Source organism: Hylobates moloch, unplaced genomic scaffold (genome assembly GCF_009828535.3).
Source record: "Hylobates moloch isolate HMO894 unplaced genomic scaffold, HMol_V3 SCAFFOLD_5, whole genome shotgun sequence".
Lineage (NCBI taxonomy): Eukaryota > Metazoa > Chordata > Mammalia > Primates > Hylobatidae > Hylobates > Hylobates moloch.
Genome location: NW_026652280.1, coordinates 43,566,557 through 43,710,735, shown reverse-complemented (window position 1 = coordinate 43,710,735; position 144,179 = coordinate 43,566,557). Strand labels below are relative to the sequence as shown.

Below are 144,179 nucleotides of genomic sequence, written 5' to 3'. Positions count from 1 at the left end.
ATGGTGGCAGACACCTGTAATCCCAGCTACTTGGGAGGCTGAGGTATAAGAATTGCTGGAACCCAGGAGATGGAGGCTGCAGTGAGCTGAGATAGTGCCACTGCACTCCAGCCTGGGTGACAGAGGGAGACCTTGTCTAAAAAAAAAAAAAGTAAAATTGGGAAGAGGTAATTCTAGAAGGGAAGAATATATAGAGAAGTATGTGTCATGTTAGTTTTCTCTTGGTGCCATAACAAATTAACCACAGCTTAATAGCTTAAAACAACACAAATTTATTACATTACAGTTCTGGAGGTACAGGGCTCATTGGGCCAAAATCAGGGTGTTGACAGGCTGTGTTCTTTCCAGAGGCTGCAGAGGAGAATCGATTTCCTGCTCACTCAGGTAGGACTGAGTTCCCTGATTTCTTGCTGGCCGTACGGTGAGGGTCATTCCAGCTTCTAGAGGCCCATGCTGCGTTCCTTGGCTCGGGATCTCCTTCCTCCATCTTCAAAGCCAAAGCCAGGAACTATCAGTCAAGTTCCTCTCACACTCCAAATCTGTCCTCTTCCTCCCATCTCATTTCTCTGACCCAGCCTGGAAAAGTTCTCCCCTTTTAAGGATTTGTGTGATTAGATTGGGCCCACTTAGATTATCCAGGATAGGATAATCTTCCCCATTTTAAGGTCAGTAACCTTAATCACATCTGCAAAATCTCTTTTGCCATGTAAGGTAACGTATTCATAGGTGCCAGGGAATAGGACGTGGACATCCTCAGGTAGCCATTAAGCTGCCTATCAGAATCTACCTTCTGATCCCTCAAAGATGTCACAGCTTAACATCAATAACTATATTAAATATAGCCAGGTGTGGTGACCTGTAATCCCAGCACTTTGGGAGGCCAGGGTGGGTGGATTGATTGAGCTCAGGAGTTCAAGACCAGCCTGGCCAACATGGTGAAACCCCGTCTCTACCAAAAATACAAAATATTAGGCCAGGCACAGTGGCTCATGCCTGTAATCCTAACACTTTGGGAGGCCAAGGCAGGTAGATCACTTGAGGCCAGGAGTTTGAGACCAGCCTGGCCAACATGGTAAAACATCATCTCCACTAAAAACACAAAAATTAGCCAGGCGTGGTGGCGCACACCTGTAATCCCAGATACTCAAGAGGCTGAGGCAGGAGAACCACTTGAACCCAGGAGGGGGAGGTTGCAGTGAGCCAAAATCATGCCACTGCACTCCCACCTGGGGGACAGAGCAAGACTCTGTCTTCAAAATAAATAAATAAATAAAAAGACTATATTAAATATAAATACACTAAACATGCTAATAAAAAGACAGAGATTGTCAGACTGTATTTAAAACAAACCAAAAACAAGACTTGGTTGTATACTATCCATAAAAGATGACTCTTAACTGCAAAAACATAAATAGGTTGAAAGTAAAAGAATAGAAAAGGATACACTGTGTAAAAAGAAAGAATAAGAAATCTGAGGTGGCCAACAAGCATACAAAAAGATAATCAACATCACTAATCATAAAAGAAATGCAAGTCAAAATCACAATGAGATATCACTGCATACCCACAAGAAGGGCCATCATCAAAAGAACAGAAAATAACAAGTGTTGGTAAGGGTGTGGAAAAATTGGAACCCTTGTGCACTGCTGGTGGGAATGTAAAATGCTGCAGCCATTATGGAAAACAGTAAAGAGGTTTCTCCAGAAATTGAAAATAGGATTACCACATGACCCAGCAAACCCCACTTCTGGGTATGTATCCAAAAAACGTCAAAGCAGGATCTCAAAGAGATATTTACATATCCATTTGTCCATTGCAGCATTATTCAAAATATGCAAGAGGTGGAAGCAACCCAAATGTCCATCAACAGATGAATGGCTAAAGAAAATGTGGTACACACACAGTGGAATGTTGTGTAGCATTTAAAAAGTAAAAATCCAGCTGGGCACAGTGACTCATGCCTGTAATCCCAGCACTTTGGGAGGCCGAGGTAGGTGGATGGCCTGAGGTCAGGAGTTCAAGAGCAGCCTGGTCAACACAGCGAAACCTCATCTCCACAAAAAATACAAAAAAAAAAAATTAGCTGGGCGTGGTGGCGTGCACCTATAGTCCCAGCTACTCGGGAGGCTGAGGCAGGAGAATCACAACTGCACTCCAGCATGGGTGATAGAGCGAGACTCCATCTCAAAAAAAAAAAAGTAGAAAATCCTGTTGTCACTACACTATGGACGAAACTTGAGAACATTATGCTAAGAGAAATAAGCCAGTCACTAAAGGACAAATACTGTATGATTCCACTCATTTGAAGTATCTAAAGTGGTAAAAAATCATAGAAACACAAAGTAGAAAGGTGGTTGCCAAGGGCTGGGGGGAGGAGAGGAGGAATTAGTATTTAACAGGTGTTGAGTTTCACTTTTGCAAGATGAAAAAGTATTAGAGAACTGTTGGACAACAATGTGAATAAACTTAACACTACTGAACTACACAGCTAAAAATGGTTAGTATAATAAATTTAATGTTATGTATTTTCAAAATACAATTTTTTATTCTTAATCTTTGTGAGTAGTATTAAGTGTTTTTACAATACAAGAAATCTGAAGTGACTATATTAATATTTGACAAAATAGACTTTAAGACAAAATATAATTAGAGACAAAGGGAAATTTCAAATGATGAATGAGTCGATATGTCAGGAAAACATAACAATTATATATGTTTATGCATCTAAAATCAGTTTAAAAATAACAAGCAAAATTAGCAGAACTAAAGAGAGAAATAAACAAATCCATACTCATAACGAAAGATTTTGATACCCTGCTCTTGAAAAGTGATAGAATAACTAGACAAAAAAAAAAAACCCCAGTAAATATATACAATATCTTTTAAAAGCCCTATAGATCAGGGATTGTTGAATTATGGTATATGAGACAAATCTCAAAAATAAAATTTTAGGCTGGGCATGGTGGCTCATGCCTGTAATCCCAGCACTTTGGGAGGCCAAGGCAGGTGGATCACAAGGTCAGGAGTTCGAGACCAGCCTGAACAACATGGTGAAACACTATCTCTACTAAAAATACAAAAATTAGCTGGGTGTGGTGGCATGCACCTGTAATCCCAGCTACTCAGGAGGCTGAGGCAGGAGAATCACTTGAACCCAGGAGGCAGATGTTGCAGTGAGCCAAGATCACATCACTGCACTCCAGCCTGGGCAACAGAGCAAGACTCCATCTCAAAAAAATTAGAAAACAGCCACACCTATTCCTTTATATATTGTCTATAGTTGTTTATAGCAGCTTTTGCAGAATTGAGATGCAAAAGAGATCATATAGCTCACAAAGCTTGAGATGTCTATTATCTGGCCCTTCATGGGAAGAGTTTGCTAAACTCTACTATAGGCCATCTAAACCTAATTGACATTTATAGAACACTATACCCAATGATAGCAGAATATACATTCTTTCCAACTGCACATGGTACATTCACTAAAAGAGACCAAAATTGGCCATAAAATATCTCTCAGTAGACTTCAAAAGATTGAAATCTTACAGTGTATGTTCTTTAACCATAATGGAATTAAAATAGAAATCAATAAATATATCTAGAAAAGCCACAGATATTTAGAAATTAAACTACACACTTCTAAGTAATATATGGGTCAAATAAGATATCTGGGTTAGAAAATATTTCAAACTGAATGATAATAAAAAGCAGCAGACTAAAGTTTAGGTGCTGCAGCTGTACCAGTGTTTAGAGGTCAATTTGCAGCTTTAAAAATTATATTAGAAAGGAAGAGAGTCTTAAAATCAATGAGCCAAATTCCACTTTAAGAGCCTAGGAAAAGTAGAGCAAACTATACACAAAGTAAGTAGAAGGAAAGAAAGAATAAAGATCCATGTAGAAATCGATAAAATCGAAAATAGAGAAAATTAACAAAGCAAAAAGCAAATCTTTTAAAAGATTAATAAAATTGAAGTTTCACACAAGACTAATCAAGAAGAAAAGATACAAAACAAAATTTACCAATAACAGGAATTAGGTCTATCATGTTATTGTTTCCTGTTTATCCCTTTTGCTTTTTATCCCTCAATTTTCCCTTTCCAACATTTTTTTAGTTAAGTGAATATTTTTTAGTATTTCATTTTAATTTTCTACTGTGATTTTGACTGTATCTCTTGGTATAGGTTTTTAAATGCCTTCTCTAGGGTTTACAGTATACAGAACAGTACCACAATCTATCTGGAATCAATATTTTACCACTCCAACTGGAAGGCAGAAATCTTACCACTATGTTAACTCATTCACCCTCCCCTTTTATGTTATGGTATCTACATATTACATCTACATGCATTAAAATCTTATAAGGTAATGCTATAATTTTTGCTTTCAACTGTCAAATATACTTTAAACATCTCAGGAGAAGAATTATTATATTACCAGAATTTTATCATTTGTTACTCTTCCTTCATTCCTGATATTCCAGGTTTCTTTCTGGTATCATTTCCTTTCTATCTGAAAAATTTCCTTTATTAATTGAACAGGTTTACTGGCAACTAACTGCACATGATACACATTCACCAAAAATAATTTTCTTTTATCTGAGAATGTCTCTATGTCATCTTCATTCACAAAATATATGTTCACTGGATACAGAATTCTGCATTGACAGTTCTTTTCTTTTAGCACTTTAAAAATGTGTCACTTCTTTCTTGCCTTCATGGTTTCTGATAAGAAATGCAGTCATTTAAATCTTCATCCGCCTTACAGGTAATGCATAGGCTTCCTCGGGCTGCCTTCAAAATTGTTCTTTGTCTGTAGTTTCTAGTAATTGGATTATGATGTTTCTGGGCACAAATTTCTTTCATTTAATCCTTTTGGGGCTTGCTAAGGTTCTTGAATCTGTAGGTTTATGTCTTTCACCAAACTCTGGAAATTATTATTATTATTATTATATTATTATTTTGAGATGGAGTCTTGCTCTGTTGCCCAGGCTCTGGAGTGCACTGGTGCAATCTTGGTTCACTGCAACCTCCACCTCCTAGGTTCAAGCAATTCTGCCTCACCCTCCCAAGTAGCTGGGACTACAGGCGTGCACCACACACCCGGATAATTTTGTATTTTTAGTAGAGATGAGGTTTCACCATTTTGGCCAGGCTTGTCTTGAACTCCTGACCTCAGGTGACCACTCACCTTGGCCTCCCAAAATGCTGGGATTACAGGCATGAACCACTGCACCCAGCCTCTCCAAATATTTTTTGAGAACAAACAATCTTTCTCCTCCATTTCTGTTACTCTGATGGCATGAATATTCACTTTTCAGTATTTTCCTACAGGTCCCTAAAGGTATGTTCATTGTTTTTCACTTTATTCTCTTTGTTGTTCAGACTGGTTGATTTCTATTGATCCTGTCTCAAGTTTGCCAACTCCTCAATCATCTCTATTCCACTCTTAAGTCCATCCAACAAGTTTTTTTACTTCAGTTATTTCATTTTTCTGGTCTGAAATGACCTTTTATTTCTCTTTTATATCTTCTGTTTCTTTGCTGATGCTTTCTATCTTTCCACTCATGTCAAGAATGTGCATGACTGCCTCTTGGAACATTTGTATAATACCTGCTTTAAGTCTTTGTCAGATAATTCCAACATCTGTAGCCCACTGTATTAAGGTAATAAAGGGAAAAAATAATATATCAATTGATACAGAAAAGGCATTTGACAAAATTCAATACCCATTAATGATGAAAAAATGTTTTTCACTCTCAGCAAACTAGGAACAAAAGAGAACTTGTTTAATTTAATTGCAGGCACCTACAAAGAAAAAACTACAACTGATAATTCCTACTGATTGCTAAACATTTTCCCCTAATATTGGAAAGAAGGCAATGTTCTCTATTCTTACTGCTTCTACTGTACTGGATGTCCTGGATAGTTCAATAAGGAAAAAGAAAAAGAAAGAAAAGAAAGAAAAGAAAGAACGAATGAAAAAGAAAGAAAGAAAGAAAGAAAGAAAGAAAGAAAGAAAGAAAGAAAGAAGAAAGAAAGAAAGAAAGAAAGAAAGAAAGAAAGAAAGAAAGAAAGGAAAAGAAAGAAAGAGAAAGAAAAAGAAAGAAAGAAGCAGGAAGGCAGGAAGGCAAGAAAAGAACAAAGGAAGGGAGGGAGGGAAAAGAAAAAGAAGGAAGGAAGGAAAGAAAGAAAGAAAGGGAAAGAAAGAAAGTAGGGAAGGAGGGAGGGAGGGAGGGAAAAATAAAAATAAAAAGAAATAAAGAGAAAGAAAGAATGAAAGAAAGAGAGAGAGGGAGGGAAGAAGAGAGAGAAAGAAAAAGAAAGAAAGAATGAAAGAAAGAGAGGGAGGGAGGGAAGAAGAGAGAGAGAAAGAAAAAGAAAAAGAAGAAAGAAAGAAAAGGAAGAAAGAAAGAAGAAAGAAAGAAAGAAAGAAAGAAAGAGAAAGAAAGGAAAGAAAGGAAGGAAGGAGTTGAAGCAATAAATACATCCCTATTTGAAAATGGTATGATCATTGGCATAGAAAATCCTAAAGAATCAACAACAAAAACCTTCTAGATCAAATACAGCAGTTAAACTAGTTTCCTCCTATCAACTAATATATCAGTTTAACTAACTTAATGTACAAAAATCAATAGTATGTCTATATACTAGTAGAAAACACTGGAAAAGTGTTGACTTTTAAGACATATCTACAAAAAAAGAAAGAAAAAACTGGGAAAGTGGAATTTTAAAAATAATCTCATTTATCATACCATCAAAAACATAAGAAAACTTTGAATACATTCAATAAAAGATATGCAAGCCCTGTACATTGAAAATAACAAAATATCATTGAGGTAAGTTAAAGAAGACCTAAATAAATGGAAATATATATCGTATTCATAGATTGAAAGATTCAATATTGTTAAGATGCCTCCCCAAATTGATCTACAGTTTCAACTCAATGTTGATAGGTTTTTCTTAGAAATTGACAAGATGATTCTAAAATACATATGGGCATGCAAAAGATCTAGAATATCTAAAACAATCTTGAAAAAGTAGAATAAAGTCAGCTGGGAACTTATATTACCTGACTTTAAGGTTTACCACGAAGTTATAGTAATTAAGACATTATAGTGGCTCACACCTGTAATCCCAGCACCTTGGGAGGCTGAGATGGGTGGATCACGAGGTCAGGAGATCGAGACCATGGTGAAACCCCATCTCTACTAAAAATACAAAAAATTAGCCAAGTGCAGTGGTGGGCACCTGTAGTCCCAGCCACTTGGGAGGCTGAGGCAGGAGAATGGCGTGAACCTGGGAGGCGGAGCTTGCAGTGAGCAGAGATCGCACCACTGCACTCCAGCCTGGGTGACAGAGTGAGACTCCGTCTCAAAAAAAAAGAGATTGTGGTGTATACATAAGGATAGACAAATAGATCAAGACAACAGAATAGGATATCCAGAAATAAATTTGCAGTTAAATGGTCAGTTGATTATTGACAAAGGTGCTAGAGAAATTCAATATGGAAAGGTAGGTCTTTTTAATAAGGATTCTGGGCTCCCATAACTCATACCATACAAAAATTAACTTGAGATGGCTCATAAATCTAAATATAAACACTTAAACACTCAAGCTTTTAGAAGAAAATCTAGGAGAATATTTTATGATCTGGGGATAGACAAGTAATAACCATAAGAGAAAAAATTAATAAATTAGATTTCATCAAAACAAAAACTTCTCCTCATCAAAAGACACCATTAAGAAAATGGTCAAACTACAGACTTTTATGAAGAATATATAATGAACACTTACAATTAGATCATAAAAGCAACACAATTTTTTTCAAATGTGCAAAAGAATGAAGACTTCACAGAGAAGTCAGACAAATGGCCAATAAACACATGAAAATTGCCCAGTATCATTGGTTATCAGGTGAATGAGTATTGAAATCACAGTGACATGCTACTCCATACTTACTAAAATGGTTAAAATTTAAGAATGACAATTTAGTTGGGTGTGGTGGTGCATGCCTATAGTCCCAGCTACTCAGGAGGCTGAGGTGAGAGGATAGCTTGAGCCCGGGAGGCAGAGGTTGCAGTGAGCCAAGATCGCCCCACTGCACTCCAGCCTGCATGACTGAGACCCTGTCTCAAAAAACAAAAAACAAACAAACAAAAGTTAAGACAGACAACACCAAATGTTGGTAAGGATTTGGAGCAACTGGAACTCTTATACATTCTTTTTTTTTGAGACGGAGTCTTGCTCTGTCGCCCAGGCTGGAGTGCAGTGGCACAATCTTGGCTCACTACAAGCTCCACTTCCCAGGTTCATGCAATTCTCCTGCCTCAGCCTCCCAAGTAGCTGGGACTACAGGTGCCCACCACCACACTCAGTTAATTTTTTATATTTTTAGTAGAGATGGGGTTTCACTGTGTTAGCCAGGATGGTCTCAAACTCCTGACCTCGTGATCTGCCCGCCTCGGCCTCCCAAAGTGCTGGGATTACAGGCATGAGACACCGCACCCAGTCTGGAACTCTTATATATTCTTGATGGGAATGCAAAATGGTTCAAATTCTTTGAAAAACCATTTAGCCATTTCTAATAAAGATAAACATGCTACTACCCTCAGACTAAGAAATTCCATTCCTAGTTACTTAACTAAGAAAAATAGGTTACAAAAAGACTTGTATAAGAATGTTTATCACAGCTTTATTTATAATAGCCAAAAACTGGAAACAGTCCAATGTCCATCAACAGGTTAATGAATAAACAGCGTGTGGTATATTTACAAAATGGAATACTACTCAGCAATAAAAAGGAACAAACTACTGATGCACACAAGATGGATGAAACTCACAGTAAAAGATGTACATACTATTTTTTTCCATTAGTGTAAAGTTCTAGAAAGTTGTAACTAATCTATGTGAAAGAGTATGTACTATATTACTCCATTTTTGAAGTTCTAGAAAGATAAAACTAATATATGTTAAGAGATAGAGAGGGGGCAGTGGTGGCTTCTTTAAGGGATGTTCAAAAGGAAAGAACATTAGCGAAACTTCCAAGGTGAAGGAAATCTTGATAGAATGTGGTTTATCTTCTGGGGTGATGGAAATATTCTATATCTTTACATGGGTGTTTTTATTTCTTAATTTGTATGGTTAAGATATGTATATTTCAACATAGGTACATTTTACCGAAAACTTTCTAAAATAACTATAATAATTGAATGGGGAGTAGGGAGAGGTACAGATGAAACCAATGCCAAGATGCTGATAGTTATTGAAGTTGGCAGTTGGATATATGAGGATTTATCATAACATTGTGTTTGTTTTGTATATGTTTGAAATTTTCCAGAATAAAGTTTTAAAAATAAAAAATGAATAAATATAACAAATTCACTGCCAACAATTGTCAATTGATACCAATCTAGTTTTATTTTCACCCCCTCAGCTTTCTTTCCTTCCAAAATGATTTTGCAGCACATCCCAGAAACTTATTTCAACTGCAAACATTCAGGGTACATCTTTAAAACACAAGTTTCAAAAAATAACCATAGGCTGGGCATGGTGGCTCATGCCTGTAATCCCAGCACTTTGGGAGGCTAAGACCAGAGGACTGCTTAAGGCCAGGCCTTTGAGACCAGCCAATGCAACATAGCGAGACCCTGTTTCTACACAAAAATTTAAAAATTAGCCGGGTGTGGTAGCATTCCTGTGGTTCAAGCTACTTGGGAGGCTGAGGCAGGAGGATTGCTTGAATCCAGAAATTGCAGGCTGCAGTGAATTATGATTATTCTGCTGGATTCCAGCCTGGGAAACAGAGCAAGAAAATGTCTCTAAAAAATAAGTAAGTACATAAATAAAATAAAATAAAAAATAGCCAAAACCCCATGATAACCCTAAAAAGTTAAAAATATTTCCTTAGTATTATCAACTACCCATCAGTCTCATAAATAGCATAAATGATGGTTTTTATAGTTTGTTTACATCAGAATCCAAGTAAGCTCCACACACTGCAAATGGGTGATAGATGCTTTGTGTGTTTTGGGGCTATTGTTGTTTGAAACAGGGTCTTGCTCTGTCATCCAGGCTGAAGCACAGTGGTGCAATCATAGCTGAGTACAGCTTCAACTTCCCTGGCTCAAGCAATCTTCCCACTTCAGTCTCCTAAGTAGCTGGGACTACAGGTGCATGCCACCACACCTGGCTAATTTTTTTTTTTTTTTTTTTTTTTTTGTAGAGATAGGGTCTCAATATATTGCTGAAACTGGTCTCACACTCCTGGACTCAAGCGATCTTCCTGCCTCAGCCTCCCAAAGTGCTAGGATTACAGGCATGAGCCACCATGCCTGGCTGGTCATAGATCTTTTAAGCCCTTTTTATTGTTACTCTCTCTCTCTCTCTCTTTGGCTTTATAATTTTTTAGGGATTTTCATTTATTTCTTAAATTGACAGATAAAATTATATGTATTTATCATGCACATGATATATATATACATGTTGAAGTATATATATGTTGTAACATTGCAGAGTGACTAAATCTAGCTAATTAACATATGCATCACCTCACATAGTTAACATTTTGTGGTAAGAGTACTTATCCATTCTTGTATATTTTTTTCAAGAATAAGCTTTGCAATTTATTTGTTGAAGAAAAGCAGTTATTTTTATGTGGAGTTTCACATAGTCTGGATTTTCCTAAACTGTATCCCTTTGGTGTGGTTTAACACAGGGGTCCCCAATCCCCAGGCCACTGACCAGGACCAGTCAGTGCCCTGTTAGGAAATGGGCCACCCAGCAGGAGGTGAGCATTATCAACTGAGCTCTGCCTCCTGTCAGATCAGCGTGGCATTAGATTCTTATAAAAGCATGAACCCTATTGTGAACTGTACATGTGAGGGATCTAGGTTGCATGCTGCTTATGAGAATCTAATGCCTGATGATCTGAGATGGAAAAATTTCATCCTGAAACCATCCCCTCCTACCCACCCCCTTGCACCCCATCTGTGGAAAAATTGTCTTCCATAAAACCGGTCCCTGGTGCCAAAAATGCTGGGGACCATTGATTTAACAGGTTCCTCTGTCCTCTGCATTTTTTGTCATTTGGTAGTTAGATTCAGAGGCTTGATCAGATTTGGGTTTGATTTTAATGGCAAGACTACTTCATGGTTGGTAGTGCGTTCTTCCATCAGGAGGCACATACATACCTGCTTGCCTCTTCTTTTGAGATACGTTAGTATGACAGTCAGTTATTAATAGTAGAGTCTAAAGGGCAGCAGGGGAAAAGAAAGAGAAAGGGAAGACATAAAGAAACCAAAATAAACAAAAAGTTACATAGAAAGGTAGAGACATGGAAATGATGACTTAGAGACCAGATGGGGATTTGTACAGAGATTACCAGGAGCACAGAGATGGAGAGGCACAGGAGATACAAGCAGAAACTGATGGACGGATGGCTGATATTGCCAGGGCCAAGTAAGACAGAGGATGAGATCTATTCCATCTGCTGACACAGGTGCAGGGCAAGAAGCAAAACTGCAGTACATGGATGGAGACATAGGAGGGAGAAACAGAGGCACCAAGTGTGGACAGGTGGCACAAGAAGCTGGGCTGTACAGCAAGTGGGGCAGAACACTGGGGGCAATCAATGGGCCATGGTGTGTGTTGGTGATAACGTGAGGGGGACTGAGTATACATAAAAGATGATGAGAAAGCTGGCAGGAAGGGAAATGAGGAAGACACCAGAGATAACTGCAGCATAAGATTCCTGAGCGATGGAGGGGTTTGGAGCCTGTGAGCGCAGGTCAGGAGCAGCCTGGGCAGAGAGGAGAAACCACTTCCTCCCACCCCAGCCCAAATACACATTGAGAGGAAAAGGAGGGAGAGGGGAGGGAGGGAGGGGCAAGACACTAAGGGCACTCCCTCATTGTGCAGACTCTGTGAACTGGCCACCCAAAGTCCATTCCCAACTGTACTACAGGGGCTAAAAAAGCAAAAATCCTCCCCTTCAAGGAAACCCTTGCAGCTATGGGTAGCCATGTGACTCAGATTTGGGGAAAGAATCAGAGGCTTCACTTCCTAAAAAAAAAAAAAAAAGGAAAGAAAAAAGAGCAAAGGCTTCTGGACTCCCTTATTTCCACCTGGAAGAAAGATGCCATGCCTGGAGGTTCAGCAGCCATCTTTCAACCACAAGGATGGGGCCACATGCTAAGGATGTTGGAGCAGGAAGACTGAAGGAGCCTATGTCTCTGGTGACCTCCCTCAGCCCAGGTCTTGATTGCCCCCTCCACAGACTTCTCGTAATTCTTTCTTTTTCTTTCTCTCTTTCTTTCTCTTTCTTTCTTTCTTTTTCTTTCTTTCTTTCTTTTTTTCTTTCCTTTCTTTCTTTTTTCTTTCCTTTCTTTCTTCTTTCTTTCCTTTCTTTCTCTTTCTTTTTCTCTCTTTCTTTTTCTTTTTATCTTTCTCTTTTTCTTTTCTTTCTTCCTCTCTCTCTCTTTCTCTCTCTCTCTTTCTTTATCTCTCTCTCTCTTCTTTCCTTCTTTTCTTTTTTTAGATCGAGTTTTGCTTTCGTTGCCCAGGCTGGAGTGCAATGGCCTGATCCTGGCTCACCGCAACCTGTGCCTCCCGAGTTCAAGTGATTCTCCTGCCTCAGCCTTACTGAGTAGCTGGCATTATAGGCATGTGCCACCACGCCCAGCTAATTTTGAATTTTTAGTCGAGATGGGGTTTCTCCATGTTGGTCAGGCTGGTCTCGAACTCCTGACCTCAGATTATCCGCCTGCCTCGGCCTCCCAAAGTGCTGGGATTACAGGCGTGAACCACCGTGCCTGGCCACTTCTTGGATATCTGATTGGAGCCCCCCCTGGTAGTTTGCTGACCCTTCCTAAATGACATACCTGTGATGGACTCTAGTTTTTCTGTGAAGCAGCAGGTGAGGTATAGGATGATAAGGGCATGGGGAAAAACCAAAATGGCTTTAGGGGAATGGGTGATATGACCAAGGACATTTGAAATTGGCAACCCTTTATTTGGCTGTGCCTTTTTCCAGCAGCATTCTGGTTTGTTTCTACAACTCATTCACTTTGTTTACCCTAAAAACTCTATACACAGGCCAGGCACAGTGGCTCACGCCTGTAATCCCAGCCCTTTGGGAGGCCAAGGTGGGCGAATCACGAGGTCAGGAGATCGAGACCATCCTGGCTAACATGGTGAAACCCCATCTCTACTAAAAATACAAAAAAAAACCAAGAAAACAAACAAAAAAAATAGCCGGGCGAGGTGGGGGGTGCCTGTAGTCCCAGCTACTCGGGAGGCTGAGGCAGGAGAATGGCGTGAACCTGGGAGGCGGAGCTGACAGTGAGCCGAGATCACGCCGCTGCACTCCAGCCTGGGCGACAGTGTAAGACTCCATCTCAAAAAAACAAAACAACAACAACAACAAAAAACCTCTATACATATTTGCTTCAAAAAAACAAAAAAAACAAACCAAAAAAAACCAGACAGACAGTAGGGCAGAAGGTGGATGGAAGAGTAGATGGAGGTACAGACAAAACAAGACTGGCCATTTATTTATTACTTATGGAGGGTGGGTGATGGATTCATGCCACTGTTTTTACTACTTTTGTACCTTTGAAATTTTCCATGATAAAAAGATATTTTTAAGGAGCAAAATGAATGAAACTGAAAACAAAACTCCTAACTACTACAGGCAGTGCATGATTCATAAGTATACATCTCACAAAGAAAAACCTTTCAGAAGCCAAAACAGGCAGCCAACAGTAGAGCAAGTCTACAAGGCCGGTGGCTGTAGAGCAAGTCTCTGGGCACTGATCCCCACTTCTGAGTCTGTACTGGCACAGGGGTGGCCTTCCTCATCCCTGGCTCTGCTCAGGACTCCGAGTGCTTCCTCTGCCTCTCACCCAAAGTCCACTATACTCAGCTGGACAAGGCCTGCTCTAGGGCCTGGATTTGGGCCTGACCCACAGAGCGGCAGTGTTGTCTTTTGACTGACTTTGGCCAACTCAAGTTGGTGAAAGTTATGTGGAACTGAAAGAGTTCCTAACATGCACACCAGACAAAGATGAATTTAAGTCAGTGTGATGACGAAATTCATCCACATACAGCAAAAGCCGTGATGACTTTCGGATGCTGGAGTAGACACTCAAGAAAGTACTGATGTTTCTCCAAATCATAAAATCATTGATGAATAGTTCATTTCTACATCTCCCCAGGCTTTTCTTTCTTCCCCTTCATCATCAATATTTATGACAGGAATTCCCAACTGTTTCAGAATTACTGACATGCTCATGCTTACACGTTTAACACTCCCTCCTCCTCCTCCTTCTTTCTTCTTCGTCTTTGTCTTCTTCCCTTCTTCTCCTTCTTTTTCTCTTTCTTCTTCTTCTTCTCCTTCTTCTTCTTCCTCCTCCTCCTCTTCCTTTTCTTCTTTTCTGTTTTTTTTGAGATGGAGTCTTGCTCTGTTGCCCAGACTGGAGTGCAGTGGCGTGATTTCGGCTCACTGCAACCTCCACCTCCCAGGTTCAAGCGATTCTCTGCCTCAGCCTCCTGAGTAGCTGAGACTACAGGTGCACCCCACCATGTCCAGCTAATTTTTGTATTTTTTGTAGAGACGGGCTTTCTCCATGTTGGCCAGGCTGGTCTCAAACTCCTGGCTTCAAGTGATCCACCCGCCTCGGCCTCCCAAAGTGCTAGGATTACAGGCATGCACCACCGCGCCCAGCCAACAATCCATTCTTCTAAAGAGACTCTCTACTGGGAGCCAGGCATGGTGCAGTCTCCTGTAGTCCCAGCTACTAGGGAGTATCACTTGAGCCCAGCAGTTTGAGACCAGCCTCAGCAACACAGTGAGACTCTGTCTCTAAAGGAAATAAATGGAAATAAACAGATCCTCTGGTGTAAGTTATTTTTAAATCAAAATTAACTTGTCAAAAATGCATCAATTTGTCTTAATGATTCTAAGAACTTCTTCTTACCTCTTGAGAGAAGTGGAGTGGTGATGGCTGCTGGTGCCGAGCAGCAGGTGAGATGGGCACATGGGGAGCAACACTGGATCCTGGACCACCAGGCCTTCCCCGGGTTGTAGGGGCCTCATGTCAATAGGCAAGCACCATGCCTTTTGTACTCTCGCTTCCACGTCCCATGCATGTATTGCGTGAGTGCACAGATGATACTTAAAATGATCTGGAATTATATTTAGTTATAGTCCTATCCCCTTCCTTTCCAGATGACTAAACTGAGGCACAGCCAAGCTGAGTAAAGTTTGCTCAAGGTCATGAAGCTGAATAGCGAGAAAACCAGAATCCAGGTGCACTAGCAGATCTTTGAAGTCATCCTGCCTTCCTGTTGAACCAAAAAAATAATAATTCCTGGGTAGGGAATAGATAAAGCACAGGGTTTCTAGAGAAAGGAGAAGTGGTGCTAGTAAGAAATTACAGGAAAGCTTGGTATTTTAGGCAGAGGAGTTTACATGGACTCCTAGTGCCAGTTTTAGAACAGGGAAATGATGCAGAGAAAATTAATGTGTTGGGGAAACCGGGGCTCAGAAACACATCCTTCCCTTGAGGGCTTGTGGAGTGCTGGAAGGTCTATAGCAGGTAAACCAGGCAAGGAGAGGGCCAGTAGGAAGAGCATGGGGTTCTGAGCCAGAGGGAGGTGGATCAAGTCCCACACCATCTGCTTGGCCTTGGCCTAGTGACTCCATCTCTCTGAGCCTCAGTCTCTGTACATGTGAAGTGGGGATGACAACAGTGCCTGCCTCCCAGGGCCTCTCTCTCATTGTGAGAACTCATGCATTCAGCAAATCCTTATAGAGTCCAGGCCCTGGGCTAGGAATCACATATGGAACAGCAAACAGCACAGACACAGTCCAGCTGCCAGAGGTTCATTCTGGAGGGGAACAGGTAAACAATGAATAAATAAGGTAATCTCAGATATAAGTTTACTGTGACAACAATACAAGCCAGTAAGGACAAAGAATGACTTGTTGGGTGGGGGCAGGGAGGAATTATTTATTGGAGTAGTCAACAAAGGCCTCCCCTTGAAATGATGAGGAAACACAGCCATGGGAAGGACCCTCATTCAAAGCAAAGGGCAGCAAGAGCACTGGGGTGGGTCTGAGCAGGGCATGTTTGGGAGACAGAAGACAGTGTGGCAAGAGCAGTGAGAAGGTGGCCAGATGAGACAAGGTGAGTCTGAGGTGGGGACAGCAACCTGCCCAGACAGGGCTCTGGAGAGCATGGCGAGGCACTGGTGTTCCAAGCCCAATAAGGAGCCCTGAGAGGCTCCGAGCAGGAACATTCCATGTTCAAAAAGTAATTAACATTTTATTATTTTTTATAGAAACAGGGTCTCACTCTGTCGCCCAGGCTGGAGTGCAGTGGAGCAATCTCAGTTCACTGCAACCTCTGTGTTTTGGGATCAAGTGATCCTCCCAACTCAGCCTCTTGAATAGCTGGGACTTACAGGTGCAGGCCACCACGACCGGCGAAGTTTTGTATTTTTTGTAGAGATGGGGTCTCCCTATGTTGCTCAGGCTGGTGTCGAACTCCTGGGCTCAAGTGATCCACCCACCTTGCCCTCCCAAAGTGCTGAGCTTACAGCTGTGAGTGACCACACCTGGCCAATGATTGACATTTTAAGAAGGCCACTCTGTCTGCCATGTGGAAAATGTGTAACTGCTCAACGGGTTCTCCTTGTCTGTGCCTAAACACAGCCAATTCATCAAGACGGGAATTGTAATAGAATAAGTGTTCAATTCACACAGAGCTGGCTGGAGTTTTATTATTACTCAAGTCAGTCTCCCCAAAAATGCAAGAATTGGGATTTTTAAGGATAATTTGGTGGGTAGGTGGTTAGGAAGTGGGGAAAGCTGTTTGGTTGGGTCAAAGATAAAATCATAGGGGCCTAATGGCCAGGCACGGTAGCTCACAACTGTAATCCCAGCACTTTGGGGGGCCAAGGGGGGGGCACACCATTTAAGATCAGGAGTTCGAGACCAGCCTGACCAACATGGCGAAACCCCGTCTCTACCAAAAATTTTAAAAAATTAGCCGGGCGTGGTGGTGCATGCCTGTAGTCCCAACTACTTGGGAGGCTGAGGCAGGAGAATCATTTGAACCCGGGAGGCAGAGGTTGCAGGGAGCCGAGATCGCGCCACTGCACTCCAGTCTGGACAACAGAGCTTAAAAAAAAAGAAATCATAGGGGGTTAAAGTGGGTTTTTCTTGCTGTCTTCTGTTCCAGTGGAGGATCACAGAACTGGTTCAGCCAGATTACCAAGCACTGATCTTAGATTTTACAACAGTGATGTTATTATCCCCAGGAGCAATTTGAGGAGGATCAGAATCTTGCAGCCTCCAGGTGCATGGCTCCTAAACCATAATTTCTAATCTTGTAGCTAATTTGTTAGTCCTACAAAGGCAGCCTGGTCCCCAGGCAAGAAGGGTTTTGTTTTGGGAAAGAGCTGTTATCATCTTTGTTTCAAAGTTAAACTATAAAGGGCTGTTACAAAGTTAAACTATAAGTTCCTCCCAAAATTAGTTCAGCCAATTCCTGGGAATGAACAAGGACAGCTTAGAGGTTAGAAGCAAGATGGAGTTGGTTAGGTCAGATCTCTTTCACGCTAATCATTTTCACTCTTAATTTTTGCAAAGGCAGTTTCAATTGGACTGGGAGAGATAAAAGAGGAAGAAGGAAACGAATGCAGAGGGCCATAGTAGGGGTGCAGGCAAGAGAAGAGGGTGGCTGTGGTGGTGCAGAGAAACAGGCAGTCATGATTTGCTTCTGATGAAGAGCCAGCAAGAGCTGTGGACAGACAAGCTGCAAGCCGTGGGAAGGAAGAAGCAGCACTGTAACATGTCCATAATGGCCCCAACGCCCAAGCTGGAAGGTTGTGTGGGAATGAGGGCAAGGAACACCTGGCCCGCCCAGGGCGGAAAACCGCTTAAAGGCATTCTTAAGCCACAAACAAAAGCATAAGCGATCTGTGTCTTAAGGGCATGTTCCTGCTGCAATTAATTCGGCCCATCACTTCCTTTCCCATAAGGGATACTTTTGGTTAATTTAATAACTATAGAAACAATGCTAATGACTGGTTTGCTGTTAATAAATATGTGGGTAAATCTCTGTACAGGGCTCTCAGCTCTGAAGGCTGTCAGACCCCTGATTTCCCACTTCACACCTCTATATTTCTGTGTGTGTGTCTTTAATTCCTCTAGTGCCACTGGGTTAGGGTCTCCCTGACCAAGCTGGTCTCAGCACATGCACACATATTGGATTTCATTTTCACATTTTCCCTCTTTCTGCTTTATTAGTGACCTAGAAACAGATACAACTATGTAAAAAACAAAACAAAACAAAACTTCTATATGGTGTAGTGGCATTTCTCCTATGCCATGGTGGTGTTGTGAGGATTAAATAAATTAATACATGTTAAGATGCTTAGAAAAGTGCCTGGCACATATACAGTGCTCATTGCATATTATTTTTATTTCAATTCAAATGGAAAAAGACTAGTTTACCTAGCAGGAGGCTTTTGCATAACTTACTGTCCATTTTGAAAAAATGTCAGATGCTCTTACATTTAAGTGAAAATACATTTCATATCAATTAAATATGTGCATGGAAGAAATTATACTAGAAAAGTATGAGAAAAACATCTGATTAGCCAGGTGCAGTGGCTCACGCCTGTAATCCCAGCATTTTGGGAGGCCAAGGCAGGTGGATCACATGGTCAGGAGATGGCAGACCATCCCAGCCAACATGGTGAAACCCTGTCTCTACTAAAAATACAAAAATTAGCTGGGTGTGGTGGTGCATGCCTGTTATCCCAGCTATTCAGGAGGCTGAGGCAGGAGAATCACTTGAACCAGGGAGCCGAAGGTTGCAGGGAACCAAGATTGCACCACTGCACTCCAGCCTCGCAACAGAGACTCCATCTCAAACAAACAAACAAAAAAATCTGATTGAATAGTTAGTTGCCTAACTTTGACAAAGCAGGACTTTTTGGACCACACAGAAAACCCAGATCCAATAATGAAAAGAGTGACTTGTTTGATCACATACAAAATTCTGTAAGGTTAAAAAAAAGGTATAAATTATGCCAAAGATAAGGAAGAAGAAAACATTGCATCACATATGACAAGCAGAAAGTGAATTTCACCAAAATAAAAGATCTTCTAAAAACTGATAAACAATCCAACAAGAGATTTCTTTTCATAAAAGAAAATGCAAACCATCAAAGGGATAAATGAAAAGAGGATTTGCCTTTCACCCATCTAATTTGACCTAGCCTTCTTAGTCATTGATGCTGGGAATATGAATTGCTACAAACTTTTCTGGATGATCTGGCATATAAAAAATGTGCATATTATTCTACCCAGTAATTTCTCTTTTAGGAATTCAGGCAAAAGAAATAAAAAGCACCAGTACTGTATAAACTAGCAAAGCACTAATTTTCTTTTCAAATGATCATCAATAGGAAAATAAATTATGGTTATTTATTTGTTAAATAAATTAAATTATGTTTCATTACATTTTGTAATATGTTCAGCTATTTAAAAGCATATACTAACTTGAAAAGATGTCTGTGGCCTGCTGTTAAGGAAAAAAGGCAAGTTATACAGTAAGGAACTAACATTTTACTTTTGGTTTTGGTTTTGGTTTTGTGTGTGTGTTTGGTTTGTTTTTTTTTGTTGTGGTCATGGTAAGTTGGGGGGGTTGCATATTTACACATGTAGTTAAGTGTATAAGGACATAGGTAGAGGAGACACCCAATTATTCATGTTGATCACCTTAGAGAAGTGGGATGGAAAGGTGGGAAGAGCAGGGAAAAGAACTTTTCTTTGGAAAAAGTTAAAATGCCTATAGAGATGTAAATACATACTTTCTCTTTACAAATCTTTATATAATTTAGCCCCCCACCTCCCTCCTTTTTTTTTTTTTTTTAGACAGAGTCTCGCTCTGTCACCCAGGCTGGAGTGCAGTGGCTGCGATCTCAGTTCACTGCAACCTCAGCCTCCTGGGTTCAAGCGATTCCTGTACCTCAGCCTCCCAAGTAGCTGGAATTACAGGCGCATGCCGCCACACCTGGCTAAATTTTTGTATTTTAGTAGAGACAGGGTTTCACCGTGTTGCCCAGGCTGGTCGCCAACTCCTGAGATCAGGCAATCCACCCACCTTGGCCTTCCCAAGTGCTGGAATTACAGGCATGAGCCACTGCACTTAGCCAATTTAGCTCCCTTTTAAAATTGAAAATGGGCTGGGCATAGTGGCTCACCCCTGTGATCCTAACACTGTGGGAGGCTGAGGTGGGAGGATCGCTTGAGCCCAGGAGTTCAAGACCAGCCTGGGCAATATAATGAGATGCCCATCTCTACCAAAATAATAATAATAATAATAACAATACCTAAGCATGGTAGTGTGCCTGGTTCCCAGCTACTAGGGAGGCTCAGGCAAGAGAACCCTTTAACCCAACCCAGGAATTCAAGAATGCAGTGAACTGTGATCACACGACTGCACTCCAGCCTGAGCAACAGAGTGAGATCCCATCTCAGATAAATAAATAAATAAAGCAGCCTAAATAAGGGTCCACTATCCAGAACATACACATTAAAAAACCTTACAACTCATCAACAAAAAGACAACTCCAATTAAAAAATGAGCAAATAACTTAAACAGCCAAAGATATATAAATTGCCAACAAGCACATGAAAAGCTGCTCAAAAGCATCAGTCGCCAGGGAAATGTTAATCAAAACCACAATGAGATGCTACATCATACTCACTAGGAAGGCTAGATTTAAAAAAGAAAAAGAAAAGCAAATGTTGGTGAGGATACGGAGAAACTGGAACCCGCATTAAGCACAGAATTACCACATAACCCAGCAGATCTACTCTTAGGTATTATACCCCAAAGAACAGAAAACAGGCACTCAAACAAATGCATGTACACACATGTTCACAGCAGCATTCATTCATAACAGCCAAAAAGTAGAAACAATTCAAACGTTCATCAACTGATGAATGGATAAACCATTGTGATACCGTGGGCGGCAAGCCATCCAGGCGCCGAGGCAAGAGACTGAGGACACGAGCTGTTCCAGTATAATAAAATATAAAACAAGAATAGTTATACCAGATATAGATCTTAGATATGATTATATATCAATATCAATAATCATTAGTTGGTAGTAATTACTCTTTATTCCAATATTATAATAATCCTTGCTCTATAATCATAACCTAAGAAAAACCAGGCCATACAGAGATAGGAGCTGAGGGGATGTAGTGAGGAGTGACCAGAAGACGAGTGTGAGCCTTCTGTTATGCCTGGACAGGGCCACCAGAGGGCTCCTTGGTTTAGCGGTGACGCCAGCGTCTGGGAAGATGCCCGTTGCCAGGCGGACCGTGGTCTAGCGGTAGCAAAAGGTATCAAGGAACAACACGCGCTACTTAGCAGACCAGGAAAGGGAGTCTCCTTTTCCTGGGGGAGTTGAGAGAAGACTCTGCTCCTCCACCTCTTGTGGAGGGCCTGACACCAGTCAGGCTTTCCCGCAGTTATCCGGAGACCTGTCTCCCTCTGATGCTGTGCTTCAGTGGTCACGCTCCTAGTCCACCTTCATGTTCCATCTTGTACACCTGGCTCTGCCTTCTAGATAGCAGAGTAAGTTAGTGAAAGTACTAAGTCTCTGATGTGTAGAAATAATGGCGTAAGCTGTCTTTCTCTCTCTCTGCCTCGGCTGCCAAGCCGGGAAGGGCCCCCTGTCCAGTGGACACGTGACCCATGTGACCTTACCTACCATTGGAGAAGATTCACATTCTTTACCCTGCCCCTTTTGCTTTGTATACAATAAATAGCAGCGCAGCCAGACATTTGGGGCCACTACCGGTCTCCGGGCATTGGTGGTAGTGGTCCCCCGGGCCCAGCTGCCTTTTCTTTTATCTCTTTGTCTTGTGTCTTTATTTCTACACTCTCTCGTGGCCGCACACAGGGAGAGACCCACCGACCCTGTGGGGCTGGTCCCTACAGATACAGCCATACAATGGAGCATTATTCAGCCATAACAACGAATGAAGTACTGATACGTGCTGCAAGGTGGATGAACCTGATACATTATGCTAGGTGAAGGAAGCCAGACACAAAAGGTCGTGTGTATGATTCCATTTACGTGAAATGCCCAGAATAGGTAAATCCATAGAGACAGAAAGCGGACTGTTGGTCGCCAAGGCCTGGGAGGGAGGGGAGGATGGGCCGTAAGTGCTTCATGGAGTTGGCTGTCCTTCGGCGTGATCGAAATATTTTGGAAATAACAGAATGGTGCTTGCACAACATTGTAAACTTACTAAACGCCACTGAAATGTTCACCTTAAAATGGTCAAAGTTACGTTATGCGAATTTCACTTTAATTACAAAAAGAGAAACGCTAGCGTTTACGCAGGCGGAGGGCAGGCTGGACTGGGGACGCTCCTCTCGGCGGCCTCGTTGCTGGCAGCGTTTCCGCCCGCCGGCGCCCCAGTCAGTACGGCGCCCGGCGCATCTGGAGGGCGAAGCTGCCGCAGAGCAATCACAACAGGGCTGTCAGAGAGGAGGCGAGCCGGGAGGAAGATAGGCGGGTGGGAGCCTCACCTCTTGACTCTACCGCCGCAGCCCGGTCTAGTGGCTACGCCCAAGCTCAAGTCTGACTCGAAACTCCGCTGGGTGCCTGAGAGGACCCGGCAGGCCAAGGGGTGGAACTGAGGGGGCGGGGACGCAGCGGGCGGGTGGGGCCGCCTCCCGGCTGGGCACGCCTCCACGCCAGACTGGACGCGAATGAAACCGCAACCTCTCTGCCGAGGGTGCCTGTTTCCGGAAGCAGCTTGAGTCTGGACGCCAACGTCGGCGTCGCTGGGAAGCAGACTTCCGGCGCCGTATTTTCTCCGCTGGTTCCTGCGGCGAGCCAGCGGCAGCGGCGGCGGCGGCGGCGATGAGACAGAAGCACTACCTTGAGGCTGCAGCGCGGGGACTGCACGACAGCTGCCCGGGCCAAGCCCGCTACCTCCTGTAAGAGGACTGGAGAGGAAGCGGGAGGCGAGCGGGGAGGTGTTCCTTTGCTCCTGACAAGTCTCTTTCTCTTTTACAGCTGGGCCTACACTTCGTCGCACGGTAAGAAGAACGCCTGTCTCTTGTGCGTTGGGCCTTTGTCGCCCCGCTTTCCTCTATTCCGCACAACGCTCAAATAAGGCCGATGGACTCACTCCCCTCCGTAAAAACAACAACAAAACCCGCATGTTTCTCGGTTTCGTGAAAAATCCAAATTCTTTAATGTACCTTGTCTTGCTTTATTAGCGGCATTTGACACATTGATCAGTCTTGAAATAGTTTCCTCCCTTGGCTTCTAGGTCATTACGTAGTTCATCTCCTCTTCATTTATTACTTCTCGATTTGCTTTGCTGGTTCCTCCTAATCTCCCCAAGCTTTAAGTATTGTCGTGGCCCAGTACTCAGCCCTTGGACCTCTTTTCTAGGCACACTCACTTCCTTGGTGACAGTTTTTCATCCAATCTCATGGCTTTTAAATACCATATACTGAGGACTTACAAATATATATACTCAGCGCAGACCTCTCCTCTGAATTCTAGACTCATATATCCAAATGTCTTCTTGACAAATTCTTTTCAATGTCTGGTAATTCAAACTTAGCTAATATGTCCAAAACCTGAGCTTTACCCACCAACAAGATCCTCCAGTTTTTCTCATTTCAGTAAATAATTCCATCCTTCCCTTACAGTTATTGAGCCCAAAAACCTTGGAGCCATTCTTGACTCCCTAACTCTCTTCCCCCAGGCCAGTATGCGAGCAAATCCTGTTGGCTTTAAAATGTAGCCAGAATCAGCCAGGAGCAGTGGCTCACCCCTGTAATCCCAGCACTTTGGGAGGCCGAAGCGGGCGGATCATTTGAGGCCAGGAGTTCTAGACCAACCTGGCCAACATGGCGAAACCCTGTCTCTTCTAAAAATACAAAAAAATTACCCAGCGTGGTGGTGCACGCCTGTAATCCCAGCTACTCGGGAGGGTGAGGCATGAGAATCTCTTGAACCCGGGAGGTGGAGGTTGCAGTAAGCGGAGATGGCGCCCCTGCACTCCACTCCTCACCACATCCATTGCTACTACCCTGCTCCAGGCCATCACCAGCTCTCTCCTGGATTAGTGCTAACAGCTCCCATGCGTTTCTAGTGTGTTCTCAAGCCAGCAGCATGAGTGATGCTGATAAAAACCAAAGCTAGATCATGTCACTTCTCTGCCACAAACTCTTAACAGCTTCCCATCTCCCAGTAAAAGTGAAAGTCCTTTAAAAGGATTGTAAGGCCCTGTATCATAGGCCCGAATACCTCTCTGATCTACTCTTTCCTTCACCCAACTCCAGTCACACTAGGCCTCCTTGCTTTTCTGTTTCAGGGCCTTTGCAGCTACTCTTCACTCTGCCTGGGATTCTTGCCTCACATATCTGCTTTCATGCGAATCCTCCATTTTCCTCTGGTCTCTATGATATCACTCAATGAAGCTTTCCCTAACCACCTATTTAAAATTACAGTAACTCCATCAATACTTCTATTCCCCTTTCCTATCTTACTTTTTTATTCCCAGCACTTAACATTTGACGTTGTTATATTTATTGTATGCCTCGGTGAATTGTCCTTTGTTCACTGATGTGTCTCCAGCACTCAGAACAGTGCCTGGCATTCTTAATTGTCACTTAGTAAATATGAATGAATTTCACTTTGGCAGAGCTAAGTTTAAGTGTGGTCTTTAGCTTTATAAGTGCTGTTATATCCCTGGCACGTAGCACAGTGCTCAACCGTAGATACTATTCATTGTGCTATTTAAAAAAAGAAACAAAATTGCAGTGCGATTTGTTATTTTGTGGTAAGCATTGGTAAAATTGGTGAAACATAACAGCCTTTTAAAACTTAGTAGCAAGTAATGAGAAGTGGCTAGATTTTGGATATATTTTAAAGCCTACAGGATTTGCTAGCATAGGTTGGAGATTTGCCTATCTGTTGCTGAAAGGAGTGAATGGATGGAACTGTAGTATTCTGCATAGTAAATTACTGTCAATTTATCTTTTTGTAAATTTTCATATTTTGAGTTTACTTAAGAATGTGTATCTGCTTATATTAAATATCAATATACTTTTTATAATGTTGGCAGTTTGAGGTAACAAAATATTCTGATTTGCTGAATTGTGAGTTTCGTTTGTATAACTTTAGATGATAAGAGCACTTTTGAAGAAACGTGTCCATACTGTTTCCAGTTGTTGGTTCTGGATAACTCTCGAGTGCGTCTCAAACCCAAAGCCAAGTTGACACCCAAAATACAGAAACTTCTTAATCGAGAAGCGAGAAACTATACACTCAGTTTTAAAGAAGCAAAAATTGTGAAAAAGTTCAAAAACTCCAAAAGTGTATTGGTAAGATTTCAGTTCCAGTATGTATGAGTAAACTAGAATTTTCTTTTCTTTCACTTAAAATCAGTTTAAGAGTCAGCCTTGATATAACTCAGAGATTTATAGTAGTATATTTGGATTATCAAAATATATACATAAACACTTCTCTGATGATTAGTGTTTCATTATAAGGACAGCTTATTTTTATTTTTCATGATTACCTAAACCAAATATGGTGAGCTCTCAATTGTTTTGAGATCCCATTGTTGAGTGTTATTTTTCACAAATGTGCGGATTTCTTGAACTGACCATTATGGCTCCACCTAAATTGCAGTTACCACTACATTGTTTTTTCAATTAATGGTCCTTTGCTTCAAATAGTAGTATGTTATGTATGTAGGTATCATGTCACTTCTTCAGCTGTCCTCCCACTCCATGTCAGAGTGTGTATTTACAGGTATGCCCAACAAAGGTGAATGCATCTTTTGTTCTTTAAACATTTTATTGAGGGTCTATCATATGCCAAGCAACATTTAATATTGGGGATATAAGATGGAATAAAACAACCAAAGTCAGATTATGTATGGTTTACTATATGGAGGCCAGTAGCAAATACACTTTATATCCTGCATATTTTATGTTAACATTTATCAACTGTTCAAGTGCGTGCTGATTGTCCAGCACTGTGCCAGGCACTGGACATTATGACAGCTTATGTCTGGCCTAAGACTATAATTAGCAATTACTTGGATTGAAAATTGCCATATTTAGGAGTTTACCAGTGTTGGTCAGGTAGGTGCATTTTGCTTTGTCATAAAATTGAATGGTTAAAGGGAAAGAGAGAAGAGATAGAATATTGAAGTGAGTATAGAATTCAGTTTCTTAGTTCTTGGAGAATTGTATTTTTCAAAAATCATTACTGCCACATATTTGGAAAATGTTCTTAAATGGGAAGACAATGCTGCCTCACTATCTTGCAGTGTTTTGCCCTCATGAAGCTTACATTCTAATGTATTTTAATCAGAAGTCAGCTAGAAAGGTGCTAGAGGTATTTGTTTTTCTGATTTATTTTAATCTGTATACAGCCTCCTTCCAAAAAGTGTAAAGCAACATAGACCTTTGATAGATGCAGATCTTCCATTGGCATTTTCATCTGCTCATGGACATCAAACTACTTCTCACTTTAACTAGTCTGTATTAATTTGCCGAGGCATGGGCTGAGTCCTGTGCACAGTCAGTTAGATATGTAGAAGAAAGGAAATTAGCTAGAAAATGGACCATTTCTTGAGAAATGAATCTTGAAAAGAAAGTCAACCTCTAGAGGTAATGATGGGAGTGGAGAGATGTGAGAGTATAACAACTCATTTGGTTGTATAAGTTACTTTAGACCTATATTTACAAAATTGCTAAGGATTTGAAGAGGCTACTTAAATTTCCAGTGATACTGTGCCATATTGTTTTTGGGAAGAGGCTTGAAGTTCATCTGTAAAAAAATATTAAATGCTTACTGCTGTTACAAAGAACATTCCTCCAGATGTTAAAGAGTATCATCTCCCATCTCTTCCCAAATTCCCCCCAAACATGGTTTTATATTTAAAAAGTAGAGTTCATTATCTTTGAAAACCTATTTTAAATTAAATACAAATGTTTAGCCATTCATTTTTATTGAACATTTTCTCATTTTAAATTTGTCGGCTGGGCACAGTGACTCAAGCCTGTAATCCCAGCACTTTGGGAGGCCGAGGCGGGTGGATCGCCTGAGGTCAGGAGTTCAAGACCAGGCTGGCCAACATGGCGAAACCCCGTCTCTACTAAAAATACAAAATTAGCCAGGCGCAGTGGAAGGTACCTGTAGTCCCAGCTACATGGGAGGCTGAGGCAGGAGACTCGCTTGAACCTGGGAGGCAGAGGTTGCAGTGAGCAGAGATCACGCCACTGCACTCCAGCCTGGGGACAAAGCAAGACTCTGTCTCAAAAAAAAAAAAAAAAAAAATTGTCTTGTCTGATTGTTGCTACTAGATTGCAAGTTCCCCAAGGACAGCCTCTATTCTACTTACCCCTATAGTATCTGGTGTAGTCCCTGACATTTAAAAATTCAATGAACATGTGGTTTATGGGGTTAAATTATAAGATAAATGACGGGACTGATATTTCTTCTTTTTATGGTAGTTGATCACTTGTAAAACATGCAACAGAACAGTGAAACATCATGGTAAAAGTAGAAGCTTTCTGTCCGCATTGAAGAGCAATCCTGCCACTCCTACAAGTAAACTCAGCCTGAAGACACCAGAGAGAAGGACTGCAAACCCAAACCATGACATGTCTGGTTCCAAAGGCAAGAGCCCAGCATCGATTTTCAGGTATCTTAATCCATGAAGTTTTTGAATTGCCAGTGTTAACTCAAGTGTTTTCTTCTAATTTCCTGTGTTTAATATACTCCCTAAATATGCCATGCATTTCAGGACTTGGCCATTTTTCCTCCATACTCTTTTCTAATGTCACATACTCCCATATCTTCAATGCTTATTTCAATGCATTTGACTTCTAGGTATGTTACTCTGCTTCCAACATCTCCTGTGCCTATTTCCAGCTGCCTGCTAAATATATCCACTTCAGTCCCGTATATGTTCAAAACTTAGTTCATCATTTCCCCACAGCTAACCACTCAAACCGGTCCATCCTCCTGAGTTCTTTTTTTTTTTTTTTTTTTTTTTTGAGACGGAGTCTCACTCTGTCACCCAGGCTGGAGTGCAGTGGCGCAATCTCGGCTCACTGCAAGCTCCGCCTCCCAGGTTCACGCCATTCTCCTGCCTCAGCCTCTCCGAGTAGCTGGGACTACAGGCGCCCGCCACCACGCCCGGCTAATTTTTTGTATTTTTAGTAGAGACGGGGTTTCACCGTGGTCTCGATCTCCTGACCTCGTGATCCGCCCGCCTCGGCCTCCCAAAGTGCTGGGATTACAAGCATGAGCCACTGCGCCCAGCCTTGAGTTCTTTATTCTGTGAATGAACACAACTTTCTGGACATTTTGACCCAAAATGACAGGTACATTCAAAAATCCCTGTTTCCTTGGTCCTTGTCACCGATTTCTATATATTCTACTTCCATGTTTTCATCTTTTTGCTCCTTTTTCTCCCTAGTGCTGCTATATTCTGGTTCAGGTCCTTATGCACCATTTGTCAGGACTACTGCAGTGATTTCCCTAATGGGTCTCCCTGCTTCTAGGATCAAACTCTTTTAGTGTGATCATCTCACCTGTGTAGCATATGGATCAGTGCTCTAGCATGGCTTGCCAGTCCTATCTGGCACCAATCTGTCTGCCTGTCTTTCTTTGCCTTAAATCATCCTATGTGCCGACAAAACTGAACCATTCACGGCCGGGCATGGTGGCTCACACCTATAATCCCAGCACTTTGGGAGGCCAAGGTGGGCGGCTCAGGAGTTTGAGACCTGAGACATGGTGAAATCCCATCTCTACTAAAATACAAAAAATTAGCCAGGCGTGGTGGTGTTTGCCTGTAGTGCCAGTTACTTGGGAGGCTGAGGCAGGAGAATTGCTTGAACCTGGGAGGCAGAGGTTGCAGTGAGCTGAAGTGGCACCACTGCACTCCAGCCTGGGCGACAGAGCGAGACTCCATCTCCAAAAAAAAATACTGAACCATTCATAGTATACTTTCTTGCCCTAAACATTTGTTCTTGCCCTTTTCTCTGTCAGAAATTCCTGAGGAAATCTAACTGAACAGGGATTTGTCAAATGATAATACACTGAGGATAGCTGTTGCCTGTATATGGCCATAATACAAAAGAGTAGAAAATGATTGTCATTTGTTGGTATAACTGAATGTGGTTTTGTTTCTTTTCAGAACACCTACATCTGGACAGTCAGTATCTACTTGCTCCTCAAAGAATACGAGCAAAACAAAGAAACACTTCTCTCAACTAAAAATGTTACTTAGTCAGAATGAATCCCAAAAGATTCCAAAGGCGGACTTCAGAAATTTCTTATCTTCTCTGAAGGGTGGACTTTGAAAATAAGAAATGCCTGATGTCAATTCTGAAAACAACTTTTTAAACTTTTATTTATTTTTTGAATACATGGAAACTAGATCTGAATGCAAACTTTTCTTGGCATCCTTCAGTGTTTATGGGGAAAATACCTCATTAGTATGAATACGTGAAACCTGCCTACCTCATAGGACGACTGTGAGGATCAAAAAATATATGAAAGTTCCTTGTAGATACATAATCTATAGATATATATGTGTATGTATATAAAGATATATATATACATTGAGTAGTGGCATTACTATTTTTTCTTCCTTTAGTCAGCAGTTTTTATGTTATTTTCTTTCAAAAGGGAATTGAGATCTTTGTGAGAGGGTCTGTTCACTCATAAGGGTTTCTTCCATGTGTCTATAGCATTGTTGATAATTCAGGAAAAGGATCAAGTGGGTCCTTATTTTCTCACAATTATCTGCATAACTATCTTAGTAAAACCTGAAGCTTATTCCTATTTTGATTGCAAAAGTAAATGCCTGGAACATTCCTGATTATAGATCACTCAATAGGAGACTAAAATTTTCTTTCTGTTTAGAAAAGGGAACGTACTGTTGGTGATACTATAAATTAGTACAGCAACTTTGGAAAACAGTATGGAGGTTCCTCAAAAAACTAAAGGTAGAATAACCATATGATCCCACATCTGCATATATATCCAAAGGAATTGAAATCAGTATGTCAAAGAGATGTCTGCCCTACAGTGTTTCACTGTAGCATTATTCACAATAACCAAGATATGGAAACAACAGAAATGCTTGTCAAAGGGTGGATTTTTGTAAATGTGAATGTACACAATGGAATACTATTCAGTCTTTAAAAAGCAAGACATTCTGTCAGTTGTGATAACATGGATGAACCTAGTGGACATTATACTAAGTGAAATAAGCCAGACACAGACAAATACTGTATTATTTACATGAGCTCTCAAAAAGTAGAGCTCATAGAAGTAGAGGATATAATGGTGATTACTGGAGGCTGTGGTTGGGGGTACGGGGAGTAGAAAGGGAAAGGGAAATTTCAATTAAGAGGAATCGGTTCTAGTGATCTGTTGTACAGCATGATGATTATAGTTAATGTATATTTCAAAATAGCTGAAACAGGGTTTTTGGCTTTTTTTTTTTTTTTTTAGAGACAGAGTCTTGCTCTGTCATCTGGGCTGGAGTGCTGTAGCATGATTGTAGATCATTATAGCCTTGAACTGGGCTCAAGTGATCCTGTTGCCTCAGCCTCCAGAATAGCTGGAACTACAGGCACACACCACTGCACCTGGCTAATATTTTAATTTTTTTCATTTCCCACTACAAGAAGCCATAATTTTTTATTTTTTGTAGAGGTAGAATCTTACTATGTTGCCCAGGCTCGTCTTGAATTCCTGGCTTCAAGCAATCCTCCCAGCTCACCCTCCCAAAGTGCTACGATTACAGGTGTGAGCCACAGTGCCCAGCCAAAAGAGGGTTTTTTAATGTTCTCCGCACAAGAAATGATAAATGTTTGAGGTGATGGATCTATTAATTAGCCTGATTGGATTACACCAGTGTATGCATGTAATGAAACACCACATTGTGTCCCATAAATATGTACAATTATTATGTCTTTTTTTTTTTTTTTTTTTTTTTTTTTTGAGACGGAGTCTCACTCTGTCACCTGGGCTGGAGTGCCGTGGTGCAATCTCAGCTCACTGCAGCCTCCACCTCCTGGGTTCAAGCAGTTCTCCTGCCTCAGCCTCCCGAGTAGCTGGGATTACAGGTGCCTGCCACTATGCCCAGCTAATTTTTTGTATTTTTAGTAGAGACAGGGTTTCACTGTGTTGGTCAGGCTGGTCTCGATCTCCTGACCTAGTGATTCGCCTGCCTCGGCCCCCCAAAGTGCTGGAATTACAGGTGTGAGCCACCGTGCCCAGCCTACAATTATTATTTGTCATTTAAAAACACTCAAAGGCCAAGGTTAACAACTTGGTCTTATAGTTGCATGAAATGAAATTGTGCTAACTGGTGCCAGCACCAAAAGGCCAGGTATTGACTTTGTGTCCACAACATCCGGCACAACACAATGGCCATGGTAGCTGCTTTACCATTCTGGCTAACTTCTCTCTAGAACATCTGTTTCTCTTGAACTCTTCTTGCTTCTGATCACCCGGTCATAGCGAGTTCTTTGCAGTTCTCAATACATACCATGTACTTGTCAGCTTCGGGCGTCTGCATGTGCTTTTTCCTTTAGAACTCACTTTGGAGACTGCCCTCCACCCCAACCCCACTGCATTATGAGGGGCCACTTTTTTTCACAGTTCTGGTGACCCTGTAGTTTCTTGTTTCTGATCATTACCAACTGCCTGTGAGCTCTTTGCAGACCTGAGTGGTCTCACTTGTACCCCCAACGCCTAGTTTGTTGCCCAGCACATAGCACAAACTCTGCAGATTCCAAGACTACTACATTTAATGAGTTATACTTGTTCCACACTAAGAACTAAGGTCCTTTCTGAGCACGTGATTGGAAAGTAGATAAAAAGTAGTAAAGACAGAGACTCTTAGGTGGGAAATTGTCCAGATTACTTCATTTGCAAGTGAGGGACACCGTGGATTCTTGACTTTTCTGTTTGGCAGAAAGGTCTTTGGGCATTTCTAAAGAATATTTGAAAATCGAAGTGTGGAGATAAAACTATAAAACCTTTAGAAGAAGATACAGGAGTAAATCTTCATAACCCTGGATTATGCAGTGGTTTCTTAGATATGACACCAAAAGCACAAGCAACAAGAAAAATAAACAGATAAACTGGACTTCATCAAAATTAAAGACTTGTGTGCTCTGTTCAAAGGACACCATCAAGAAAGTGAAAAGTCAGCCCCCGAATGGGAGAAAATATTTGCAAGTCATATACAAATGACCTCCAACTTACGATGGTTCAACTTGAGATTTTTTTTTTTCTTTGAGACAGAGTCTTGCTCTGTCGCCAGGCTGGAGTGTAGTGGCACAGTCTCAGCTCACTGCAACCTCACTTGAATCACTGGGTTCAAGTGATTCTCCTGCCTCAGCCTCCCGAATAGCTGGGACTACAGGTGCATGCCACCATGCCCAGCTAATTTTTGTATTTTTAGTAGAAACAGGGTTTCACCATGTTGGCCAGGATGGTCTCGATCGCTTGACCAAGTGATCTGCCCGACTTGGCCCCCTGAAGTCCTGGGATTATAGGCATGAGCCACCGTGCCTGGCCTCAACTTGAGATTTTTTTAACATTACGATGGGTTTGCCAGGACATAACCCATCCTAAATTGAGAAGCATTTGTATCTGATAAGGGACCTACATCCAGAATTATAAAGAACTCTTAAAATTCAATAATAAAAAGACAAAAGATGCTCAGAATCCAAACACAGTTCTCCAACATGGCTATTGAATACACGAAAAGATACTTCATACCTACTAGGCTGACTCACAGACACAGTACAAGTGGTGAAGATGTAAAGAAATTGGAACCATCACACATTGCTCCTAGGATTGTAAAATGGTGGAGTCACTTTGGAAGTTTGCAGTTCCTCAAAAATTTAAACAGAGTTACCATATGACCCAACAATTCCACTCAGGCATATACCCAAGATAACTGAAAACAGATGTCCACACAAAAACATATATGAATGTTCATGGCAGTAGTGTTTATAATATGCATAAGATATAAATTTCAATGCAGCTAAAACTGTTTTTTGAATGTCCAGCAACTGTTGAATAAACAAAATGTGGTTTTTCCATACAGTGGAATAGTAATGTTTAATCATAAAAAATTACTGATATATGCTAGAACATTAATGACTCTTGAAAACATTGTATTAATTGCAAGAAGCCAGATGCCAAAGACCACATAATGTGTGATTCCATTTATATGGAATGTTCAGAATAGGAAAATACATAGAAATAGACAAGTGGTTGCCAGAGGGATAGGGAGAATGGGGAGCAACTCCTAATGAGTATGGGGTTCCTTTTTAGGGTGATGAAAATATTCTGGAATTAGTAACCATGGTTGTACAACTCTGACTATACTAAAAACACAATTCTACACATTGAAAAGGTAAATTTTATGTGAATTACCTATCCTTAAAAAAATAAACATTACCTTAAATTTAATGTAGACATTTAAGTTTTAAATCCTGTAAAGAGAAGCAGCAGAGATGCAACATAGGCTCAGACTTTGAGCAGCTCTAATTTCATGGCTTTCCTGGGCCTCCACCATATTGCCATAGGGCCTGTCACATGCTTATGCATCCTACTGGCTGCAGCAGTGCATCCTGAAGACAGCTCAATATAGCCGTGGGCTACTTTTCTAGTCACGGGCTGTGGAGCCTGGAACATGTGACCAGAGTACCACTGACCCTGTGGACCAGCAAGCCTAAGTTAAAGGCAGCCATCATGAGGATGAAAGAGACCCTCACCAGCCAGAAGGGGATGTATGGGGTAACCAGAACCCTGTTAGAGAGAAAAGCCAACAGGAATGCCTGGGAAAATGGCAAGAGGGGACAAAAACTGGTGTGCCTTGTTGGTGACACAACTCTGGAATGACAGAGTTGATGACAATCTGGAGGCCAAAATCATCTTCGACATACCCTAGTTCTAAAGTGTGCACTATTCTCCCCCTCAGCACAGCCCTTTGGGCCTTTTAAACAATGGTGACCTAATTTGATCCCTACTCAGATTTTAGAACTCCCAAGTAATGTTCCCAAATGGATCATATCCAAGAGGAGTGGTACCAGTGAATTAACTGGGTCTCAAAATACAATTGCACATTTGAGACATTGTTTTAAAGTTGTGTCCTCTCATTTTCTCATTCCTGTTCAGTTATAATAGGCAGTCTTCCTCTTATTCACCAGGGGATTCCGTCCCTCTGATTCAGGACCATGATATATGGAATCACCCTGCCTTCTCATCTTCAGCCTCTCACTATACAGGATCCATCCTCTTAGCACTTTTTTTTCCTCTTAGTAAACTATTTATTGCTGTGTAACACAGAGAAATACTCATAGCTCTGATCACAAATCTGAGTCAGATGCCTCTTGAAGAATGGACTTCTGAGGAGAACCATACTCACCCCAGCACAGCTCTCACACAGGAGTTTGCTGAGCGTCTCCTGCCTGTGTGCCTCCCAGTATGTGAGCCGTGTGAGGGCCGTAACCCCAGGGTATAAGTAACTTATCTAGAATATGTGCAATACACTTCTCTGTGTCCTGACGTTAAACTTACAATGAAATAGTTTTCAGAATAAAAATAAATTTATATATATTAGTTATTTGAAAAGAAAATCTCAATTTTTCTTTCAAAAACGTTATGATAGAAACAGTTTTTCACAGTCTACTTGTTTTAATTAATTACAATTTGTATTTTCCATTTTGATGCTCAAGTTGTTAAATCTTGGCCAGTAGGAGCTCCTTGAGCTCCTTGTAAGCTGGCTTCTTTGTTCAGCTCCATCAGAACTTTGAAGGCATTCCATCCTTGCTTCTCTGCAAAGTAAAGTTCCAGGACCATCTTCACTCCTTCAGCCCCTGACATGGAAGCAGCCACTGCCCAAGAGATCTTGCTACTTTTGAGCAGAAATTCATAGTGACACCAAAAACTTAAGACTGGGATGCTTTTACTCAGGAACGGTAATGGTGCTGCTACATTAGACCACACCAGAGACAGAACTGGAAGAGATCAATTCCTTTAAAAAATCATGAGTTTGCATATCTTATCACTCAACATTACTCGAATGTTTTAACCCTTCAACCAAATAATAGTATCTTTTCTAACTTGATAAATCATACAATTATTCCCTTAATGAAAATTTGTGGCCAGGCACGGTGGCTCACGCCTGTAATCCCAGCACTTTGAGAGACCAAGGTGGGCATATCACTTGAGGCCAGTGGTAAAAGAGCCACCTGGCCAACATGGTGAAACCCCATCTATACTAAAAATACAAAAATTAGGCGTGGTGGCACACCCCTGTAATCCCAGCCACTAGGGAAGCTGAGGCGTGAGAATCGCTTGAATCTGGGAGGCAGAGGTTGAAGTGAACCGAGATTGCAGCATTGCACTCCACCCTCGGCAACAGCTTCCGGTTTTTTTGGAGACTCTCTAAAAAAAAAATAAAAATCTTAATTATGACTAAGAATTACCTGTTTGAGAGGCAGTATAGCCTGCTGGTTAAGCTTGTAGTCTTTGTAGTCCTGCCCTGGTACAGTACCTGGCTGTGCCATTTATTAACTGTGTAATCTTCAACAACTTCTCAATTTCGCTGAGTGTTTCTTTATATGTAAAATGAAGATATTAACAGTACCTACCTCATTAAAACCTTGTTGAGGTCTCACTGAGATGGTGCATGAAAAACCCCTAGAAGAGTAGATGGAATATTCAAAGTGCTCAACTGACCTGTGCTGTTATCATTGATCAATACATCTATTAAGTATTAATATCAATACTAACAATAAAACCACTGATGACCAACAAGATTTTAGCACTTACTCTACAGTGATTCTCCTTTGAATACATCCCACTAATAATGCAAGCAAATTGTTTTGGGGTATTTGTAAAAATTTTTTGGTTGTGATTATTTTGACGGACTCTTCTTTAGACAGGCTTCTCTGAGCCCCCTTTTCAACTAGGCCTCATCCTTGGGCTCTGTCTTTGGCTTGCCTAGCCCAGTTTTAGCAAGAATCCTGCTAAATCAGTTTAGTGAGAATTCCCCACCTTTGATATCTGACCACTCCGGCCTGCGTTCAGCAAGAGTCCTGTCAAAGTCAGTTTAGCAAGAATCTCCCTACCCATGATGTTTCATTGGTAGTTTTCCATCCACTGACCCCCTCACTCTGCTCACTGGCTACAAAGCCCCAGCTGTCTTTGCTATATTGAGTTTAGCCCAATCTATCTCCCTTATTTTGATAGTCTTGACACCTACAGCAATAGTCCCGAATAGAATTTTCCCTACTGTTTTAACGTGTCAGTAATTTTTTCTTTAATAATATCAACACTTTTCTGATACATCTTTAGTTGTTTATGTTCAGTTGAAGGCAGGCTGGTGTTCTAAGACAGACTTACTTTGGTAGCTGCTTTCACTTATCGTTTCTTGAAGTGACACGTAGGTACTAGAGTTAAAGAAACCCTGATCTGTGAATTCACTTCATGAAATGTAGAAAACCCAAATGATCCAGTCTCCAAAATTACATCCAAGAGGTCCTTTCAGCCTCAGTTGGGTCTTCCTGTAATGACTCAATGCATAGTTGTAAGTACAAGATGTATATAAATCATTTTCGGCCAGGCATGGTGGCTCACACCTGTAATCCCAGCACTTTGGGAGGCTGAGGTGGGCGGATCACCTGAGGTCAGGAGTTTGAGATCAGCCTGGCCAACATGGTGAAACCCCATCTCTACTAAAATTACAAAAATTAGTTGGACATGGTGGTCCGTGCCTGTAACCCCAGCTACTCTGGAGGCTGAGGCATGAGAATCGCTTGAACCCAGGAGGCAGAGGTTGCAGGATCCAAGACTGGGCCACTGCACTTCAGCCTGGGCAACAGAGTGAAACTCTGTCTCAGGAAAAATCAATCAATCATTTTCTCTGAAATAATTCCAAATTATTGGAATTAAGAGACATTAAAATATAGTTTCCATTTGTTTATGTCATCCAAAAAACCTGTGGTGGTATAATCATACCAAGGGCTACTGAGCTTTTATGGTAAGGCAGATGATGGTCAGACCCCAAACTGCATTTCTGTTTCTCTTTCACTCTGCCATCCTCAGAAGAATTAAAAGAACTGTGCTAGACAGAGAAATGAAAAAAGAAAATACAGACCAATTTGCCCAGGTGGAGAATGGGGTTCTTCAGTTTAAAATAAGGCAGATGAGGAGGGAGAGCATCAGGAAGAATAGCTAATGCATGCGGGGTGATGGGCTGATAGGTGCACCAAACCACCATGGTACATGTTTACCCATGTAACAAACTTGCACATCCTGCACGCATCAACTTAAAAATAAGGCAGATGAAAAGCATTTCTTTGGCTTGTCATGAAGGCCTGCTATTACAATTGCTTTTGTTGGAACAAAAAGTCCTTTTACTCTCTGTAAAGGTTTGCCATATGTGAGAAGTCTATTTGAGGTAACATGTTGGATGCTTAGAACAGTGGTTCTCAAAACAGACCTGGAACTTAAGTCGTCATCATAATTACCTAGAGGGCTAGTTAAAAAGATATATTGCTGGTCCCCAGCTTCAGATTTTCTGATTCCGTAAGTCTGGGGCCCAGGAATTTGCACATCTAACAAGTTCCCAGCTGAGGCTAATCCTACTGGCCTAACGAACCTGCTGGCTTGGAAGAAATATGTTGTCTAGAATATCCCTAGCAATAGTTCACTCTAACTCTGCTTTGTTGATGTGAAAACAAATAATTGCTTTGAAAAAAAAATTGGAAATGAAAGTAGGGATTCAAACAGATATTTGTACAGTAACATTCATTGTAGCTTTATTCATAAACAGCCATAAGGTGGAAGCAAACCCAAGTGTCCATCAATGGATGAGTGAACAAAACATGGTGTACACACACACACAATGGAATATTATTCAGCATTAAAAGGGAAAGAAATTCTGACATTTGGTACAAAATGGAAGAAACTTGAAGACATTAAGCGTAATAAGTCAGTCCTAAAAAGAACAAATATTTTATAACTCCATTTATGTGAGGTACCTCTAGAAGTCAAATTCATAGAGACAGGAAGGAGAGCAGTTGTAGCCAGGGGCTGGTGGGGAGGGTGGTGGTGTGAGGAGTTATTGTTTACAGCGTCCAGAGTTTCAGCTGGGGAAGATGAAGAATTTCGAGACATGGATGGTGGTGATGGTTGCACAATGTCAATGTACTTAATGCCAGAGTACATTTAGAAATGGTTAAAATTTACCATATGTATATACTGCTATGTACTTTTTTTTTTTTTTGAGACCAAGTTTCACTCTTGTTGCCCAGGCTGGAGTGCAATGGCGAGATCCTGGCTCACCTCAACCTCCGCCTCCCGGGTTCAAGCAATTCTCCTGCCTCAGCCTCCCAAGTAGCTGGAATTACAGGCATATGCCACCACGCCCGGCTAATTCTGTATTTTTAGTAGAGATGGGGTTTCTCCATGTTGGTCAGGTTGGTCCTGAACTCCCGACCTCAGGTGATCCACCCACCCTCAGCCTCCCAAAGTGCTGGGATTACAGGCATGAGCCACTGCCCCCAGCCCTGCTATGTACATTTTAACTTAAAAAATAAAAATAAAAAAGTGAGTGTAATATCTTCCCACAAGCCCCCATCCTTCAATAGTGCGTTTAGCTGACATCTTGCTTTTTAGTTTGAATACTTGGATAACGTCAATTTTACTATCACATGAAATGCTATGCAAAATGTAGACTTGGTGATGGTGGAGCTGCAACACAACATATCAGTGTAAGAGGCAGCATCACATAGTGGTTAAGGAGCACCAGCTTGGAGTCAAACTTGGAGCCAGGTTTGAATCTCATCTTCACCATCTGACTCGTTCAGAGTCACACAGAACTTACATTATTTTCATTGCCCAGATATAAAAGTGGAATAATCAGAGTATTTACCACAAAGGATAAGCAAGGTCTTAGAACAGTTCCTGGTGCACAGTAAGTACCATAATATATGTGAGCTACCATTATTATCTGTTATAGACCATACATTGCTTTGTAGGGCATGTTTCTCAAAGTGCAGTCTACAAATTACCTGCATTGGAATCATCTGGGTAGATTGTTTAAAATGCAGATTTCTGCATCTATCCCAAATCTTCTAAAACAGAATCTCTGGGTATGGGTTCTACTGTATAAAACCTATTGCAGAAGCAAAAAAGTGGATGGGAATGGGAAGTATCTGAATTCAGATAAAGTGACCAGATGCCACCCAGGAATAGAGAACCAGGGGTGCTGGCCAGAGGACTACATTTCCCCAACTTTTTAGATGGTAAGAATCACAGAAAATTTTCTCAGTAGGTATGTATCCTTTTTGTAAATGCTCCAACTGAGTTTATCAAAAAGTATGGCAAACACTGCCCTGGAGATTCTCACAGATTTCTAGTATCTTCAGTTTTGCTTTAAATTCAAGGAGTGGTAAAAGGGCATGGGCTCCAGCAGGTTGAAAGTACCAATTGAATCTGTTCACTCAAAAGCACTTAATCAAGCACTATAAGCAGTGGACCACAAAAGAATATGTGATCTTGTTCTTTTCCCATAAGGAACTTGCTATATAATGAATTGTAAAAACCATACTTTATTATCTTATTGCCTGGAATTTGTTTAGAGCAGTGGTTGTCAGAATGTGGTCCCTAACCCCAGTGGCATCAGCATCAAGTTGTTTTAACTGTAAACCATCAGGCCTTACCCCAGACCTACTGAATCAGAAGCACTGGGAGTGGGCCCCAACTATCTGTAGTTTATAAATCCTCTAGGTCAGGGGTGTCCAATCTTCTGACTTCCCTGGGCCACACTGGAAGAAGAATTGTCTTGGGCTGCACATAAAATACACTAATGATAGCTAATGAGCTTAAAAAAAAAATCTCATAATATTTTAGTTTACAAATTTGTGTTGCACCACACTCAAAGCCGTCCTGGGTCACGTGTAGCCCACAGGTTGGACAAACTGGCTCTAGGTAATTCTGATGCTCGCTCAAGTTTGGGAACTACTGGCCAAGTAAAGTAATCTCCTCCTTCAGCAGTCTCTCTACGATAACATCAGAATTATTTCCAGTACTTTGCTTCCCTCCCAGTCCATTAATCTTTCCCCTTCCCACCCCATATCCAATGAATCAGATTCATAAAATGACCTACACATTTCAAAAAGAACATAAAACTTTATTAAGAACATCTTATACTGTCATCAGATACAGCCAAAGAAAAACGGGTAAACAAACAGGGAAAGTTCATCTTCCCATGTGCTATTGCCACCTCAGAACAGACTTCTGTGTGGATGGCTGGAACAACAGTTGGCAACAAATGCTCTGTATAAATAATTCATTAAGTAACACAATGTTTCCTTTCTATACAGAGAAGAATTGGGCTTACATTTTAAGCTTTGATATAGTGCAACAACTATGAAACAAGACTACATCTTTAGGAGCTATTTCTTAATAGAATACAAAGCAGTTTAGTAGCTTTATGTTATTTCAGATAATGTAATTTTTTTAATGAAAAATTCAGAAAGGACATTCTAACTTTCCCAATTAGTTAATTTGTACTGTTTTTTCTCTCTAAAGATTTCTCAGAATCAGTTCAGTAACTATACTTTAAAAAGATGAGTTGCTCATCTACAGTGAATATTGACAACTTAGTTTTGTGATTTTGCAAATCAAGATGCCTGGGTCATCCCCACTTTTGCTGATTCTGAAAGATTTCTTATAGAAAAACCCTGATTCAGAGTGCATGTGAGAGGAGATACCAAAATAGCTGCATCTGGACAGGGAGGTTGGCTATTGAGCACAGCTGATTCTCTGATTCCTGGTTCCCCTCTATGGTCCTTTTACTTACTGTAGTGATGGAAGGAGAGAAGGGGCGCCCGGGAATCTGTTCAGATTGCCACTCCAGACAGCTCTCTGCACTGTATGTGGAGAAAAGAGTGATGGTATCCATTCAAACCATAGTAGCCCTACGGCACCATGCTTTTCTCTTGAGGGGCCAGACCAAACTGCACTCAAAGATGCATGATCTGCCTCAGGTACACAGTGGAGAAAATGCTCATGATTTACAATTTGGTATAAATACCCCCAACTAATCCCATTTCTTGAGAAAATGAAGTCTTCCTTTTAGGAAGAATGTTTGCTGCTAAGGCTTACCATGTTAATTATCACACGGCTGAAAAGATGACTACTAAATCAGACTGTATTGTCTGTGTTCAGTTAATAAGTTAACCAACAACTGAAGTTTGTGGAGGATTGGTCAAGGGGTGGGAATTCAGGTTTTTGAGTACTATCACTTATCACAAATCTCATCAAGCTCTTTAAAAAAATAATGCATTTTTATCATAAATATTTAGAGCAGATACCGGCATTAAAATCAGTATCTAAGTCAGAAGTCTGTCTGAAATGGTGAAAATATTTCAACAGACTTCTAAAAGATTTCAAATCTTCCCAGGAGTACATAGTTTATAAATTAGTTTTAAATGGAAAAAAATATATATTTTGAATGGATAAATCACCACTTTAGCAGATCATAAATAAGGTCAAGATATTGAAAATAAGTTAACATACAAGTTTTTGCTTTCACATTAACAATAAAAACTAACTTACTTAGTATACTTCATAACATGTACAACCAGGTTTCATAATTGTGCATTTGTCACCTCCCCACTTGGCTGAATCTTTTTCTTCCATTTCCTACACCTAGGGACAGAGGTACACAGACATCCCAGGGTGTGAGTGTGGCTGCTGCATGCTGTGTCCTAGTTAGAGCAGTGTTACAAATGCTGGTCAGGATCTATGATTAGTAACCTGTGAACCACGTTACAAGTTAAGGACATTCATGATTAAGTGGATTCAGTTCCCAGGTGAGCTATCAGCGGTAGTGTTAGAGAATCTAACTACTATTCTTTCTGTGAGAAAATGCACCCCAAGTCCCAAAAGTTGACTAAAAAACTTTGGAATAAGCCATGTATTATTAGTAGTGCATGGATGAGCACTACTTATATGTGTCTCTGTTTTGGAGAGAGGTCAAATTGTTAAAAGAACTATTTGCAGAACTACTTGGCTATTAAAAATAAATGTCTGCCTTCTTCATATGTAATTGATTGTAACTATCATTTCTAATACTGAGAAAGAAACAATGAAGCCATTCAGACTAGAGAGACATAATTGGCTGTGGGATTTTCAAGATGTTTTATTGACTATCTAATTTGAATCTACTTACAAGGAGAAGAAAAATGTCTAGTATGTAAAGCAATGAATGAAAATAAATGTTTATCCTAAGTCATTATTGAGTACAAATCCACAGCTTAACAATGTGTTTTTAACAGCAGGAGAGCATGCAACTGCTCTAACACACAGGGTCAAAAATAAAAGGTAAAAGTACATTTGTTTTGTAACTGTAAATATGCAAATATAAAATTTACCATATCTACCCTGTAGTGTGGCACTGCTTAACTGCCAAATATATAGTCATTCAAAAACCTTAAGGAAACACTGAAAATGTCTCAGGCTACTTTACTGAACATTAATGAATATTGTGTTCTTGAGCTATTATTAGAGCTAAAAATATTATTTTTAAAGTTATATGAGTAAGGGAATAATAAAAGTATCATTTCATGTGTCTTTTAATCCCATAGATGGCTTTTTGTTAAAGGGATTAATTATGTTAAAAGGAAACTGATTTGACAAATAGAAACCAGTTCCAGAACCAAAGTTGTCCTCTTGGTAGAATGTCAAAATTTATATTATTTCCAAAGTATTTTCATTATTAATCTACTCAAATAATTATAAACAGTTTAATCAAGGGAGTCACTATTTAACACTTTTAAAATCTACACTGGCAGTTGGAATGGAACTTTTACAATGCTATTAAGGAACAGTTCTCTAGACTTTCATCTGCCCCTCAAAGTGACATCCATGTTTAATGTTAAATTACCGACCTCTAAGGAATCAAAGGCATGTAGAGACACAGAGTTGATATTTTGTTTGGGGAGAAGGGTAAAGATTATGTTGGAACATTTAGTCCCTTCCACGATCAAGTCCTAACTATACCATAATAAAGTCTCAATCAACTCCTAATTAGTTCTTCCCCTTCAGGAATTACACAGTATACAGTGATTAGATGCTGAAGAAAATAAATAAAAACAATTGAAAATACCTGAAGAAACAGAAACAAGGGATTTCTCACAAGGCCTTAGATCAAAAAAAAAAATTTACAAAAAGATCTTTTGAAAATAATCACTATTTGTGAGCTTATTAATACACACAAATCATCACTTTGTTCAGATTAAGTCATGTTAATTTACCAATAAAATAGTAAACAAACCAACATTTTAAACAATTTTATAAATTACTCGTTGTTCCTTTTGTTAGTGTTTCTTTCTCAACAATATACAAAAATAACACTACAGGACTATCCACCTAACCTGTCTCCATCTCCTGCAAAGTCCTGGGACCTGGAAAGAGGCTGGTCCATCAATCTTCACTGTAGATGTCTCCCGCAAAGGGCAGGTGCATGTGGCTGCCAGTGACATTGGGCAATCGAGATAAGTCTGGCAGGCTCTGGATCCGGGACCTGAGTTCTTTGCGCACCAGGGAAACTCTGGCTAGCTTGCGCTTGTACTCCTGTAACATCAAACCACTTTCATTAGCATTCAGGGACTGAAAGAACTTCCTAGTTAATAATGACCTACATAAAGCCAGGTACTATATATACTCAGTTAATGCCATATTTAAAAAGGTTATTCCAGTGTGAGTTTTCACATCAAAAGATGAGCTTTGGAAATATATAACTAGTAAATTATTTGGCACATATACACCATGGAATACTATGCAGCCATAAAAAATGATGAGTTCATGTCCTTTGTAGGGACATGGATGAAACTGGAAAACATCATTCTCAGTAAACTATCGCAAGGACAAAAAACCAAACACCGCATGTTCTCACTCATAGGTGGGAATTGAACAATGAGAACTCATGGACACAGGAAGGGGAACATCACATTCAGGGTACTGTTGTGGGGTGGGGGGTGGGGGGGCGGGGACAGCATTAGGAGATATACCTAATGCTAAATGACGAGCTAATGGGTGCAGGAAATCAACATGGCACATGGATACATATGTAACAAACCTGCACATTGTGCACATGTACCCTAAAACCTAAAGTATAATAAAAAAAAAAAAAAAAAGAAAAACCACAATCTTTAGCTGTTGCTTCACACCAGTAGAAAGACTAACATTAATATGCTTAACCTCAACATATAAGATGTTCAGGTATTCTTGAGTTTGGGCAAGAAAAATGACATATTTATTTTCACAAACCTTAACTAAAATTTGGCAAGAACATCTATGAAAACTCACTGAGAATGGCCAGAGTCTGTGGTGTTTGAAGCAGGACTGCTCCCTTTCTGTGCCCTCCCATCTAAGCAAGGAGGGTCCACTCCAGACTGCTGCAGCCAAGAATAGAGGATCACTCTCCCTGCAACTCCCAGTGGGAGGGCTTTATTCCCAGAAAGAGTGCCTCTCATCCTACCCCAGCTACCTGGTGCTGAAGCTAATGTCCTGAGATAGAGCAGGGAAGAGTCTGGGGAATCCCTCCTGCCCAGCCCCCACTCTTGGAAAAGAAGTTCTTTCTTATGCGTGGAGGACTGCGAATACTTGGGCCCTGATAAGCCTCACCTCCAACTCATGAGGAGGTGGCTCCACAGCAGAAGCAGCAAGCCAAGACAACCTCAGGCTGCTGCACCCCTCCTTTTCTCCAAAAGCTCAGCACCCACAACAGGGCATCACTCAGAGAAAAGCTTCCCACTATACCCATCTCAGTTCCAGGGTCCTGACTCAGAGATTTGGTCTAAGGAAGTAGCAGGCAGTAAAATAGATATGTCCATGGCAATTCACTATTACCACAGTGCATGGCACAAAGCAGGCAGATTCACGCTCTTTCCAAATGTGGTCACAGGTAAATCCTGAGAGGACCATCCTAGAGAGTGCATAGATGAGGAAACATCTAAGGAAGAAACCCAGCTAGGAGTTTACTGCAACTCTCCAGGAAAGAAAGGACTAGGGCCTGAACCGAACCAAACCAACAGTAGTAAGGACAGAGCAGTGTCCTTTATAAACTACATTATATGTAAATAATACCTTAATGTCAAAGACTAAAACAATGTTTAGAAAGAAAAATCAGCAGGAATTGGTTGTGGTTCTGCTGTGAGGAATAATGAGGGTTCAGGCTTCATAAGCAGGTAGATATCAGAGCTGTTATCTGAGATAGCAAAGAGAGGGGCACAAACTCCTTTGGAGAAGGATACAGAGTTCATTTTTAAGCATGTTAAGTGTGAGTTATCCATGGGATTTCTAGCAGGCACTTGGAAATGTGATTACAGTATTCTGAGCTACAAATAAAGATTTAGGCTTTATAACTGACAAATTCTAGCTAAAACCAAGAGAAGAGTATGAGCCACTTAGGTTTATATAAATAACCTACAACGTTTCTCAATCATTTTACCCCTCCCTTCTCTACTCTTCTGCACATCTACCATGAGCCAAGATTTCATCAAACTTTATTTTGTGGTTTTAGTAGAAATATACATATAATGAATCTATCTGATTTTCTATCTTTCCCATCATACCATACTACCTCCCATGATTCTAATGTGTCCACCCAAAAGATGGCATGACCCTCCTCCCTCTCCTGGTTAAGAATCACAGTACACACAGGAAGGAAGGGAAGTGAGCTAATAGCAAAGTGCAGAAATGTCACCAATGTTGGAAAGGATCATGAAAAGAGCAGTTAAAAAGTAGTAGATACCAGGATAGAGAAGTGTGCATGTATTTGGAAAGTTTCCCACTTTTTTCTTATGAAAATACTGGCTTGCTGAACAATACCACTCACATCCATGATCTGAATAACTCAGTAATTATCCTTAACTAAGACTATCTGCTCTCCGATTTTTTTTCTTTTCTTTTTTTTTTTTTTTTTTGAGGCAGAGTTTCGCTTTTGTTGCCCAGGCTGGAGTGCAATGGCGCCATCTCAGCTCACCACAACCTTCACCTCCTGGGTTCAAGTGATTCTCCTGCCTCGGCCTCCCGAGTTTAGCTGGGATTACAGGCATGTGTCACCACACCCCACTAATTTTTTTGTATTTTTAGTAGAGATGGGGTTTCTCCATATTGGTCAGGCTGGTCTCGAATTCCTGACCTCAGGGGACCCACCTGCCTTGGCCTCCCAAAGTGCTGGGATTACAGGCATGAGCCACTGTGCCCGGCCTGCTCCCCAAGTTCTTACAAAAGATGCAACAATAAATTCATTATAATTTGATATTTGAAAAAGGTTCACCTGCAGCATTTCATATCTGAAAAGTTTCCCACTTCTTAAGTGTGGGCTGTATGTGATGACTGACTTCCAAAGAGTACAGTATGAAAAGGAGGGAAAACTTTACAGAGGAGAAACCTGACAAACAATACCTAAGTTATGTGATAAAGGTCCTATCAACACTATCACTCAGGTTGACAGTATTTCCTTTGACGTGAGATGAAAATGGCATTCTCCCTCTATAGTCTTCCTCCCTGAAACATATGACTCCACTTTAGCTGTGAGAAAAACATCAGAAAATCCCAACTGAGGGACGTGACCAGTAGTGCTGAAAACTATCAAGGTCATCAGACAAGGAAAGTCAGAGAAACCGTCACACCCAAGAGAAGCAGAACAACCAAATCTAATGTGATACTCTGGATGGGATCCTGGAACAGAAAAAAGGACATTAGGTAAAAATTCAGAAAATCTGAATAAAGTGTGGCCTTTAGTCAATGTGTCAATATTGGTTCACTACTTATGACAAATGTATCATACTAATGTAAGATGTTACAACAGGGGAAATTGGATGTCAAGTGTATGAGAATTAAATACCTAGGAACCCAACTTACAAGGGATGTGAAGGACCTCTTCAAGGAGAACTACAAACCACTGCTCAATGAAATAAAAGAGGATACAAACAAATGGAAGAACATTCCACACTCATGGGTTGGAAGAATCAATATTGTGAAAATGGCCATACTGCCCAAGGTAATTTATAGAGTCAATGCCATCCCCATCAGGCTACCAATGACTTTATTCATAGAATTGGAAAAAACTTTAAAGTTCATATGGAACCAAAAAAGAGCCCGCATTGCCAAGTCAATCCTAAGCCAAAAGAGCAAAGCTGGAGGCATCACACTACCTGACTTCAAACTACACTACAAGGCTACAGTAACCAAAACAGCATGGTACTGGTACCAAAACAGAGACATACATCAATGGAACAGAACAGAGCCCTCAGAAATAATGCCGCATATCTACAACTGTCTGATCTTTGACAAACCTGACAAAAACAAGCAATGGGATAAGGATTCCCTGTTTAATAAATGGTGCTGGGAAAACTGGCTAGCCATATGTAGAAAGCTGAAACTGGATCCCTTCCTTACACCTTATACAAAAATTAATTCAAGATGGATTAAGGACTTACATGTTAGACCTAAAACCATAAAAACCCTAGAAGAAAACCTAGGCAATACCATTCAGGACATATGCATGGGCAAGGACTTCATGTCTAAAACACCAAAAGCAATGGCAACAAAAGCCAAAATTGACAAATGGGATCTAATTAAACCAAAGAGCTTCTGCACAGCAAAAGAAACTACCATCAGAATAAACAGGCAACCTACAAAATGGGAGAAAATTTTTGCAACCTACTCATCTAACAAAGGGCTAATATCCAGAATCTACAATGAACTCAAACAAATTTACAAAAAAAAAACAAACAACCCCATCAAAAAGTGGGCAAAGGACATGAACAGACACTTCTCAAAAGAAGACATTTATGCAGCCAAAAAACACATGAAAAAATGCTCATCATCACTGGCCATCAGAGAAACACAAATCAAAACCACGATGAGATACCATCTCACACCAGTTAGAATGGCCATCATTCAAAAGTCAGGAAACAACAGGTGCTGGAGAGGATGTGGAGAAATAGGAACACTTTTACACTGTTGGTGGGACTGTAAACTAGTTCAACCATTGTGGAAGTCAGTGTGGTGATTCCTCAGGGATCTAGAACTAGAAATACCATTTGACCCAGCCATCCCATTACTGGGTATATACCCAAAGGACTATAAATCATGCTGCTATAAAGATACATGCACACGTATGTTTATTGTGGCACTATTCATAATAGCAGAGAGTTGGAACCAACCCAAATGTCCAACAACGATAGACTGGATTAAGAAAATGTGGCACATGTACACCATGGAATACTATGCAGCCATAAAAAATGATGAGTTCATGTCCTTTGTAGGGACATGGATGAAACTGGAAACCATCATTCTCAGTAAACTATCACAAGGACAAAAAACCAAACACCGCATGTTCTCACTCATAGGTGGGAATTGAACAATGAGAACACATGGACACAGGAAGGGGAACATCACACTCCGGGGACTGTTGTGGGGTGGGGGGAAGGGGGAGGGACAGCATTAGGAGATATACCTAATGCTAAATGACGAGTTAATGGGTGCAGCACACCAACATGGCACATGTATACATATGTAACAAACCTGCACATTGTGCACATGTACCCTAAAACTTAAAGTATAATAATAATAATAATAATAAAATTTTCTATACTCTCTTCATAGATTTTTGGTAAACTAAAATTATTCTAAAATTAAAACTTTTTTTAAAAACAAAGTCTGATGGACATATTAAACATTTTCCCAGATTATCAAAGCTGTTTTGCATAATTCTTAACCTTCACAAAAATGCTAAAACACAGGCATCATTATTCCCGTTCCATAGATAAGAAAACTGAGGCTTTAAAAACTGAAGATAACACGCTGGTTTCCCTTCAGGTAATATAAATCTTTCAACTTTTACTAAAAACTGAACATAAACTGCTCAAGTTCATTAACACCAGGCACCATGTAACATAATTGATTTTGATACATCAAAATTGATGAATAAATTAATAGATCTTAGTTCTTTCTGGTCAAATGATACAACATGTGCTATTCAAAAAGATACAACCAAAAACATTTTGAGATGTTTTGCAGAATAGCAGTTGTATTGTCCACACTGTGATGCAACTTGGTTAAAAATACTGGCCAGGCACAGTGGATCACACCTATAATCCCAGCATTTTGAGGCCGAAGTGGGTGGAATGCTTGAGCTCAGGAGTTTGAGACCAGCCTGGGCAATACGGTGAAACTTTTTGTCTCTACAAAAAGTACAAAACTTATCTAGACATAGGTGGCATACACCTGTAGTCCCAGCTACATGGGAGGCTAACGTGGAAGTCACCTGGGCCCAGGAGGTCGAGGCTGCAATAAGCCATGATTGTGCCATTGCACTCCAGCCTAGGTAACAGAGTGAGAGCCTGTCTCAAAAAAAAAAAAAAAAAAAAACTATCTGTAATTTAAGATTACAAATAATATATGGCCACTACAGCAAATATAATAAAGTTATTTTAAACTATATATAATTTTTATGATATTAAGCCCAATATGAACAAAATTGCCTTAAAGCCAAATACAGTACAAATTCCTATTCAGAATCTTTTGTTCAAGTTTTTCCTCCTTTACCTGTCCAGGATTCCAATTTCTTTCCATACTTCCAAGTGCCAGCTGAAATCTCAAACTCTACACTGAACCTTCCCCAATGACTTTTCTCATATCTAAACTTTCACTACTATTTTCTGACCACATAGCAATGTATTGCTTAAACATCCTACTGACCATTCACATATCACATATATAGAATACACTTTTTTAAAAAACTGATGAATGAAATGTCAAAAAAGAAGGAAAAAAATTCTATCATTTGAATGGTTAAACCTTTCATGTATGTGTATATATATGTATCTCTTAAGAAATGCAACATTCATAAGCTAAACACTCAACATCCAACATTCATAAGCAATTTCTTTATATTGACTTAGGTACATGCTTTTAAAAATTATTTTTGGAAAGCAGAGAATGTAAATAAAATGAATGTAACTGAGTATCTATTCTACTACAAATAAGATCAGCAAAGAAAACCAACTTTGCACCTTTTTCCTCTACTACAAATTTTGCTCTTCTTTCTATCTTACCCATCTTTAGTCAAAAGCTACTTAAAGTTTTTAAATTGGGGCACAACATAAAACTCACAACTATTAAGTGGATACTTCAGTTAGTATATATGTGTACCCATCCGTGTAACCAACACCTAGATCAAGATATAAGCTTTTTCAGAACCCCAGAAATTTTCCTCATGCCACCTCTCCCAACTTTTAATCACTATTTTCCAAACTTCAATTAGTTAACTACCATCCTTCATAACGTTCTTTACCATGACTCACTTACACTATTATTTACATAATATTTAAATCAACTCATTTTTTAACATCTTCATTCTAAGAAATAATATCCATGCAATCACAGGTTTGTTGTGCTCATTTTGGTTTTGATTCACACATCAAAATAAACGTAACTGGGGCCGTGCGCAGTGGCTCACGCCTGTAATCCCAACACTTTGGGAGGCCAAGGCGGGCGGATCACCTGAGGTCACAAGTTCAAGACCAGCCTGGACAACATGGTGAAACCCCGTTTCTATTAAAAATACAAAAATTAGCTGGGTGTGGTGGCGGGCACCTGTAATCCCAGCTACTTGGGAGGCTGAGGCAGAAGAATCACTTGAACCTGGGAGACAGAGGTTGCAGTTAGCTGAGATTGCACCATTGCACTCAAGCACGGGCAACAAGAGCGAAACTGTCTCAAAAAATAAAAAAAATAAACGTAACTATTAAAATAAATGTTCTCAGGTGGCACCATGGCATGGGTGCGTTTGGGAACCAATGCTTTACCTCATTCTTCTTACTCTGTTGACCGAAGCCACTTTACTTCTTCCCATCTGTTTTCCTCATTCAACAAGGCCCACCTTTCTGTCCTTAATTTACCCTTTACTTGCCACCAGTATCATCACTACCACCCTAAAGCTTGTTATCACCTCAGACATAAGCAACCCTCATGTCAGTTTCTGCAGTTCCAGCTTCATACCAAGGCTCAATTCCACTGATCATATACAAGCCCCTCCACTCTTCCAAAATTTTGCCCACCTGTCATAATCCAGGCAAATTTTCACTTTGCCTAAAACTCTTTCCCTGTTCTTACCATCCTTACTCTAAGCTCCTAGCTGAAACTATCTCTGCACTGTTTGGTTGTAATACATTTAAGTCTCTGTCTTGTCTTTCCAAGCGCAGAAGCCTTCTTTACACTGCTATAATACTTCAACACTAGTGAACTAGGAGGTGTGACTTGCCTTGTGTGCACTGCAAGTGGACTACAGCTTCTTGAAATCTGAACCACCATTACAGATTTCTTTACAGCTAATACTAAGTATATATTGAGGATCCAAATTTTATATATTTTTAAAGTCCTACATTAAAACCAAACACTGCCATGGAATCTTTTCTGACTCTGGCCTCAAGCTAACTTCCTATGATATGCTACTACATGAGTTATTTCTGAATTACTACTTGTTTTCTAATTTCATACCCATAATTAGGAGAGAAAACACTTTATATATATCTACATTACTTGCAGTGTCCAGCAGGGGACTGAGTATTAACAGTACGCCCCAGTCAACGCTCCATGAAGTCAGATCTGGATGGAGTACTGTTTCCTCAATCTACTACCCATGTAACCCTGGGCAAGGGCTCCCAAAGATTATCTAATTAAGTCTCAGATGCCTCCTTCATAAAATAAGGGTACTATTTTACAGTGCTGTGTGGCCAAACTGATGTGGAAGTTTTCAAATTAGGAAGTGCTATATAATTGTGGTTATCATTCTGAGATGACATCAGAATCACCTTGCAATAAGAACATCTAAGAGAATAAATTTCCTGAAATTTGGAATTCCTGTTCATTTTAGGGCTGACTTGATATGTTCTAAAATTTCAGTTGCTTTAAATACATAATATTTCTGAAATTAAAATATTTACATGGCTGCCTTTTTCTTGTAGATGCTGCTAATAATTTTTTTTTTTTTTGAGATGAAGTCTCGCTCTGTCGCCCAGGCTGGAGTGCAGTGGCGCAATCTCGGCTCACTGCAAGCTCCGCCTCCCGGGTTCACGCCATTCTCCTGCCTCAGCCTCTCTGAGCAGCTGGGACTACAGGCGCCTGCCACCACGCCCGGCTAATTTTTTGTATTTTTTTTTTTTAGTAGAGACGGGGTTTCACCGTGGTCTCGATCTCCTGACCTCGTGATCCACCCGCCTTGGCCTCCCAAAGTGCTGGGATTACAAGCGTGAGCCACCGCGCCCGGCGCTGCTAATAATTCTTTTTATGTTTCCCACATAATTGTGACAAAAAAAGAGAGAATTTCAACTACATCCATATGGGGATCTTTAGTGGCCAATTAAAGGCTTTGGTCAATTCTAAGCATCATACTTACTGTATTGCAGACCTATGGCTTCCTACCCATTTCTTGATAAAAACAGCAGAATTTGTAGAGAAAAAAGGTGCAAAGTCTGTTTTCTCTGGTGACCTCATTTATCTGTAGTATAATGTCATTTGCCTCTTTTAAGAAGTTAACATACAAGTATTTCTTAAGCCACTGCCTTCAACAGAACTATTAAGAAGCTTCAGTTCTCATTATTAGGATCCATCACCATTTACTTTTACTTCATTTTGCATGTCCTGGAATTGGGCCCTTTTCTAGATTAGAGGGAAAAATTAACTGAAGTATTAATCAAGATATAACACAACAAACACACCCATTTTCTTTTTTTAATAAGGCCAAGAAATTCCATGATGTCAGGGAGTTTCTGAGACTGCAGATGAGTCAAGTCTGTTACCATCCCCAGGGGACAGAGTGCAAAGGAGATAAAGTTCTCAGTGGTTTGCCCTCACCTTCTGGGAAACAAATGCTCAAATTTGGCTTGGTATCTAATCCTGGAATTGACAATTTAAAAAATATAAACTCCAATATATCCAATTCTTTCTCATTTCTTTTCACAGGTTATCTTTCACAGGTTATCTTATACATCTCAGATGGAGCTGTCATTTTTTTCCCCTTGACTGCAGAAGTTTTACCTTTTGGTGGGAATTACTTTAATGTAAGTAAAAATCATCTAACGAACTGTCTCACTTCCTTTAGTTCCTTTCATTCTCTTAAGAAATCTACTATTGTAAAGTTTCATTAATCTTCCAGATTATTAACAAGCATGTGGAAAAAGATATTTTATCAGGTTTTCTGCAAGGAACCCAATGCCTGTCAACTAGGTTTTGAAAAACTGGTAATGTTAAATTATTAGGGTGGATGTTACAAAGAAACTTTATATATTCCAAGATTTCATATACCATACCGTGACCCTAACCAAATAGCTACTACACTTTTCATCTGCTTACTATATGCCAAACATTGTTCTAAGGGCTCCATTTAATCTTCACTGGTAGAGATTATTACTAACCATGTATTATAGATGATGAAACTAAATCACATTTAACCATTAAGAAACTTCACCCAAAGTCAACAGACAGAGGCAAAAGGGGGCTCCAACTTAAGATAATCTGTCTTCAGAGTCCTCAGGCTTAACCATTATGCTAACCTCCCTCTCATATCCTGGAATTATTTTGGGGGTGGGTATTCTGAAGATGTTATCGAAATGAAAGCTCAACTAAGGGTTCAGCACAGTGACAGGACAACTAGTTATGTTCCTAAAACTCAAAATCCAGTAAGGAAACACTGTGACTTGTATCAGGTAGTCTACTTTTGTCCTTAAAACATCTCTGGCATTCCTAGTAGTGAAGCAGAGTTGTCATTTTCCCATGAATAACAGCATATAGGCCCCGTGACAAATTTTCTTAAACAAGAGTAATAGCAGCAACATAAAGATACTAGGGACAAGGCACCAAGAGGCTAGTTCAACCAGAAAAGGTGCCCAATGCCAGGAAAGCTGAACCTCCTAATAATGATGTTTTGACCTTGAGAATGGAAGGATGGAGCAGAGAGAGTAAGCCGGGAGCTGATAAGCAGCATTTAACTTTGGTTATTTCTGTTAAGAAATTTCAAATCAAGCAGAGAGAAGGAATTTAAAGAAATGACCCTCCATAATCAGTCTTTCCACATGTACTCATATTCAAATGAGGAAGTTAATACTGTTACCTTTATTTTCTAACATTTTAGCCTCACTCACTTAGTACATATATCATCCAGTTAATAAAGAATCCCATTTCTCATTGGTCATAAATGTCATCTAATCTGGTGTTTCCCAAATTGGGTGTTCCATGAAACATCATTCCATAAGGTTTCAACAAGCAGGCCAAAAGTCAGAGATTCTGGGCTTCTGTTTGTAAGTAAAAATAGGGTTCTTTGCTACAGGCCTGCTCAGATCCTCCATATCTGAGCAGAGTGAAGTTCCAAAAGTACAATCTGGTTTGCAACATTCCTCAAAATCACTGAAATACATTTTTGCTGAACACGTACTACCATCTTCCAGAGCTAACAGCTTATGTACCGAATACAGTTAGGCAAACATTGAACCTAACATTTCTCGTCCTTGTTATTTGACCTCTTTTTGACCACCTCCAGCACTAGCAAACTCACTAGTTTGTCTTTCACTTTTGAAGAATAATTTCACTGGATATATAATTCTAAGTTGGTGGGTTTTTTCTTTCAACACTTATCTCCTTGCTTGCATGGTTCTGCTGAGAAGTCCGTAATTTATCTTTGTTACGCTACAGGTAAGGTAAAGTGATTCCCTCTCTGGCTTCTTTCAAGGTTTTACTTTGATTTTCTGCACTTTGAATATGGCATGCCTAAGTAGAGATTGTAGGCATTTTGGTATCCTGCTTGGTGTTGAGTTTCCTGGATCAGTGGTTGGGTGTGTCACTAATTTTAAAAATTCTTGGCTATTTTTACTTCAAATATTTATTCGGCTTCATTCTCTTGCTTTCTAGTATTCCAAGCCCATGTACATTATACCTTTCCGAATGGTCCCAAAATTCTTGGCTGTTCTATTTGTGGGGACTTCTTTTCCATTCTGTTTTCACTTTGCATTTCAGTTTGGGAAGTTTCTATAGACCTAGTCTTCAAGTTCACCACTTCCTTCCTTGGCAGTGTCCAGTCTGCTGAACTGCCCATCCAACACACTTTTTTTTTTTTTTTACAGTCTCACTCTGTCACCCAGGCTGGAGTGCAGTGGCACAATCACAGCGCATTGCAGCCTTAACCTCTTGGGCTCAAGTGATCCTCCCAATTAAGCCTCCCAAAGTGTTGGTAATTTTTTTTCCCCTAGCATTTGCTTTGGATTTTTTCTGGGCATTTCCACCTCTCTACTTATATTACCCACCTGTTCTTGTATCTACTTTTTCTGTTAGACCCCTTAACATTTCAATTATTTTAAATTCTTAGTCTGATCATTTCAAAATTTGTGCCATATGTAAGTCTGGTTCTGACACTTGCTTTCTCTCTTCAGACTGCTTCTTGCCTTTTAGCAGGCCTTGTAATTTTTTATTGAAACCCGAACATCAGGTGAGGTAAACAAGTCAATAGTTTAAGGTATTATTAATCTAGCTAGGAGTTAGACTGTGTATAAGATCTGCTATAGAGGTAGATGCCAGAGACTGAAAGTCACTACTTTATTAACTAGCCCTTACACATTAGGAAGTTTTAAATGGCAGAGTGGTCTTCCTTGTCACCTGTAACACATCCACTGGTCCTAGTTCTGCTCTCAGAAGTAAACCCAAATCCTCTTTTCTGATAGCTTTCAAAGGCTCTGAAGATAGGTATTCACATAATTTATATCCCTCCCCTGTTCCCTCAACTGTCCTCCAAGGAATGTTAGTTCCATTTCCCTTTGTTCTTGCCTCTGCCTCTGGATACACTGTGGCAAGTTAATTCATTTTGGTAATATGGAATCCAGAGTTGAAGACAGAAATCCCGCTGTGGTTTAACCAGCATCTGATGAAAAAGAACTTATCTTCCACATTCTGATCACTTGGTTTATTAGTGTAGCTTAACACTAAACTAGCTGTGTCACCATGCTAATTGCTATACTTGTTCAGTGCTTTCTCCCATTAAGTGATGCCAAGTCCAGACAATACTGATGCAATTAACTTTGGAAAATCAAAATAAGGGAATTTATACTAGAAATGTTTAGGCAAAGAAAGGTATAAATAAATAAATAAATACAGTGTTTCACAGTTATCTCCATTCAATTTGCACTGGTTATAGACCAATGGTCTGACCTGTCAAGAACATTACTTGACAGAAAATGCACCTTAACCATGGTTTAAGTGAGTTAGCTACTGATGGGTGAGTTTCAGAAGCAGAAGTTCTAAGTAAATTCGTGTGCATAATGTGCATTTTTTAAAGCTGTTGACAACTCAAAAAAATTTAAAACTTCCATATTCTGCTCTTTAACTGCTTTAAGAGGTTCATATTTTAGTTAAACTTCTTCAGTGCAACGATATCAAAATTATCAATAAAGTCTAAAGGTTTTTTTTGTTTTGTTTTGTTTTGTTTTTTAAGAAAAAGTCTCACTCTGTTGCCCAGGCTGGAGTGCAGCAGCATAATCACAGCTCACTGTAGTCTCGACCTCCTGGGGTCCAGTGATCCTCCCACCTTGGCCTATCAAGTAGCTGTGACTACAGGTGCACACCACCACACTACACTTGGAGAGGGAGAGGGAGAGGGAGACAGACAGACACAGACTTTTTTTTCTTTTTTTTTTTTTTTTTGTAGAGACTGGGTTTCGCCACGTTGCGTAGGCTGGTCTTGAACTCCTGGGCTCAGGTGATCCACCCAAAGTGCTGAGATTACAGGCATGAGCCACTGCACCCAGACAAATTCTAGCTCTAACATGAATCTTACTTCAAAAGCTAGGAGGGGTTAAATACATTTATATGATATCGTTACCAATGATAGCACTCCACCAATAAATTACAATGGCACACTGACATACTTCCAATCTTTTCTTTTTTCCAAGATGGGGTCTCACTCTGTCACCCTGGCTGAAATGCAGTGGTGCAGTATCAGCTTACTACAACCTCTGCCTCCTGCGCTCAAATGATCCTCCCACCTCTGCCTCCTGAGTAGCCAGGACTACAGGTGCACACCACCACACCCAACTAATTTTTGTATTTCTTGTAGAGACAAGGTCTTGCTATGTTGCCCAGGCTGGTTTGAACTCCTGGTCTCAAGCAATCCTCCCACCTCGGCTTCACAAAGTGCTGGGATTACAGGCATAAGCCTGTGCCCAGCCTCAATATTCTTTTCGGTAACCCACTGCTCCAGTTCTTTCAATAGGTCCAACAAGTATAACTTATTTAACCCCATGTGGATAAATAGACCTTAAAAAAAATTCCACTCTTATTTGAAATGAAAGAAAAGAGATACCAGTCTGGCCAATATGGGGAAACCCTGTCTCTACTAAAAATACAGAAATTAACTCGGCATCGTGGCATGCACTTGTAATCCCAGCTACTCAGGAGGCTGAGGCAGGAGAATCACTTGAACCTGGGAGGCAGAGGTTGCAGTGAGCCAAGACCCAGCCACTGCACTCCAGCCTGGGCAACATACTGAGACTCTGACTCAAAAAAAGAAAAGAAATCAAATAAATTTAAACAATAAAAGACAATATAAATCTGACTACCTATGTTAAGTTGAAGAAACTCACTTTCGCAAAGACTTTTTAAAAAATACAACTGCATGGCCAGGCGCGGTGGCTCATGTCTGTAATCCCAGCATTTTGGGAGGCCGAGGCGGGTGGATCACGAGGTCAGGAGATCGAGACCATCCTGGCTAACACGGTGAAACCCCGTCTCCACTAAGAATACAAAAAATTCTCTGGGCAAGGCGCCTGTAGTCCCAGCTACTCCGGAGCATGAGGCAGGAGAATGGCGTGAGTCCGGGAGGCGGAGCTTGCAGTGAGCTGAGATGGCGCCACTGCACTCCAGCCTGGGCAACAGAGGGAGACTCCGTCTCAAAAAAAAAATAAAATAAAATAAAACTGTATATTTGCAACCATTTAAAACAAAAAAAACACAGTGAAACAAAATATATGAAAATTTTAATAATGGTTTTCAGTGATTGCTGTAAATTTGTGGGCAGTTTTTCTATTTTTCAGTATTTTCCAAATTTTCTCTAATAATTATGTATTGGTTTTATGATGGGAAAATTCTTAGGAAAAAGAGGCAAGGAAAGAAAATTTTAAACTCCGTATATTACTTTTATAAGTTGAATTAAAGTACTCAGAAGTATCCAACTATGAGACAGAAATACGGAAAAAGTTAAAGGCACTGAATTTTAAAGCTAGGTCTTATAAATCATTAAGTTTGAAATCCACAGCATGAAAATGAAGAATGGCCTTGATAGTCTACAATTTATTCCAGTTCATAGAGTAACTTCTAGAACCCGTAACTCCCAATTCCGAGTTCATGATTTTACTCCATATATCACTCACTGGAGACTAACCAAGATAGACATCCAAGCAGGAATTGACTTTGTACACACAGCATGGCTACAGCCGTGTTTTTTTGTTTTTTTTTTACAACAGTGTTTACAATGACATTTTTAATCTATGATTTTTTTTAAAGACTAAAGGAAATACATCAAAATGTGAGCAAGAGCTGTTTAAATGGTTTTAATGTATTTTTTCGAATTTCCCTTAAAGACAGTATGTTAACACCTCTGTGCCTCACTGTTCTCATTTATAAAATAGGTAGAATAGAATGTACCTATGACAATCACAGAATTAATGAAAATAGAAAAAGTACTTAGAACAGTGTCTTGGCACAGAGCTAATGCTAAATATTATGTTATGATTAAATTTTAGAGTATCATCTCACATACAATGGAGTTTAAGTGCCATGGCAGGGTTTTATTTTTTGGAGACAGGTCAGCCCATCTGGAGTGCAGTGGCGTCAGCATGGCTCACTGCACTCCCAACCTCCCAGGCTCAAGCAGTCCTCCCACCTCAGCCTCCCAAGTAGCTGGGATTACAGGCATGTGCCACCATGCCTAGCTAATTTTCAAAAAATGTCATGTAGAGACAGGGTCTCGCTATGTTGCCAGGGCTGGTCTCAAACTCCTGGGCTCAAGCTATCCTCCCACTTCAGCCTCCCAAAGGCTGAATGCCATAGTGTTGGCATTACAGGCATGAGCCACCGTGCCTGGCCACAGCAAGGTTTCAGTTAGGTATAGACGGTGGTAATTTTTCACCCCCGTAGTGTATTGAAATGTTTTATGTAGTACTGAAGATTTAATTTGAGAGGCCTAAGAATTCTGAGAATCTTGAAACTAATAAGCTATTGGGGGTTTCAAGGACAGCATCACCTGATAAAAAGGGAGTCCCCCATCCCCCAGCCCAATTATGACTATAAATCCTCAAATGGAGGGAAATGGTGCTGGATGATTAGCCAGAAAGGGGTAACAATGCCTGAATACAGACAGAATAAAATCTAGCAGGCTAAGCCCAACCTAACAATCCTAGAACCTGACAATCCTAGAACTCCTAGCTCACTAGCAGCAGACACCTAGATGCTCCCCTCCTTCCCACAGATGATACATTCTAAGACAGAGTCGAGGAAAAAGAGTCATCTGGCCTATATGACTCTGGATGGGGACACAACATTCTGGCAGGCATGAATAAAGCTGTATTATGTATTCCTGTCTTCTTTACTCTTCCTAGTTTTCCTTCTTTTTTTTTCTTTTCTTTTCTTTCAGATTTTGTTCCCTTGCCATCCTGTGTTTTACTCTCAAAGGAAACTCTTTAACACTTTCATCATTTACAAGTGTACTGTGAAACTTCCAGTAGTTCTGAATTATCTACAAGGGATCTCCAACTTTCACACAAAGTCCACTTTATTACACAATACACTGTTAATCCTGAATGGCTTTTTTGAAGCAAAATTCAGGCTTTCACATATCAACTAGCAAGCAGGTCAGAACCATCCCATGATGACGTTACAGTCAGCATTTCAATTTTGTACAACGGTGTCTGTAACGTGGATGATACTTGTGACAAGAAACAAGGATAGATATCAGACATGCTAAGTGGCAAATATTCAGGTGGCTCACGGTATGTTCAATACTAAAGGAAAAGAAGAGAATTTTCTGATTCTGAATTGGAATTTAGCATCAACATTCCAGTGATCCAAATGCAAAGGGAATGCAGGGATTCAGAGAAGGACACTGCTTCTTTACATCTCATGAAAAAGCAAAAGAATATAACTGTTACACATTTTTGCTTGACAGATTTAAGGGAAGTTGATAAAAATGAGATCACCACTAAAATCAACATAATTTCCAGATTGATCTACTAAAAACTAAATTCTGACCGGGCGCAGTGGCTCATGCCTGAAATACCACCACTTTGGAAGGCTGAGGTGGGCAGATCACGAGGTCAAGAGATCAAGACCAGCCTGGCTAACATGGTGAAACCCCATCTCTACCAAAAATACAAAAATTAGCCAGGCGTGGTGGCCTGCACCTGTAGTCCCAGCTACTTGGGAGGCTGAAGCAGGAGAATCGCTTGAACCCAGGAGGCAGAGGTGCAGTGAGCCGAGATCGCGCCACTGCACTCCAGCCTGGGCAACAGAGTGAAACTCCATCTCCTAATAAATAAATAAAAAATAACTAAATATGCCAGGAGCCATGACTCATGCTTATAGTCTCAACCAGGAGGCTGAGACACAACTGCTTTTGTCCAAGAGTTTGAGACCAGCCTGGGAAATATAGAAAGACTATCTCTAGAAAAACACAAACCGAAACAAAAAATAACCTAAACTTCCCAACTTGATGACAAGTTCCTCTTAACTACTAAAGTTACTTATTCCTATTTAGCTGGGAGAGGCTACATTTTTAAAAGGCATTGTCTGTATTTTAATAATTTACCTATGATCTTACTAATTTTAAACTATTCCTTGGGTGCTTAAAAAGCACCAATAATTGTAATTTTAAAAACTGTAATTAGACTGTGTGCAGTGGCTCACACCTGTAACCCTAGCACTTTGGGAGGCCAAGGTGAGAACATCACTTGTGCCCAGGAGTCCAAGACCAGCCTGGGCAACACAACAAGATCTCCTCTCTACAGAAAGCACAAAAATTAGCCAGGCATGGCAGCATGCATCTGTAGTCCCAGTTATTCAGGAGGCTGAATAGTGAGGATCACTTGAACTTAGGATGTCAAGGCTGCAGTAAGCCATGATTGCGCCATCGCACTCTAGCCTGGGCGACACAGCAAGACTCCATATATATATATATATAATCTTTAAAAATCTCTCTAGGAAAAAAATAACTGCCCCTCATGGTATATCAATTTTGATATACTGAAATTCTGTGTATTTTTATACCCATTTGATGCTGAAATTTTGTATGACTTATTTTCATATATATTTAGGAATGCATTATGTGCAACGGTAGAGCACTACTACATCAAATTTAAACCACATCAGCACAATCCCAGTTTTCCAAAGTCTCACAAAATGTCTCACTTGTTCCACTCTCATCTCCTCTCATTTCACAGCCATTATGGTTTTGACTCTGTTACTTATGTTGTTTCCTTGCTTACCTGCCTAGAATTCCCAAACATTACTTTGCTGATCAGAAGTGAAGATACTCTCAGCACACGGCTGTAAGGACACCCTGTTTTCTGATGGACACTAACTGGGTATGGGAGTAGGGAGAGGAAACTCCAGATGTTCAGGCATTTTCAGCAGTTATTTCACATTACTATAATTGTTTTTTTGTATTAACTATTTCCTAGGGGAAAGTTCTTCCCTTCGAGCTCTCTTTCTTATGTATTGTCTTTCCAAAAATGCTTAGTGGTTCAGCCACCTTTATTTAAAGTACAGACTGTATGAATAACCTACTTGGGCCGTCAGTAGGGTGGAAAAAAATTCAACATGGATTATTCCAGCAACTGGTTTTCCATATTGATTATCTCAATCACTCCTGGCCCTCATCAGCCTGAAGAAGATACTGCCCTTTTCCCGTTCCAAGCTCCAACATAGGCAGACTCCTCGCCATTGCTATCTGGCCCAAGAAAGGAGGATATGGAGGGGTTTACCCGCCTGATTGTTTCCACTGCAATGGAGTCACTGTGTGTTGTTCCAAACTCCTGCTTCTAGGTGTCTCACTTCTGGCATGGAACGTTTGTGTAAATGCTTCCACCTTTACAACAGTACATGCTAGGATGTGAAATCTTTAACTCAATCCTGTCACTGTTCCATCTTCTGTGAATACTGCCTATCTGGGGCACCCACAGCATTTATTATTAGGGCAGAGATATTACATATACAATTTCTTCATTTCCTATGTATCTATCTACTTCATCAATACTTATCTTTTTGGCAATCTTTATCAAGCATTATGAATAGAACTTACTGTGACAATGGAAATGTTCTTAATCTGCATTACCCAACATGGTAGCTAATAGCCACATGTGGCTAATGAGCACTTGAAATGTGCCTACTGCTACTGAGAAACTGAATATTAATTCTTATTTAATTTTGATTAAGTTAAAAGCACATGTGGCTGGTGGCTGCCTAGTGAACAGTGCAGCTCTATAACTCCACAGTGCACCCTCTCAACCCCTGCATTTCATCTGTCTCTCCCCCATTTCATTCCCATCTCCATTTATCTCCCTTCATTATATCTACCTTTACCATCAACAGACATGTAATGTAGTATGTAAGATATATTTACGTACATCTTAGCAATATATGAATTCTGTATACTATATAATATGGTATGATATATGTTATAGTTGTTTAATATAAGGTCAGAATATACTGTTTTATGTAATTCTTTATTATATTCTAACATATATTCTCTTTTCTATAAATTCTAGGAAAAGCTGCAGATGGTCAGACCTGGTGGCACACGCCTGTAATCCCAGCACCTTTTTGAGGCCAAGGCGGGTGGATCGCTTTAGCCCAGGAATTCAAGACAGGCCTGGGCAACATAGCAAGACCTTGTCTCTGCAAAAAAAATAAAAAATAAAAAATAAAATAAAAAAAAGATCAGTCAGGTGTGGTAGTGTGTGCCTGTAGTTCTAGCTTCTAGGGAAGCTGAGGTGGGAGGATTGCTTGAGCCCAGGAGCTCAAGATTTCAGTGAGCTATCATCGTGCCACTGCACTCCAGCCTGGGCAACAAACAGAATGAGACCCTGTCTCAAAAAAAAAAAAAAACAAAAGAAAACAAAAGCTGCAACTCAGTCTAACACCTTAAAATAGAAGTTAAGGGTAGGACGTCAATGTCTTTTGTTTTCTCTACAAAAGAGAGTGAAAATCTAAATCAGGCAAGGAAATGGCACAGACACCACTTTAATTGAATCCAAGTGTCCTAACTTCATCAATCATATTTGAGAATACTGGCCAGTGGGGGAATATGGGGAGGAGAAAACACTTTGCACCAACTTGATTTCTCAAACAACTACTTCCAAGAAATCATGAAGAACTGCCAAAAGGGTAAACAGCAAATACTTTATGACCTCCAGTTGAAAGGAGATAGACTTCATAAACAGCAGACAAGCAGGCTTGACTCAGATAAGCCAGAATCTCAAAAAACTGATTGAACATTATTGTTTAAAACTTGGGAACCCAGTTGCAATCACCGAGATACTAAGACTTAACCAGCAAAACAAACACTTCCTCTTTGGGAGGACCACTGCGCTATAGACATAAAAATGCTACAGACATCTGAAAACTCAAGAGTATCCCCATAAAACTACATAATTTCACTGGTTAAATGCTAGAGATATGCTAGCTAGAAAACCTCCAAGTTTTTTTTGTTGGGGGCTAAAACCTCTGAGGTATTTACTGTTATGTGTGGCACAGTTTTAAGCACCCAACTCACTTAAATCCCATAATAACCATATAAAGTCGGTACAATTATTATCCCTATTTTACAGACAAGGAAACAGAGGCCAAATGTGTTGTTGAATGTCACTGAGCTAGTAAGTGGTGAAGCAGAACTGAAACTTAGGCAATACTGCTCCAGAGTCCCCACTCTTCACTACAAAGCTAATCTGCCCCTCCAAATGTTAACTAATTTAAGACCAAAGTCAACCAGGAAAAGTTAATAACCATTGTCCTCTTTTCTGGCCTTGTATCTTCAACATGTAAAAATATTTTATTTTTTTCTATAATTAAAATATATCCTTAAGAAATCAGAAGAAACAAAGCCAACAGAGCCAAAAGAAGAAATGACAAAAGTCAAGTTTTTTAAAAACTCGACAAGCTAAAACATTGGTTCAGCAAGATAAAAAAGATACATATATTTTAAAAACTAATTACATAACCTGATGAACATCTCCAAGATTAAAAATGGCAGATGTTAAAAAAGAGAGGTTTGAGATAGTCCCAAAATTAACACAAGCAAAAAATGCCAATGCCAAAAATGTGCACCTTCCACAAACAAAAAAGCTCAGAGCCTGTAAAATAATAGCTTATATGCAGCAAAAATAAATGTTATAAACTATTTATGCCACAGTAAAGATTTTATAAGAGTCCACCCTTGTCTACAATTTCACCTTCCATGATTTCAGTTACCTAAGGTCAATCTTGGTCCAAAACTATTACATGAAAAGTTCTAGAAATAAACAGTTCCTAAGTTTTAAATTGCATGCTGTTCTGAGTAGCGTAATTTATATTTTACATAATTACATCTTTTTGTCCATTCCACCCAGGACAAAAATCATCCCTTAATCCAGCATGTTGTATACGTTACTACCCCCATACAATGTGACTGTATTACATTTTGGCCAACAATGGACTGCATATACAACAGTGGTCCTGTAAGACTATAATGGAGCTGAAAAATTCCTATCACCTAGTGACCATTCCTATCGCCTAGTGTAGCCATCCTAACATCATAGCACAATTACTCATGTGTACTCATCAAACACATTACTCATGTGTTTGTGGTGACGGCCACGCTACCAGTTGTATAAAAGTACAGTACAATTATGTACAGTATATAATATTTGATCATGAAAATAAATGACTTTGTTACTGGTTTATGTATTTACTACACTTTTTATTGTTAGAATATACTCTATTAAAAAAAAGTTAACTGTAAAATGGCCTCAGGTCCTTCAAGAGGTATACCAGAAGGCATTATTAGATACACAAATACTTACCAGTGTATTACAACTGCTTACACTATTCACAACAGTAACATGCTATATAGGTTTGTAGCCTAGAAGCAATAGGCTATACCATAAAGCCTCGGTGGGTAGTAGGTACACCATCTAGGTTTGTGTAAGTGCATGCTACAATGTTCACACAATGAAAAAATGCCTAACTATGCATTTCTCAGAATGTACCCCATCATTAAGTGACACATGAATATATACAGTGTATAAGGTTCAGTATCATCAGAAGTTTCAGGCATTCATTATGGGTCTTGGAACACACGCCCTGCAGATAAGCAGGGGACTACTGCATTTACTGAAGTTTAAATAGTCTCTATTCAAAGAATAATTAAAAATGTAAAAATTCATTAATGTTTATTAGTAGGCTAAACAGTATTTTGCATTTACATTATATAGGTCCGAACATTTCTACAAGACTTTGCCAAGCTCTGGAGGTGTGAATATTTTAGTCATTACTCCAAATCATTTTAACAAGGACAGCTGTGACTGCTGTGGTTTCCAGAGGTACAGGGAGGATTCAGGGAGTACAATACCAGAATAATTGGATGGTGGGGCTGGTGTGCTGGCAAAAATAGAGGCAAGGTCCCAGTCAGATCTGGGCTGACTCAGCAAATTCTGGCACTAACATCTACAACTCCTGATTCCTTCTTGACTTGACCTGAGTTGTACAATCTGTGAACTAGCCAAGTAAACACAATGATAAATCCCGTTCTTCAACAGAGACCACAAAAATCTGACAAAAAAATCTATGTTCCCAACATTAGACAAGCAGAGTTCTCATGCAGTAAGGAAGAATTAGTATAACAAAAAATATCAACAACAAAACCATAGGAAATACTGAAGGAAAATGAGAAAAGTGAGGCAAAACAAAAGATGAGCAGCGTGAAGATTCAGAACATTCAATATACCAATAATAAGATTTAAGAAAAAAACTATAAACTGAGAAGCAAAAACAAAAGACAACTTGAGTCTTCCCAATATAAGGGCACATTAATGAAAGACCAATATCCAAGATACATGCTAGTCAGTGTAGGATAAAGGAAAAAAATACAATATCTAGGCCAAAAGACAAAAAGATATTCAGTGAAGCTGCTGTCCACGGGTGAATAGGAAGGAGAGCCACTCTCAGACATGCAAAGACCTGCACCATTTTTGTCGCTCTTCATGACATCTTTATTTTTATCCTTTATTTTAAAATATTAAAATGTAATTTCTCTTTTCTTTTTTCTGGAATATCTTTACAAGTAAAAAAGTTTTTTTACATTTCTGACACATGAATCAAGTAAAATTTTAAGTGAGAAATAATGCATGAATAACGATAATGAAACAGTAAAACGTTTCAAAAATAAAATTTCTTAAACACCAACAAAATGATCTATCTAGAATCCTATAAACAAAACAGGTCCATAAAAAACCATAAGGAAGGAGTCTGAGAGAATCTCGGATAATGGGCTATTGTTTCAAGTCATGCATTTTCAGTATTTGTGGTTTTTATTATCTTCTGTGATTTTTGGTACTCCACATTTTCTCCAAAGTGTGAGTATATAAATATACATACACCTACATACACATACATATATAAAAGAATATATGTATTTGGACAAATATTTTTTGCTAATTTCTTTTAAAAAGCTTATAAATTTCTATTACTGCCAGCATGTCATAAATATTAAAAATAAACAAATAAAAAAGTATATAAATTTCTAGCAATTGTCCAGAAGATAAAACAGACTACTCTCAAAACAGTATGTTTCCTTTACACCAGAAACTTCCAAGCAGAAGCTGGCTAAACTATCTCATCTTTCAGGAAATATTCCAGAATCATTTCCAGTACAAAGTCAGTTAGATGGTCTCCAAATTCTTTCTAGTTCCCGACTATAACAAATATCATCAACCTAAAATGATACCATCACTTACAACAGAAAACAACCTAATTTTAAAATAGGCAAGGCTGGGTGCCGTGGCTCACACCTGTAATCCCAACATTTTGGAAGGCCGAGGCGGGCGGATCACGAGGTCAGGAGATCAAGACTATCGTGGCTAACACGGTGAAACCCCATCTCTACTAAAAATACAAAAAAAATTAGCTGGGCATGGTGGCGGGCACCTGTAGTCCCAGTTACTCAGGGGGCTGAGGCAGCAGAATGGCATGAACCCGGGAGGCAGAGCTTGCAATGAGCCAAGATCGTGCCACGGCACTCCAGCCTGGGCAACAAAGCGATACTCTGTCTCAAGAAAAAAAATTAATAAATAAAATAAAATAGGCAAAGGACTTGAATAGACATTTCTCCAAAGCTAAACAAATGGCCATAAGCACATGAAAAAGGTGTTCAACATCATTATTAGGGAAACGCAAATCAAAACCACAATGAGATACTACCTAATATACATTAGGATAGCTACTATCAACAAAAACAGAAAGCACCAAATGCTGGTGAGGATGTGGAGAAAATGGAACCCTTGTGCACTGTTGGTGGGAATGTAAAACGTTGTAGCACTACGGAAACCAGTATGTCAGCTCTCAAGAAAATTTGAAAATAGAATTAATGTATAATCTAGCAACTCAACTTCTCAGTAAATGCCCCCAACAAGTTGAAAGCAGGTTCTCAAAGACAAACACACACACACACATATATACACACATATATATACACACACACACACACACACACACACACACACTTTTTTTTTTTTTTTTGAGACCGAGTCCCACTCTGTCGCCCAGGCTAGAGTGCAGTGGCATGATCTCGGCTCACTGCAACCTCAACCTCCCGGGTTCAAGTGATTCTCCTGCCTCAGCCTCTCAAATAGCTGGGACTACAGGCGCCAGCCACCACACCCAGCTAATTTTTGTATTTTTAGTAGAAGCAGGGTTTCACCATGTTGGCCAGGCTGGTCTCAAACTCCTGACATAAAATAATCCACCCACAAAGTACTGGGATTACAGGCGTGAGCCACATGACCAGCCTCAAAGATATTATTTGTACACCAACATTCCATAGCAGCATTATTCACAATAGCCAAGAGGTGGAAGCAACCCAAGTATACAGCCATGGACAAATGAAAACATGCAGTGTATACATTCAATGGATTATTATTCGGCCTTAAAAAGGAAGGAAATTCTGACATGTACTACAAATTGGATGAACCTAGAGGGCATTATGCTAAAGAAATAAGCCAGTCACAAAAAGAGAATACTGTATGCTTTCCCTTATATAAGGTATCCAGAATAGTAAAATTCAGAGACTGAAAGAAAAATTGGTGGCTGGGTGAAGGGGGAAATGAGAAATTGTTGTTGAATGGGTAGGTACAGAGTTTCAGTTCTGCAATATGAAGAGTTCTAGAAATAAGGTGCAAAATCATATGAATATAGTTAACACTAGTGACCTATATACATTTAAAAATGTTTAATATGGCAAATTTTATGTGTATTTTACCTGAAGTTTTTTAAAACAGTAAAATAAAACTATACCATCCCTTTGACCACACCCAGAATTTGGTCTACTACTTACTTTCAATCACTACATGCATTTAAGTAATCTGATAAAAGGCAAAGAGAAAAAAACTATGTAAAATAAATGCTTCTGATACTTATTACCAAACTGTCCTCTACAGAGTGGACCAAATGAATTTACATCAACAATATGTTAAGAGTTCCCATTTCCACAACCCCATATCATTACAAAGAATATCTTTTCTTTTTTCTTTTTTTTTTTTTTGAGGCAGAGTTTCACTCTCGTTGCCCAGGCTGGAGTGCAATGGCGCAATCTTGGCCCACCGCAACCTCCACCTACTGGGTTCAAGCGATTCTCCTGTCTCAGCCTCCCGAGCAGCTGAGATTACAGTTGCCTGCCACCACACCCAGCTAATTTTTGTATTTTTAATAGAGACGGGGTTTCTCCATGTTGGTCAGGCTGGTCTTGAACTCCTGACCTCAGATGATCCGCCCGCCTCGGCTTCCCATAGTGCTGGGATTACAGGCATGAGCCACCGTGGCCGGCCTGTTTTCTTAAACTGTAACTAACTCAAGCATGAAAACCATATCTCCTTATTGCTTTTTTTTTTCTTTCACTTCTAGGAATTTATGAGAAGACTATCACAGGTAAGTCAAAACTTAGTTGAAGGGTGATTCAGAGCAATGTTTTCAGTATCAAACTGGAAGTAACATACATGCCAAAAGGTGATTTAAAGCACTGTTCTTCAATAGCAAGGAACTGGAAGAAATATAAACGTTAAATAGTTAGCTGGCTAAATAAATACTACTTCTATAGAACAATGTAATATAGCTATTAAATGAAATTTATAATCACATGAAAATTTTTATAGTAAATGTGCAAAAAGACACTATATAAAATGACACGTACAGTCTGATTCTATCCTTCTAAATCTTGCCAAAAGGTATTTAATGGGTGATAAAAATTTTAGATGGTATCTGCAATGTGCTTATCAATGGTTTTTCAACTATGATAAGCATGTACTACTTTTGCAATTAAAAAAAAAAAACTGCCAGGTGCAGTGGCTCACGCCTGTAATCCCAACACTTTGGGAGGCGAGGGCAGGTGGATCACCTACCTGAGCCCAGCAGTTCGAGACCAGCCTGGGTAACACGGTGAAACACTGTCTCTACAAAAAGCACAAAAATTAGTCAGGAGTCGTGGCACTAGTCTGTAGTCCCAGCTACTCAGGAGGCTGATCACCTGAGCCCTGGGAGGTCGAGGGTGCAGCGAATCATGATTGTGCCACTGAGCTCCAACCTGGGTAACAGAGTGAGACCTTGTCTCAAAACACACACACACACACACACACACACACACACACACACACACACACAATTCACTGCTACCACCCACTGTAGTTCAGGCTTTTACTGCTCAGCACATACATTTTTTTAATTAAGTTGCATCTGGTCTCCCTACTGCAAATCTCTCTCCAATCTAATCCACTCAACAACTATAACCATTTTCAGACACTGCCAACACTACCACTCCTTTCTTCCCTTTGGCCAGTTATCAACCTCTACTGGGCCTGACATTCAAGTGTCCTCCACAATGTGGCTCCAAACTACTTTTCAATCTCATCTCACTTGTAAGAACTGATACAGTAACAAAATGTAATCTTTGTTATCAGTTTATTAAGGACTTCCTTTGTCTCAAGAAAGCGTAACTGCCTATATGCATCGTTTTAACCATCAGAGTTCTATGAACGCCTCTCTTGACAGTAATTAGTATTAGTATTACATTTCCATTCCATGAATGAGTGAACAGGCACAAAGGGCAACAGAGTGTAAATTCCTCTGTGTTACGCACTTTAACGTAAAACTGGTTTAAGGACTCTGGTTTCATCTGTAGCTCCAGCTCTTCCACTAGATGGCACTATTACTCTTTACAAATTCAGTACTTACACAATGCTAAGGATTACTACTGTTCATTTCTTATTCATGTTATTCTCACATATTGTTAGTGTTATTCTCCTACAGAAGGGAAAAAATGCAAGCTAGTAAAATAATTTTACAATTTCAAAATGATAATTTACTCCTTTGTTCAAAATGCTCAACTGCAGCTCTACAAACTGCATGCCTTGAACACACAGCCCACTTAAGACTTTTTAAGTACTGGACTCTGCTAAAATGATTTAACCAATTATGTTGGATATAATTTTATTCAAAATCCTCAAGTGTCTTTCATTTTTATTTATTAAAGTATCATTCTTTTCTGATTTAGTTACAAATAAGTTACCAATTTAAAATATATACCTCTTCCAAGTTACATTTCTAATGGCATTCATTTACTTAACACAAACACCTGAGTGCCTACCAGGAGACAGAAACTACTCTAAGCATTGAGGGCATGGTAATAAACATGAAAAACAAAACAAGGTTCTTCATCTCATGAAACTCACACCCTAGTGGCAGGTGCACATGAAAACTAAGTATATAAAGTATTAATAGAAATAAATAATATAGAAGAAAAACAAAAACCAAAATGACAATGTAATACAGTTGGGAAGAGGGGGCCAGAGGAATGGGTAGATGGGGCCAAAAGAAAAGGATGTAGGACTCTGAAGACTTGACATAGGAATATAAACCTGAGTGGAAAAGGAACCAGCTAAGGAAACAGCAGGAGGCAAGAGCATTCCAGTCCCTCTCTGTTAACAATCAGCAAAGCAAAGAACTCTGATTTTAGAACATGCTTGATATGCCTGAAAAACAACATGCAAGCCAAGGAGATGATACAAGATGAGGTTAAATGGTGTCTGAGTTCAAAATAAGATCCAAAAGTGTAATGGGGACCACTGATTTTTTTTTTGAGACAGAGTCTCGCTCTGTCGCCCAGGCTGGAGTGCAGTGGCGCAGTCTCGGCTCACTGCAAGCTCTGCCTCCCGGGTTCACACCATTCTCCTGCCTCAGTCTCCCGAGTAGCTGGGACTACAGGAGCCCACCACCACGCCTGGCTAATTTTTTGTATTTTTAGTAGAGACGGGGTTTCACCATGTTAGCCAGGATGGTCTTGATCCCCTGACCTCGTGATCCGCCTGCCTCAGCCTCCCAAAGTGCTGGGATTACAGGCGTGAGCCACTGCGCCTGGCCCATTGATGAGTTTCTAAAGAGCAGTGTGATGGGATCTGATTTCTTAAAAGATCCATATGGTTGCAATGATGTAGGGAGATACGAGAGGGAGCAGGAAGATCATCTTTTAAGCCAAGTAGTACATGACAACCACTTAGACAGGGCTGGTTTGGCAGCAGTTATGAAACACGTATGTTACAGTTCTACTTAACTAAGACATAAGAAGTCTTCCATTTATATGATAGAGCAAACTCTGTTTATCTGCTCCCTCCCAATAAGTCACTAAAATAATAAAGCAATTTACACAGGCAGAAATCCACCAGGACAGAGGAAAGTGGACCACAGCATACAGATGTCAAGAGCCTGTTGGAAGGCCGGATGTGGTGGCTCACGCCTGTAATCTCAGCACTCTGGGAGGCGGAGGCGGGCGGGTCACCTGAGGTCAGGAGTTTGAGACAAGCCTGGCCAACATGGCAAAACTCTGTCTCTACTAAAAACACAAAAATTAGACAGCCGTGATGGCATGCACCTGTAATCCCAGCTACTCAGGAGGCTGAGGCAGGAGAACTGCTTGAACCCATGAAGCAGAGGTTGCAGTGAGCTGAGATCATGCCACTGCAGTCCAGCCTGGGTGAGAGAGTGAGACTCCATCTGAAAGAAGGGGAAGGAGAAAGGGGAAAGGGGAAAGGGGGAGGCAAGGAAAAGGGAGGCAAGGAAAGGGGAGGCAAGGGAAAGGGGAGGCAAGGAAAGGGGGAGGGAAAGGGGAGGCAAGGAAAGGGAGGAAGGAAGGAAGGAAGGGGAAGGGGAAGGGAAGGGAAGGGAGGGGAAGGGAAGGGAAGGGAAAGGAAGGGGAAGGGGAAGGGAAGGGAAGGGGAAAGGGGGAAGGGGAAGGGAAGGGAAGGGGAAAGGGGGAAGGGAAGGACGAACCTGTTGGAAGATGAGGACAGCTGCAACAGGAAATAATGACCAAAAGTAATGCAATTCATCCTCAGGAATTCTGGATAGATTCTGGACTTTGAAATACCAGGCTCCTTAATATGTTGACAAGGTTGACAAGAAGGATCAGCTAAAACTCTTTACACGAATCTGGTAAAACCCTTATCCCATAGAACTAAAAGATGGAAGATAAGAAACTCAGCAAAAGAGTGTGTGCATCTAGGGACCCAAATCACAGTGCTAAGAGATAAAAGCACTGTTCTAAGGGAAACAGATGTCCTACGTTATCTAACCAGCAAATCTGGGGTGTTTTCCTCTGGAGAAAATGAATGGCCTTGGACAGAAGACTTATAGATAATATTCAGAAATCATCAAAGAAGGCAATAAGACTGGTAACAGGATCAAGTCTTTAACATGAATCAGCAATTTCATCTTTAGAAATTTATCCGATTAACGGATCAGTATGTGAGTGAAAAGTTAACTGAAGAGATGTTCTCTAAAATTCTGTTAAGAATATAAAAGCAATAAAAATAAATAGTCTGAGCAACACAGCAAAACCTCATCTCTGCAAAAAATAAAAAACTGGCCAGGCATGGTGAGGTACACTTGTAGTCCTAGCTACTTGAGAGGCTGAGGCAGGAGGCGTGTGAGGTTACAGTGAGCTATGATCTTGCCACTGTACTCCAGTGTGGATGACAAAGTGAGATCCTGTCTATTAAAAAAAAAAAAAGTAACAGAGAACAGAGCAGTTAAATAAATTATGATACATCCATATATTAAAAGGAAAACAATGACATGTAAGATGCATATAATGTATTACACGAAAAGGAAAGGACAGAAAATACAGAGCCCATAAACAGGGCTAAGTCTTTTGCTTAAGTAACTTTTTCCCTTTGATGGAAATAATTACTTGTATTATCAACAACTAAAAGATTACACGATTCCTGAAAAAACTCAGTTAAACATAAAATATTTTAGGACAATATATAGACCTCAAAAATGTAAATCAAGAAACTAGTCACATACTTCTTTGAAACATCCACAGAGCTGCATCTTACCAAATTCTAAATTTAAATCAAATACAGGCATACCTCGTTTTATCATGCTTCATTTTAATACACTTTCAAGATACTGTGTTTTCTTATAAGCTGAGTTTGTGGCAACCTGGCACCAAACAAGTCTAGAGGTACCATTTTCCCAACAGAATGTGCTCACTTAAGTGTCTGCCAAATTTTTATATTTCTTGTGCTATTTCAAACTTCTTCACTATTCTTATGCATTATGGTCATCTGTGATGAGTGATTTAAGACAGCAAACTTAATCCACACACATTGTCTGTGTTCTCACTGCTCCACTGACTGGCTGTCCCTGTCTCTCCCTCCCTATTTGCTGAGACACAATACTGGAATTGGGCCAATTAAGAATCATACCATGGCCTCTAAGTGTTCAAGTGAAAGAAAGAATCATAGGTCTCTTACTTTAAATCAAAAGCCAGAAGTGACTAAGCTTAGTGAGGAAGGCATGTATGTCAAAAGCCAAGACAGGCCAAAAGTTAGGCCACTTGCACCAATTAGCCAAGTTGTGAATGCAAAGGCAAAGTTCTCGAAAGAAACTAAAATCGCCACTCCAGGCCAGGTGTGGTGGCTCATGCCTGTAATCTTAGCACTTTGGGAGGCTGAAGCAGGAGGACTGTTTTGAGTCCAGAAGGTCAAGACCAGCCTGGGCAACATAGTGAGACCTTGTCTCTACAAAAAAATTTAAAAATTAGCCAGGCATGGTGTCGCATACCTCTACTTCCAGCTACTCAGGAGGCTGAAGTGGAAGGATTGCTAGAGCCCAGGAGGTTGAAGTTGCAGTGAGCCGTGATCAAGCCACTGCACTCAAGCCTGGACAAGAGTGACACAATACCTCAAAAAGAGGTGGGGGGCTACACTAGTGTACACACAAATAAGAAAGCTAAACAGCCTTACTGGTGACATGTAGAAAGTTTCAGTAGTCTGGATAGAAGATCAAACCAGCCACATTCCCTTAAACCAAAGCCTAATCCACAGCAAGGCCTGAACGCTCTTCAATTCTATGAAGCCTGAGGGAGGTAAAGAAGCTACAGAAGCAAAGTTTGAAAGTAGCAGAGGTTGGTTTATGGGATTTATGGAAAGAAGTTGTCTCCACTAACTTCAAAGTGCAAAGTGAAGCAGCAAGGGCTGATCTAAAAACTGCAGCAAGTTACCCAGAGGCTCTAGCTAAGGTCGTTGATGACGGTGGCTACACTAAACAACAGATTTTCCACGTAGAAAAAAGAGCCTGGTACTGGAAGATGCTGTCCGAGACTTTCATAGCTAGACAGAAATAAATGCCTGCCTTCAAAGCTTCAACAAAAGCTGGCCCTCATTAGGAGCTAAAGTAGCTGATGACTTTAAGTAGAGGCCAATGTTCATTTACCATTCTGAAAATTCTAGAGTCCTTAAGAATTATGCTAAATTTACTGTGCCTGTACTCTATAAATGAAACAAGTATGGATGACAATACATCTATTTACAGCACAGTTTACTGAGTATTTTGAGCCAACTGTTGAGACCTGCAAAATATTACTATTGGCCAGATGTAGTGATTCCCACCTGTAGTCACAGCACTTTGGGAGGCCAAGGTGGGAGGACTGCTTGACCTAAGAGTTCAAGACTAGCCTGGGCAACATAGCGAGAACTCTTCTTTGCAAAACATTTAAAAATTAGCCAGGCATGGTGGCACACACCTGCAGTCCTAGCTACTTGGGAGGCTGAAGCAGGAAGATAACTTGTACTCATGATTTCGAGGTTACAGTGAGCTGTGATTGCATGACTACTCCAGCCTGGGTGACAGAACAAGAGACTGTCTCCAAAATAACAATAAAAAATTACTATTGACAACATACCTGGTCACCCAAGAGCTCTGATGAAGATGGACAATGTGACTAGTGTTCATGCCTGTTAACACATGTGTTCTGCCACTTATAGATAAAAGAGCAATTTCGACATTCAAGTCTCACTATTTAAGAAATACATTTCGTAAGGCTATATAGCTGCAATAGTGATTCCTGTGAAGAATATGGGCAAAGTAAACTGAAAACTTTCAGAAAATGATTCACAATTCTAGATGGCATTAAAAACATTCATGGCTCATGGGAGGAGATAAAATATCAACATTAACAGGAGTTTGGAAGAAGTTTATTCCAATTCTCATGGCTGACTTTGTGGGGTTCAAGACTTCAGTGGTGGAAATAACTGTAGATCTGCTGCAAATAGCAAGAGAAGGAGAAACAGAAGTGGAGCCTGAAGATGTGACTAAATTGCTCCAATCTCATAAAACTTGTTGATGAGGAGTTGCTTCTTATGGATGAGCAAATAAAGTGGTTTCCTGAGATGGAATCTACTCCCAGTGGAGGTGAAATGACAACAAAGGATTTACTTGATAAAGCAATAGCAGGGCTTGAGAAAATTGATTCTATTTTGAAAGCAGTTCTGCTGTAGGCAAAATGCTATCAAATGTACTGCATCCTACAGAGGAACCTTTCAAGAAAGAAGTCAACTGATGCAGCAAACTTTATCACTGTGTTAATAAATTGCCACAGCCACATCCTTCAGCAATCACCACCCTAATCAGTCAACAGCCATCAATATCAAGGCAAGACCCTCCATCAGCAAAGAGTATGACTAACAGAAGGCTCAGATGATTAGTATTTTTTAGCAATGAAGTATTTTTAACTTCTTTTATACGTAATCCTAACGCACACTTAGACAACAGTGAAGTGTAAACATAACTTTTGTATGTACTAGCAAACAATGTCAGAATCAAAATGTCATTTTAATTCTCCTATTCATGTATGCCTTCCAAAATAAGCTAACTGAAAAACAGTTTATGCAATACTTTCAACTTCACAATGGTAAAATGATTCCTATAGCAATCCCTAAAATAAATATTATAAATGTAAACTAAAGTTATCAACAGTCTATTTTAACAGTCATCTGGTGTGTGTGTGTGTGTCTGTGTGTGTGTGTGTGTGACAGAGTCTTGCTGTCGCCCAGTCTGGAGGGCGGTGGTGTGATCTCAGCTCACTGCAACCTCCACCTCCCAGGTTCAAGTGATCCTCCTGCCTCCGCCTCCCAAGTAGCTGGGACTGCAGGCACCCACCACCACACCTGGTTAATTTTTTTTTTTTTTTTTTTTTTTAGTAGAGGTGGGGTTTCACCATGTCAGCCAGGCTCTGGTCTTGAACTCCTGACCTCAAGCGATTCACCCAGCTCAGCTTCCCAAAGTGCTGAGATTGCAGGCGTGAACCACCACACCCGGCCCAACAGTTATCTGCTTCTGCTTAGTAACTAACTATAGTCAGAAGTTTCAAAAATAATGATTAATGATTTCTTAAAACACACATTTTAAACCACTTCATGTTTTCATTCATTACACACGCTTTAATAATGGCTTCCTTAAGAAATATGAAATGGCCAATTCCTGAACTGATACTTTAAATTTATGTTCCATTTTCAAAAAAGCAGCAACTAATGACACATCAGTATCTGGTCAATCACTGTTAATGTTCAAAGATACACAATAGATGAAAATTATTTGATAGTATCACAGCTGATTCAGAAAATATAAATCTTCACCTCTCAGTCTCAACTTCAAAGTGATGCCACCTACTTGGTACAAAAAAGTCTAAATATCTCAAATCATTTCCACATCTTCTACAAAGGAATAACATAGTTCTAAGTGATAATTTACAAAGAGTTCTGTGGAATAACTTTCAAGTTTATTTCTGTACTTGTAAAGAGTATTTCTTTACTTGTTAAAAAAACAGCTGAACATAATTGAGGTGATTTCTTCTTTATAATATAAAATCCAGTTATACAGAAGAACTACAAAAAAAGTTCCTAGAAGGCTTTATTTCAAGACAGTGATTACCTCTGAGAAGAGAAGGAGCAGAAAAAGTTGGAAAAATAGGGCTTTAGCATTTGCTGTAATCTTAGATTTAAGTAAAAACAGGAAGCAATGTGTCTTTTTGATGAAGTGCACTGGCTCTGGAGGCAGATTCTCTGGGTTCCAAACAACTCACTAGCTCTTCGTGAAGGCAAGTTACTTAATCTCCCTGTGCCTCAGTTCTGTATCTATCAAATGTGGATAATACACCCTGCTGTGTAAGATTAAATGAGTTGCTTATGTGAAGTGCCTAGAATAGTACCTGACACATGAATGTTAACATTATTATTATCATCAGCCTCATAATCTATGACTATCAATTATGAAATGTGGCTGGAAGGCACTGGGGAAAGAGGGGGTTGTGGGGAGTGGCATCTGATCTATTTTCTACAGTTACACTTCAAATATAAATTCTATTTTTGTAAACAGTGACAAATGACCATCATCATAAGTGAGAAAGTATAAAGCAGAATAAAGTTACAGTCTTCTCTTCAATTTTCAAAAACATGAGACAATACAGACTTCAGGGTTTGATATTTATTTTTAGCAGGAAGAATATACTAATGGTGACGACATCGTTAGAAGATACGCCCATGTCCAATATCTGCAACAGAAGCTCAATAGAAGTTAAAGAAACCATACTAAAGGACTAAAGACAAAAATTGTATGACATTACTTACCCTTAATTCTGTGGACAATAAAACAAGTAACACTATGTTTAAGATTGAGGTTTCATCACAAGGTGAAATACTGGCAAGTTAATTATCAAATTCATCTTTTAAAAAAAAAAAAAAACCATCTTTTCCTTTCCACGTAGAAGTGGGCAACCTCTTCAAAGGTAGAGCATAGTGCCCGCCAACAATCATCATCTGAGGGTATTTATACGAGCAGAGAAGAAGTAAATTCAAAAGGGGTAGTGCTAACTTGAGAGCTGGGAATTTGAGGTGGGAATAATTAAGTAGCAGCTCCCATGGGTAGCAATGACAATCTAATCTAAGCACCATTTTTGGCACAATTAGAGACTGCTGAATCAATAACTAAACACTAATAAAAATAACTTAATGGGGTAGTTCCATGACATTCCTACAAATTTATAGTGAGCTTTCTGAAAATAAAGGGATTCAAATTAGAAATTCTCCTACATATTAGTACAATAAGAATTTGCCACAGCAATACAATTTAAACAAGAACTCATCAACTGAAAGATTTTTTTTACATAAAACCAAATCTGGCTCATGTATCCCTAACAATTGCTACTCTAATCAAAGGAAATATGAGCATCTTTTTAAATCACCTCCTGCACTCCCAGATTTCTCATTAGTGGTATTAATTATTACTTAATTTACAGGAGCAATGAATTTCGACCTAAGGGTGTGAGCCGGGAGTGGGGCTGGGAACATGTAAGCATTAGAATTGGCGGGTGGAATTAAGGGAGTAATTTAAAGACTTAATGGTATACCTAAAAGACTACATCTTCTCAAAACAGAAACTAAATAAATCCTACTACAAGTTACTGCCACCTGGCATTTTCCTATTATTTCTGTGATAGAATAGGGTTAAACTGGTAAGATAAATTATAGTTGCATGGAATTTCACAAGAATAATTTTTAAATGCAATCAATTTTGCTAATTCCAAATTTCTAAGTTTACTTGCAAGGTTAATTTGGTTCAAGTAGAAGAAAAACCATTAATACAAGGAGACGCTTACCTGGGCTACTGCTTAAAAAGATCTATGTTAAAAAATGCAAAATGTGCACATAGATTAAAATATTTAAAAATTCCTAACAAAAAGAGAATTAAATAAATAAGCACTAAAGAAGAAAAAGGTTACGCACTTCCAATTTATGCTCTTTCTCTGCAAGGGCTTCCTTTTGACAACGAAGAAAATCTGCTAACATTCGAGTGAGTTGCTTTCTATCATCTATTTCTGCCGCCAATCTGCCATTGTAATCTGCCAGCAACATACACGCATCCTCTACCATTTTGGAAAGTCTTTCTCCAGATTCTTTATCTAAGAAAAGCACGGAATAATAAAATATTATACAACAAAAACAATGACATATGCTGTTCTCTCATCCCAACTCCCAAAAAGGTTCTGGATCACATTTTCTTTTCTTACCTGTTATTTTATCTAATAGAGATACTTCTTGGACTTCAACAGGTAAAGATGCTATCCTCTGATGAACTGCTGCATCGCCTGAGGCTGCATTTTCTAGATCTTGTAATGCTCTAACGAGATCTAGAGTCTAAAAAGTACACAACTTCAGAACCAAAATAAATTGAGCTTAAACAAGTGCAGAAGACTTTAATTTCATATTCTTTCATCCCTATGGGCTATTTACTAGTACAAAGCTTCTAATATAAACTGCTTTTGAAGACAATCAATTTCTTTTATATATTAAGAAAAAAGGAGGCTATACTATGTTAGGTGTTGAAAATATAAACAAGACAAGGCCCTAGACCTTGAAGAGAGCTTACTCCAGTGGTGGAGACAGAGTGTAGTAATAATTATCCCAGTACTAAAATGAGGTAAGTAACTGATTTATATGGCAAATGTATCAGTGGTGAAAGAGAAGGTAGGCTATAACATCAACCTAGAGAATACAAGTTTTATGTATGATATATTCATTACATTATCATTGTACACTAGAAGATTTTTTTAGTATTAAATTGGATATTACGGAAAGAGGGTTACAAATCATCTACTACAACACAGAAGAGTCTCCCAGATTTCATTTCTAAATGCCGTAATTAAAGCCCAAGAGAAATGTAGTTCTAGAATATGTTCAAATACGATTATCTTCAAGTATCCTATGGCTTGTTAATAAGATCATTAAAATATTTCAAAATTTCAAAATTCCATAATCTGATGACTAATACATATTGCTTAACCAGTATTGAAATTATTTTATCATTAAAATATTTTACTTCCACTGTTTTCATACAAGCTATAATTAGGAGGGAAGCGCAACTCTTTGCTGGTGATTTCACAATTCATAATGTCTATAAAGTTATTCCAAAGAAAAACAATTAAATTTTATTTTTACTAGTTTCCATTCTCCAGCCCATCTTTTTCATCTTTCTTTCTTAATTTCTAATACCAGATTCAGAAACACTAGGAAATTACACATATGCTTTAAAAAATATAGGATATTAGTAATTCGGTGTATATATTAAGATTTTTAAACTATTCCCTTGAAAAAAATGGCAGCACATAACAAATGATCAAATGAAACTAATAAGAAATATACTATCCTACGTGTGCTCACTCATTAGAAGTGTTTAAAATTTCAGTATTTTAAAAAATAATTTCGTTGTAAGATATATCCCCTCTACAATTAAGGTGTGCTTAAGAGTAACAACAATTACCAGAAAGCTTGTTTCTCATGTTGCCACAACTAACTAATATATTATTTTTAAAATCATTCTTAGAAAATTCTAATTGTCTGGAGTTCTAAGAAGAAATCTGGCTTTTACTGTCTTGGCAATGCATTGATGCTTTAGTTACAACCTGATCTCATCACACCTTCACAGTCCTACATGAGTACATTCTAAGTTCCCAATGCCTGATCAAGCATCAGATAAGAAAGCAAAGTTGTCTGAAACAACACTAAGCCTAGTACTTCCTACCAGAGTAGAATGAAATGAGTTTAACGGAAACCTACAAAGAGATTTTAGCCATTCTTATAAAGAATAACACACACACAAAAATGAAGACCACAAAGCTGAACCATTGATAATTAAGCAGCACAACTAATCTAAAAAACGGTCATTATAAAACAAAGAGCAACAGCATTTTACACAAGTACTAGAGAAGAGGTAGATGATTACTTAAAAATACTCATAAGATATGCAACCGTGGTTACCCTCTCATCAGGGAGAGCGGAAGGAGGCCAGATCCTTTATCTAGAACTCAGGTAAAACACTGTTCATGCAATCATGAGGCTCTTAGCCAAAAACGATTTTCTGTCATAAGTTATTACCAAATAGGAAGAGACATAAATCTTAGTGTTTGGTTGTTCCAAATGTTACGTTCTTATCACTTTTCTATTCAAGCTGTTGTCCATAGTGGCCAGTGGGCTTCAGCATTCCTATCACTGAATAAACAGGTAGGGTGACTCAAGTGTGGCCTTGGTCTGATTCCTTCTGCTTCTCCAGTACTGAGGCTAATATAAATCCACAGTTACAGGTAGTAATTGATTGTATTTTTCTTTCACCTTCATGGAGGAAAGAGCTCCTCCCAGCCTCTGATTTTATTCAGTGAATTTGGGTCCAGTCCTCTAACTCCCACGGAGCACTGTGAGTTCCTGCTGCCCTTGTGAGTTCCTGTGACCTTAGAGGATACTAATTTCTGGCAACCCCATGTCTGCTTCTGGACCAGGGCTCAGCAGGAGCCAGGTTTTGTCTCACCTATGAAGTTAGGTGTACAATTTCTAGCCCATGGAAATACATTCGCCTTGTTCTAAGAGTATGGTTATGTCTTCATTTTCTCATTTTACACTTTATCTGTCCCCCCTACATGTTTGAAACATAGAAGGAGGAAGCTTAAGACTCAATGCCCACTTAATTAAAAAAAAAAAAAAAAGTCTTTCTGGAATTAATCTGATGGTTAAAGAATACCATACCATACCTATGTGGGAGGACACAGAGTATTAAGATAATAATTCTAACTTATTTTTCCACAGAACTACATAGTTCTATATAGTTACATAGAAATGTATGAACACATATATATCACTCTAACGCTACTTTTTTGTTTTCGTTTTTGTTTTTGAGACGGAGCCTCGCTCTGTCGCCCAGGCTGGAGTGCAGTGGTGCGATCTCGGCTCACTGCAAGCTCCGCCTCCCGAGTAGCTGGGACTACAGGTGCCCGCCACCACGCCCGGCTAAGTTTTTGTATTTTTTAGTAGAGACAGGGTTTCACCGTATTAGCCAGGATGGTCTCGATCTCCTGACCTCGTGATCCGCCCGCCTCGGCCTCCCAAAGTGCTGGGATTACAGGCGTAAGCCACTGCGCCCAGCCACTCTAACACTACTTTTTACGTTTAAAAACAAAAATACTTAAAGGGGCAGTGTTTATGTCCAAGAATGAAAATTTTAGTGTATTTAAATCATACATGGGCTGGGCACAGTGGCTCATGCCTATAATCCCAGCACTTTGGGAGGCCAAGGCTGGGGGATCGCTTGAGGCCAGGAGTTCAAGACCAGCCTGGCCAACATGGTGAAACCCCATCTCTATTAAAAACACAAAAATTAGCTGGGCTTGGTGGCCCGTGCCTGTAATCTCAGCTGTTTGGAAGGCTGAGGCAGGAGAATCGCTTGAACCCAGGAGGCGGAGGTTGCAGTGAGCCAAGATAGTGCCACTGCACTCCAGCCCTGGGGACAGAGTGAAACTCAGTCTCAAAAAAAAAAAAAAAAACAAACCATATAACAAAATAGGCATGTTTTATTTTAAAAAGTTTAAATAGCTGAAATCTCACATCTAACCATATTTGGCAATTAAAAATTCTCTTTCTATGCAAAATATGATTTCTATGCAAAATATATAATATGCAACATACTACATTTAACATAAGCAATTTGTTAATGAGGAAGAGATATTCATGTGGCTTCTTTCTTGTACCCAAAAGTATAATAGAAATCAATTTACAGAAGTGAAATGAAATTAATAAAGCTTGGTGGCAACATGAAGTAAAAGTTTGTAACTCTTTTAACAGGGTAAAATTTCTACCTGTGGTGGTTCACTTGGAGATCCCAGAGAGGAACAGTTTTCATTTTCATCCACCTTTATCTGTTCATAAGTTCGCTTCCTAGGCTTCTTATCGCCATCTGAAATGAAAGAACATTTAAGTTTTAATGAAAGAATACATTTTAATGAAGAGATCGAGATAAGAGATCAGGATTCGACACTTACACAGAGCTTGTTTAAGTTGTTCTAATACATCATTTTCATAAACAGACCTTTCTTCCCAAATAGATAATACTCTTCCAAGGTGCTTCTTACAACTTTCATCAGTTTCACTAAAAACAAACAAACAAACAAAAAAAAAAACCAAAAGAAAAATGTTAACAGTAAAAATGCATAGTGCTATTGAAAAGGTAATGGTAACTTTAAGTATAATCAGACATTCATTCCCTGGAAAAAACTGTCCAAACGTATACTGTCCAAATGTATATGTGGCCAGCAGCTCAAAAGTGAAGTGATCTAGACACACTGCTTGCTTCTAGTAAACATTTTATAAACATACTATTACACAACCAAAAAAAAGTTTAAACTGTAAAAGTTTTAGTACTGGCTACTAAGGATTTCCTATCCTAATGGGGGCTGGACATGGGGCTAAGGAAGATTTCTAATAGGTTATTTTTTAATTTATTCAACAAATACTTATTGATCCAGTTACTATCTTTGACATGGAGATACAAATGCAGCTTATGGCAGCTGTTATTTATAAGTATCACAAAAGAGAACAAAGTGCTTAAGACAGACCTGGCCCAGTTTAAGGGATATCCGGAAGACTATTTAAGGAAATGAGATTTAATTTGAGATCTTAAGACTAGACATATGGGGAATTGAAAAACAGACTACTCTCAACTGTTTCCTACCTCCTTCATTGCTATCACTGTAGACTGAAACACTATTATCTCTTGCCTGGAATTTTGTAAAGTCTTTTCACGCTCTCCCAGCCTCTACTCTTTTACTCTATTCTGTACAAAGCAACTTAATAATGTAAATCAGATTATACAGCTCTTGATCCTCCAAGAGCTACCAATCACATTAAGAATAAAACCAAAATCCTTACTCTGGGCCACAAGGCCCACATGCTCTGCTTTCTGGCAATCCCTCAGTACACACTCCCTAATACCTAATACCATACAAATCTCCTTGCTAAGGTCCTCAAACATGTCCAGCAATATAGCTATCTCATTTTTTCAGCCACATATTCTCTCTACCTAGAATCCTTTCTGCCTAGTCCAATGACTCATTTCACCCCTTTCTTTAGTCTTTGTTCAAATGTCACCTTCCCCAAATAGTTGTTCTTTATCTTATCACATAACTGAGCACCCTCATACCATCTAGTTCCTTCCCAGCTTTGTATTTCTTGCTAGCATCTGTCATCTGACATTATGCATTCACTTGTCTATCTACTTATTACCTTTGTCATCCAGTGAAATGTAGGCTCCAGTAGAACAAAACTTTGTCTTGGTCACTACTACTCAGGGTTTTGCACATAGTAGGCAGCCAATAAATATTTTACTGAATTCTAGGGAGGGGCAACATATATAGAAGACTTAAGGCTGAAAGAACTAAAAAAGGTTAATTTAGCTTAAACTGCAGACTATAGACTGTGTGGAATAAATGTGAGACAGGAGTCTGGGGAGATAGGCAGTGCCACAAAGGAACATCTTAAGTCTTGCTCAGGACTTTAGACTTCATCTCTAAAACAAATGGGAACCACTCAAAGGCAAGGAAGTATTATGACCAGCTCTGCAACTCTGTCTAGTTTTCTAAAGAAATTAAACAATACTAAAGGGCACTGAAATTATACCGAAAAGACATTATGGTAACTACAAGGGAAGGAAATCCAAAGAACCGAGTCAATGTGTACTATATGAGATATGGGGACTGAAGGAGAAAGAAGAGTTTAAAGGTAACACAATTTCTTGCATAGGCATCTGGATAGATCGAGTTGCCATTCACAGAGTATAAAACCTACGGGAGGGACAAGTACGGTGGGAAGCAAGGACATAATGAGTTCTGTATCAGACACAGTGAGTATGAAATGTTTGAGATGCATACAAGTAAAAATGTCAAAAGGCAATTGGGCACACAGGTTTGAAACAAAAAAAAATCTGGACTGGAGCATAAAACTGTAAGTCATTACAGTGTGGAGAATAACCAAATACATGCAATGTACAAAATTACCCAGAGGGCAAGTAAAGAATAGAAACAGGCCGGACATGGTGGCTCACGTTTGTAATCCCAGCACTTTGGGAGGCCGAGGCAGGTGGATCACGAGGTCAGGAGTTCAAGACCAGCCTGGCCAAGATGGTGAAACCTTGTCTCTACTAAAAACACAAAAATTAAGCTGGGCATGGTGGCAGGCACCTGTAATTCCAGCTACTTGGGAGGCTGAGGTAGGAGAATCGCTTGAACCCAGGCGGCAGAGGTTGCAGTGAGCTGAGATTGCACCACTGTACTCCAGCCTGGGTGAGAGTGAGACTCTGTCTCAAAAAAAAAAGAATAGAAACAGTACTAAGTGTATATGGAAATATTCATTACAAGATTGATAGCTTTATAAACACACAAATTTTTACTTCAATACCTTCATTCATTTTTAATGAAGTTCATTCCAATATAGCAGTTGGTTCTGGTCTCTTAAAGGAAAGCTGTAATTCAAGTACTCCGAAGGCCCACCTTAGCAACAGTTCAAAAAATATTTTTCCTTCACTGAAGGCATTTAATACATTTATAAATGCCATTTAGAGGAAGTCTTTTCAAATAGAAGCATGAAAACACTATATTCCCTACTTTTTAATAGCTTAAGGCAAATTTTAGCAAAAGGACATATGGTACACTTAAAACAGATTATCTAATACCCAAAACAATGATCATACCTTGAAACATGCTTAAAAGCCTCCACTATAACTGGTGCAAAATCTTTTGTAAACTCTGGCCCCTTCCTCTTGCTGTTCTGTATGACATCATTGGCTAGGTAGAGAAAAGTAAGCTTCCTGTTTGGTTTGGCTGAAAAATAAGAAAAAGTTAAAAATCTACTTAAAATATCTTTACTTGGTCAAACTTTCTCAATACCTGAATTAAGCATTTTGAGAACTAAAATAACCCTACTAACCTTTATGTATCATTTCAACCCTAGTCTCTCATTTTACTACCAAACTAACCAGTCACTGCTGCTAAAATCGCTGGAACAACTAATGTCTATGTAAAAATGCATCTCGGTGACTCTATCCTGTATTAAATTTTAGTAAAACCATTACGAACTGTATGAAATACAGTCATTTAAAATAAGATGGTGATTGGTCATGTTATTAAGATGGCACCCTAAATCCTACATTGAATTTAGGATTGTTTTAATAGACATGTTAATTCAAAATCATTATTAAGCTATCGTGAAACAACAGAAGAGCATGAAATGTAAAACAGGTTGAAAGAGATGTCCCTTCAATCAATTATTACTTTTTGTTTATGCAGTAAATATTTGCCAAGCTAACAGATTAACTGCTAGGGAGAGTAAATGGGAAAAGTTTAGATGTTTCTGTCTTAGATTACGTGGCCATAAATTTTAAACTGAATGCATTGTGACAAAAATATTCCCCTACTCACTATGCTCTGTGGGTGTAGTCATTTCTCTAAGGAAGTAGACAAGATTTCAACAGTTGTGGGCCAGAGTACATTTTTACTGGTTACAATGTTAAATAGCATACTACTACTGAATATGACTCAAATAAGATTATACATAAGGAAAACAGTGTTGAACATAATCTTTTATACTATTCTTATATTTTACTAGAATTAAATATGAATCACTCAATGTAGTACAGTTATATTCAGAAGCATCATACCTTGTGCATCCATAGTACAATGGTGTAGGAAACTTATGGTCAGGACCAATTATGCAGTATCCTATTGATGTGGGCTATCTTATTGGATTTAAGACAAAAATCTTGATCAGGGTACATGTGGTCCTCTAGATGTTAAGTATTCAATTTACAAATTTAAGCATCTGACATATTAAAAAGTCACCTCTGAGTTCACATCATTCTCAAGGAGCAACTAGAAGCCCAACCTTCTCATATGCTAAGTCACAACTGATCAAACTTTACAAACCTGTGCCATGCCACTGTATAACCTGGTTTGTCTGTTTAAATTGCTGTCTACCACTTTCCATGACTTTGAAAGTTGCTGGCATGGCATAAAGATAAGAAGAGATGGCTATAACAGAGACCAACTTCTGGTTTTCAGGCTCCTTGTCTGGTTAGATAAACCACAGTGTATAACTGGTTAAGATATCAGGACCCTATCCTAACATTCAGTCCTGTCTCTTTTGTACCCATCCCTGCCCTCTCAATCCCACCCACCAAATAGATCGGTATTATTCAATCTAGATTTTTGCCTTCCCAGTGTCAAATGAGTTTAGAAACTTAAATTTGTATTATCTAATTGGGAGATTGCCTGCATTACTTTTGAATGGGTACCTAACAAACGGAATCCTTTCACTGCACTTTTACTATGTGCTACACACTATTCCAAGCACTTTACATATATTATCTCAATCCTAACAATATGTCTCTATTTGGCAGTTGAACAAACAAAGTCAAAAACATTATTTGCCCCCAGGGAAATAACGAAGAAGAGATCAGCCAGGATTGGAATCCAAAAAGTCCAACAGCCAAGCAAATCCCTCTTAACAACTAGACCATGCTTCCTGTCATAATTAAAAGGGCATGTTAACCTTTTGAGACTCAAAAGTAGCAACTGAAAAGAAGAAAAAGATAAAACAATGCAAAACAAAAAGCAGCAACTGAAATAAAAATATTTTACAATGTTAGCATTATTCACAATGGCCAAGAGTTAAGAGCAACCTAACCCACTGATCAATGAATAAACAAAATGTGAATTATATATTCCATAAAGTATTATTCAGCCTTATAGAAGAAGGAAATGTTGACACGTCACAACATGGATGAATCTCGAGGACATCATGCCAGGTGAAATAATCGAGTCATGAAAAAAGACAAACCACTGTATGATTCTACTTATTGGAGGTAGTCAAATTCATAGAAAAAAAGAATGGAAGGGTAGTTGCTAAGGCTGTGGGAATGGGAGGAGAATAGGAAATTATTCATGGGTACAGAGTTTCAGTTTTGCAAAATGAACAGTTCTGGAAACTGGCTACACAACAATGTACTTAACACTACTGGACTGTACACTGAAAAAATGAAGATGGTAAATAATATTACCACAAAAACAAAAAAAAGTTGTTTTGTTTTGTTTTGTTTTTGAGACAAGGTCTCTCTGTCTCCCAGACTAAAGGCTCACTGCGGCCTCGACCTCCTGGGCTCAAGCAATCCTCTTGCCTCAGCTTCCCAAGTAGCTGGAACCACAGGCACACGCCACCATGCCTGGCTAATTTTTTAAATTTTTTGTAGAGATAAGGTCTTACTTTGTTGCCCAGGCTGGTCTTGAACTCCTGGGCTCAAGTGACCCTCCCACCTAGGCCTCCCAAAGTGCTGGGATTACTGGTGTGAGCCACTGTGCCTGGCCCTAGAATGTTTTTTAAATTCATGGGTTTTTTAAATCTCTCAAAGAATTCAGAATTGCTTTTACAACATACGCTAAAATAAAAATTTACAAGATTTAAAAATATATTTACCAGTGTTTTCCAAAGGACAAATTCCATATGAGGTGATTGAGCATGGGGTCCAAATACCAAGATACTATTTTCACTTTTATCTTTGTAGGACCAAACAAAAATATGAAAAATACCCAGCAATCATCACAACTCATGCCCTTCCCTACATTTTCAGGGAAAGAAATTTACTTCCATTTAAAATTATGTGTCCCTATACATACAGCAAATAATTAATGGCGGTAATCACAGCAAGCAATGCAAGAAAATCACACAAAAAAATTTCCAAGTGAATTTTGATATTTTTAAAAATAACAGAGCCATAGTTATTAAAAGAGAAACAGAAAAGTTAACAGAAAGGGAAAACAAACCATTTCATAATTCCACAAAGAAATGCCACTGTTGGCAACAACGAACATAAGACTAAATGACAGGTCTGACTTAGTTAATTCCTAGGTTTCTGTTGCTCATAGGGTTCTTTCCAAAAACACCTGTTTTCCAAACTGCCCATTCAATTTAAATAGCATTTATTATTTTAATGTTTGCCATGTACCAGGGACCACGCTAAGTACAGACTAAAATTAACCTTCCTGTTCAATCAGGAGTTTGCAAGTTCCATATAAATTGGCAGATATAAACCCATGAATTTAAAAAACATTATAGGGCCAGGCACAGTGGCTCACACCAGTAATCCCAGCACTTTGGGAGGCCTAGGTGGGAGGGTCACTTGAGCCCAGGAGTTCACTAGATAGGTCACATCACTAAAATGTTAGTTTTTCTTTTTATTTCTTCTCCTCATGAATGTATCACACCAACACAGAAACAATCATAAATAATATATACTTGTGATATGGTTTGGCTGTGTCCCCACTCAAATCTCATATTGAATTGTGGTTCCCATAATCCCACGTCATAGGAGAAACCAGGTGGGAGATAACTGAATCATGGGGGCAGCTACCTCCATGTTTTTCTCATGTTAGTGAGTTCTCATGAGATCTAATGATTTTATAAAGGGCTTTCCCCCACTTCACTCTGTACTTCTTCCTGCCACCATGTGAAGAAGGACGTGTTTGCTTCCTCTTCTGTCATGATTGTAAGTTTCCTGAGGCCTCCCCAGCCCTGAGAACTGTGAGTCAATTAAATCTCTTTCCTTTATAAATTACCCAGCCTCAGGTATTTCTTCATAACAGCATGAGAACAGACTAATACAGTAAATTGGTACCAAGTAGTGGGGCACTGCTATAAAGATACCTGAAAATGTGGAGGCCACTTTGGAACTGGGTAACAGGCAGAGGTTGGAACAGTTTGGAGGGCTCTGAAGACAACAGGAAGATGTGGGAAAGTTTGAGACTTCCTAGAGACTTGTTGAATGGCTTTGACCAAAATGCTGATAGTGAAGAAGACAATGAAGTCCAGGCTGAAGTGGTCTCAGATGGAGACAAGGAACCTGTTGGAAACTGGAATAAAGGTGACTCTCACTATGCTTTAGCAACAAGACTGGCAGCATTTTGCCCCTGCCCTAGAGATCTGTGGAACTCTGAGGTTGAAAGAGATGATTTAGGGTATCTGGTGGAAGAAATTTCTAGCCAGCAAAGCATTAAAGTGACTTGGGCACTCTTAAAAGCATTCAGTTTTAGGCATTCACAAAGATATGGTTTGGAATTGGAACTTATGTTTAAAAGGGAAGTGGAACATCAAAGTTCAGAAAATTTGCAGCCTGAGGATACAACAGAAAAGAAAACTCATTTTCTGAAGAGAAATTCAGGTGGGCTGCAGACATTTGAAGTAACGAGGGGCCAAATGCTCATCCCCAAGACAATGGGGAAAATGTCTCCAGGGCATGTCAGAGACCTTCATGGCAGCCTCTCCCATCACAGGCCCAGAGGCCGAGGAGGAAAAAATGGTTTCTTGAGCCAGGCCCAGGGCCTTGTTGCTTTGTGCAATATCAGGATTTGGTGCCCTGCAACCCAGCTGCTCCAGCCCTAGCCGTGGCTAAAAGAGGCCAGGGTACAGCTTGGGCCATTGCTTCAGAGGGTGCAAGCCCCAAGCCTTGGTGGCTTCCATGTGGTGGTGGGCCTGTGGATGCACAGAAGGCAATAATTAAGGTTTGGGGACCTCCATCTAGATTTCAGAGGATATATGGAAACACCTGGATGTCCAGGCACAAGTCTGTTGCAGGCGTGGAACCCTCATGGAGAATCTCTGCTAGGGCAGTGTGTAGGGGAAATGTGGGATTGGAGCTTCCACATGGAGTCCCCATGAGGCACTGCCTAGTGGAGTTCAAAAAGAGGGCTACTGTCCTCCAGACCTCAGAATGATAGATCCACAGACAACTTGCATTCATGCCTGGAAAAGCCACAGGCAGTCAACATCAGCCCACGAAGGAGCTGCCCAAGGCAGTGGGAGCCCACCCCTTGCATCAGTGTGCCCTGGATGTGAGACAGGGAGTCAAAGGTGATTTTGGAGCTTTAAGGTTTAATGGCTGCCCTGCTGGGTTTCGGACTTGCATGAGGCCTATACCCCCCTTGTTTTGGCCAATTTCTCCCTTTTGGAACAGGAGCATTTACCAAGTACCTATGATACCCCCACTGAATCTTGAAGTAACTAATTTGTTTTTTATTTTACAGGCTCATAGGCGGAAGGGACTTGCCTTATCTCAGGTGAGACTTTGGACTTGGACTTTTGAGTTAATGCTGGAATGAGTTAAGACTCTGGGGGACTATTGGGAAAGCATGATTGGTTTTGAAATGTGAGAAGGACATGAGATTTGGGAGGGGCCAGGGGTGGAATGATATGGTTTGGCTGTGTCCCCACCCAAATCTCATGTCAAATTGTAATCTCCACGTCAGGGGAGGGGCCTGGTGGGTGCCATGACTGTAAGTTTCCTGAGGCCTCCCCAGCAATGCAGAACTGTGAGTCAATTAAATTTCTTTTCTTCAAAAATTACCCAGTCTCAGTTCTTTATAGCAATGTGAGAGGAGACTAATACAATTACCTAAAAAGTCGAGCACATCCCCCAGAAGGGGCATGGTAATAAACGTTCAGTTCATCATATAACCAGGAGACAGTTATATAATCTACCACAAACAATTCATCTAAAAGATCAATTACCAAGCTTCAAAAAGAAATCAGAGTCCGGACTATTAAACAATATGAAACAGACTTACTCAGTGAAAGGATTAAAATGTCATCTCTAGTTCCACTACTTCATAATCAGTTCATAGTTTTTGTTGTTCATAATGGTAGAAAGTGGTAGGAGAAGTGTCATCTATTTTCTTACATTATACATACCATATGTATACTCATTTTTATATGCTGCACAATATCATAATCTAAATTAATCATCCATGGTTTATGAAGACTGAATTTAAAACTACAGTAGATGGTAATGCTGATGAATACAATAAACAGCTAAAATCCTGTTATCTATAAACATAAGAACCATCGTTCTGAGGGAAACCTTCTACATGGAAAGCAGCAGCAGGAAATTGAATAAGGAAACACACACACACACGCATGCACACATGCACATATACACACACACAAATATATGCACATGTACATATACATACACATACACATCAATGGGAGGAATGAGCATTACTGCAGGTCTTGTACAAGAAAATCAGGAGAAAAGTCATTTTGAAACAAAAATCTATTAAAGATTTATTAACAATTACTAGACATCCTCATTTATTTCCCTGGTAAAATGAATGACTATAGACTAGAAAAAGATTCTATATATCCTGCTTATATAGTACACACATATTAAATCCTCAAATTTTAAGTGTAATTTAATTATCTTCCCAAAGTTTGAGTTAGGTGGAACTACAAATGCATTTAACTAAAGGATAATTATAAATGATTAAGATCTCATGCCACTCATACAATCAACAAATAATTACTTGGTATCTACCATTCACAGACACCGCATTAGCCACTAGGAATAAAAGACGACTCAACAGTCAGGTTGATAAAAGCCTACTTAAGCCATATGTGTAAATGTGTTATGAAACATTAGTGAAAAGAATATTCTTGGCAGAAAGAAGCTCCACTCATGACCTAATGAATGCACTGTACATTATATATGAGGGAATAATGAAGTGTAAAGCTGGAAAGAAGGGAAGACTTAAACTAAATACCAAGCTAACAAGTGTTTCAGCTTCATTTTGTAAACAAAAAGAGAAGTATTGAAGTTTTAATTTGGGAGCAGGGGCAAATGGGACACCCTGAGGTACATTAGGAAAACTAGAAGTAGGTAACACTGAACACTAAGAATACTGCAATAGGCAAGGAAAGAAGAAAGAATTCAAAACTAGAGCTGTGATCACAGGAATTTTGCCTTTCATTTTTCTATGTAGTACCTCCTTGCCCACATCTAATCACCCCTAAAAATTTCTAAGCTTTTTAGGCAAGTGGTACTTACATAGAAGAAAAGTGTTTTTATTCACTTACGGTAAACTCCTGTTTGACAAAATCTCCAATTGGAATTTCTCATTTGTTGCACCTCCACTCTAAACGGAGGCAATTAACAAGAAAATATTTACTACACCTTCTAGAGTTAAACAGTTCTTTACAGTAATTGTCTTTCAGAATGAACTAGAAACACTGCTCAATTTCAGGTGGAAAAAAAGAATTCCACATTAGAGTTTAATGCAGAATACTACTACATTAAGTATTCTTGAAGTTGCATGAAATTCAAATGAGAATTGAAGAAAGGTTTTCTGCATCGTCTCAAATATACTAGAACAATTAATCAAAAGGAACCTGTTCCTAACTTTCTGGATAATCTTCAGGTTTTCTCAATTATCACCTACACCGGCTCCATTTATAAAAATTTTAAAATATAATAAAAATTTTTCATTAATAATCCCCACGTATCTCTCCTGAAATCAAGGAGTTAATGATGCAGCACTTCCTCTTATGTATGGCTTTTAAAAGGCCCTAAACTTCTCTTCCATCTTATAGAACCCTTTTCTCCGAATTCTTTGGTATCCTCATGCTATCTTAAGTCCTACTGCAGTAATCACTCTCCCCACAGCAGGCCTATCTCCAACTTACTAGATTCTCTCCCAACTAAACCCTATTTCTTTTAGTTCAGAAAAGCATGGAGATAGATCTAACTCAGCTCCTTAACCCTGAGATAATTTTATATCTAAGCATTCATTTTAAAAATGTAGTGCAACTAACAAATTAAAAACACATATTTGTGGAAATCAGCATTTTCTGAGGCAAAAATGAAAGGTCTGTGCTGTGTAGACTTGTATCCTGAGAGTGTTTCTCTGAACCTGTCTCCAAAACCTATAGATTCTAACAACTTCAAGACTTTTCCTTCCGCCTGTGGCATTGTGGGGAAGACATGTTCCTATGGATGGATAGGTGGTTGTAAGCCAAAAACTGCTTTAAGTTAGTCAACATCTTTGCCACAGAAAGCGTATCATCAACAGATGATTCTTCAGTGGATTCTATCTGTCCCAGACAAGACAAAGAGTTCAGTCAGACACAGCTGGCTGCTTCTCCACAGCAGAGGTGGGTGAAAAGTGGGTAGAGGTGATGTACTCCTGTACTTCTGCTAGGAGGTCTCAGATTTGGCAGCCTATTCCTTGGGAGCGTTCAGGTTCACATTTCAAATTACACAGTAGGGATTGATCCTGTCAATTCTTGCTAACAAGCCTTTGAAGATTTTCTATTGTTCTCCAAACATTTAAAAATCCTTAACATGAACCAAAGGCCTTAAACAAAGAGGTCTCCACCATTTACACTACTCTTTTCCAACACTATCCTCCAACTTCCCCAACTCCTACCATACTTCAGACCTCAGTTAAATGGGTTCCTCCAGTTCTCCCTGACCAACGAGCCCACATAGGTTAGGCAGCCCTGAGAGGCTTTCATAGCACTCTGTACTATTCCTATGGCACATCTACTCTAATTATTTTTATTTCATGTAGTGCTTCACAACTAAACTAAGTTCCAATGAGAGCAATGACTGTCAAATCTACCAGAATCAAACCCTACAGCTAGCTCCTAATCTGATCAACGTTTACTGAATACATTTTGGCCTAGACCTGTGGCTTTAATTACTTGTCCCAGTAACTTAGTTTCTGATCATTAACCTCAGCCAGCACAGCAGAGAGGGGAACACATGTAAAATTACACTGCTGTCAGAAACCTCAACAATTTTTAATTCAGATTATGAAAGACAAACTTCCTTAGCACTCTATTCGTACGTTTTTTAAATGTATTGAGTTCAACTATTTTCATTTTCCTTCCTTCACTCTACAGTTCTTACAAAGCAATAACCTATAGAAAAACAGTCAAGACATGTGCACAGGAAGTACAAAGAAACACAAATGTTAAAGAATTAAAACCAACTACCATTTTCAACCTACTAGAGTGACCAAGACTAAAGTCTGACACCAACTAAAATTGACAAAAGTATGGGTGAGATGACCAAATTTAGATACCTTCAGACACTGGTGGTTAAATCATAAATTAATACAACCTCTCAGAAAAACAACTTGGCAATATCTATCAGAAAACATAAATGCACATACCTTCTTCACCTTGCAAATTTTACTTCTAAGAATTTATCCTATGGATATATTTCTCATAAATGCACAAAGAAATCATTAAGGATATTCATGACAGCATCAAGAAAGAACTGAATAAACCATGGCACATCCATACAATCTACACAATATTCTGCAACTGTTCAAAAATGAAAGCGATTGATGTATTGATATGGAAAAATATCAAAGACACAGTATTAAGTTATACACACACACAAACACAGTAAACAATAACTATATCTTTGGGAAAGATCAAGAAGAATCTGGGCGGGGCGGGGGAAGAAGGGGAGTTACCAACAAAGAATTAAGTTACAAAAGAGAAACATATAAATTATACATTAAATGCTTAATCTGAGCCTACATGCTGAAAAAGGCTTCAGCATAGTGCTGGCCTGGTACTCCACCAACTGACTTTGTCCTGTAGGTGCATTTATCCATGGCTTCTCCTGTATCAATGCTTGGTTAAGGTGAACAAAAGAACACCCAGGTCCAAGCAAAGGAACATCTTTTCCATTCTAAAAGGCCAAAGGAAATGCAAATTCCTGAGAAATTTTTGTGAAAAAAAAAAAAAAAAACAATTTTTAAATCTTTGATTTCAGTATATGCAACAAATGAATTATAAAAGTCCTGAGAATAAACTTCATCCTGGACCATTAGACCACTATAAAATACACTGTCAACTGCAAGTTATGGAAGAATACACACCATACCCATTTATTCACATTACACTTCTAGAATGAAATTGAGACTAAAACTTTTTTGTTTTACAAATAAATTGAAAGAAATAATATTGACTACAATTTTTATGACCTGAGCACTGTTCTAGGTTTATTATGTATCTTATTTAACCTTCAAAACAACCCTACAAGGTAAGTTATCCTCATTTTACCAATGAAACAATTATTAAAGTACAGTTGACCCTTCAACAATGGGGGGTAAAGGGGGCCAACGCCCTGTGCAGTAAAAAACCCATGTATAACTTCTGACTCCCAAAAAACTACTAACAGACTATCACTGAGCAGAAACTTTACTGATAACATAAATAACACATATTTTTTATGTTATATAAACTATATACTGTATTCTGACACTAAAGTAAGCTAGAGAAAAGAAAATGTTAAGAAAACCATAGAAAGAAAACATTTATTATTAAGTGGCGGTGTTTTCATCAAAAAGGTTTTCTCTTTGTCATTTTAATGTTGAATAGGCTAAGGAGGAAGAGGGGGAAGAAGAGCGGTTGGTCTTGCTGTCTCAGGAGCGTCAAAGGCAGAAGGGGTGAAGGAGGTGGAAAGGAAGGCAGACACACTCATGTAACTTTTACTGAAAAAAATTCACATAGAAGTGGACCTGGGCAGTTCAAACCCATATTGTTCAAAGGGAAACTGTAATTAAATGTAAATTACAGTGCAATCAATCAGCGCTCTCAAGCCCCACACTGTGGTCCCTAAAAAACATTTCATTAATAAAAGCAGATCAAAGCCGGACACAGAAGCTCACACCTGTAATCCCAGCATTTTGGGAGGCAGAGGTAGGTGGATCACCAGAGGACAGGAGTTCGAGACCAGCCTGGCCAACATGGTGAAACCCCATCTCTACTAAAAATACAAAAATTAGCCAGGCATAGTGGTGCACGCCTGTAATCCCAGCTACTCAGGAGGCTGAGGCACAAGAATCACTTGAATCCAGGAGGTGGAGGTTACAGTGAGCCAAGATCACACCACTGCACTCCAGCCTGGACGACAGAGCGAGACTCGGTATCAAAAAACATAAAAAATAAAATAACTAAATAAAAGCAGGTCAAGTCTCACGTCCTCTGGCAAATAAAAGCAGGAAATGCACAAAATGTACCAAGGACATCTTGTCATGCTAGAAAGGATAAAAGTGATTTTAAAAACTGCAATTGTATCCAAAGGACACAAGCAATCTTCCAAGAGGCTGCCACTGACAAAAGGGCATCAAAAATAAAAACAACAGTCTGAAATACAAACATATAAAAATCCATGAGTTCAAAATGATAACTTAAAAAAAAAAAAATAGGCCAGGCATGGTGGCTCATGCCTATAATCACAGCACTTTGTGAGGCCAAAGTGGGTGGATCACTTGAGGCCAGGAGAGTTCAAGATGAGCCTGGGCAACATGAAGAAACCCTGTCTCTACTAAAAATACAGAAAGTAGCCAGACATGGTGGTGCATGCCTGTAATCCCAGCTACCCGGGAGGCTAAGGCATGAGAATCACTTGAACCTGGGAGGTGGAGGTTGCAGTGAGCCAAGATCGCACCACTGCACTCCATCCTGGGTGACAAAGCAATACTCTGTCTCAAAAATAAAAATATAAAAATATATATTAAAAAATAGAGGTTGCAAAAAAGCTAACTCAGTTGACAAAGGCAAAAAATTACCCTGCTTTTCCTAATATGTACTGTATTTCAGAACAACCAAAGGCTGATGAAGGAAAGCTCCTGTAGAACAGGTATTCAAATTCCAGTGTGCCTCGGAATCACCAAGAAAGCTTGTTAAAACAGAGCACTGGTCACTGCTTACATAGTTCCTGTCTGGGAAAGGACTCATGAATTTGCATTTTCAGTAAGTTCTCAGATGATACTGATGCTGGAAGCCTGGGAACAATACTTTTGAGAACCACTGTTAAAAGAATTCTAAACAGTAAATGAAGAATTTCTAATTCTTCCAGAAAGACTGAAAGCTCTATCACACCTAATAAATTCAGAAAGACTGAAAGAATTAGACATTCGCAACTTTGCAACCCTGATGAAATGATGGGTCTAAGTAACTATTAGTGAATAATGTGACATTATTTGTCTCCTAATGTGATGCAACAGAAATGCACAACTAACAATCAATAAAACATTCCTTGGGAATCACATCCTGAGGGCTGAATTAGCCAAATGAAATGAGACAAATTCTAAAATCCATGTGACACAGTCTTCTCAAAAAATAAACTGCATGGGAAAAAAGGGGGGGCACTTAAGAGACCTGTTTATCAAAAGTCACGTGTGGACATTGTTGGATTCTATTTTGAAGACTAACTATACAGACATTTTTGAGGAAATCTGGGCTACTGAACAGGGACTGGGCTTCAGATAACCAAGAGTCATAGTTAACTTTTTTAGGTGTGATAAGCTTTTATGATTATATTAAAATTTTAATATAGGTCATGATTTTTCTATTATAACAGCAAAACGGAAAACATTTTACACAAAAACAGCTCTGCTCCAACCAAACACCATCGAAAAAATCTTCTGCCACACCCATACCAGCAAAGAATATGGTAAGCCTAGACTTCCACCCTCACAGTACTGTAATGTGGAGCCCAACATCCCTACCAGAGCAGTGTCAGAGAAAGCAAAGTAGGGAACCTGGACTTCCAATCCCACTCAGCAATAAGGAAACACTCCCCACTGGGCTGTATCACAGGAGGCCTAGCGGAACAACAGGACTTTCACCATGGTACAGCAGTAATGGGACCATATACTCCTTCTCCCCTCCCCACGGTGTCAGTGGAGACCTACTGGAAAGCCAGAACTTCTACTTGCACACAACAGTACCAGAGTACCTCCTTCTCCTGATGGGGCAGTGTCAGAGAAACCCAGTTAAGATTAAGTAAAATCTACCATCTTGGCTAAGCACATTGGCAGATGCCTATAATCTCAACACTATACGGAGGCCAGGGTGGGTGGATTGCTTGAGGTCAGGAGTTCAAAGCCAGCCCGGGGCAACATGGTGAAACCCCATTTTCACAAAAAAAAAAAAATCAGCCGGGTGTGGTGACACACACCTGTAATCCCAGGTACTCAGGAGGCTGAGGTGGGAGGACTGTTGAGCCTGGGAGGTCAAGGCTGCAGTGAGCCACGATGGTGCCACCACACTTCAGCCTGGGTGACAGTGAGAGCCCATCTCAAAAAAAACCCTAGAGTCTCATAACATAACCTCCCAAAATCCATGCATCCACTAAAAAAACAAAAATCATCCCATATCAAGAACCGGGAAGATCCGAAACACAATGGGAAAAAAAACATCAACAGATCCCAACACAAAGTAGAGATGTTAAAATGATCTTACAAAGACTTTAAAGCAGCCACCAAGGCTGGGCAACACAGTGAGACCCCATCTCTACAAAAATAAAAATTAAAAAATTAGACAGGCATGGTGGCTCATACCTGTAGTCCCAGCTACTCAGGAGGCTCGCCTGAGCCCAGAGGTTGGAGGTTACAGTGAGCTACGATCACATCACCATACTCCAGCCTGGGCAACAAAGCAAGACCCTGTCTCGACATAAAGAAAGAAAGACAGACAGACAGACAGACAGACAGACAGAAAGCAGCCATCATAAAAATCCTTTAACTAGCATATAAAATATGTTGAAAATACAACATAATAAAAATCTGTGGGGCATAGCTAAAGCAGTGCTGAGAGAAATTCTGAACACTAATGGTACACATGAAAAAAGACAGTCTCAAATCAATAATCTGTAGTAAGTTCCCACCTCAAGAACCTAGAAAAAAAAGAACAAAATTAACCCAAGCAAGTAAAAGGAATGAAATAATAAAGGTTAGGGCAGAGATCAATGAAAATAAAAACATAAAAATGCAGAAACAATTAAATAAATGAACCAAAGAACTGGTTATTTGAAAAGATCAATACAACTGAAAAGCCTCTAGCCAGAATGACAAAGAAACAAGAGGGAAGACAAGAATTATCAATATCAGGAATAAAACAGGGTATTACTACAGACCCTACAGGCATCCAAAGGATAAAAAGGAAATACTATGAACAACTCTAGGCATATAAATTTGACAACTTAGATAAAATGGACCACTTCCTCAAATAATACAAGCTACCACAACTCACTCAATATGAAACATAATTTGAATAGCCCTGTAACAATTAAGGAAATTGAGTTCACAATCTTAAAATTCCCCAAAAAGAAATCTCCAGGTCCAGATGGTTTCCACCAGAGAGTTTTACCAAATGTTTAAAGAATCTTTAAAATTCTACACACTCTCTTCTAGAAGAGGGAACACATCTCAATTCATTTTATGAAGTTAGTGCTATGGTGCTCTGATATCAAAACCAGACACAGAACCCAAAAAAAGGAAAACTACAGACCAACAGCCTTCATTAATACAGATATACCCATTCCTTTTTTTTTTTTTTTTTTTTTTGAGACAGAGTTTCGCTCTTGTTGCCCAAGCTGGAGTGCAATGGCGCGATCTGGGCTCACCGCAACCTCCGCCTCCCAGGTTCAAGCAATTCTCCTGCCTCAGCCTCCCAAGTAGCTAGGATTACAGGCATGCACCACCACACCTGGCTACTTTTGTATTTTTAGTAGAGAAGGGGTTTCTCAATGTTGGTCAGGTTGGTCTCAAACTCCCGACCTCAGGTGATCCACCCATCTCAGCCTCCCAAAGTGCTGGGATTACAGGCGTGAGCCACTGCACCCGGCCAAATGTAAACATTCTTAACAAAATATTAGTAAATAAAATTCAGCAACATATAAAAAGAATTATACAACACAGATAAGTTTAATTTATTCCAGGAATGCAAAGCTAGTTCAAGATTAGAACATCAACGTGATGCACCATATTAACAGGCTAGAAAAACTGCATGGTCAAATCAATTAATGCAGAAGAGGCTTCTGACAAAATTCAACAATCATTCATGATAAAATCCCTCAGAAATCAAGAATAGAGAATTTCCTCAACTTGATAAAAAGCACCTAAAAAAAAAAAAAAAAGAAAAAAAAACCTACAGCTAACATTACATCTAATGGAGAAAGATCGAATATTGATCAGGAACAAGGCAATAACTGTTTATTCTCATCAGTCTTATTACACATGGTGCTGGAAATTCTAGCAAGTACAATAGGGCAAGAAAAGGAAATAAAATACAAAAAATTGTAAATGAAGAAATAAAACTGTCACTATTTGCAGATGACATAATTATCTGCATAGCAAACCCCAAGGAATTTATGAAAAAAAAAACATTTACAGCTAATAAGTGTGTTCAGCAAGAGCTGAATTAGGCAGGCTGGAGTGCAGTGGCATGATCTCAGCTCACTGCAACCTCCGCCTCCCAGGTTCAAGTGGTTCTCCTGCCTCAGCCTCCCAAGTAGCTGTGATTACAGGCATGCGCCACCACTGCTGGCTAATTTTTGTATTTTTAGTAGAGATGGGGTTCCGCCATGTTGGCTAGGCTGGTCTCAAACTCCTGACCTCAGGTGATCCACCCACCTCGGCCTCCCAAAGTGCTGGGATTACAGGCGTGAGCCACCATGCCCTGCCATGTATTATTTTTACCACAAGGAAAAAATGCACACACACAAAAATGTACTCAAGGATCAAGATTTAACAAAATTGGCCATTTTTACTGCTTTTAATGTGCACATTAGTAAAACTAATTTCCTTTTTAAACTGTGTGTGGCGTTAAAAATACAGTTGACTTTTGAAAAACACAGGTGTTACAGGCACCAATCCATCACACAATCAAAAACCTGCATATAATTTTTGACACCCCCCCAAAAAAAACTTTTAGGGAGTTGGTGGTCTTGCTGCGTGTAAGGAAGAAAATTCATGTATACATGGACTCACAAAGGTCAGACCTATGAATGTGACTACTCTAGGTGTCTCATATAAGTAGAATCATACAATTTGTTCTTTTGTGACTAGTTTAATTCACTTAGCATAATGTTTTTGAGGTACATCTGTGTTGTAGCATGGGTTAGAATATCCTTTCTTTTTAAGGCTGAATGATTCTGCTGTATGTATGCACTACATTATGTTTATTCATTTATCTGTTGTTGGACACTTGGGTTGCTTTCACCTTTTGGCTGTTGTGAATAATGCTGCTGTGGAACATTGGAATTATGGGTGTGCATATATCTGTTTGAGTCCCGGCTTTATTCTTCAGGAGTTTATACTCAGGTGGAATTGCTGAATCATGGTAATAGTATGTTTAAATTTTTTAGAAACTGCCATACAGTTTTCTATAGCAGCTGCACCATTTTATGTTCTGGCCAGCAATGTGCCAGGGTTCTTACTTGTTTTGACATCCTCACTAACATTTGTTATTTTCTGTTTTTTTGATAACAGCCATTCTAATGGATATGAAATGGTATCTGCTTGTGCTTTTGATGTGCATAGAGACAGAAAATAAAAGGGTTGTTGCGGGAGAAGAAAATGGGGATTTAATGTTTAATGGATACAAAGTTTCAGTTTGGGAAAATGGAAGAAAGTTCTGGAGATAATGATGAGTGCTACACAATAACTGAATGTACTTAATGCCACCGAACTGTACAATAAAAAAGGCTGAAATTGTAAATTCTGTTATATATATTTATAAAAAAAAAAAAAAAAAACAGGGTCTCACTCTGTCACCCAGGCTGGAGTACAGTGGCACAGTCATGGCTCACCACAGCCTCAACCTCCTGAGTTAGGGATCCTCCAACCTCCGAGTATGTTGTTCAATGGAAAACTGTGCAATGATTACAAGTACAGTTTGCCTTAATTAATGATTAGCTGCTACTGGTTTTCACCCACCTTTGCTTTTGTATCATCACAATGTGTGTCATATATGGCTTGCAAATCATTAAACTTCTAAGAGATTAATAGCCAGAATATACATAAAAAAAAAAACTCCTACAATTCAACAAAAAACAACTCAATTCAAAACGGACAAACTGCTTGAATAGACATTTATCCAAAAAAGATATGTAGATAGTCAATAAGTACATGAAACTATGCTCACCATTATTAGTCCTTAGGGAGTAGCTGAAACTACAGGCACACGCTACCACAACCAGCTAATTTTTGTATTTTTTTTTTTTGTAGAGACAGGGTTTCACCATGTTGCCCAGGCTGGTCTCAAACTCCTGGGCTCAAGCAATCCAACCACCTCAGCTTCCAAAAGTGTTGGGATTACAGGTGTGAGCTACCACACCAGAATTAATTTTTTTCTTTTCTTTTTTTTTTTTACTGCTTTTAGTGTGCACATTAGGTAAAACTGATTTTTTTTTTAAAACTGTGGGTGTGTGGCATTAAAAGTACAGTTGACTTTTGAATAACACAGGTGTTACAGGCACCAACCCATCACACAATCAAAAACCTGCATTTAATTTTTGACCCTCCGAAAACTTAGGGAGTTGGTGGTCTTGCTGTGTAAGGAAGAAAATTCATGTATACATGGACCCACAAAGGTCAGACCTATGTTGTTCAATGGAAAACTGTGCAATGATTACTAGTACAGTTTGCCTTAATTAATGAGGTGCTACTGGTTTTCACCCACCTTTGCTTTTGTATCATCAAGATGTGTGTCAATATAGCAAGTAAGGACAAAAAAGCCTAAGTAGTAGTATGAAAATCATTTTGACCTTTTGGACCCATATAACCCCCTAAAAGGGTCTTGGTGATCCACAGTGGTCTGTTGACCATACTTTAATAGACTACTGCTCTAAAAACGGTCAAGTATGAAAAGGGTGGAATAATATAATAGACTAAAAAGGCTGGAAATTTTTCAGGTCTTTCTCAACCAAGAAAATATAACTGGGGGTTCATTATTTGGCTCAAGATATCAGAAGTTCCTAAATCATACACTAGTTCTAAAAGAAAAAAACAAATATTCTCTAATACCCCTTCTAATTCTAAAACCTTCAGATTCTACACACTTTTCAACATTCTTTCAGTAACTCATTCAACACATAGTTATTGTGTCTATTGTATGCTAGGTTCTGAGGGAATAAAGAAGTAAGTTCAGTCCTCCAGTAATAAGAAATTCAACACATTATTATAGATAAATGCTATAATAACAACAGTTAAAAGTACATGACACCATGGAAAATGTCAAGAGTAGGGAAAATTAGTGAATTTGAAGACAATTAAAATTATTGAGTCTGGCAAGAAGAAAAATCAAGAAAAATGAACACAGCCTAAGGGATCTGCCAATTAACAAATGCATTATGAAGTTACAAAAGGAAAGCAAGAGAGAGGGATGAAGAAATAATACATGATTAACCAATGGCTGAAAACTCCAAAACTTGAAGAAAGACGTGAATCTACAAATCCAAAAAGCTTAACAAACTTCAAGCAAGATAAACTCAAACCCACACTAAGACACATTATAATCAGTCAAAAACAAAGACAACGAGAATCTTGAAAGCAGCAAGAAGGGAGTCTCAGTAAGATTAAAAGCCAATTTCTCATTAGAAACCACGAGACCAGAAAACAGTGAGACAATGTATTTAACATCCTAACAGGAAAAAAAAACAAAAAACTGTCAACCACAATTTTATACTTAGCAAAACAATCCTTCAAAACTAAAGGAGAAATTAAGACATTTCAAGCTAAACAAAAGCTGACAGAGTTTGTTACTAGTAAACCTGACCTACAAGAAATCCTAAAGACAGTCCTTCAGGATGAAATTAAAGGATACTAGATAGATAGCAACTAGAAGCCATAAGAAATAATGAACATCAGTAAAGGTAACTCCCTAAGTAAATATAAAAGCCAATATTATTGTATTTTTAGTTTGTCACTTCTTTTTGTTTCCTATGTGATTTAAAAATCAAATGCATAAAACATAAGTTTATCAAATGGCACACAACATATAAAGATATAATTTGTGATAACATAAAAGGAGGACAGGGCTATAGAGGAACAGAGTTTTTGTATGCTATTGAAGATAAGTTGTATCCTTTTTTTGGGGGGGGCAGGGGGACGGAATCTTGCCCTGTCACCCAGGCTGGAGTGCAATCACACGATCTCGGCTCACTGCAACCCCCACCTCCCGAGCTCAAGCGATTCTCCTTCCTCAGCCTCCTGAGTAGCTGGGATTACAGGCATGCAACACCACACCTCGCTAATTTTTTGTATCTTTAGTAGAGACTGTGTCTTACCATGTTGGCCAGGCTGGTCTTGAGCTCCTGACCTCGTGATCCACCTGCCTCGGCCTCCCAAAGTGCTGGGATTACAGGTGTAAGCCACCACACCCAACCTCAATTCAAATTTAAGATGTTAACTGAAATTATAAATTTAAAATTTTAAAGTTTAATTAAAAAAAAAAGTTTTAAAGAACTCATCCCAAAAAACAGAACTAGGGATGATCGGTGGGTGAACAATTAATTCTTCCCAGGAGAGACTATAAAAACCTTCAGAGAGGAGTTGTCATGAGAGTCTGGAGACTAGGGGATAGAGGAGAAATAGAGAAAAGAAAAAGTATATAAAAGCACACAGACACATTAAAGTACAAGATACATCATTTATAAAACTGAAATGAATCTCACATACCATAAATTTAACCACTTTAAAGCAAATAATTCAGGGGTTTTTAGTGCATTTGTAAGGTTGTGTAACCACTACCTCCATCTAGTTCCAAAATATTTTCAGCACCTCCAAAGACAAGCCCACACCCATTAAGTACTTATTCCCCATTCCTCTCTTCACTGTAGCCCCCTGAAGCATTATGGATTTATCTATTCTAGGTATTTCATATATTATGGAATTACACAATATGTGACTTTTTGTGTCTGCCTTCTTTTGCTTTGCATGTTTCTGAGGTTGCTCCACACTGTAGAATGTATCAGTACTTCATTCCTTTTTATAGCTGAATATAATATTCCAGCATGTGGATATACCATATGTGTTTATCCATTCATCTGCTGATGAACATGCAGGTTGTTTCAATCGTTTGGTCACTATGAACAGTCCTATTATAAAAATTCTTATAAAGTATTTGTTTCAATATCTGTTTTCAAGTCTCGTAAACATATACCTAGGAGTGAAATTACTGGGTCATATAGTAATTCTATGTTAACATGAGTAAGGAGGACAGCTAGTAGGTGAATGAGATTAGACACAAGGAGATCTGCTGGGAGGCTACTGCAAGAATGTTAGTAAATATGAGAACTTAGGCAGTGGGGTGAAAAAGGAAAAGGGAGATGCTGCCAAAAACAACAACAAAAAAAGCTGAAGGTGAGAAAACTATGAAGGAAGGGGTTGAAACAATCTTGAAGTTCTGAGCATAGGCAACTAGAAGATTAGTAATGCCTTTCACTGAAATAGGAAAGGCAGAGCAACAGGGAAGAGGAATGGGAATGGGGGAAGATGACAAAAAAGGGTTTATGTGCACAATGAGTTTGGGATGTTTAGGAAATGCCATTCAGTGACACTGAGACTGGGGCTACAGAAAAAGATCATCGAATCATCAGCATATTTATGACAGATAGTAAAAACACCATCTAAAGCATCAAATTATAAACCCACACTAATTGATTTACCGATTGAATGCTAGTAAATCTATGGCCGGGCATGGTGGCTCATGCCTGTAATCCCAGCACCTTGGGAGGCCGGGACAGGCAGATCACTTCAAGTCACGAGTTCAAGACCAACCTAGCCAACATGATGAAACCCCATCTCTACTAAAAATAGAAAAAAATTAGGCAGATGTGGTGGTGGGTGCCTTTAATCCCAGCTACTCGGGAGGCTGAGGCAGGAGAATCACGAACCAGGGAGGCGGAGGTTGCAGTGAGCAGAGGTCACGCCACTGCACTCCAGCCTGGGCAACAGAGCGAGACTCCATCTCAAAATAAATAAGTAAATAAATAAATAAAATGTTAGTAAATCTAGATGAAGTGCTCAGATTACTTTTACTTGGGGATCTCCAAAGAAATAGAACCAATAGCACAGACAGAGACAGAAATATTGGCTGATAATAAGGAATTGGCCATGGGAAATCTGGAGGCTGACAATCTGCAGTTCAGACTGAAAGAGAGCCTGGAGACCCGGGGAGCCAAAGGAGTAGTTCCAGTCTGAAGGCCTTAGAACCAGGACTTCCAATGGCATAGTTCCAGTCTGAAGGCTGGCAAACTGGAGACTTGGAAGAGCAGCCAATACTTCAGTTTGAGTCCAAAGGCAGGAGAAAAAAAGAAAGAAAGAAAAAAGTCCCAGCTCAAAGGCAGTCAGCAGAAGTTCTCCCTTATTCACTGAAGAATCAACCTTTTCGTTCTATTTATGTCTTCAACTGGCTGGATAAGGCACACTTACACTAGGGAGGGCAAAGGACAGCATTAGGAGATACACCTAATGCTAAATGACGAGTTAATGGGTGCAGGAAATCAACATGGCACATGGATACATATGTAACAAACCTGCACATTGTGCACATGTACCCTAAAACCCTAAAGTATAATTAAAAAAAATAATAAATAAATAAAAAATAAATAAATGTTCATCTCATCCAGAAAACACCTCCACACACATATCCAGAAATGGCTGGCTGAATGTCTGGGCATCCTGTTGCCCAGTCAAGTTGACACAGAAAATTAACCATCACAAATGCTGTTCAAGATAATACCTCATGATATTCAACTAAGAAAAATGAATTTTTTGATAGTTTGGCAAAAATATGGTCCTTGACAAAAATGATTTGTTAGATTAAATGTCTAAGGTATTTTTAAACCATACTCTGAAGCAAAATGATGTTCCTTTAACTGGATCAAAGTGTGCCATCACAAAAATCAATTAATACAAACCATTTCCCAACTTAAAGAAAAACTAATTGATGTTTTCAGTTTTAAGTCTTTTTTCATAATGCGACTTAATCCTTCAATACTTCCTTCTACTAGCCTGTATGAGAATCAAGTAAGATACATTTAGCACAAAGTTAGACAATTATTTCAAACTTAAATGTGCATTTCATGATACTCTTTAGTTTTTTTTACAAAGTATCATGAAGTGACATCTGAAAATCACTTAAATACATATTTAAAATAAGATTGCACAGTTCTCAGCCTGACATTTGCCATTATAAAGACGTACATTCTCTTTCAGATACCGTAACAAATTAAAGTGGTAATTCCAGAAATATCAAAAAATTTGTTCTTATAAATAAATTGATTCTAGAATTTATATAGAGAAACAAAACAAGAATACACAAGAAAACTCTGAAACAGGGAAGAGTAATTGCTGAAAGGAAAAAAGCATGTCTGAGAGGGTGGATGTCCTATCAGACATGAAAACATAATAAGGAATAACAGTGCTACATGAGTGGACAGATCAATGCAACAGAATGAGAGTGAAAATACACCCAGATACATAGAAAAACAAGGTAGCATATCAAATGGGTAGAGGTAAAAATGAACTTTTCACAAAATTGTGTGATAACCTAATGCCTAGCACTTCTATCAAGGTCTCTTAAATCATCACCTGAAACCATTAAGAAAATACTAGAATATTTACTAACAAACATATATTTATAAATTTTAATAGAAAAACTTTAACAGAAAAAACTGACATCCTAAACGTTCATCAACAGAACAATTATGTAAATTTTGGCACATCCATAAAGTGAAATACAATGCAATCATTTTTTAAAATGAAGCAATGCCATTAAACTGTTAACAGACTGATTCTGTGCAGAGAAATGGTGGTTAAGGAGGGAACAGGAATGGAAAAAACCCATATATTATTCTTTAAAGCCTTTTGGGTTTTTTTGGTTTTTTTTTTTTTTTTGAGATGGGAGTCTTGCTTTGTCTCCCAGGCTAGAATGCGGTGGCACAATCTCGGCTCACTGCAACCTGCACCTCCCAGGTTCAAGCGATTCTCCCGCTTCAGCCTCCCAAGTAGCTGGGATTACAGGTGCCCGCCACCACACTCAGCTAAATTTTACATTTTTAGTAGAGACAGAGTTTCACCATGTTGGCTAGGCTGGTCTTGAACTCCTGATCTCAAGTGATATGCCCACCTCGGCCTCCCAAAGTGCTGGGATTACAGGTGTGAGCCACCATGCCCAGCCTTTTTTGCCTTTTAAATTTCATATTATGTGCATATTACCTGCTAAATAAATATTTTTAAAAATACACCTGGAAAATCCAAGCATTCAACATAAGCATGGTAAACCATTTTGTTAAAAAAAAAAAATTACCAGTTATTACAGATAGAAAGAAGAAAAAGCTATAAAAAGGAGAACAAGATGAACAGGCACCTCAGAACAGCCACGAGTTATGCAAGAGAACCAAAATGACCAAAAAGCTCAGATGACAGCAAGGTGACTAAATAAATAATTCATCATTATAATCCTTTTATTTTTCTTTTTTCTGTATAATCCTCTTAATACATTTTTACAAACAAAAATAAATTAAAAGGTGAGGCACGATGCTGACACCTATAATCCCAGCACGTTGGGAGGCCAAGACAGGAGAATCATCTGAGCCCAGGAGTTCGAGACCAGCCTCAGCAACATAGCTAGACCCTGTTTCTACCAAAAAAAAAAAAAAAATTCAGCCAGTCATGGTAGCATGCACCTGTGGTCCTAGCTACTCAGGAGGACTGACTGAGCCTGGGAGGTTGGGGCTGCAGCGGGCCTTGATCTGCCACCACACTCCAGCCTGGGCAACAGAGCCAAGCCCTGTCTCTCAAAAAAAAAAAAAAATATATATATATATATATATATATATATATATATCACACGCACACACACACACACACACAACCCTTAAGTCACTTATTTTCAGACATAAAACACTAAAAGTTCATCTAGCCCAGGCTCCATGGCTCATGCCGGTAATCCCAGCACTTTGGAAGGCCAAAACGGGAGGATCACTTGAGCCCAGGAGTTTGAGACCAGCCTGGGCAATATGGCAAACATCGTCTCTACAAAAAATACAAAAAAAATTATTAGTCAGGCATGGTGGTGTGCACCTATAGTCCCAGTACTCAGGGGGCTGAAGTGGGAGGATCGCTTAAGCCCAGGAGGCAGAGGTTGCTGTGAGTCGAGATCATGCCACTGCACTCTAGCCTGGGTGAGAGAGTAAGACCCTGTCTCAAAAAAAAAATAAAAAATAAAAGTTTATCTAAATGTGTATTATCCTGTCTACCTCCAGAAAGGACTTATGAACAGAAATGTTCTATTTGAAAAGTCAAATAATGCTGTTCTACATAAGACCACATTCAAATGATTACAACAGCTAAAACCTATGTCTATATTCTCGGTACAGCTCCTAGTAAATTCTACATATACTTCAAATCTTAAATCAAAGGATCCTTCCCTGATTCCATAAACTAGGATAGGTTCCCAATTACATTTCTCCTTTGTATTACTGTGCAGTTACTAGTTTAGCAGAGTCCACTTGCCTGGCTGATAACGTAAGCTCCATGAACACAGCTGTATGTCCTTTTATCTGCTCAATCATCCTTGTTCACTAAGACAGTAGGGAGGTCAATAAGTATTTCTTGAATAAAGAAAACTAACAGAAGAAACTTCTTGTATTTTTTGTGACAGGGTCTCACTCTGTTGCCCAGGCCAGACTGCACTGGCCAGATCATGGCTCACTGCAACCTCCGTCTCCAGGCTCAAGCAATCCTCCTACCTCAGCCTCCTGGGTAGCTGGAACTATAGTCATGCACCACCACACCCCGTTAATTTTTGTATTTTTAGTAGAGACGGGGTTTTGCCATGTTACCCAGGCTGGTTTCAAACTCCTGGCCTCAAACAATCCACCCACCTCAGCCTCCCAAAGGGCTGGCTGGGATTACAGGCATGAGCCACTGCACCCGGCCAGAAAACCAATAGAAGAAACTTCTACTTGTACATTTTGACTGAAAAATTTATTTTATCAAGAAAAAAAGCCTGTAAAATTACAGATTATGTTTATTTAATGTAGGAACTTTTATTTTCATAAGAAATTTAGAGATAATTTGTTGAATCAGCTGTAAAAAGATCAAATCAACATCTTTTTTAAAAAAACCTTAATGTCACAGGAAAGAGAACCTAAATAAAATTACGTTATGGGCCAAAGGGAAATTTTATAAATTCAGTTTCTGTTTTTCTGGGGAATTAATATTTTAGAGGGATATGTCTGCTTAAGCAAAGCAATGTATCCTAGTCTCCTGATCTAATTATCAATGTTCAGAAAATGGTCCACTTCTCAGCCAACAGTCTGTGGATCCCAGGGGGTCAAGACACTTTCATGGGGTCAATTAAGTCAGAACTACTTTCACAAGAATGCTCATCTATTATTTGCCTTTTTTCACTCTCATTCTCTCACAAACGTACAGTGTTGTTTTGCAGAGGTCATGTGATACAGCAAGACTGAATGCAGAAAAAGACATGAGAATTCAGCAGGCTTCTATTAAGACAGATCTTATAAAGATTTGCAAAAATGTAAAATAATCACTCCTTTCCCTGGTATTTTTTAGCAAACATAATTGGTTTTCATTAAAAATGTTATTTATGTTATGATAATTGCATGAGGTAATGGATACTAACTACCCTTATTTGATCATTAGACCAACATACACATCAAAACATCAAACTGTATCCCATAAATACGTACAATGTGTCCATTTGTAATTTTAAAAAATCGTTTTTTTTTTTTTTTGGAGACACAGTCTGTCGCCCAGGCTTGGAGTAATCTCAGTTCACTGCAACCTCCGCCTCCCGGGTTCAAGTAATTCTTGTGCCTCAGCCTCCCAAGCAGCTGGGATTACAGATGTGCACCACCACGTCCGGCTAATTTTTAAATTTTTAGTGCTGACATGGTTTTGCCAGTTGCCCAGGCTGGTCTCAAACTCCTGACCTCATGTGATCTGCCTGCCTCAGCCTCCCAAAGTGCTGGGATTACAGGCATGCGCCACCATACCCGGCCTTAATTAAAAATTTTAAAAATATTATTTAATATGAATCGATTTAGTATTATAGTTTTAAAACAAATAATTATTAAATAAATTTTTAAGTGTTTTAATTTCCAATGTAGTAACTACCGATAGATATAACCCACATAAACAAAAGATCTAGAATCTTCCATTTTTAAGAGTAAAGAGATCCTCAAACCAGAAAGTAGGAGAAATTCCTAGTCTAGAATAAGAATTTCTTTGGAACAACCAATTTGATTTTTTTCAAAGAATACATTTAAAATAAAAGACAGATGGCACACATAGATGTAAAGGAACTTTATTTACGTAGTAATCAATTGCAATAAATGAACTTTACTTGGATCCTGATTCAAACAAATGGCTTTTTAAAAAGTGAAATGATCACGGAAATAAATACTGGCTCAATATTCGATATCTTAAGAAATTAAGTTTTTTTAGAGGTGTTAAGAAAGACTATAACTATTGAAGCTGCAAGATGACTACATGGGAGTCACCATGTCAGTTTGACAACATTAATCCTCTTAAATATAAGAACTTAGAAGGTGCAAGCATTGTCTACCTACTTTTTCAATTCTAACTCTGAAACAGAAACAAGTAACAGTATCAGACAACATAAAAGCCACTGAATTGTCAATTTAAAATAGAATCTCTTCATTTTTAGGATTTATATTGCTATATATTTTTAAAGCAAATGAAAAATGTTCTTTTGGCCAGGTATGGCGGCTCACGCTTGTAATCCCAGCACTTTGGGAGGCCGAGGCAGGCGGATCACCAGGTCAGGAGATCGAGACCATCCTAACACGGTGAAACCCCATCTCTACTAAAAATACAAAAAAATTAGCCAGGCGTGGTGGCGGGTGCCTATAGTCCCAGCTACTTGGGAGGCTGAGACAGGAGAATCGCATGAACCCGGGAAGGTGGAGGTTGCAGTGAGCTTAGATCGCGCCACTGCACTCCAGCCTGGGCAACAAAGCGAGACTCCGTCTCAAAAAAAAGAAAGAAAAATGTTCTTTCACTTCTCCATTTTTCTAAAACCAAATTAATAAGAACAGCCAAGAATATACAGTACTTATTTTAGCACATCTTACAAATTTAAGCCGTATTAGTGAATACGAATGTTAATTCAATGAATATTTAAAAACTTTCATCAAACGCAGTATGCTGGGGAGCTAAAATTTGAAATAGGGAAAACAACCTGAAGGAGCCCACTATCTATTTCACAACCAATATGTAACCCCCCAACCTATAATACAATATAAAAGGTCTTTTATTAAACGTCACCTTGCAGAGATGATTTCCCTCTAACTAAAGATTTCCTCCTTCAAAGAACTAAACACAAAATTTGTATTTAAAATTTTTTGTTTATTGGTTGCCCTTACCACAAGACTATAAATTCTGAGGGCGGGGATAAACTGTTTTCTCTGTTTTCTTTACCATTGTAATACACAATCAATAAACACAGGGTGAGTTAACATACTTTAAGGGGTTGAGGCACTTATAGTTTTGTTAAGACACCAATATAACATAAAAGAGGCTGTTACAAAGGATACAATCACTAGACTAGGGAGGGCAGTGACCTTCACCAACTACAAAGAATTTCCTCCTATCTTGTTTTCTACAGCTCTTATAGAGATCTTTCAGCAAGTATGTGTAGAAAAGAGCCCAAATGTTAGTGTTGGTTTCTAAGTTCAGGTATGTTCACGGTCAATATTTCTACAGAAATGAATATAAACTAATGATGTATATTAAGTTTCATAATTTAGCCTAGTATTGACTGAGACATTTACAGTTTAAAACAGTCACCTTCAAAGGACACTATTAAGAAAGTAAAAAGACAACCCACTGAATGGAAGAAAATATTTGTGGTATGAATCTAATACAATACTTGTACCTAGAATACATTGGGAACACTTACAACTCAATCATAAAAAGACAAATTTTATTTTAAAATAGACATTTCTCCAGACAACATCCAAATGGCCAATAAGTACATGAAAATAGGCTCAGTGTCATTAGTCATCTGGGAAATGCATATCAAAATCATGAGATACCACTTCATACCCAGTAGGACAGCTGTAACCAAAAAGACAGATAACAAATATAGCAAGAATGTAGAGAAACTGGACCCTCATACACTGCTGGTAGGAATGTATTTTAAAAACGTACCCACTGTGGAAAATAGCCTGGTGGATCCTCAAAAGGTTGAACACAGGATTCCCATATGACCCAGAAATTCCACTCCTCAGTAAATATCCAAGATGAAAACATATCCACAAAAAAAACTTGTACAGGAGTGCTCACAGCAGCATTATTTATAATAGCCAAAAAGTGGAAACAACTCAAACGTCTATCAACTGATGGATGGCTAAATTCATACAACAGAATATTTGGCCATGAAAAGGACTGAAGGACAGTAAGTGGTCTTTTGCAACTGGCTTCTTTTAGTTAGCATGTTTTCCAGGCTCATCCATGTTACAGCATGGATGGAAAACACGCAAAAGACCACATACTATATAATTCTATTCATATGAAATGGTAAAAATAGTCCAATCTATAGATGCAAAGTAAATTAGCAGTTGCCTAGGGTTGGGAGAGATGGGGGACTGGGGACAACAGCTAAATGGCATGGAGTTTCTTCCCGGGTAACAAAAATGTTCTAAAACTGGTGGTAGCTTTACAATTATATAAACATATTAAAAACCACTGAATAGTATACTTTGAATGGGTAACTGGTGTGGTATGTGAATTACATCTTAATAAAGAAGTAACAAAATGGTCACTTACATTTTTGATTACACTTTACTGCATTTATCAGGAAAATTGTTTGTCATTTTGGTCTTCATAAAGGCCTTGAGGTTTACCCCTCCAAACAGAAACTCTTTCTTTAAAGGAGACAAAGATAAGGAAGGTAGGAAAAGAAGGGAAACCTTCATAACTGAATGGCTACCATATCTAACATATATAATTTTACTTATTCATTCTTATATTTGTTTGTTTGTTTTCTGAGACAGGGCCTTGCTCTGTCACCCTGGTTGGAGTGCAGTGGCGCACTTGGCTCACTGCAGCCTAAACCTCTTGGACTCAAGTGATCCTCCAACCTCAGCCTCCTGAGTAGCTTAGGCCTGAGCCATCACGCCCAGCTAATTTTGGTATTTTTTGTAGAGACAGGGCTTTGCCATGTTGGCCAAGCTGGTCTCGAACTCCTGAGCTCTGGCAATCCACCTCCCTCAGCCTCCTAAAGTCCCGCGATTACAGGCGTGAGCCACGTTACCCAGCTCATTCCTTTATTTTAAACAGTAGCTTCTCCCACTCTCACATTTTTGTCTTTACACACTTTGAGAAACTAAAGAATGCCTAGCTTAACACAAAATGTTCAACTACTTTTCCTTAGTTTGTTGTAACATACTTTCAAGATTGATCAATTCCTTTTATAATTATTCTGCAGAAATAATGGGATTCAAGATATGGTAAAATAACTAAAAGAATGTCTGGTACTCAGTAACTGATTGCCATTATCATTAAACTACAGGAGATGAGAATCCTGAAGTTGATGAGCAAAATTGCAGGAAAGGGGAAGGACACAAAGGCTACACCCTGCATAAGCAGTCATCTGTCAAGAAAAGGAAACCCTTGGCAGAGTAGCCCAGGCTAATATGAGGATTGAAGCGGCAGCGGTATGTTCATCAGCATCACCGTTACTATCAACACTAACATCACTACCACCCTCCTCCTAAAGCATCTTTCTATATGCTTTAACTTTTTCCACTTATGAAACACTTAATCATATGGAAACATCACAAACCTTGCTAAAAGCACATCTTTTAATTTTCCCACATTTGTACCATTTTCTTAAATACATTAAATATTAGATAGCTTTCTCCTATTGAGAGGTGACAACGTGCTAGCAGCCCTTCCTCACTCTCGGCGCCTCCTCAGCCTCGGCGTCTGCTCTGGCCGAGCTCAAGGAGCCCTTCAGCCCGCCGCTGCACTGTGGGAGCCCCTCTCTGGGGCTGGCCGAGGCCAGAGCCAGCTCCCTCCACTGGCGGGGAGGTGTGGAGAGAGAGGCGTGGGCGGGAGCCTGGGCTACGCACGGTTCCGGGTGGGTGCCTGCTGGGCTTCACGGGGGACGAGCTCCCTCTGGGCTGGAGTGCCCGGGGCTAGGTGCCGCAAAGTCCTGCGGCAAGTGCCATTGAGAGATGAAGCCAGCTGGGCTTTTGGGTCGGGTGGGGACTTGGAAAACTTTTCTGTCTAGCTAAAGGATTGTAAACGCACCAATCAGCACTCTGTGTCTAGCTCAAGGTTTGTAAACGCGCCAATCAGTGCTCTGTGCCTAGCTAGAAGTTTGTAAACGCACCAATCAGCACTCTGTGTCTAGCTAAAGGTTTGTAAATGCACCTATCAGTGCTCTGTGTCTAGCTAAAGGATTGTAAATGCACCAATCAGCACTCTGTCAAAATGGACCAATCAGCTCTCTGTAAAATGGACCAATCAGCAGGATGTGGCTGGGGCCAGATAAAAGAATAAAAGCAGGCCACCCAAGCCAGCAGCAGCAACCCACCTGGGTCCCCTTCCATGCTGGGGAAGCTTTGTTCTTTCACTCTTTACAGTAAATCTTGCTGCTGCTCACTCTTTGGGTCCCTGCCGCCTTTATGAGCTGTAACACTCACCGCGAAGGTCTGCAGCTTCACTCCTAAAGCCAGTGAGACCACGAACCCACCAGGAGGGACCAACAACTCCAGACGCGCTGCCTTTAAGAGCTGTAACACTCACCGTGAAGGTCTGCAGCTTCACTCCTGAAGCTAGTGAGACCACGAGCCCACCAGAAGGAAGAAACTCCAGACACATCCGAACATCAGAAGGAACAAACTCCGGACACACCATCTTTAAGAATTGTTAACGCTCACCACGAGGGTCCACAGCTTCATTCTTGAAGTCAGCGAGACCAAGAACCCACCAATTCCGGACACACTATGGCAACCACTATCTTGGAATATGGTGTTAATCACTACTATGCATATTTTAATATAGGTATCTATAAACAAAAGGAGTAGTTTTGCATGTTTTTAAACTTTACCCCATAGCATTACTCATCTGTACCTTGTTTTCTTAGCTCAAGATTTTGTTTTTCAATTCACTCATGTTGTTTCATGCAGCTCTAGTCCATTCGTGAGAACTTTTGGATAGTATTACATTTTATTAATATCACAATTTATTTGTCCATTCTCAAGCTAATGGAATGGTTTTTTTGTTTTCTTATTTTTTGTAAAGACAGGGTCTCACTAAGTTGCCCAGGCAGGGTCTCACTTGTTTTCAATTTTGTTGTTATGAAGCTGCAATAAACATAATTCTTGAGAACAATACTTATTTCTAGAATATATTCCTAGAAAGAAAACTGCTAGGTCAAAGGATATATTTAATATATACCTCCAACTTCATTAATTAAGTTGATCTACAAAATAGTTACATGTTTTTACATTCCCACCAAGTGGTATAAGAGTTCCTGTTTCTCTTCGTCTGCAACAATTATCCATATTGTCATAGTTTTTATTTTGCCAAATTGATGAACATAAAGTGGTACCTCACTGGCTTACTTTTTCCTGATTTGTAAGATTAAGTATCATTTATTGACCTTTCAGATTTCCTCATGTGAAATGCCTATAAACAGTACTGCCATTTTTTTGACTGATTTGTAATAATTCTTAAGAGAGTCTGGGTATTAACCCTATATTGATTACATGTGTTTCTAAATGCTCTCTGCAAAAACAAAAAAACAAGATAAACCTGTTACTCTAGTAAAATGTAAAAGCAAAGCTAATTCCTGACTTTTCAAAGTTCACAGCTACTTTCCAGACCTTTATATCAGGGTTTCTGAAACCTTTCTGTCCACTCACAGAAGATGAATTCCTCATTCAGGGCCAATACACATATACTTACACATAAACTGAAAAACAGGGCTGTAAATCAATTTCTTCTAAAGGATGGGTGACGTTTTCATAACCACAAACAATATACAAGGACAAATTGTCTCCATTCTATACAGCCAACATTTTGGCTCACATTTTGGCTGTTATGTACATACATCATATAGCTTTCACAAGGTTCAGTAAGCAAGCATCTATTTTGATTAACAACGGTTAAAACCTTTAACCCTTGATAAAAAAACCATCATATCCGTCAGGATGTTTGCAACAATAATGAAGAGTGTCCACTCTACCCAATGAATTAAGAAAGTACAAGCTCAGACTAAGCAAATGAAATTTCTTACTTTCAGTCGCACCAGCATAATCAATTTTTTACAAAGTTGCTCTGCATACATGAACTGATTCTGAATATTTTAGTGACAGACATCTCAAAAAAGTTTACTTCATTTACAGGAACACTATCAAATGTTTTGCAAAACAAAGACACTGCATTAGGGCATATAATCATAGAACAGGAAAGGACTTTAGGTCACTTACTCTAAATCTCTCCTTTTCAGGTAAGGCATTTGCAACGCAGAAGTTATAAGAAACTTGCCCAACTGAGATCCTCTAAAATCTACAAATTCAGAGTCTTTGCCACTGCATTACCCATCTTCTTATATTAGACTTCTAAAACTATTCCTGTACTAATTTCACAAAAGTTGCTGCGTTATAGAAATGACGGAAGTAACTCCCAAACCCACACCAATCTTTTTCTTTCCACTCCCCTACCTTCTCCCTCCCTTATCCTCCATTATCATTCACAGAATGAAAAAAATACCTGACCACCTGAATTTCTGGCCCTAATTGGGTGTGGAGTCCCAATCCCCTGCTACTGTTTCCGTGTTAAGCTAACCGGAGTTTCCTTTTTAAATTATTCATTCCTTTATTCAATAAATATCTAAGCCCAGACTTTGCAGAAGCGTGGTGCACGCAGCTCCTCCAAGCCCGCAGACCACCGCGCGCTGGCATCCCGAAGCCGGGAAGCCGGGGGCGCTGGAGAAGCGGGGTTCCCAGGAGCGGCTGGAGGCCGGCCGGGTGGTGGAGGGCGGCCGACATAAGCGGGCGACTCACCTTTCCGCAGCTCCCGCTCCCACACGGTGACGATGGGCCGCGAGTGTTTACGGTGGTGAATGAGCCACAGGGACAAGGTCTGCACGCTCTGCTGCGAGTTGCTCAACTCCGACAGCTTCTTCTCCAGCGCCGCCTCAGAGAAGGCTGACATCCCTCCGACACCACGTTCACGCCGTCCCACGCGGTGGGGCCGAGGGGAGGAGAGTTTCACCGCCCTAGCCGCGGCCTCGCCCCCTCACCCCACCCTTCCCCACGCTCTTACCACGGCCGCCGCTTCATCCAAGTCCGGCCGCAAACCAGCAAGATGGCGTCCGGCCGGCAGTGACGTCACATGGACCCACGCCCCGCCCCTCCCGCTGCAAGCCCTGGGAAAACGCGCGGCCGAGAGGCGGAACCGCCGGGCGGAAGGGGCGGAGCTGAAACAAGTGCAGGGGAGGCGGGCAGGGGCGTGACGCCTGGGTTAGTCTCAGAGGCATGGTGGGAGTTTGCCAGGCCTGAACCCTCCTTAAGGGAAACTCTGTCAAAGAAGCAGTGATTACAGATCTCTACATGGGCGTGTAAATTGGTATAAATTGGGGCAGACACTTTAAAGACTATTTGCATGACCAATTACATTTAAAAATACACCTTCGTAAATAGAGTATAGGATGGTGACCAGAGGCTGGGAAGGGTAGTGGGGGAGGGCTAAATAGAAGGACTAATAGAAGGACTAAATATAAATAGGACCTAGTATTTGATAGCATAACAGGGGGACTAGAGTCAATAATAATTTAATTGTACATTTTTAAATAACTAAAAGGGTAATTGGATTATTTGTAACACAAAGGATAAATGCTTCAAGGGATGGATACCCAACTTTGCATAATGCGATTATTAGGCATTGCCATGCCTGTACCAAAATAACTTATGTACTCCATAAATATATACACCTACTATGTACCTACAAAAATGAAAAATGAATAAAAATTTAAAAATTATAAGAATACACTTTCCTAGCAATTTCACTAATTGCTGTCAATGCTGAAAAAAAACACCAGCATGTTTGCGACAGGAAGCTTATACTAGGTGTTCAGTCCAACACAGTAACAGTGAAAAATTGGAACATTCACTGTTGTAATCTACACAGATACGTCTATATTCCATAATACATGCAGCAGTTTAAAATATGGATTAATCCAAGTTCTGGTGGATTCGGAGGGGTTTGAGTGGGGTTTTGTGGGGTTTTTTTGAGAGAGGGCCTCACTCTCACCCAGACTGGAGTTCAGTGCCCTGATCACAGCTTACTGCAGCCTCGAATTCCTGGGCTCAAGCGTTCCTCCCACCTTGGCCTCCCAAAATGCTGGGATTACAGGTGTGAGCCGCCATGCCCAGCTGGATTTTTTTTTAATTACAGAAGCAAAAGTATAGTATACCACTTCTTGCTTAAAGGTATGTAGTTCATATGGGTTCACAAGTACGTAAACTCATGGCAAAGGTTTGGAGGAATACACACCACATGAATACTGGTCTCAGGGAGAGGATCAGAATTGGAGCCCTTAAATTGTGTCCATATTATTTTCATTTTTACAAAAAGTATACGTGAATATATTATATAGTTAAAAATTAATTACAGAAATCTCATTGTTAATCTAATGCATACACTATCATATTCTAAATTTTTTTTGAGACCGGGTCTTACTCTGTTGCCCAAGCTGGAGTGTGTGGTTCAGTCATGTTCACTGTAGTCTCGACGTCTGGGCTCAAGCAATCCTCCTCTGTGTCGGCCTCCCAAAGTGCTGAGAATACAGTTGTAAGCCACCATGCCTGGCCCTAAATATTAATACAAGAAACTTCCAGAAAGATACATAAGAAACCATAGGAATTCCTAAACTATCTTTTGACAAGCATCATTCAAGAACTTTGCAGCCAGATGCGTGGCTCATGTCTATAATCCCAGCACTCTGGGAGGCCGAGCTGGGCGGATTGCTTGAGCCTAGGAGTTAGACACCAACCTGGGCAACATAGTGAGTCCCTGTCTTTACTAAAAATTTAAAAATTAGCTGGGCATGGTGGCATGCGCCTATGGTCCCAGGAAGCTGAGGTAGGAGGATCACCTGAACCTGAGAGGCAGAGGTTGCCGTGAGTCATGATCGTGCCTCTGCATTCCAGCCTGAGCAACAGAGCAAGACCCTGTCTCAAAAAATGAAAAAGAAGGGCAGGGCGCGGTGGCTCAAGCCTGTAATCCCAGCACGTTGGGAGGCCGAGGTGGGTGGATCACCAGGTCAGGAGTTCGAGACCAGCCTGGCCAACATGGTGAAATCCCGTCTCCACAAAAAGTACAAAAATTAGCTGGGCGCCTGTAATCCCAGCTACTCAGGAGGCTGAGGCAGGAGAATCGTTTGAACCTGGGAGGCGGAGGTTTCAGTGAGCCAAGATTGCGCCATTGCACTCCAGCCTGGGCAACAGTGCAAGACTACATCTCAAAAAAAAAAGAAAAAAGAAAAAGAAAAAGAACTTCCGGCTGGGCGCGGTGGCTCACGCTTGTAATCCCAGCACTTTGGGAGGCCGAGGCGGGCGGATCACGAGGTCAGGAGATCGAGACCACGGTGAAACCCCGTCTCTATTAAAAATACAAAAAATTAGCCAGGCGTGGTGGCGGGCGCCTGTAGTCCCAGCTACTCGGAGAGGCTTAGGCAGGAGAATGGCGTGAACCCGGGAGGCGGAGCTTGCAGTGAGCCGAGATCGCGCCACTGCACTCCAGCCTGGGCGACAGAGCAAGACTCCGTCTCAAAAAAAAAGAACTTCCAACAAGTAGGAACCGAATATGTATATTTTTGCCTGAAGTTCAGAGATATTGTTGTAGAGGCACTCTTCCTTCACCTCCTTTCACTCCAATATCTATTCCTATCTTTACATTTCTTTCTTTCTCCATTGTACATCTTTTTGTTTATCCAATCTGTTTAGCCTAGTTTTTAACTTTAACTTAGTTCAAGTTTAACCTATCTTTTTTTTTAAAAAGGAGACAAGATATCGCTCTGTTGCCCAGGCTGGAGTGCAGTGGCATCATCACAGCTCACCACCGCCTCAACCTCCCAGGCTCAGGTGATTCCCCCCACCTCAGCCTACCAAGTAGCTAGGACTATAGGCGTATCATCACGCCCAGCTTATTTTTAATTTTTTTTTTTTGTAGAGATGGGTTCTCGCCATGTTGCCCAGGCTGGTCTTGAATTCTCAGGCTCAAGCCATCCTCCTGTCCCTGCCTCCCAAAGTGCTGGGATTATAGAACGTGAGCTACTGAGGCTGGCCAAACCTATCTATCCTCTGAGACCTTAAAAGCATCTTCAAGGATATTCCATTCCATTCCACCAAAGACTACTTCCCATCTCCCAGTGTCTTCACCTGAGATTTCCACTCTTCTCATTCTCTATCTCTGTCTTCCTCTGTGTCTCAATTCTACCTAAAATTTCAGCTTAAATTCTGCCTTAAATTTCAGCTTTCTTTTCTTTCCACCCAGTCAATGTTAGATTCCTTCTTTGTGTTTTTAAATTACTGAATGCCTTATTTAGCACTTACACTACTAGTCTGTTATTTACAATTTAATATATGTATTCTCTCTCTCCAGCTAGATTTAGCACTCCGTGACTCAGTCATAGCACCAACTCTTCTGTCTTCCTTGGTTCACAGTCTAATTTTGCTGTCCCTGCTCCAGGCTCCCAGAACATTCTATGTATGAATGTACCATGGCTTTTGGCACTAGGCTGTTAGATCTACATTTATTGACATTGTTACTTAAAGGTATATTTTCAAAATATTGACTGTAACTATTTATACCTTTAGATACTTATGACTTGTTTTTGTATCTTGTCTCTAAATTGGAAAGCAGGAGGTAAAATGGTCTCCATTCACAGAAGATATGATCTTAGATATAAATCTTAAAGAATCCATTCACAAAATTTAGAGATAATAAACAAATTCAGCAAAGTTGTGGGATATAAGATCAACACACAAAAATGAGTTGTATTTATACACACTGATAATAAATAATTTGAAAATGACATTAAGAAAAAAATCTTATTTACAGTAACATCGAAAAAGGCTGAAATACTGTGGAATAAATTTAATCAAAGAAATGTAAGACTTGTATACTGAAAACTACAAAATATTGGTGAAATATATCAAATACCTAAATAAATAGAAAGATACCCTGTGTTCATGGGTTGGAGGCTTTAATATTCTTAAGATGGTAATAATACCCCCAAGCAATCTTCAAATTCAATGCAATTCATGTTAAAATACCAATGGCCTTTTATGCAGAAATGGAAAACCTGACCTTAAAATTCATATGGAATTGAAAGGAGCCCCGAATAATCAAAACAATCTTGAAAAACAAAGTTGGAGGATTCACAGTTTCTTATTTCAAAAATTACTTCAAAGCTACAGTTATATCAAAACATTTATCAGGCTGGGCGTGGTGGCTCAGGCCTGTAATCCTAGCACTTTGGGAGGCCGAGGGGGGCGGCGGGGTGGATCACAAAGTCAGGAAGTCGAGACCAGTCTGGCAAATAATGGTGAAACACCGTCTTTACTAAAAATACAAAAATTAGCTGGGCATGGTGGCGTGTGCCTATAGTCCCAGCTGCTCTAGAGGCTGAGGCAGGAGAATCGCTTGAACCCGGGAGGTAGAGGTTGCAGTGAGCCAAGATCGCACCACTGCACTCCAGCCTGGGCAACAGAGCGAGACTCCGTCTCAAAAAAACAAAAACAAACAAAAAAACCATATATCAAAACAGTGTGTTCTAGGCACAGTGGCTCATGCCTGTAATCCTAGCACTTTGGGAGGCTGAGGCAGGCAGATCACTTGAGGTCAGGAGTTCGAAACCAGCCTGGACAACATGGTGAAATCCCGTCTCTACTTAAAATACCAAAAAATTCTCTGGGCGTGGTGGCGGGCACCTGTAATGCCAGCTACTCAGGAGACTGAGGCAGGAGAATGGCGTGAACCCAGGAGGCGGAGGTTGCAGTGAGCCGAGATTGCGCCAGTGCACTCCAGCTTGGGCCACAGAGTGAGACTCCATCTCAAAAAACAAACAAACAAATAAACAAACAAAAAACCAGTGTGATATATTATTCAGCCATAAAAAGAGATGAAATAATAATGCATGATACAAGACAGATAAACCTCAAAAATATTATGCTAACTGGCACAGTGGCTCATGCCTGTAGTCCCAACAATGTGGGAGGCTGAGGCAGGAATGAACCCTTGAGGTCAGGAGTTCAAGACCATCCTGGACAACACAGTGAGACTCCATCTCTACAAAAAAAAAATTTTTTTTTAAGCCCAGGCTTGGTGGCTGACACCTGCAATCCTAATACTTTGAACTCCTGGACTCAAGCAATCCTCCCACCTCGGCCTCCCAAAGTTCTGGGATTACAGGTGTTAGCCACCGCCCCCAGCATAATATATTTTATGAACTAAATTAAAGGCCTTAAGGCTAGGCGCAGTGATTCATGACTGAAATTCCAGCATTTTGGGAGGCCAAGGCACATGTATTGCTTGAGGCCAGGGATTCAAGACTAACTTGGCAGCATGGCGAAACTCTGTCTGTACAAAAAGCACAAAAGTTGGCCGGGCATGGTGGCGCATACCTGTGGTCCCACCTACTTGGTAGGCTGAGGTGGGAGGATCTCTTGAGCCCAGGAGGTCCAGACTGCAGTGAGCTGTGATCGCACCACTGTACTCCAGCCTGGCTGACACAGTGAGACCCTGTCTCAAAAAAAAAAGAAAAAAACAACAACAAAAAACAAAGAAAAAAGAAAAAATTAAAAGCTTTGGAGTTTAAAAAATACTCTTACTATCCATAATATGTTAATACTCTCAGTATCTATTCTGATAATACTGTTAAATATAATCATAATATAATTAGGGGAAACTGTTTAGTCTCATCACCAATAGATATGAGCTGCCACTGTCTCACTAGCCACCTAAAAAAAAAAAATACATGTTTTTTTTTTTTTTTTTTTTAAAATGGAGTCTGGCTCTGTCGCTAGGCTGGAGTGCAATGGTACAATCTTGGCTCACTGCAACCTCTAGCCCCTGGGTTCCTGCAATTCTCCTGCCTCAGCCTCCCAAGTAGCTGGGATTACAGATATGCACTGCCATGCCCAGCCAATGTTTGTATTTTTAGTAGAGATGGAGTTTCACGGTGTTAGTCAGGCAGGTCTCGAACTCTTGACCTCAAGTGATCTGTCTACTTCAGCCTCTCAAAGTGCTGGGATTACAGGTGTGAGCCACCACGCCTGGCCTTTTACATGACCTTAGACCAGGAGATTTTAGGTTCTGGAGGAGATCAGATAACAACCTTAAAGGAAAGGACTTTAACAAGCACTTTTACCAGTTTAAACAACATAAATTCCAGAATATTCATATAATATTGATCTTGTGAGATGGAACATGTGCTATCTTAAAAAAAAAAACATGCACTTACATCTCTACAGACTTCTCTGGAATATTTAATATTCCTAAAAAGTTCCAGGAAATAAACAAACAAATTAGGAGATTAGGTATTCTAGCTGACTTTAGCTGATACTCCCATGCATGTAAATACTGCCTTAGAGCCATTGGCACGTCAGATAAGTCAACAGCCCATCTTCCAACAAAAGGAATATGAAGTACTGCCTTTACTTGAACAAAGGATGATGTTCTCTCTACAATCTTCTGATCAACAGAATCTTGACAATGAGTCTGAATTTCACAGAATAAAATATTCCTGCAGGTTGACTTGAGCTATGTCAAAATGGGGTACTGAGAAAGTAAGCAGATAACTCTGGTTACTGACAGCTAGACTGCAATCTTGCCAATGAAACATAAACTGTTCTCACAGGATATAAACAATAATTAGGCAAGTGCATTCTATGACTGTAGTAGAGCAAGACAGAGCCAAGGCCACCCTGAAGCCATGAAAATTGCTAGTATCTCCTTCTGATAACTAACATGAATAATTACAGCTTCTTTGCCAGTGACATTTCTATCCCCATCTTAACCCTCTGACCTCCTACATAAAAATGATCAAAGATCTACCTAATCACCAAATTGCTCCTGCTCCTCACAGCACCCAATCCAGAATTGACTCTGCACCTCTGAAGTGTCTTTAGAATCATGCAACACAAGCTTAAATCTTAAAATAAGCCCTTCCCAATTCCTTCTTAATAACACACCCCATAGTTTCTGTGGTGTGTTCTCATTCTTGTTTGCTGCAGCAAACTAAATAAACTTTGTTTAACGTTATACGGTTCTTATGGTCTTTGGTTGGTGGGTTTGGTTTTTGTTTGTTTGGTTGGTATTTTTAAGATAGCGTCTTGCTCTGTCACCCTGGCTGGAATGCAGTGGCACGATCATAGTTCACTGCAGCCTCGACCTCCTGGGCTCAAGCAATCCTCCCACCTCAGCTTCCAGAGTAGCTGGGACTACAGGCATATGCCAGTGCATCAGGCTAACTTTTAAATTTTTTGTAGAAACAGGGTCTCCCTGTGTTGCCCAGGATAGTCTACAACTCTTAGGCTCAAGCAATCATCCAGCCTCAGCCTCCCGAAGTGCTGGGGTTACAGGTGTGAGCTATGGCACCCAGCCCATGGGCTTTGATATATAACATACATCAAACTTCTAATAGTCACTAGCGCTATGAGTAAGAATACAGGTAAATTCTTCTTTCCAATGTATATATTTCTTTTCTTTCTTTCTTTCTTTTTTTGAGGCAGGTTCCTGTTCTGTCGCCTAGGCTGCAGAGCAGTGCCGCAATCACAGCTCACAGCAGCCTTGATCTCCTGGGCTCAAGGAATCCTCCCACTGCTCAGCCTCCCAAGTGTCTGGGAGCAGAAGCATGCACCACCGTGCCCAGCTAATGTTTCGTATTTTTTAAGGAGGTGGGGTTTCACCATGTTGTCCAGGCTGGTCTGAAATTCCTGGGCTCAAGCAGTCAGTCCAACTCAGCCTCCCAAAGTGCTGGGATTACAGGTGTGAGCGACCACACCTTACCTATACTTCAGTATGGTTTGAATTTTTTATTAGAAGCGTGTATTTGTTGTATAATGAGAAAATAGTAAATATATTTTGATTGGGGCAGAAGAGGGACCTCAACTGGCTCCCCTTTGCAAATAAGATAAAGACCATATTTTTAGTACGGCATACAAGGCTCATGTTATTCCAGTTCTACCATTTTCTGCAGCCCCATTGCTACAGCTCCCTCACTATGTTCTTGAATCTCCAGCAGGGTCAAACTTCTCTATTTCCCAAATCCATTCCTATTCCATTTTCCACTGCCTTCTATCCATTAAACAGGCAAGCATCATTCTTCCTGCAGCACTCTAACTTCACCCCACCGTCAAAACAAAGAACTTTCTCAGCTGGCTCATGTCTATAATCCAGCACTTTAGGGAGGCTGAGGCGAGTGGATCACTTAAGGCCAGGAGTTCAAGACCAGCCTGGCCAACATGGCGAAACCCCATCTCTGTGAAAAATACAAAAATTTGCCAGGAGTGGTGGTGCATGCTTGTAATTCCAGCTACTCCGGAGGCTGAGGCAGGAGAATTGCTTGAACCCAGGAGACAGAAGTTGCAGTGAGCCAAGATCATACCACTGCACTCCAGCCTGGGCGACAGAGCAAGACTCTGTCTCAAAAAGTAAATAAAATAAAATTTGATTTGAACCAACATGTGAATGTATAAACAAAACGTGGTATAATGTGCTGCATAATGACATTTGGTCAATGACAGACAAATAAGGTTGTAATGAAGCTGAACACTTCCTATGGCTCAGTGATGTGTAACTGTTGTAACATTGTTGTGCAACACATTGCTCATGTGTTTGTTATACAACAAATACACACTTGTAATAAAAAATTCAAACCATACTGAAGTATAAGTAAGGTGTGGTCGCTCACACCTGTAATCCCAGCACTTTGGGAGGCTGAGTTGGACTGACTGCTTGAGCCCAGGAATTTCAGATCAGCCTGGACAACATGGTGAAACCCCACCTCCTTAAAAAATACAAAACATGCTGGTGTAAACAAACCTACTGTGCTGCCAGTTGTGTAAGTCTAGTGCATAGAATTAGGTACAGTGCATAACACTTGATAATAAACAACTCTGTTACCGGTTTGTGTATTTACTATGGTTTCTATCTTTATTTTAAAGTGGACTTCTAATTCTGAAAAAGAGTTAACTGTGAAACAGCCTCAGGCAGGCTTTTCAGGATATGGAGTGAAACTAACCCAAGAGCCATGGTGAGTGAGAGCAGGGCAGTCACACCCCATTTGATCCTGTAGAGGGAAACTCTCTGAGCTGAGACACTGTGGTGGGGAAAACTCCCACCAACCACTTGAAAGGGGCATCCAACAGAGACTTCTGGTTTGGGCTTGGAAACTACCAAATAGGGACTCAGCTGTTTTCAACTAATCAGGACTGAATGAGTTTGAGTTCCTTATTTGCATATATGGACCTGATTGAGGACTGGGGCAGGACCTATCCCTATTTAAGCCAGAACCCCTTTTTGTTCTCCAGAGCATGCTTTCTTTTTATATCAGAGGCTTCCTCTCCCTAATCTGCAGATTGCTCATTTTTAGAAAATAAAGCTCTCCTTTGTCTTTCCCCTGCAGACCTCATGGTCTTTCATAAAAAAGAAGGTATTTCAGAAGGCATTGTTATAAGAGATGACAGCTCCATGCATATTACTGCCCCTGAAGATCTTCTCGTGGGATAAGATGTAGAGATGGAAGACAGTGATATTGATAATCCTGCACTTGTTTAGGCATAGGCTAATGTGTGTGTTTGTGTACTAGTTTTTAACAAAAAAGTTTAAAAAGTAATTTTTTGGCAAGAAGAAGTTTACAAGATTAGGATATAAAGAAAGAATTTTTGTACAGCTACACAATGTGTTTGTATTTTAAGCTAGGTGTTACTACAAAATAGTTAGAGATAAGAATTCAAGATGGCAGATTGGAGACAAGGCCGATGTGCAGCTCCCACTTGGACAGACAGAACACTGTGTCGAGATTTTCACCATGGACTTTTGCTCTAGGAACCACTGCAGGAATGTACCAGGAAAACCAAAAGAATTCACAGATCCTTTGAAAGAAGTGGTAGGCTGCTGAAATTCTGTGAGACAGGTGAAAAACTGTGAGTTCTCAAGGTGAGAAGGGGGAAAACCTGCCTCTGAACACACGTCCCCACTGGGGAACCCGAAAGTCCAGATTACGGGAGAAGGATTTACCCCTACTTAAACCTGAAACAGACTTAGTGTGAAATATGAAAGTAGTGAGAAGAGCCTTGTAGGCACTTCCATTCTCCAGCTTGAGCCCAGGGAAGCCATCCCTGACTATATCTCACAGAGGCCCTCAGAAAAGGCAGCCAGTGGAATTTGGGAGGGGTCACAGGGTGAAAGTAGTTTCCAGCTAAACTTTGTAATAACTTTGACTGGGCACAAACTGTCTTGAGCAGAATCCGGGGCAAATGAGAACTGCTGCAGAAAGGAGAGCAGGAGTCATAGCTGACAGTGAGGGCAGATGGGGAGGGGTATGGCTGAAAGCCATGCTTACTTTCTTAGCGGGTGAAACTTAAAGCTTGAGACTAGGTCTGAGTCCTGTGCACAGGCTGCCTGGAGATAAACTTGCACCATTAGTTGGGTACGTTGAGAGTGAGACCGGCCTTGCCAACTGGATGGGAGCTGGGTGAGGTCTATTGCTACCAGTTTTCCCCCACTTCCCTGGTGATAGAGGCAGCCATAATCCCCTCTGGAACATAACCCCATTGGTCCAAGAACCACCTTCCCCATCTCCCACAGTGGCTGCAGCAAGCCTCACTCAAGGAGAGTCTGAGCTTAGACCCACCTAACCTTGGCCCCCAACTTGATGGTATTTCTCTACCTGCCCTGGTAGCTGATCACAAAAGACAAACTCTTGGGAGCTTTATGACCCCACCCATCACCTGAGAAACCTGAATACTTAACCTGGCCAATTTAGGACAATCCTATATCCCCTTTCTACTATTGCAGCTGGTGGTCTCTTGAAAGCACTACCTCCTGGCTAAAGGCCAACCAACTCAGGACATTACAGCAAGTCATGACTGAATGACCCTGCTCCAAGGAAGGAGAAAACAACAGCTAATTCCACTGCCTCCAACATCCTGGCAACCAGTGATCTTGAGTCTGTCCACGTGACAACTTCACTGCTAGCATAACCAGCTTTTGAGAAAGCCAACACGCTAAACACGTCTACAACCAGGGACTCTCACAGAGTCTACTTCACTCTCCTATCACCTCCACCAGAGCAGGTGCAGGTATCTACGGCTGGGAGACCTGAAGACAGATGGCATCACAGGACTGTTCACAGATATTCTCCAGCAACAGACCAGAGCCTGGTAGCACCTCTGGGTGTCTAAACCAAGAAAAGCAATAACAATTACTTTCTGAAGTCTGGCTCGCAGGAAGCCCCATCCCTAGAGGAAGGGGGGAACACCACATCAAGGGACCACCCTGTGGGACTAAAGAATCTGAACAGCAGCCCTTGAGTTCCAGATTTTTCCACTGAAATAGTCTACCCAAATGAGGAGGAATCAGAAAAGTAATTCTGGTAGAATGACAAAACAAGGTTCTATAACACCCCCAAAAGACAATACTAGATCCCCAGCAATGGATCCAAACCAAGAAGAAATCTCTGAATTGCCAGGTAAAGAATTCAGAAAGTTGATTATTAAGCTACTCGAGGAGATACCAGAGAAAGGTGAAAACCAATTTAAAGAAATTTTAAAAAAATACAAGATATGGATGAAAAATGCTCCAGAGAAATAGATATTATTAAGAAAAAACAATTACAACTTCTGGAATGAAAGACACACTTAGAGAAATACAAAATGCATTGAAAAATTTCAGCAATAGAATTGAACAAGTAGAAGAAAGAACTTCAGAGCTCAAAGACAAGGTCTTTAAATTAACCCGGTCAGACAGAGACAAAGAAAAAAGAAATTAAAAAAAAAAAAACAAAGCCTCCAAGAAATTTGGGATTATGTTAAACAGCCAAACCTAAAAATAACTGGTGTTCCTGAGAAAGAAGAGAAATCTACAAGTTTGGAAAACATATTAAGGGAATAATTCAGAAAACTTCCCTGACCTCACAAGTGATCTAGACATCCAAATACAAGAAGCACAAAGAACACCTGGGAAATTAATCACAAAAAGATCATCATTCAGGCACATAGTCATCAGGTTATCTAAAGTCAAGACAAAGGAAAGAATCTTAAAAGCTGTGAGGCAAAAGTATCAGGTAACCTACAAAGGAAAACCTATGAGATTAACAGCAGATTTCTTAGCAGAAAACCTACAAGTCAGAAGGGATTGGGTCTTATCTTTAGCATCCTCAAACAAAATATCTGCCAGCCCAGAATTTTGTCTCCAGCAAAACTAAGCTTTCTAAATGAAAGAGAGATAACGTCTTTTTCAGAAAAACAAATGCGGAGAGAATTTGCCACCACCAAGCCAGCACTACGAGAAATACTAAAATGAGTTCTAAATCTTGAAACAAAACCTTGCAAAATAGAACCATCTCAAAGCATAAATCTCACAGGGCTTATAAAACAATAACATGATAATAATTTTAAAAACCAAGGTATTCAGACAACAGTTAGCCTGGTCGATAGAAGAGTAACTCACATCTCAATACTAATGTTGAATGTAAATGGCCAAAATGCTCCACTTAAAAGGTACAGAATGGCAGAATGGATAGAAATCCACCAACCAAGTATCTGCAGGCTTCAAGAGACTCACCCAATGCATAAGAACTCACATAAACTTAAGGAAAAGGGGTGAAAAATGCTATTCCATGTAAAGGGAAACCAAAAGTGAGCAGGAATAGTTATTCTTATATCCGACAAAACAGACTTTAAAGCAACAATAGTTAGAAAAGACAAAGAGGGACATTATGTAATAACAAGATCTGTCCAACAGGAAAATATCACATCCTAAATATATACGCACCTAACACAGGAGCTCCCAAATTTATAAAAAAATTATTATTCAACATAAGAAATGAGATCGATGGCAACACAGTAATAGTGGGGGACTTCGGTACTTCACTGAGAGCACTAGACAGGTCATCAAGACAGAAAGTAAACAAAGAAACAATGGACTTAAATTATACCCTAGAACAAATGGACTTAACAGATATTTACACAACATTCTACCCAGCAACTGCAGAATACACATTCTTTTCATTAGCACGTGGAACATTCTCCAAGATAGACCATTTGACAGGCCAAAAGCCAACTCTCAATACATTTATAAAAATCAAAATTATATCAAGTACCCTCTCAGACTACAGTGGAATAAAATTGGAAATTCACTGCAAAGGGAACCCTTAAAACTATGCAAATATATGAAAATTAAATAATTTGCTCCTGAATGATCTTTGGGTCAAGAATGAAATCAAGATGAAAATCTTAAAATTCTTTGAACTGAACAACAATAGTGACACAACTTATCAAAACCTCCAAGACACAGCAAAAGTGGTGCTAAGAAGAAAGTTCATAACATTAAATGCCTACATCAAAAAGTCTGAAAGAGCACAAATAGATGATCCAAGGTCACACCTCAAGGAACAAGAGAAACAAGAACAAACCAAACCCAAACCCAGCAGGAGAAAGGAAGTAACAAAGATCAGAGCAGAACAAAATAAAGTTGAAACAAACAAACAAACAACTAAAGATAAATTAAACAAAAAGCTGATTCTTTGCAAAGATAAATAAATTTTATAGACCATTATCAAGATTAACCAAGAAAAGAAGAGAAAAGATCCAAACAGGATCAATTAGTAATGAAACGCGAGATATTATTATACAACTGATACCACAGAAATACAAAGGATCATTCAAGGCTACTATGAACACTTTTATGCACGCAAACTAGAAAATCTAGAGGAGATGGATAAATTCCTGGAAATATATAACCCTTCTAGATTAAATTAGGAAGAAATTAAAACTCTGAACTGACCAATAACAAGTAGCAAGATTGAAACAGTAATTTAAAAAATTGCCAACAACAAAAAAAGTCCAGGGCCAGATAGATTCACAGCTGAGTTCTGTCAGGAATTCAAATAAAAATTGGTACCAATTTTACTGAAACTATTCCAAAAGATAAAGAGGGAATCCTCCTTCAGTCATTCTGTGAGGCCAGTATCACCATAATACCCAAGGCAGGAAAGGACATAACAAAAAAAGAAAACTACAGACCAATATCCCTGATGAACATAGATGCAGAAATTGTCAAAAAATACAAGCTAATGGCCGGGCGCAGTGGCTCACGCCTGTAATCCCAGCACTTTGGGAGGCCGAGGCGGGCGGATCACAAGGTCAAAAGATTGAGACCATCCTGGCTAACACGGTGAAACCTCGTCTCTACTAAAAATACAAAAAATTAGCCAGGCATTGTGGCAGGCACCTGTAGTACCAGCTACTCAGGAGGCGGAGGCAGGAGAATCTCGCGTGAACTCGGGAGGCAGAGCTTGCAGTGAGCCGAGATCGCACCACTGCACTCCTGGGTGACAGAGCGAGATTCTGCCTTAAAAAAAAAAAAAAAAAAAAAAATTCTAGCTAACTGAATCCAACAGCATATTAAAAAGATAATACACCGTGATCAGGTGGGTTTCATACCAGGGATGCAGGGATGGTTTAACATATGCAAGTCAATAAATGTGATACATCACATAAACAGAATTAAAAAGAAAAATTACATGATCATCTCAATAGATGCAGGAACAGCATTTGATAGAACCCAGCATCCCTTTATGATTAAAACCCTCAGCAAAATCAGCATAGAAGACACATACCTCAAGGTAATAAAACCCATCTATGACAAAGTCACAGCCAACATTACACCAAGTGGGGAAAAGTTGAAGGCATTCACCCTAAGCACTGAAACCAGACAGGATACCCAGTTTCACTGCTTCTGTTCAACATAGTACTGGAAGTTCTGTCTAAGGCAATCAGACAAGAGAAAGAAATAAAGGGCACCCAAATCAGTAAAGAGGAAGTCAAACGGTCACTGTCTGCTGATGAAGTGATCGTATACCTAGAAAACCCTAAAGACTCATTCAAAAAGCTCCTAGATCTGATAAATGAATTCAGTAAAGTTTCAGGATACAAAATCAATATACACAAATCAGTAGCAATGGTGTACACCAACAATAACCAAGCAGAGGATCAAATCAAGAACTCAACCCCTTGTGCAACAGCTGCAAAAAAAAAAAAGAAAGAAAGAAAAAATACTTAGGAATGTATCTAACCAAGGAGGTGAAAAATCTCTACGAAGAAAACTACAAAACACTGCTGAAAGAAATCATAGATGACACAAACAAATTGGAACACATCTAATGCTCATGGATGGGTAGAATCAATATTGTGAAAATGACCATACTGCCAAAAGCAATCTACAAATTCAATGCAATTCCTATCAAAACACCATCATCATTCTTAACAGAACTAGAAAAAAAATCCTAAAATTCATAGGGAACCAAAAAGGACCCCACAAAGCCAAAGCAAGACTAAGCAAAAAGAACAAATCTACAGGCATCGCATTACCTGTCTTCAAACTATACTACAAGGCTATAGTTACCAAAACAGCATGGCACTAGTATAAAAATAGGCATGTAGACCAATGAAACAGAATAGAGAACCCAGAAATAAAGCTAAATATTTACAGCCAACTAATCTTCAGCAAAGCAAACCAAAATATAAAGTGGGGAAAGGACACCCTATTCAACAAATGGCACTGGGATAATTGGGAAGCTACATGAGGAAGAACAAAGCTGGGTCTTCATCTCTCACCTTATACAAAAAAATCAACTCAAGATGGATCAAAAACTTAAATCTAAGACCTGAAATCATAAAAATTCTAGAGGATAAGATCGGAAAAACTTATAGACATTTGGTTAGGCAAAGAGTTCATGACCAAGAATCCAAAAACAAATACAACAAAAACAAAGATAAATAGATGGTGATGGCAGATGCAGGCCATCTAGAGTGGCTGCTGCTGTCACACGGGCTACGTGGGGGTGGGGCGGGGGTGGTAGTGGCAGGAGCAGCTGCAAGAGCAGCAACAGCAGCGGTGGGTCCCTTGTGCCCAGCGTCCCTGAGGCAGCCAACTGCACTGCCCCCACCCTTGCATGGCCAGGCAGGACCTGTTCTAGGCCCAGAGGCTCTGCCACTCTGGACCCTGGCCCCGAATCACTGCTCTCACCTACTGCCATTGCAGGGAAGGCCTGATGAGGCGGCAGAGCTGGGCCTGAGGCCAGCTAGAATCAGGGACCAGAGGGAGCTCCCTGGAGCCTGCCACGATGGGCTGCCATGATGGGACCGTGTGGAGCCCCCTGCTGTGGGGGTGCAGCACAGTTGGGCATGGAGGAGTGGGCAGAGAGGGCCCAGTGAGGACCTGGAGCTGCCACCCCAGGCTTCATGGAAGCAACAGCTGGGGATGCCTGCATGCTCCATGGTGCAAGCAGGAGGCCCACCCTCCCAGGAGCAGGACTCAAGCTCTCTGCACTCTGCACCCTAGATGCCATGGATGGCGGCAGGAGGGAGACAGACTTCTGGGTGAAAAAGGGTGAGTCCCTAGTGAGACCCCACCTTCAGGCCAGGGAGTGCTTGAAGGCTGCAGGCTGGGCTGCCAGTCCTGAGGACCGGAATGAAAACTTGTGGTGTCTTTTTTCTGGGCCCACCCATGGCCACCCATGGACTAATCGGCACACATTTCCTCCCCTCTGAGGCCCATAAAAGCCCCAGGGTCAGGCAGAGCTGGACAGATGACAAGCTGACCAGCTGCAGAGAGGAGGTGCCCTCTCTGCTGGGAGCTGAACACTTGTTAGGATGACCTGCCTGCAGAGAGGAGCTACCCTCTCTGCTAAAAGCTGAACATTTGACAGTACACCCTGGATGCAGAAAGGAGCTGCTCCCTGCGGGGCTCCTCTGAGTTGTTCTATTGCTCATAAAGCTCCTTTTCATCTTTCTCACCCTTCACTTGCCTGCATACCTCATTCTTCCTGGTTGCAGGACAACAACTTAGGACTTGCTGAATGGCAAGGGTAAAAAAGCTGTAACACAAACAGGACTGAAGCATGCCTCTTGCTCACCATGTTGTAGGCAAAGAGAAGGAGAGAAGAGCTGCAGCCCTTCGGGGAGCCCACACCTGGGAGCTCCCTGAGCCATGACTATGACTCCCTCTTTGGGGCTCTGTGATTTCTGGCATCTCCAAGCTTCTGGGTATCACCACGTTCCCCAGTGCCAGCCATGGAAGCTGCTTGCAGTGAGCCTGGTCTGGCCACAGCCTCGCAGAGAGCTGGCGCCCATGCCAGCATGTGGAGCTGCCCACCCCGCTGTAGCAGCTGGCATGTCTGACTGTGCACGGTGGCCAGACCCCATGCTTGCTCACACACCCCTCACTGTTCATGCCTGACTCGCCCTTAGCAGACATGGAATCCAGGCCTTTGGGAGGCATGTGATCCAGGCCAGCAGTGTGAGCTGAGTGCAGCCTACCAGGCTGAGTGGGCAAAATGAGCCTAGTGAGTTTGAGCAAAACTTGGGCAAAGGTGCCACCAGCCACAGAGGTTTCTAGCCAAAAAGCAACACTCCAAGGAGTCCGTAACAATGGGACCTAATTAAACTAAAAAGCTTCTGCACAGCAAAAGAAATAATCAGCAGAAGGCTGGACACGGTGGCTCACGCCTGTAATCCCAGCACTTTGGGAGGCCGAGGTGGGTGGATCATTTGAGGTCAGGAGTTTGAGACCAGCCTGGCCAATATGATGAAGCCCCGTCTCTACTAAAACTCCAAAACTTAACCAGGTGTGGTGGCTCATGCCTGTAGTCCCAGCTCCTCCGCAGGCTAAGGCATGAGAATCGCTTGACCCCCGGAGACTAAGGTTGCAGTGAGCTGAGATTGTGCCACCACTGCACTCCAGTCTGGGTGACAGAGTGAGACTCTGTCAAAAAAAAAAAAAAAAGAAAAAAAGAAAAAGAAGAAGAAGGAAAGAAATACTCAGCAGAGTAAAAAGATAATTCACAGAGTGGGAGAGAACATTAGCAAACTATACATCCAACAAAGGACTGATATCCAGAATCTACAAGAAACTCAAACAAATCATCAAGAAAAAAATAATAATCCCATCAAAAAGTGGGCAAAGGACATGAACAGACAAGTCTCAAAAGAAGATACACAAATGGCCAACAAACATATAAAAAATGCTCAATATCACTAATTATCAGGGAAATGCAAATCAAAACCACAATGTGAAACCACCTTACTTCTGCAAGAATGACAATAATTTAAATATCAAAAAATAACAGATGGTGTCATGGATGTGGTGAAAAGGGAATACTTTCACACTGCTTGTGGGAATGTAAACTAGTACAATCACTATGGAAAACTGTATGGAGATTCCTTGAAGAACTAAAAGTAGAACTGCTATTTGATCCAGCATTCCCACTACTGGGTACCTACCCAGAGAAAAAGAAGTCATTATGTGAAAAAGACACTTGCACAAGCACGTTTATAGCAGCACGATTTGCAATTGCAAATCTATGGAACCAGCCTAAACGCCCATCAACTGAGTAGATAAAGAAAATGTGGCATATATACATATAGATATACATACGTGTATCTATATACATATATAGATATACATGTGTATATATATATACATATATAGATATACATGTGATATATAAAATATATACATATATAGTATAATTACATATATATACACATATATAGATATACATGTGTATATATACACATATATAGATATACATATGTGTATATATACACATATATAGATATACATATGTGTATATATACATATATAGATATACATATGTGTATCTATATACATATATAGATACACATATGTGTATCTATATACATATATAGATATACATATGTGTATATATACATATATAGATATACATATGTGTATATATACATATATAGATATACATATGTGTATAGATATACATATAGATATACATATGTGTATAGATATACATATATAGATATACATATGTGTATATATACATATATATAGATATACATATGTGTATATATATACACATATATAGATATACATATGTGTATATATACACATATGTATATATATATATCAGGCCATACTACTCAGCCATAAAAAGCAATGAAATAATGGCATTTGCAGCAACCTGAATAAAGTTGGAGACCGTTATTCTAAGGGAAGTAATTCAGGGTTGGAAAACCAAATATCATATGTTTTCACTTGTAAGAGGGAGCTAAGCTATGAGGACACAAAAGGGTAAGAATGATATAATGGACTTTGGGGACTCTTAGGGGAAGGTCAGGAAGGGGGGATGAAGGATGAAAGGCTACACATTGGGAGCCAGGCATGGTGGCTGCTGGACAGAGTGGCTAATGCCTGTAATCCCAGAACTTTGGGAGGCCAAGGCAGGCAGATCACTTGAGGCCAGGAGTTCGAGACCAGCCTGGCCAACATGGTGAAACCTCATCTCTACTAAAAATACAAAAATTAGCCAGGCGTGGTGACAGGTGCCTGTAATCCCAGCTACTTGGGAGGCTGAGGCAGGAGAATTGCTTCAACCTGGGAGGTGGAGGTTGCAATAAGCCAAGATTACGCCACTGCACTCCAGCCTGGGTGACAAAGTGAGCCCTTGTCTCAAAAACAAAAACAAAAACAAAAAACCCGAAGGCTACACATTGTGTACAGTGTACACTGCTTGGGTGATGGGTGCACCAAAATCTCAGAAATTACCACTAAAGAACTTTCCCATGCAACCAAACACCATCTGCTCCCCAAAAACTATTTAAAAAATTGTTTAAAACACAAAAGAGTCAAAAATAATTTAAACGTTTATGAAGTACAGTAAGCTAAGGTTAATTTATTATTCAAGAAAAAAATCATTTTTACAAATTTAATGTAGCCTAAGTGTATAGTATTTATAGAGTCTACTGTTGTGTACAGTAATGTCCTAGGCCTTCACATTCACTCACTACTCACTTACTGACTCACCCATGGCAACTTCCAGTCCTGCAAGCTCCATTCATGGTAAGTACCCTATACAGGTGTACCATTTTTTTATCTTTCATACCATATTTTTACTGTACCTTCTCTACATTTAGAAAGATTTAGATACACAAATACCATTGTGCTACAATTGTCTACAGTGTTCAGTACTATAACATACTATACAGATTTGTAGCCTAAAACAATAGGCTATATGATATAGCCTAGTTGTATGGTAGGCTATACTATCTAGATTTGTGTAAGTACACTGTATGATATTTGCACAAAGATGAAGTTGTCTAATGGTGCATTTCTTTTTCTTTTTTATAGTCTTTTTTTTTTTTTTTTCAGAGTTTCACTCTGTTGCCCAGGCTGAAATGCAGTAGTGCAAATATTGGCTTATTACAACCTCTGTCTCCTAGGCTCAAGCGATCCTCCCATATCAGCCTCCCGAGTAGCTGGGGCTACAGGCAACATGACCACACCCAGCTAATTTTTGTATTTTTTTGTATAGACAGGGTTTCATCATGTTACCCAGGCTGGTCTCAAATTTCTTGGCTCAAGCCATCTTCCCGCCTCAGCCTCCTAATGTGCTGGAATTACAGACATCAGCCACCTAATGTGCTGGAATTACAGACATCAGCCACCATGCCCGGCCTGGAACATTTCTTAAAAACATATTCTTGTTATTAAGTGACACATGACTGTGTATTCAATGGAAAATTATTCAGTCATTAAAAGAACGAAATTCTGGCCAAGCACGGTGGCTCATGCCTGTAATCCCAACTTTTGGAAGGCCAAGTTGGGTGAATCACCTGAGAGGTGAGGAGTTTGAAACCAGCCTGGCCAACATGGTGAAACACTGTCTCTAATAAAAATACAAAAATTAGCCAGGCATGCTGGCACGTGCCTGTAGTCCCAGCTACTCTGGAGGATGAGGCAGGAGGGAGAATTGCTTGAACCCAAGAGGCAGAGTTTACAGTGAGCCGAGATCATACCACTGCACTCCAGCCTGGGTGACAGAGTGAGACTCTGTCTCAAAAAAAAAAAAAAAAAAAGAAAGAAAGAAAGAAAAAAAGGAAGGAATGGAATTCTGATACATGTGAAAAATGAGTGAACCTTGAAAATATTATCTAAGTGAAGTAAGCCAGGCACCAAAGGACAAATTTTGTATGACTCCACTTACATGAGGTACCTCAAATAGGCAAATCCATAGAGGCAGAAGGTAGAGTAGAGCTTAAACAATGGTAGGGGGAAGAGGGGAGGAGGGAATAGAGAGTTATTGTTTAGTGGGTATGAAGTTTCTGTTTGAGATAATTAAAACATTCTGGAAGTAGATAGTGGTGATGGTTGCACAACATTGTGCATGTACTTAATGCCACTGAGTTGTATGCTTAAAAATGGTTTAAATGATGGCCAGGTATGGTGGCTCATGCCTGTAATCCCAGCACTTTGGGAGGCCAAGGCAGGCAGATCACTTGAGGTCAGGAGTTCAAGATCAGCCTGGCTAACATTTTAGTGAGACCCCCATCTCTACTAAAAATACAAAAATTAGCCAGGTGTGGTGGCATGTGCCTGTAGTCCCAGCTACTCAGGAGGCTGAGACAGGAGAATCGCTTGAACCCTGGGAGGTGGAGCTTGCAGTGAGGAGAGATCACACCACTGCATTCCAGACTGGGCGACAGAGCAAGACTCCATCTCAAAAAACAAACAAACAGAAAAAGGTTTAAATGGTAAATTTTATGTTATGTATATTTTGCCACAATTAAAAAAAAGAATTTAATTTGAAATTGTATTATGGAAATTTCTAAGCATATGCCAAAGTTAAAAGTATAATGGACTTCCATGTATCCATCACTAGTTTCAACAATTATCAATTCCTGGCCAAATTCTGCTCTTTTACACACCACCCTCCCTACTGGATTATTTTGCAGCAATATCCAGGCATTTTATTCTCTACAAATATTTGAGAATGTTTTTCCAAAATAAATTAAGCATTTTTTTTTTTTTTGAGACAGTGTCTCACTGTGTCACCCAGGCTGGAGTACAGTGCCGTGATCTCGGCTTACTGCAACCTCTGCCTCCCGGGTTCAAGCAATTCTCCTGCCTCAGCCACTGAAGTAGCTGGGATTACAGGCACGTGCCACCATGCCAGACTAATTTTTGTATTTTTAGTAGAGACAGGATTTCGCCATGTTGGTGAGGCTTGTCTTTATCTTCCGGCCTCAAGTGATCCGTCCGGCTTGACCTCCCAAAGTGCTGGAATTACGGGCTTGAACCATTGCGTCTGAACATAGTAAGCATTTCTTTACCAAGGATTTCCTATTCCTCCCTCAAGACCCACCTCAGATATCACCTCTTCTGTAAGACCATTTGTTTCCCATTTCCCTTAGAAGCAGCATGACCCATTCCTCTCTATGTGTATTGACAACTCCTTACCTATGCCTCTGAACCATGGTTTCTTGATCTTGGCACTGCAAGTTGCTCCCCTTATCCTAAATGTGTGGGGCACAGTGGCTCAGCCTGTAATCCCAACACTTTGGGAGGCCGAGGTAGGCTGATGACTCGAGACCAGGAGTTTGAGACCAGCCTGGCCAACATGGTAAAACCCTGCCTCTAAAAACAAACAAACAAACAAAAATCCACAAATGATTGGGACCAGACATATTTCAGATTTTGGACTTTTTGTGGATTTGGGAACATTTGCATATACATAATGAGATATCTTGGGGATGGGATCAAGTCGAAACACAAAATTCACTTATGTTTTATATATATGCTGAAGGTACTGTAATTTTATACAATATTTTAAATGATTTTGTGCATAGAACCAAGTTGAACTGTCAGAAAGCAAAGGTGTCATTATTTTAGTCACCCATGTGGATAATTTGTGATTGCTTGTCATTACCATCATTCCTGGCTCTGAATTTATACGCTACCAATAAGCCATCGTTTTCTTACACTTATTCACACGTAAGTGCTTAATAGTAAAACATGACATACACATCTGGCATGTGTGGAAAAGATGTATCAAAACTGAAGGGGCCTGGGAAAATCTGTTTTCCCTTGGGGATATTGAATAAACTGTGTGTTGTACACCTGCATTTTGTCTGCAACCCATCATATGAGGTCAGGTATGGATTGTCCACTTGTGGCATCATGTCAGCAAACATGTTTCCAATTTTGGAGCATTCTGGACTTTGGATTTTTGGATTAGTAATGCTTAACCTGGACTGATTTTGACAGAGATCATTCTTTGATGTGGGAAGTGGTCCTGTGCATTAGAGGATGCTTCGCAGCAACCTGGCCTCTGTTAACTATTGTCACTCCTTGTCACAATAAAAAATGTCTCCACACATCACCAAATGTCTTATATGGGCAAAATTGGTCCCAGTGGCAACTACTTCTTCAAAACTGCCCTGAAGAACTGCACTGCAGATATTTGCTTCTACATCTATCTTCACTTCTCTTCTGCGAAATCCTTAAGGCCTGGACAACTTCTTCCTTATCTTAGGATAGCCAGTGACTGATTCTTGCTCAGATCTTCATAGGAAGCACCCTGAAAGGCCAAGGAAGCGTTGGCAGATCTTTCTAGAACTTCAGGAAATCTGAGGCCATCACATCTAGCACTCCGTGCAGTGCCTTAATCACTTCTACAATGTCCCCTCCAGATTCTGTTAAGAATTCAAGTAATTGACACTCATCTCCCTGCAGGGGTGAGGGGCTCATTTTTTTTTTTTTTTTTTTTGAGACGGAGTCTCGCTCTGTCGCCCAGGCTGGAGTGCAGTGGCGCAATCTTGGCTCACTGCAAGCTCCGCCTCCCGGGTTCACGCCATTCTCCTGCCTCAGCCTCTCCGAGTAGCTGGGACTACAGGCGCCCGCCACCACGCCCGGCTAATTTTTTTTTTTTGTATTTTTAGTAGAGACGGGGTTTCACCGTGGTCTCGATCTCCTGACCTCGTGATCCGCCTGCCTCAGCCTCCCAAAGTGCTGGGATTACAAGCGTGAGCCACCACGCCCGGCCAAGGGGCTCATTTTTTAAAAAGTTTTTATGGTAAGCTGAAGCTTGCTCACTGTCTGACTTTACCCACTGTCTCAATCCTTTTTTTTTTTTTTTTTGAAACATTCTTGCTCTGTCACCCAGGCTGGAGTGCCGTGGCACGATCTTGACTCACTGCAACATTTGCCTCCCGGGTTCAAGTGATTTTCATGCCTCAGCCTTCTGAGTAGCTGGAATTACAGGCATGTGCCACCACACCCGGCTAATTGTTGTATTTTTAGTAGAGATGGGGTTTCACCATGTTGGCCAGGCTGGTCTAAAACTCCTGGCCTCAAGTGATCCGCCTGCTTTGGTCTCCTAAAGTGCTGGGATTACAGGCATGAGCCACACGTGCCTGGCCCCATTGTCCCAATTCTACTCTCTGAATTCTTATAAAATTAGTCTAACTTTACTTCCACATGATAGCCTTTTAGGTTTACGAAGACTACCATTATAATCATTCACTCAATCATTTAACAAATATATACTTGAAAAGGAGAAAAGCAACCACTGACATGGGCAGTTGGCCTGGCTCTGTCACCTGGCTCTCTGTGATGTTAGGAGCTCATCTGGCATCACAGACAGGTCATGGTATTCTTCTGGTGAACATAAACAATCTCACAGAGCACCTACATCAGACAAGGGCACTCTATGATCTTGGTAAAGTGAGACAAAAACC

At 39.9% G+C, this 144,179-nt stretch overlaps 2 protein-coding genes across 4 annotated transcripts; one reads left to right on the top strand and one right to left on the bottom strand.

Annotated features, from left to right (window-relative positions):
- Positions 1 to 22,803: 22,803 nt before the first annotated feature.
- On the top strand, positions 22,804 to 29,714 carry CUNH18orf21 (chromosome unknown C18orf21 homolog). 2 transcript variants are annotated; one of them, XM_032152502.2, is made up of 5 exons: positions 22,825 to 23,038; positions 23,118 to 23,140; positions 25,245 to 25,444; positions 27,590 to 27,780; positions 29,284 to 29,714. In XM_032152502.2, exons 1-5 carry the CDS (start codon positions 22,962 to 22,964, stop codon positions 29,447 to 29,449), a joined length of 657 nt encoding a protein of 218 aa, XP_032008393.1. In that variant the 5' UTR covers positions 22,825 to 22,961; the 3' UTR covers positions 29,450 to 29,714. The 2 variants fall into 2 exon arrangements, with proteins under 2 accessions (XP_032008394.1, XP_032008393.1); XM_032152503.2 differs by lacking the exon at positions 27,590 to 27,780 and having other exon boundaries at positions 22,804 to 23,038; positions 29,284 to 29,376.
- Positions 29,715 to 40,302: 10,588 nt separating this feature from the next.
- RPRD1A (regulation of nuclear pre-mRNA domain containing 1A) lies at positions 40,303 to 119,706 on the bottom strand. 2 transcript variants are annotated; one of them, XM_032152499.2, is made up of 8 exons: positions 119,403 to 119,706; positions 86,388 to 86,517; positions 83,686 to 83,792; positions 83,503 to 83,600; positions 79,891 to 80,017; positions 79,607 to 79,782; positions 43,574 to 43,772; positions 40,303 to 41,065 (listed from the first exon to the last, which is right to left on the bottom strand). In XM_032152499.2, the coding sequence occupies exons 1-7, from the start codon at positions 119,551 to 119,553 to the stop codon at positions 43,623 to 43,625; spliced, it is 939 nt and encodes a 312-aa protein (XP_032008390.1). In that variant the 5' UTR covers positions 119,554 to 119,706; the 3' UTR covers positions 40,303 to 41,065; positions 43,574 to 43,622. The 2 variants fall into 2 exon arrangements, with proteins under 2 accessions (XP_032008390.1, XP_032008392.1); XM_032152501.2 differs by lacking the exons at positions 40,303 to 41,065; positions 43,574 to 43,772 and adding an exon at positions 72,782 to 78,375.
- Between the last annotated feature and the right edge of the window lie 24,473 nt (positions 119,707 to 144,179).

Excerpts from the sequence above, each read along its gene's own strand:
- CUNH18orf21 (XM_032152502.2), top strand. The coding sequence starts at position 22,962 with ATGAGACAGAAGCACTACCTTGAGGCTGCAGCGCGGGGACTGCACGAC. Across the intron at positions 23,039-23,117 it reads GGCCAAGCCCGCTACCTCCT|CTGGGCCTACACTTCGTCGC; the intron begins GTAAGAGGACTG and ends TCTCTTTTACAG. Across the intron at positions 27,781-29,283 it reads AGCCCAGCATCGATTTTCAG|AACACCTACATCTGGACAGT; the intron begins GTATCTTAATCC and ends GTTTCTTTTCAG.
- RPRD1A (XM_032152499.2), bottom strand. The coding sequence starts at position 119,553 with ATGTCAGCCTTCTCTGAGGCGGCGCTGGAGAAGAAGCTGTCGGAGTTG. Across the intron at positions 83,601-83,685 it reads ACAACTTAAACAAGCTCTGT|ATGGCGATAAGAAGCCTAGG; the intron begins GTAAGTGTCGAA and ends CTTTCATTTCAG. Across the intron at positions 79,783-79,890 it reads TCTATTAGATAAAATAACAG|ATAAAGAATCTGGAGAAAGA; the intron begins GTAAGAAAAGAA and ends TGCTTTTCTTAG.